Source organism: Aphidius gifuensis, linkage group LG1, assembly GCF_014905175.1.
Source record: "Aphidius gifuensis isolate YNYX2018 linkage group LG1, ASM1490517v1, whole genome shotgun sequence".
NCBI lineage: Eukaryota > Metazoa > Arthropoda > Insecta > Hymenoptera > Braconidae > Aphidius > Aphidius gifuensis.
Genome location: NC_057788.1, coordinates 20,519,155 through 20,663,333, shown reverse-complemented (window position 1 = coordinate 20,663,333; position 144,179 = coordinate 20,519,155). Strand labels below are relative to the sequence as shown.

The 144,179-nt window shown below is 27.2% G+C and overlaps 8 protein-coding genes across 9 annotated transcripts in view; 2 read left to right on the top strand and 6 right to left on the bottom strand.

Moving 5' to 3' along the window:
• LOC122860499 (MATH and LRR domain-containing protein PFE0570w-like) overlaps positions 1-15,144 on the bottom strand; it is a 15,735-nt gene extending 591 nt beyond the window's left edge. The window contains exons 1-14 of the mRNA XM_044164340.1: positions 15,081-15,144; positions 14,927-15,013; positions 14,597-14,884; positions 14,325-14,485; positions 11,510-11,621; positions 11,198-11,398; positions 11,090-11,133; positions 10,756-11,023; positions 7,633-8,307; positions 5,745-5,936; positions 4,992-5,173; positions 2,497-2,881; positions 1,978-2,429; positions 1-115 (exon numbers count right to left, since the gene is read on the bottom strand). The exon at positions 1-115 is cut by the window's left edge and continues 6 nt beyond it. Of these exons, the coding sequence (XP_044020275.1) occupies positions 1-115; positions 1,978-2,429; positions 2,497-2,881; positions 4,992-5,173; positions 5,745-5,936; positions 7,633-8,307; positions 10,756-11,023; positions 11,090-11,133; positions 11,198-11,398; positions 11,510-11,621; positions 14,325-14,485; positions 14,597-14,884; positions 14,927-15,013; positions 15,081-15,144 (3,226 nt within the window). The remainder of the gene's footprint in view (positions 116-1,977; positions 2,430-2,496; positions 2,882-4,991; positions 5,174-5,744; positions 5,937-7,632; positions 8,308-10,755; positions 11,024-11,089; positions 11,134-11,197; positions 11,399-11,509; positions 11,622-14,324; positions 14,486-14,596; positions 14,885-14,926; positions 15,014-15,080) is intronic.
• A 7,449-nt stretch (positions 15,145-22,593) lies between these two features.
• LOC122860491 (suppressor of Mek1-like) lies at positions 22,594-24,598 on the bottom strand. The gene is made up of 3 exons (XM_044164329.1): positions 24,346-24,598; positions 23,803-24,275; positions 22,594-22,785 (listed from the first exon to the last, which is right to left on the bottom strand). The coding sequence occupies exons 1-3, from the start codon at positions 24,596-24,598 to the stop codon at positions 22,594-22,596; spliced, it is 918 nt and encodes a 305-aa protein (XP_044020264.1).
• Positions 24,599-70,576: 45,978 nt separating this feature from the next.
• LOC122860482 (putative leucine-rich repeat-containing protein DDB_G0290503) lies at positions 70,577-76,450 on the bottom strand. The gene is made up of 5 exons (XM_044164316.1): positions 76,015-76,450; positions 75,276-75,941; positions 72,949-73,155; positions 72,195-72,899; positions 70,577-70,707 (listed from the first exon to the last, which is right to left on the bottom strand). The coding sequence occupies exons 1-5, from the start codon at positions 76,448-76,450 to the stop codon at positions 70,577-70,579; spliced, it is 2,145 nt and encodes a 714-aa protein (XP_044020251.1).
• Positions 76,451-79,931: 3,481 nt separating this feature from the next.
• Positions 79,932-83,520, bottom strand: LOC122851359. The gene is made up of 2 exons (XM_044150533.1): positions 81,992-83,520; positions 79,932-81,917 (listed from the first exon to the last, which is right to left on the bottom strand). The coding sequence occupies exons 1-2, from the start codon at positions 82,425-82,427 to the stop codon at positions 80,797-80,799; spliced, it is 1,557 nt and encodes a 518-aa protein (XP_044006468.1). The 5' UTR covers positions 82,428-83,520; the 3' UTR covers positions 79,932-80,796.
• Positions 83,521-84,806: 1,286 nt separating this feature from the next.
• On the bottom strand, positions 84,807-88,060 carry LOC122851348 (RNA polymerase II subunit 5-mediating protein homolog). Of its 2 annotated transcripts, none has more exons than XM_044150521.1 (3): positions 87,868-88,060; positions 87,192-87,738; positions 84,807-87,124 (listed from the first exon to the last, which is right to left on the bottom strand). In XM_044150521.1, the coding sequence occupies exons 2-3, from the start codon at positions 87,622-87,624 to the stop codon at positions 86,013-86,015; spliced, it is 1,545 nt and encodes a 514-aa protein (XP_044006456.1). In that variant the 5' UTR covers positions 87,625-87,738; positions 87,868-88,060; the 3' UTR covers positions 84,807-86,012. The 2 variants fall into 2 exon arrangements, with proteins under 2 accessions (XP_044006456.1, XP_044006447.1); XM_044150512.1 differs by having other exon boundaries at positions 85,751-87,124; positions 87,192-87,802; positions 87,868-87,919.
• Positions 88,061-88,322: 262 nt separating this feature from the next.
• On the bottom strand, positions 88,323-90,660 carry LOC122851339 (protein PFC0760c-like). The gene is made up of 2 exons (XM_044150499.1): positions 89,774-90,660; positions 88,323-89,706 (listed from the first exon to the last, which is right to left on the bottom strand). The coding sequence occupies exons 1-2, from the start codon at positions 90,207-90,209 to the stop codon at positions 88,622-88,624; spliced, it is 1,521 nt and encodes a 506-aa protein (XP_044006434.1). The 5' UTR covers positions 90,210-90,660; the 3' UTR covers positions 88,323-88,621.
• Positions 90,661-98,895: 8,235 nt separating this feature from the next.
• On the top strand, positions 98,896-100,863 carry LOC122860473 (protein transport protein Sec24C-like). The gene has a single exon (XM_044164304.1). The coding sequence runs from the start codon at positions 98,896-98,898 to the stop codon at positions 100,789-100,791; it is 1,896 nt and encodes a 631-aa protein (XP_044020239.1). The 3' UTR covers positions 100,792-100,863.
• A 23,607-nt stretch (positions 100,864-124,470) lies between these two features.
• On the top strand, positions 124,471-125,160 carry LOC122860464 (SCF E3 ubiquitin ligase complex F-box protein pof2-like). Its single transcript, XM_044164292.1, has one exon. It carries the CDS (start codon positions 124,471-124,473, stop codon positions 125,158-125,160), a length of 690 nt encoding a protein of 229 aa, XP_044020227.1.
• The last annotated feature ends 19,019 nt before the right edge of the window (positions 125,161-144,179 follow it).

The following is a 144,179-nucleotide window of genomic DNA, read 5'->3' as shown; positions in this document are numbered from 1 at the left end:
GTTCTTCCTTTTTAATAAAATCAATCATATGCAATTTTTCAATTGAGTTTTCATTTGAAGACGTAATTTGTATATTTTTAGCATAACTTGGATGATCAGTTATTTTTTTTGTAATCTGAAAAATAAAAAAAATTGAATCAAGATACAATTGAATAAAAATCTTCAAGACATTTAAAATATACCTGCTCTCTTGGAATGAATTTCATCAACTGATATTTTTCTTTTTTTAGATATCATCTTGTCTAGACTATTGTTGATGTCAATGTTCACTTTGTCAACTTGTTGTTGTTGTTACTGTTGATTTATTCGATCATAATTATTATCATAACCTGAGTCCCGAGTAGTTTCTGTTTTTACAATTTGTATCGATGCAACTTTTGATTTTTCAATGGCAACTTTGTCTTTATTGGATATTATAATTTTCTTCATAATTACCATCATGGCATCATACATGTCTCGACCATAATGTAATGACAACTTTGAAAATATATCGGTCTTACGGTTACTAAGATAATATTCTTTTTTTTCAAAAGTTCCCAACAACAATTAAATGAGTCAGTAAACGATTGTTGATCAATTTCCTCAAACTGATGTTTCTTACTTTGTTCCATCTTATGAATGAATATATATTTCAAATTTGTTTTTCTAAGTTATGTACTTTCTGTCTTCATTATTTATATTACATATTAAACTATTAAAAAAATTAGATTTTTTTTTTTATATTTTTATTTTTACATGAAGCAAGTTTACATTTCTGCAAAAAATTGTTTTTTAATATACTTTTATGCCACATCTCATAACTGTATATAATAAAAAAATAATTAACATATTTTGATACAGTTGAGGTATTTACATACCAAGATATACTATCTATCATTTTCTGAATTTAATAATAATTTTGTTTTCTAGATTTACTTTTGCTACTTGACGACGACGACGATGACGATGATGATCCACACCACTATACTTTAAATAGAAAATAATATCCAAGTTGTTCCTTATATTAATTGTTATTATATTTTCAAAAAGTTTATATATTTTGCTTTAGTTAAATGTGTATTGAATATATGTGAAAATGAAATATTCAAGACGAATGTTTAAATTTATTAAGAATAATTGCTTAAACATTTATTCATAAAAATATCTCAAAAATTAAGTAACTAGAATTTGTTACTTGTGTTTTGATCAAGTCCAATGATTGATCAACGATCATTGTCAACTAGTAAAAATAATTGGTGATTAAATACGAAGCTGACAATGTTGGAAAATTAATTAATCGTCAAATTTGAACAGTTGATCCAGTGGAGAAACTAGTGGCTTTTTTCTTATTAAAATCTTTAACAGCTCGTTTCCAATTACGGAGTTGATTGATGTCATTAATATTAAAACCACTCTGTTCTTTTAACATGTTCAAAGTCCAACGTGGATATTCATTTGCAAGATTAACAACTTTAACTTTTATTTCATGGGGAACGAAAACTCTTGAGTATAAAAGTGATTTTTTTTTTTGCATGTTGCAATTAATTTTCAGATTATTTGATTTACCAGTAATTTCGTTGTTTTTTTTCAAGTTTTTAACCAGGTATCACGTGCTGAAAATTTTATTGGTTCAAATATTTTTTTCGCTTCAAGTCCCCATATTTTAATTTTTTCATTTGTAATTGTTTCTCCTTTTTTTTTGCTTTTTAATGCACTGATTTATAACCCAGGTATTTAAAGATTCATTTTCTGACGACGAGTTCCTCCTTGTTCAATCTGTTTTTTCCACATTTCAACTTGAAGACGTTGTCTGATATTTTTACATCCACTGTGTTCTCTTAGCAAATCTAATGACCAAGTTGAATTTTCACGTGCCAATTCAACTACTCGTATTTTTTCTTCAAAAGAAACGTCACTAGTTATTTTAATTTCCTCTTCAAGATTTTTATTTTGATTTAGGCTATTATCATCATCATCATCATCATCATCATCGTCAACATAAAGATAGAAATCATCATCATCATCATCATTATCAAGGTAGTTTTCGTCTGTGGTAAAGCTTAGATCATCATCTTCTTCTGTATGAAAACTATATTTTTCAGGAGCAAGTGATCGAGTACGAAATCTTGTGTTTATTTGATGTTCAACATTTTCAATGACTTTATTCGAGTAACTTTGATTATTATCTTTAAAAAAATTGGAAATTTCATTTGACTTTATTTTTAGACCAATTGAGTGATCATTCAAGTTATTTATATTGTCAACATTAATTGAATCCACTGCAATTGACAACAATTCATCTTTAATGGTTATACTATGTTCTGTAAATGATTCTTGTTCCTTTTTAATAAAATCAATCATATGTAATTTGTCAATTAAGTTTTCATTTAAAGGAACAATCTGTATATTTTTAGCATTACTTGAATCATCACAGTTATTTTTTTTGTAATCTGAAAAATAAAATAAATTAAATCAAATTACAATTCAATGAAAATCTTATAGACATGTTAAGTGTACCTGCTTTAAACATCTTCCTGGAACGAATTTTATCAACTGGCAAATTTCTTTTTTTTGATATCATCGTGTCTCTACTAAGAACCTTGTTAACTTGTTGTTTTCGTTGTTGATTCAATTCATCATAATCATCATCATCATAACCTAAGTTACGAGTGGCTTCTGCTGTTACACTTTTTATTGATTCAACTTTTAATTTTTCATTGGATTTTATAATCTTGTTTATAATTATCACCATGGCATCATACATGTCTTGACCATAATTTAATGACAACCTTGAATATATATTGGTATCATGTTCACATAGATAATATTCTCTACTTTTTAAAAGTTCCCAACAAATTTTAAATGAGTCAGTAAACAATTGTTGATCATTCATTTCAACAACCTGATGTTTATCAAATAGTTCCATATTATTAACATATATATTTAAAACTTGTTTATTTAATCTATGTAGTTTTGATTGTTGTATAATTTTTAATAAATGAAACACATGAAACTAATAAGGCTGATAAGGAGAAACTGACCAGAGAGTAGCGACTAGCGCGACAGTTTTCATGTAAACACTGATATAATAATTATTATGTACATACGTATTTTCATTTGACCACAACAATTATATATTTAATTATTCAAAATTCATTTAGATTATTTTTTTTTATATCTTTATTTTAACATGAAATAAGTCTTTTACATTTTTCAAACTATTTCTTTTTAATATTTATGCCACATCACATAAATGTTTTAAAAAATAATTAACATATTTTGGTACAGTTGAATTATTAAAATTTTTATTATAAAAGACAGATAAGTATATTTATCGCTTCTCAAATTTAATAAATATTTTAAATACTAGGGACACAACGATAATGACGATGATGATGATGATAAGTTAATCATTGATAACAATCAAAAAAATCGTAAATGTCCAACGCCACAATACTTTAATCAAAAATAAAATTCAAGTTTTTATTTATATTAATTGTTATTATCTTCAAAAACTTTATATATTTTATTTTAATTAAACGTGTTATTATAATCGACAAAAGTATAATAATTAATGCATTACAAACAATACACATGAAAATTGAATATTCAAGACGATTGTTTTAAAAAATCATATGAATTTATTAATAATAATTAGTTAAACAATTATTCATGAAAGTGTTTTCTAAATAAGGTTAATAGAATTTGTTACTTTTGTTGAAATGAAGTCTAATGATTGATCAACGATCATTAACATAACATAACAACTTGATAATGATTGATACAACCAGTATAAATAATAAGTGAGCAATTCTAACATTAGCAACTCCAGCTTTGCTCTCGTTTGCCTCTGTCTTCACTTGAACTTGTATTTTTATCATCATCATATTCAATATTTTACTGAAGTAGAACTAAATTTTTCAATAAAAAGACTAGTAGCTCTTTTCTTGTTGAAATTTAAAACAACTTTCTTCCAATTGTAAATTGACGGATGATTTCAAAATTATTACAACTACTTTGTTCTCTTAGTCTTTTCAAACTCCTCTGCGTGGTTTTTCATATGTAAGATTAACAACTTTAACTTTTAGTTTATTATATACATTATTTTCATAAGAAACAAAGATATATTTATCATTATCTATATTTAATAATATCTTTGTTTCTTAGATTTGCTGTTGTTGTGATTATTGATCAAAATTTTTTAAATACTAAAGACAATAAGAATTAATTATGATATAATAATTAATGAGTATAGAAAAATGCATATAAAAAAAAACATTCAAGATGATTGTTTTAAAAATTATATGAACTTATTAAGAATAATTTGTTAAACATATATTTATAGAAGTATTTTTGAAATTATGTAACTAAAATTCGTTACTTTAGTTGTGATGTAATCCCATAATTTCTCAACGATCATTATCAACCAGTAAAAATAATTAGTGGGTAATTAATTTTCCAACATTATCATCTTTGTAGTATGTATTTAATCTTCAAATTTGCCATCATTTACTCCTGTCTCGACTTGAACTTGCAATTTTATATTCATCATTCTCTCGATACCTTACTCAAGTAGACTTAAATTTTTCAGAAACTTTTGATCCAGTGGCCCTTTTCTTATTAAAATTGTTAACAGCGTATTTCCAATTGTTGAGTTGACTCATAGTTTCAAGATTTTTACAACCACTTTCTTCTCTAAGCATTTTCAAACTCCAATCTGGATTTTCATTTAAAAGATTAACAACTTTAGCTTTTATTTCATGGGGAACGTAAACTCTTGAGGATGACAATGATTTTTTTTTTTGCAAGTCACAATTAATTTTTAGATTATTTGGATAACCAGTAATTTCATGGTTTTTTTTGAAATTTGCTAACCACTTGCAACCTGCTAAAAATTTTGCAGGTTTAAATATTTTTTTTGCTTCAAGTCCCCATGTTTTAATTTTTTTATTCGTAATTATTTTTCCTTTTTTCTTGTTCTCAATGCACTTATTTATAACCCAGTTATTTACGAAATTCATTTTTTCACGAGGAGACCCTCCTTGTTGAATCTGTTTTTTCCACTCTTCAACTTGGCTGCGTTGTCTAATACCTTCACATCCACTACGTTCTCTTAACCAATGTAATGACCAATTTGGATTTTTGCTTGCCAATTTAACTACACGACTTCTTTCTTCATAAGAAATTCCGCTAACTACTTTAATTTTATCTTCACAATTTTTATTTTGATTTATGCTATCGTCATCGTCATCATCATCATCATCATCATCATCATCATCATCAAGGCAATTTTCGTCTGTGGTAGAGCTTAGTTCATCATCTTCTTCTGTATGAAAACTAGTTTTTTTAGAAGCAAGTGATCCGGTATGAGTTCTCGTGTTTTTTTGATGTTCAACATTTTCAATGACTTCATTCGAGCAACTTTGATAATTATCTTTAGAAAAATTGGAAATTTCATTTGACTTTATATCTAGTGCATATGAGTGATCATTCCAGTTATTCATTTCGTCAACATCAATTGAATCGTCTGTAACTGGCAACATTTCATCTTTAATAGTTATATTTTGTTCTGTAAATAATTGTTCTTCCTTTTCAATAAAATCAATCATATGTAATTTTTCAATTGAGTTTTCATTTGAAGAAGTAATTTGTATATTTTTAGCATAACTTGGATCATCACAGTTATTTTTTTTGTAATCTGAAAAATAAAATAAATTGAATCAAATGACAATTCAACAAAAATCTTAACATTATTTAAAACATACCTGCTTTAAACATCTTCTCGGAATGAATTTCATCAACTGGTATTTTGCTTTTTTTTGATATCATCCTGTCTTGACTGTGAACTTTGTCAACTTGTTGTGGTGGATTAAATTGATTATAATTATCATCATAACCTGAAACACAAGTGGCTTCTGTTGTTACACTTTTTATTGTTTCGATTTTTGATTTTTCAACTGTAACTTTGTATTTATTGGAATTTATAATTTTGTTCATAATTATCATCATGGCATCATACATGTCTTGACCATAATTTATTGACAACCTTGAAAATAGATTAGTCTCACGTTCACTCAGATAATATTCTTTTCTTTTCAAAAGTTCCCAACAAAAATTGAATGAGTCAGTAAACAATTGTTGATCAGTATTTTCAAGCTGATATACATCAAATTGTTCCATCTTATTACTGAATATAATTTCAAATTTGTTATTTTAATCTATGTAGTTGTATTTGCAATATTTACAATGTTTTTATTTGTGTTTTATACTTGAAAGATTTTTTAATAAATGGAACACATAAAACTAATAAGGAGAAACCGGCCAGAGAGTGTCGCGACAGTTTTAATGTAAACCATGAATAGAGATTTAATATATAATTAGGCATTTTTATTTGACGACAACAATTGTACACTTAATTATATTTAAAATTTTAAAATCATTATTTATCGTATTTTTATTTCTACACATGATTATTATATTTTTGCATACAATTATTTTTTATTAATATTTATGCTCTAAAACATAACTGTAATAAAAAAATAATTAACATATGTTGATACAGCTAAATTATTTACTCTTTTTTAAAAAAGACAAAATTATGTTTATCATCTTTTAAATTTAATAATAATTCTGTTGTTTTATTTACTGCTGTTTTAATTATTGATCAAAGTATTATAAATTCTAAGTACAATGACGATGATGATGAAAATCAAGAAAATCGTAAATGTCCAACATCACTATATTTTAATTAGAAATAAAATCAAAATTGTTAATTATATGAATTGTTATTATTTTTAAACAGTTGATATATTTTATGATAAGTTATGATTCATAATATTAACACATAAGAGTATAATAATTAATATATACAGAATACATTTCAAAATAAAATATTCAATGCAATTGTTTTAAAAATTATATTTATATATTCGTGATTATTAATTAGTAATTTCCAATTACTGAAACATTTATTCATTGAAGTATTTTCTAAATTAAGTAACTAAAATTTGTTATTTTTGTTCTAATGAAATCTAATAATTGATCAACGATTATTGACAATAATAACAACTTGATAATGATTGATCCAGCCAGTGAAAATCATTAGTAAGTAACTCTAACATCATCAGCTTCCAATTTGCCTTCGTTTGCTTTTGTCTGCACGTGAACTTGTATTATTATCTTCATCATCATATTCATATTGTACTGAAGAATTAATTTTACCAGTTGAAATACTAGAGGCTCTTTTCTAATTGGAATTTTTAACAATTTTTTTCCAATAGTTGAGTTGATTCATAGTTTCAAGATTTTTACAACCACTCTCTTGTCTGAGCATTTTCAAACTCCAATGTGGATTTTCATTTGCAAGATTAACAACTTTAACTTTTAATTTATGGGGAACTTTTGAGTATGAAACCGATTTTTTTGTTTGCAAGTTACAATTCATTTTTAGATTATTTGGTTTACCAGTAATTTCGTGGTTTTTTTTAAAATTTTTTAACCAGGTATCATGTGCTGAAAATCGTATCGGTTTAAATATTTTTTTTGCTTCAAGCCCCCATGTTTTAATTTTTTTATTTGTAATTATTTCTCCTTTTTTTTGGTTCTCAATGCACTTATTTATAATCCAGTCATTCACAAAATTCATTTTTTCACGATAAGATCCTCCTTGTTGAATCTGTTTTTTCCACATTTCAATTTGAAGACGTTGTTTAATAATTTTACAACCACTGTGTTTTCTCAACATATCTAATGACCAAGTTGGATTTTCTATTGCCAATTTAACTACACGTGTTTTTTCTTCGAAAGAAATACCGTCAATTATTTTAATTTTATCTTTAAGATTTTTATTTTGAATTAGGCTATTCTCATCTTTAGTGAGGCTTAGTTCATCATCAACATCATCATCATCATATATGTAATTTTCGTCTGTGGTAGTACTTAGATCATCATCTTCTTCTGGATGAAAAGTATATTTTTTAGAAGCTAGTGATCCAGTACGAAGTCTTGTGTTTTTTTGATAATCAACGCTTTCAATAATTTTATTCCAGCAACTTTGATTAGTATTATTAGATGAATTGGAAATTTCATTTGACTTTATTTTCTGTCCAATTGACTGATTGTCCGAGTTATTTATTTTATCAACATCAATCGAATCACCTGTAACTGGCAACATTTCATCTTTAATGGTTATACTTTCTTCTATAAATAATTTTTCTTCTTTTTCAATAAAATCAATCATATGTAATTTGTCAATTGAGTTTTCATTTGAAGAAACAATTTGTATATCACTGGAATTACTTGAATCATCACAGTTGTTTTTGTTGCTATCTGAAAAATAAAAAAAATTGAATTAAATTACAATTTAATAAAAATCTTCAAGACATTTAAAATATACCTGCTCTCTTGGAATGAATTTCATCAACTGATATTTTTCTTTTTTTAGATATCATCTTGTCTTGACTGTTGTTGATGTCAATGTTTACTTGGTCAACTTGCTGTTGTTGTTGTTGTTGATTTATTTGATCATAATTATTATCATAACCTGAATCACGAGTAGCTTCTGTTGTTACAATTTTTATTGATCCAACTTTTGATTTTTTAACTGCAACTTTGTGTTTATTGGATTTTATAATTTTCTTCATAAATATCACCATGGCCTCATACATGTCATGACCATAATTTAATGACAACCTTGAAAATATATTGATCTCACGTTCACTGACATAATATTCTTTTTGTTTTAAAAGTTCCCAACAAACATTAAATGAGTCAGTAAACAATTGTTGATCAATCTCCTTAAACTGATGTTTCTTAATTTGTTTCATCTTTTTGATGATATATTTCAAACTCGTTTTCTTAAGTTATGTAGTTTTATTGTTGTATTTTTAATCCTTACAAGGTTTTTATTATTGCTATATACTTAAAAGATAATTAATAATGAAACACATGAAACTTCAAACTAATAAGCACTAATAAGCTAATAAGACGATAAGGCCGAATAAGGTGAACTCGGCCAGAAAGCGCCGCGACCAGTCCAGACCAGTCGCGACTGTTTTCATGAACAGATATAATTACACATTTTTATGTAACCACAACAATTGTACATTTAATTATTTGAAAAATTAGATTGTTATTTATTATATTCAATTATATTTTTATTTTAACATGGAATAGGGTTTTAACATTTTTTTCAAACAATTTGTTTGATTGTTTTTAATATTTTTGCCACCACATCACATAACTGTAATCAATAAATAATCAAAGTTTTGATATAATTGAATTATTTACATTCTTTTCATAAAAAATATATACTTATATAATAAAAACCAATGATATCATCTTGTTTCAAGACAAGATACTGTAACGACAAACTAATATAAAAAAAAACGGCAATATTGTAAATGTGTTGAATGAACGTCAATTAAATTATTGATAGCCACTTGGAAAATCCATTCATCTCAAAAACACATGAATGTCTTTTTTATTTTACAATATTTATAATTATTATATTATCCATTATTATTATTAACTAGGTTTGTTATTTGTTGCATTTTTTTTGTTTTATACTCAGCATCAGAGTTTTATTTCAACTCAGTTTTAATCACCAATGATAATTTAATTAAAAGTAAAAAAAAAATTTAATTCTAAACTTTGATATATATAAATTCATAATTAACATTCGTCAATGTCATATGACGACAACAACGATAATCAAGAAAATTGTAAATGTCCAACACCACCGTACTTTGATTGAGAACAATATCCAAATTGTTATTATATTTTCAAAAAGTTTATATATTTTGATTTAATTAAATGAGTTTTTAATAATTGATAAGAGTATAATGAATAATTCATAGAGAAGAATACAAATAAAATTAAATATTCAAGACGATTGTTTTAAACAATTATATGAATTCATGACTTAAGTACAATTAATTACTTGAACATTTATCCATAAAAGTATTTTTTAAATTAGGTAACGTGTGTTGTTAATTTTGTTGCAATAAAGTCCAATGATTGATCAACAATCATTAACATAACATAACAATTTGACTTTACTGATTGATCCAGCCAGTAAAAATAATAAGTAAGTAGTTCTAACATCAGCAGCTTTAGATTTATTCTCTTAGTCTTTTTAAAATCCAATGTAGATTTTCATTTGCAAGATTGACAACTTTAACTTTTATTTCATAGGGAGCGTAAATGTTTGATAAAGAAGATGATTGTTTTTTTCTGCCCAAAAAGTAATTTCATGGTTTTTTTTAAACATTTGTAACCAGTGATGACTTGCTGAAAACTGCATCGGTTTAAATATTTTTTTGGCTTCAAGTCCCCATGTTCTAATTTCTTCATTTGTAATTGTTTCTCCTTTCTTTTGGCTCTCAATGTACTTATTTAGAACCCAGTTATTTACACGATTCATTATTTCACGAGGAGAACCTCCTCGTTGAACCTGTTTTTTCCATCTTTCAACTTGACGGCGGCCATCAATAATTTTACATTCACTTTGTTCTCTCAGCAAGTTTAATGACCAAGTTGGATTTTCTGTTGCCAATTTGACTACACGTTTTTTTTTTTCAAAAGAAATATAATTTCTTTTAATTCTACTTTTACGTTTTTTATTTTGCTTTAGATTATTATCAGCATCATTATCATCAACATAAAGATTGGAATCATTATCATCATCAACAATATCAACATTATCATCATCATCAGCATCAACATCAATATTATTATCATATTCAAGGTAATTTTCGTCTGTGTTGAAGCTTAAACCATAGTCTTCTTCTATATGAAAATTATAGTTTTTAGGAGCAAGAGATCCAGTACTAATTCTTGTGTTCATTTGATAACCAACACTTTCAATGACTTCATTCGAGTAACTTTGATTATTATCTTTAGAAAAATTGGAAATTTCATTTGACTTTATATCTAGTGCATATGGGTGATCGTTCCAGTTATTAATTTTACTAACATCAATTAAATCATCTGACACGATTTCATCTTTAGTGGTTATATTGTCTTTTGTAAATAATTTTTTTTCCTTTTTAATAAAAACAATTATATGTGATTTTTTAATAAAGTTTTCATTTGAAAAGACAATTTGTACATTTTCAGCATTATTTGAATCATCACAGTTATTTTTTTTGTTATCTAAAAAATAAAGTAAATTGAATCAAATGACAATTTAATAAATTTAACATCATTTAAAACATACCTTCTTTGAACATCTTCTTTGAATGAATTTCATCAACTGATATTTTCCTTTTTTCTAATATCATCTTGTCTTGACTATTGTCGATGTCAATGTTCACTTTGTCAACTTGCTGTTGTTTTTGTTGTTGATCCAATTGATCACAATTATCATCATAACCTGAGTCACAAGTGGCTTCTGCTGTTACAATTTTTATTGATTCAACTTTTGATTTGTTTTCATTGGATTTTATAATTTTGTTGATAATTATCATCATGGCATCATACATGTCTTGACCATAATTCAATGACATCTTTGAAAATATATCGGGCTCACGTTCACTGAGATAATATTCTTTACTTTTCAAAAGTTCCCAACAAAAATTAAATGAATCAGTAAATAATTCTTGATCAGTTGTCTCAAGCTGATGTTTCTTAATTTGTTCCATCTTATTAATGAATATATATTTCAAATTTGTTTTTCTAAATTATGTAATTTCTGATTGATGTATTTGCAATGCTTACAATGTTTTTATTGTTGTTTTATACTTGACAGATTTTTAATAAATGGAACACAATGGAACATATGGAACTATTAAGGAGAAACCAGCCAGAGAGTACCGCGACAGTTTTCATGTAAACGAAGCTATAATTACGGATTTTCATTTGACCACACCAATTATATTATATTTCAGTGTTGGGTAGGTAAGATACCTTGGTATCTTACATGTGTAAAATACCATGTAAGATACCGTATCTTACATCATCGGTTTCATACATCGAGGTATCTTACATTGCGTTCCCAGCGCCTCTTACGAATAAAAGTGGAACCTTCGTGCTACAATTTCTTTTTATTCGATTAATACATGTAATTCATTTATTAAATAAATAAAAATTCCAAAAACAAGCAATAGCTAAGGAAAAGATGTAGCTAAGGAATTAATGTTGCTCAAAAAAGAATTTCTTTGGCAACTGTAATTCCTTAGCTCCATCTTCATAAACTATTGTCCTTGGGATTTTTATTTATTTAAAATAATTATTTAAAAATTAAAGCAACATTAATTCCTTAAAACATAATTTTTTGGCAACATTAATTTCTTAGCTACATCTTTTTCTTAGCTACTGCTTTTCCTTGGACATTTTAATTTATTTAATAAATAAAATTAGATGCATTTTATTTTTAAATAAATAAAATCCCAAGAAAATAGTAGCTAAGAAAGATGGGCAAGAATATGTTATAAAATATATTTCAACAACATTAATTCCTTAAAACTGGTTTTCCTTGATATTATATATATTTATATAACAAATAAATTACATAACAATATATATATCGAGCAATAAGAACTAATTGTCGAGTTGACAGTCAATAAGAATGTTCAAAATGGCGTCAGAGGTATCTTACAGTTTCTTACAGTATCTTACAGTATCTTACTGTAAGTGTATGAAACCTCAAAAATCGACCATTTACCCATCACTGTTATATTTAATTATTCAAAAAATGAGATTAATTTTTTTTTATAATCTTATTTTTACATGAAGCAAGTTCTTTACATTCTTGCAAACAATTATTTTTATTATTTATGCCACATTACATAACCGTAACATCATGAACATTTTGATATATGTAATTGAATTTTTTACTTTTTTTTCATAAAAAACATATAAGTATTTATCATTTTTTCAATTTAATAATATTTTAGTTTTTTACAATAAGAAAATTTTTTTCAAGACAATAAGAATTTAAGTATAATAATTAGCGAATATAGAAGAATACATACGAAAATAAAATATTCGTAACAATCGTTTAAAAAATTCCATAATTTTATTGATAATAATTAGTTAAACATTTATTTATAAAAATATCTTCAAAATTGGGTAACTAGAATTTTCAACTTTCAAATTATTTGAATAGAAAATGTAGAGCAAAAAATAAAAAATATTAAAAGATATGTACAAAGTCATCAGTGTCATAGCTGATGAATTCAATAAATTATTATTAATTATACACTGATATACATTGTCATAATAGTCTAATTAATATTTGACATTATACATGATATATATAATAATAATAATTTGCGTACTTTCTCTTCAAATATAATAAGATATGTATTATTATGTAGACAATGTTGTTGACTAAATCTAACTTATACTCTTTTTTTTCAATTTATTTTGAATCAATATTACTTTGTAATAATTTTTTAAAAATATTTTTATTCACTCGGTTCAAATCCATTTTATTGAACGAAAAATAACTCATTTACATATTTTTCTATCTCAGCTATTATAACCAGCGACGTTTTTGTTTTTTTGTTTTATTTATGAAAATAAAAAAAGAATAAATTTTTTATTATAATTTATTAATATTATTTTGAAGCTGTATTCTTTTCTAAAAATAACCATGCATTAAGTCAGCTTAATATGTGATCAATATTTTGAAGCAATATTATGTTAAAAAAAAAATTCATTTATTTGATATAAATGTTAAAACAATTTAAAGTTATTTTGGAAATTTTCAAGAGCTTGAAATTCTTGCCAGTATTAGATAAAAAAAAATCATGAGTTTCTATTGATTCATTAATTTTAGTACGAGTCGAGTTGAGTTTAATTTTTATCACCGAGGCCAAGATGTTTGCCCAATATCTGAGAGCGAGTTAATAACGGTGAACACCTAGGCAAATTATTTTGAAAAATAGAATTAAATCAGACTGTATTTTGTTTTTTTCTGAAATCCAGTGGAAAAACTAGTGGCCTTTTTGTTTATTAAAATCTCTAATAGTTTGTTTCCAATGACAGAGTTGACCATAATTTTTAATATTGAAACCACTTTTTTCTCTTAACATGTTCAAACTCCAATGGGGATTTCTATTTGCAAGATTAACAACTTTAGCTTTTATTTCATATGGAACGTAATTGTAAAATAAAGGCGATTTTTTTTTTTGCAATTTACAATTAATTTTTAGATTATTTGGTTGACCAGTAATTTCGTGGTTTATTTTTAAAATTTTGAACCAGCCATAACCTGCTGAAAAATTTTCAGGTTTAAATATTTTTTTGGCTTCAAGTCCCCATCTTTTAATTTTTTTGTTTGTGATTATTTCTCCTTTTTTTTGCTTCTCAATGCACTTATTTATAACCCAGTTATTTACAAGATTCATTTTTTGACCATGAGTTCCTCCTCGTTCAATCTGTTTTTTCCACTTTTTAACTTGATAGCGGTCTCTAATATTTATACATCCACTGCGTTCTCTCAACATATTTAATGACCAAGTTGGATTTTCTACTGCCAATTTAACTACACGTGCTCTTTCTTTAAAAGAAATTTCATCAAATACTTTAATTTCATCTTCAAGATTTTTATTTTGATTCAGGTTATTATTATCATCATTATCATCATCATCAACGCTATCATCATCATCACCAACATCATCATAATCTTGAGTAAAGCTCAGTTCATCATCATCTTCTGTACAAAAACTACATTTTTTAGAAGCAAGTGATCTAGTACGAGTTCTTGTGTTTTTTTGATGTTCATCATTTTTAATGACTTTATCCGAGCAAATTCGATAAATAACTTGAAAAGAATTAGGAATTCCATTTGACTTTATTACTGGTCCTATTGAGTGATCATTCGAGTTATTAATTTCATCAACATCAATTGAATCATCTGTAACTGGCAAAAGTTCATCCTTAATGGTTATACTTTCTTCTATAAACAATTTTTCTTCCTTTTCAATAAAATCAATCATACGTAATTTTTCAATTGAGTTTTCATTTAAAGAAGTAATTCGTATATTTTTAGCAGTACTTGAATCATCACAGTTATTTTTTTTGTTATCTGGAAAATAAAAAAAATTGAATCAAATTACAATTTAATAAAAATCTTCAAGACATTTAAAATATACCTGCTTTAAACATCTTCTTGGAATGAATTTTATCAAATGGCATATTTCTTTTTTTTGATACCATGTTGTCTTGACTGTTGTCGATGTCAATGTTCACTTGGTCAACTTGTTGTTGTTGTTGTTTTTGTTGTAGTTGATTCAATTGATCATTAACATCATCATAACCTGAATCACAAGTGGCTTCTGTTGTGACAATTTTTATTGATTCAACTTTTGATTTTTCAACTCTAACTTTGTACTCATTGGATTTTATAATCTTTTTCATTATTATCATCATGGCATCATACATATCTTGACCATAATTTAATGACAACTTTGAAAATATATTGGTCTCACGTTCACAGAGATAATATTCTTTATTTTTCAAAAGTTTCCAACAAACATTAAATGAGTCAGTAAACAATTGTTGATTAGTTTTCTCAATCTGATGTTTCTTAATTTGTTTCATTTTAATCTATGTAGTTTTAGATAGTTTTGATTGTTTTATTCGCACTGTTTACAGTGTTTTTATTTTTGTTAAATACTCGAAAGATTTTTAATAAATCGAACATATGGAACACAGAAGGAGAAACAAGGAGAATCTAGCAAAAGAGTACCGCGATAGTTTTCATGTAAACCCGCATATAATAATGACGTATTTTCATTTGACCACAACAATTAAATATTTAATTATTCAAAAAATTGAATTTTTTTTTTTTATATTTTTATATTTTTTTATCCCTAGCGAAAATGCCGATAGTCGGATTGTGCACTGATCTCATACAAAAACGACACAAAACCGACACACGACTATAAGAATTTCTAAGTCACAAAAATAAATAGTAAGAAGCATTTAAAAAATAAAATATTATGTCTAAAAATTTCTAAATAATATTTTTATAATTTGAGACACATTAGAATTTTTTTTAAATAATTTTTTTATTGAAAAAACTCAATTCTGTTGATGTATTAAAAGTGAGGTTAGCTGTCAGAATCATCTGTACACGACTGTGAGATTCAGTGAGATTTTACAATTCTCACACAATTCCGACACAATTCCGACACACGACTGCTTGAAAAACAGTTCATTTTTATTTTGTATTTAATATAAAAAGAGCATTTTATTAATAAAAATGTGTTCAATATTAAAGTTATTATATTTTAATAATTTTAGGCATATTAGATTTTTTTTTTTTTGAATAAATTTTGATAAAAAAAATAATTGGAATCGTCTGTGAGAATTTGCGATTTGCAAAAATTTTTGTTTAATAATAAAATTATAATCTTTTAATAATTATAGGCATATTAGATTTTTTTAAAATTATTCTATTAGAAAATTATCATTTTTTGGTTTTTTTTTCAAAACTAATACATTTAATCAGTTTCCCACGTATTTGGTATTTTGTAACTCGAATGTAATTTGTAATGAAACCATGTATTTGTTTTCCATGTTTCAATTATTTTTTTCAAAATTTATTCAAAAACTAATATGTCTAAAATTATTAAAATATTATAACTTTAATATTGAACAAAAATTTTTATCAATAAAATGCTTTTTTTCATATTAAATACAAAATATAAAAATATACTGTCGTACGTCTGTCGGAATTGGTCGGAATTGTGTCGGATTTACAATTCTCACAGTCGTGTGTCGGAATTGTGTCGGAATTGTGTGAGAATTGTAAAATCTCACTGAATCTCACAGTCGTGTACAGATGATTCTGACGGCTAACCTCGCTTATAATACATAAACAGAATGAAGTTTTTTCAATAAAAAAATTATTTAAAAAAAATTCTAATGTGTCTTAAATTATAAGAATATTATTTAGAAATTTTTAGACATAATATTTTATTTTTTAAATGCTTTTTACTTTTTATTTTTGTGACTTAGAAATTCTTATAGTCGTGTGTCGGTTTTGTGTCGTTTTTGTATGAGATCAGTGCACAAACCGACTGTCGGATTGGTGTCGGATCGGTGTCGCCATTTTCGCTAGGGATATCTTTTTATATGAAGCAAGTTTACATTTCTGCAAAAAATTGTTTTTTAATATTTATGCCACATCTCATAAATGTAATAAAAAAATAATTAACATATTTTGATTCAGTTGAGGTATTTACATACGTAGATATATTATCTATCATTTTTAAGTTCAATAATAATTTTGTTTTCTAGATTTACTGTTGCTGAGATTATTGATCGAAATTTTTTAAATACTAGAAACACGACGATGACGATGTCGATAATGATAATAAAGAAAATCTTAAATATCCAACACCACTATTCTTTCATTGAAAAATAATATCCAAGTTGGTCCTTATATTAATTGTTATGAAAATTAAAAATTCAAGAAAAATTTTTAAATTTATTAATAAAAATTACTTAAACATTTATTTAGAAAAGTATCTGAAAATTGAGTAACTAGAATTTGTTACTTTTGTCTTGATAAAGTCCAATGATTGATCAACGATCATTGTCAACGAGTCAAAAATTTTCAAATTTGCCCTTTTTTGCATATGCTGCATATGTTTCTACTTGAACTTGTATTTTTATCTCCACCAATATATTTTACTAAAGTAAAATTAAATTTTCTAGGAACAGTTGATCCAGTGGAGAAACTAGTGGCTTTTTTCTTATTAAAATCTTTAACAGCTCGTTTCCAATAACGGAGTTGAGTGATGTTATTAATATTATAACCACGCTGTTCTTTTAACATGTCCAAACTCCAATGTGGATTTTCATTTGCAAGATTAACAACTTTAGATTTTATTTCATGGGGAACAAAAACTCTTGAGTATAAAAATGATTTTTTTTTTGAATGTTGCAATTAATTTTCAGATTATTTGATTTACCAGTAATTTCGTTGTTTTTTTTAAAAGTTTTTAACCAGGTATCACGTGCTAAAAATTGTATTGGTTCAAATATTTTTTTCGTTTCAAGTCCCCATAGAAATGTAGAAATTGAGGAACGTTCAAAATATACTACTAATATTTACAGATTTAAAATTTTTTTTGTTAGCTGTTGTAAGCCCTTGTAAGCGCTTATAAGCAAGACAAGTTGTGAAACAAGTCCACTAGACTACGTCCTTTCAGACAAACAAAAAACTTTACCGCTCACCTCATCGGTTGTCTCCAAGGATCATAGCAGAACTGATTGTGTTTTCAGTTTTTTAATAACTGTTGTTTATACAAGAAGTAATCCAACAAGTATATAATATGATGCATAACTCATTTTAGTTTGTACTGCTGATGATGCATCTGGTAATTCATTATTATCATTAATTATTTTAATTGGATTTCCATTATTATTTACATTCAATAATACTGTTTCATTATTTGATATTGTTGACGTTAATTCTTGTGATTTGCTTGTTATCGATACTGGTGAAAATTCATCTTGATCTAAATTTGGATCATCAGTTGTTGTAGTTACTGTTGTTGACTCTTCTTAATTTTTTGTTGTATTTGCAGATGTTCCAAATGAATCAAACATACTTGGTATTGTTTAAAATAATGATTGATTTCTGTTGGTTTCGGTGATTGTGTTGTGTCTGGAGTATCTGATGTCTCTGGACTATCTGATGATATTTCAGTTACACCTGACCAATCAATTGGTTGAACAATACTTGTACGAATACTAGATTTTTCAATACCAGAACCATCATCTGAATCATCTCCAACACTACCTGAACCCTGAGCGTTCATTTGCATTTTTTTCAAAGTATTACTTGCCAGCAAAACTTTGAATAATTTTTAAAGACACAAACAACGCATACAAAAATACACATAGCACTGAATTTGCCGACAACGATAATAATGATGATAATCAAAGAAATCGTAAGTTTCCATCGCAACCATACTTCAATTAAAAATAATATTCAAGTTGTTAATTATATTCATTCTTATTATTTTCAAACAGTTTATATACTTTGCTCTAGTTATATGTGATGTTAATAATCAATAAGAGTATATAATAAATTATTATTAATAATTAATGAAAGTAGAAGAATACATGAAAATGAAATATTCAAGATGATTGTTTTAGAAATAATATGAATTTATTAATAATAATTTTATAAACATATATTTATAGAAATATTTTTGGAATTCGGTAACTTGTGTTGTTACTTTTGTTGTAATGAAATCCAATGATTGACCACCGATCATTAATAAAAAAAAAAACAAAAACAACTCGATAATTATTGATCCAGCCAGTGACAATAAACAGTGAGTAATTTTAACACCAAAGGCTCTAAATTTGTCCTCGTTTGCCTGTCTCCACTTGCACTTGTATTTTTACCTTCATCATATTCAATATTTTACTGAAGTAGAATTAAATTTTCCAATGGAAAGACTAGTAGCTCTTTTCTTATTGGAATTTTTAACATTTTGTTTCCAATTGTCGAGTTGAGTGATGTTTTCAAGATTATTGCAACCACTTTGTTCTCTTAGCCTTTTCAAACTCCAATGTGGATTTTCATTTGCAAGATTAACAACTTTAACTTTTATTTCATGGGGAACGAAAATTCTCGAGAAAGTAAGTGATTCTTTTTTTTGCAATTTACAATTAATTTTCAGATCATTTGGTTTACCAGTTATTTCGTGTTTTTTTTTAAAAATTCTTATCCAGCCATCAAGTGCTGAAAAATTTCCAGGTTTAAATATTTTTTTTGCTTCGAGTCCCCATGTTCTAATTTTTTTATTGGTAATTACTTCTCCTTTTTTTTGGTTCTCAATGCACTTATTTACAACCCAGTTATTTACTAAGTTTTTTTTTTCACGAGTAGATCCCCGGGAAAAAATTCCGACGATCGTTGACGATCGTATATGCACGATCGTGGAAGACAACGCTTTTGTCCACGTCTCGGGTGATCTTCAAAGATCTTCAACGATCTGTGGCAATCTGTGGCGATCTTCAAAGATCATCAAAGATCGTGGACGATCAGAAAAAAAATAAAACGAGGAAAAACAATTAAAACTACTTTAAACAAATATTTTACGACATTTTAGAAAGAAATATTGAGTTTTTATGTTTTATCTACAAAGATCGTCACAGATCGTCAACGATCTTTAAAGATCTTTAAAGGTCTTCACTGATCTGTGACGATCTTTAAAGATCTTCAGCGATCTGTGACGATCTTTATAGATAAAACATAAAAAATTCACTATTTCTTCCTAAAATTTCGTAAAATATTTATTTAAAGTAGTTTTAATTGTTTTTCCTCGTTTTATTTTTTTTCTGATCGTCCACGATCTTTGATGATCTTGAAATACATTCTGCGATATTCGAAGATCAAAAGACCTTAACATATCGCTGAAGATCGCCACAGATTGCCACAGATCGCTGAAGATCTTTGAAGATCACCCGAGACGTGGACAAAAGCGTTGTCTTCCACGATCGTCGGAATTTTTTCCCGGGTCCTCCTTGTTGAATCTGTTTTTTCCACCTTGTAACTTGACGGCAGTTTTTAATATTTTTACAACCACTGTGTTCTCTCAGCATATTTAATGACCAAGTTGGATTTTCTGTTGCCAATTCAACTACAATTGCTCTTTCTTTCAAGAAAGTTTCATCATTTACTCTAGTTTTATCTTCAAGACTTTCGTTTTGTTCTAGGCTATTATCATCGTCATCAACATAAAGATCAGGATCGTAATCATCATCAACATTATCAGCACTATCATCATCATCATCAAGGCAACTTTCGTCTGTGGTGGCGCTTAGTTTATCATCTTCTTCTGTATAAAAATTATATTTTGTAGGAGCAGATGATCCAGTACGAATTCTTGTGTTCTTTTGGTAATCAACATTTTCAATGACTTCATTCGAGCAACTTTGATTATTATCTTTATAAAAATTAAATAAATTGGATATTCCATTTGACTTTATTTCTAGTCCAGTTAATTGATCTTTCGAGTTATTTATTTTATCAACATCAATTGAATGATCTGTAACTGGTAACATTTCATCTTTAATGGTTATACTTTCTTCTATAAATAATTTTTTTTCCTTTTCAATCAAATCAATCATATATAATTTTTCAACTAAGTTTTCATTTGAAGAAGCAATTTGTATATTTTGAGCATTACTTGCATTATCACAGTTGTTTTTTTTGTAATCTGAAAAGTAAAATAAATTGAATCAAATTATAATTAAATAAAAATCTTACAGACATTTCAAATATACCTGCTTTAAACATCTTCTTAGAATGAATTTCATCAACTGGTATATTTCTTTTTTTTGATATCATCTTGTCTTTACGGTGAACTTTGTGAACTTGTTGTTGTTGTTGTTGTTGTTGTTGTTGTTGTTGTTGTTGTTATTGTTGTTGATCCAATTTATTATGATTATCATCATAACCTAAGTTACGAGTGGCTTCTGCTTTACCACTTTTTATTGATTTGACTTTTGACTCTTTTTTGGCTTCAATGATCTTGTTCATAATTATCATCATGGCATCATACATGTCTTGACCATAATGTAATGACAACCTTGAAAATAAGTTGGTATCGCGTTCACTGAGATAATATTCTTTTTTTTTTAAAAGTTCCCAACAAAAATTAAATGAATCAGTAAACAATTTTCGATCAGTTGTCTCAAGCTGATGTTTATCAAATTGTTCCATCTTACTGATGAATATATTTTTCAAATTTGTTTTTTTAATCTATGTAGTTTTTTATTGTTGTATTTGCAATGTTTACAATGTTTTTATTGTTGTTTTATACTTGGAAGATTTTTAATAAATCAAATACTTCAATAATTCAAATGAAACTCTAAACTAATAAGGAGAAACCGGCCAGAGAGTACTGCGACAGTTTTCATGTAAACCATGAACAGATTTATAATTACGCATTTTCATTTAACCACAAAAATCATACATTTAATTATATTTAAAAAATTAAATTATTATTTTTCATATTTTTATTTTAACACATGAAATAGGTCTTTTGTAATAAATAAATAATTAACATTTTAATATAATTGAATTTTTTACATTTTTTTCATAAAAAGTATATAGCTATATAATTGAAACCAGTGAGACAAGATATTGTAACGATAAATTAATTTTTGAAAAAAAAAACGGCAATTTTGTAAATGTGTTGAATAAACGTCTAAATAAATTATTTGTAATCAATCCAATTATTAACAGCCACTTGGAAAATCCATATATCTCAAAACCACACCAATGATTTTTTTTTTATATTCAGCACAGGATTTTTATTTTAACTTTGTTTTAATCATCAATAATAATTGTTTTAAGAAAAACAAAAAATTTAATTATCAACTTTGATACAGAGTGATACAGAGAGAAGATTTCTCTCTGTTTGATTTATATAAATTTATTATTAACATTCGTCAATGTCCAAAACCACCAAACTTTTATCGAAATTAATAACTAAATTGTTCATTAATCATTATATTATTTGTTATTAATTTCAAAAAGTTTATAAATTTTATTTTAGTCGAATGTGTTGTTAATAATTAATAAGAGTATAATAAATAATTAATATAAAAGAATACAAATAAAATAAATATTCAAGACGATTGTTTTGTTGCAGTTACTGTTCTTGACTCTTCTAAATTTTTTGTTGTATTTGTAGATGTTCCAAATAAATCAAACAAACTTGTTATTGTCCAATATGATGATTCTGTTGGTTTTGGTGATTGTGATGTATCTGGAGTATCTGATGTTTTTGGACTATCTAATGATGTTTCAGTTATACCTGACTAATTAATTGGTTGAACAATACTTGTACTAATACCAGATTTTTCAATACCAGAACCATCATCTAAATCATCTCCAACACTACCTGAAGCTGTATTTGCATTTTTTTCGAAATATTACTTGCCAGCAAAACTTTGAATACTTTTTATAGACACAAACAATGCATACAAAAACACGCATAGCACTGAATTTGATGACGACGATAATAATGATGGTGATAAAGAAAATCGTGAGTGTCCTACAAAAACATCTACTTTAATTAAAAATAATATTCAAGTTATCATTGATGAACTCATCAATTATGATAATTGTTATTATTTTTAAACAGGTCTCGTTTGTCTCTGTCTCCACTTGAATATGTATTTTTATCTCCATCATCATATTTATATTGTACTGAAGTAGAATTAAACTTTTCCAGTGGAAAGACTGGTGATCTTTTTCTTATTGTACTCACTAACAGAACGTTTCCAATAGTAGAGTTGACGGATGTTTTCAAGATTATTACAACCACTTTGTTTTCTCAGCGTTTTCAAACTCCAATGTGGATTTTTATTTGCAAGGTTAACAACTTTAACTTTTATTTCATGAGGAACGAAAATTCTCGAATATAATAACGATTTTTTTTGCAAGTTACAATTAATTTTGAGATTATTGGGTTTACCAGTAATTACGTGGTTTTTTTTGAGCATTTTTAACCAGCCAACACTTGCTGAAAATTTTATAGGTTTAAATATTTTTTTTGCTTCAAGTCCCCATGTTTGAATTTTTTTATTTGTAATTATTTCTCCTTTTTTTTGGTTCTTAATGCACTTATTTATAACCCAGTTATTTACAAAGTTATTTTTTTCACGAGGAGATCCCCCTTGTTTTATCTGTTTTTTCCACACTTCAAGTTTATGTCGGCTTTTAATATATTTACATCCACTGTGTTTTCTCAACATATTTAATGACCAAGTTGGATTTTCTAATGCCAATTTAACTACACGTGCTCTTTCTTTAAAAGAAATTTCATCACCTACTTTAATTTTATTTTCAAGATTTTCATTTTGGTTAAGGTTATTATTATTATTATCATCATCATCATCATCATCATCATCTTTAGTAAAGCTTAGTTCATCATCAACATCAATAATATTATCATCAAGGTCATTTTCGTCTGCAGTAGAGCTTAGTTGATCATCTTCTTCTGTACAAAAGCTATATTTTTTAGGAACAAGTGATCCAGTACGAATTCTTGTGTTTTTTTGATGTTCAACATTTTCAACGACTTTATTCGTACAACTTCGATTATTGTCTTTAAATGAATTGGCAATCCTATTTAACTTTATTCCTAGCCTCATTAAATGATCTTTCGAATTTTTACTTTTGTCAACATCAATTGAATTATCTAACACGATTTTATCTCTAATGGTTACACTTTCTTCTTTATTTAAAGAAGGAATTTGTATATGTCTAGAATTACTTGAATCATCACAGTTATTTTTGTTGTTATCTGAAAAATAAAATAATTGAATCAAATTACAATTCAATAAAAATCTTAAAGACATTTAAAATATATGTACCTGCTTTGAACCTCTTCTTGGAATGACTTTTATCAACTGGTATTTTACTTTTTTTTGATATCATCTTGGCCTGACTGTGAACTTTGTCAACATGTTGTTTTTGTTGTTGTTGTTGTTGTTGTTGATCCAATCGATCAGAATTATCATCATAACCTGAATCACGAGTGGCTTCTGTTGTTACATTTCTTATTGATCCAACTGTTGATTTTTTAACTGCAACTTCGTGCTCATTGGATTTTATAATTTTGTTCATAATTATCATCAGTGTTGGGTAGGTAAGATACCTTGGTATCTTACATGTGTAAAATACCATGTAAGATACCGTATCTTACATCATCGGTTTCATACATCGAGGTATCTTACATTGCGTTCCCAGCGCCTCTTACGAATAAAAGTGGAACCTTCGTGCTACAATTTCTTTTTATTCGATTAATACATGTAATTCATTTATTAAATAAATAAAAATTCCAAAAACAAGCAATAGCTAAGGAAAAGATGTAGCTAAGGAATTAATGTTGCTCAAAAAAGAATTTCTTTGGCAACTGTAATTCCTTAGCTCCATCTTTTCCATAGCTACTATTTGTCCTTGGGATTTTTATTTATTTAAAAAATTAGTTATTTAAAATTAAAGCAACATTAATTCCTTAAAACATAATTTTTTGGCAACATTAATTTCTTAGCTACATCTTTTTCTTAGCTACTGCTTTTCCTTGGACATTTTAATTTATTTAATAAATAAAATTACATGCATTTTATTTTTTAAATAAATAAAAATCCCAAGGAAAAATAGTAGCTAAGGAAAAGATGGAGCTAAGGAATTAATGTTGCCAAAAAATTATGTTTCAAGCAACATTAATTCCTTAAAACTGGTTTTCCTTGATATTATATATATTTATATAACAAATAAATTACATGTACCAATATATATCGAGCAATAAGAACTAATTGTCGAGTTGACAGTCAATAAGAATGTTCAAAATGGCGTCAGAGGTATCTTACAGTTTCTTACAGTATCTTACAGTATCTTACTGTAAGTGTATGAAACCTCAAAAATCGACCATTTACCCATCACTGATTATCATCATGGCATCATACATGTCTTGACCATAATTTATTGACAACCTTGAAAATAGATTAGTCTCACGTTCACTGAGATAATATTCTTTTTTTTTTAAGAGTTCCCAACAAAAATTAAATGAGTCAGTAAACAATTGTTGATCAGTCTTCTCGAACCGATGTTTATTAATTGGTTCCATCTTACTGATTATGTATTGCTTTTTTAATGTATGTAGTTTTTGATTGTTGTATTCGCAATGTTTACAATATTTTTATAATTGTTTTATTCTTGAAAGATTGTTAATAAATGAAACACATGAAACCTCAAACTATGATTGACAATAAGCTATAACAAGGAGAAACCATTCAGAGCAAGCCAGAGAGTGCTGTGACAGTTTTCATGTAAATAAAACCATGACTACCAATATAATTACGTGTTTTCATTTGACCACAACAATCATGTATTTAATTATTTAAAAAATTAGATTATTTTTTTTTTTTTTTATACTAGCGCCCTCGCCGGCCGCAAGCGGCCGCCTCAGTTGTTTCTATGCTATATGCTATATGCTATATGCTAAATTCCAATGACACGTCATCATGTGGTGTTATTAACAAAAAAAAAAAAAAAAAAAAAAAACAATGAAATTTTAAATTAGAGAAAAAATTAATTTATAAATAATATTTGACGATGACTAATAGAATGCTTGAGCCCAGCCCGCGGATACGAAATTAAAAGCCTTTTGATTTGTACTAATTTTTAATAATGTCAACAATTATTTTATTTACACGTTATTGAAAGGTAGAGGACAGGTTAATTTTTTTCAAATTGACTCGGAACATGCAAAAGTTGCTAAATGATCAGAATTATTTTGTATTAATTTGAGCTATTAACATCGGAATTATTCACCTGAAGAATAACGACAAAAAAAAAAAAAAGTTACTCCAAAAAATGTTTATACAATAGACAGACGCATGGTGCTTTAAATGATGGATCCTTTTTCCATTTATTTCCTATCTATTTCAAAGAAAAGGGCAATTCTGGTGGAAATATTTCTCCGGCATTACTCCGTTTTTGGTCCATTTCTTGAGAAATTACTCTGACATGAGATCAATGCTGGATTTTTGTCTCTTTCATTGATCTCATGCCGAAATAATTTTGCCGGTACTAATTTCATGCCGACGAAATTACTCCGGCATGAATCTCATGTCGGAGTAATGCAGGACTGCAGGAGTAATGCCGGAGTAATATTTCCACCAGGGAAAAGCTACAACTTGTATCAATAAAATAAAAAGTTACACCTCAATAACAATAACATAGATTGTAAATTAAAATTTTTTAGCTCACGTCTTTCTCATCAAAAATAATAAAAAATTGTTTAAAATTTTAAAAATATTTTTTATTGAAGGCAATATGTTAATAAATAATTGTCGTTCAACAATTTTTTTTCATCTATGGTCTGTCATTATCTGCTATTTATTGTAAGAAGAAATAGCTTACTCTAAATTTTAATTCACAATAATTTGTTATTATTATTGATGTACAAATTCCGATTTTATGAGTGCAAATTAGCTTCTGCTTTTTTCTTTAAATTAGATAAGAATTCAATCAAAAAGACCCGATGCGTTTGCGAATATGAAAATTTTAGAGCAAATATTTTAATTTTGTCGTTGTTCTTAAGGTAAAAATCCAATGTTTGTAGAAATTAGTACAAAATGTTCTGATTATTCAACAAAGTATTGTAAATTTAAATTCTCGAGTAAACTATTTTTTTTTCAATATTATTGAAGTACGAATCCTGCTTCCATTGATTCAAATAAGCTCATGACTTTTTTTTCGAGAATAAAGAAAAAAATTATCTATCATTATTTATTATCCGAGGTGCCATGCAATTGTTAATAATCAATTTTCGTCAAACAATTTTTTTCTATTATTTTCCATTGAAGGACAAATTCTGTTATTATCAATATAAATTAACCTATGACTTTTCCTTCGAGGGTAAAAACAAATCATTCAATAACATTTATTTTTTAAGACACCATGGACTTGTTAATAAACAATTACATGACACGCTCAAAATAATAGAATAATCCTTTTAAATAATTCTTTTTTTATCTTTGGAGAGAAAAACGTTGGCTGATAATAGCAGAATTCGTACTTCAGTGGAAAATAATATAAAAAATTGTGAATTAACGATTACATGTCACCTCAAACAATTGTTAACATTTATTTATAAATATATTGTTGAATTAATTTTTTTTTTTCTTGAAGAGAATGTCGTGAGTTTATTTAAACCGATGATTGCAGGTTTCGTACTTCAATAATGATTAGATAAAAAAATCTGTTTACTCCAAAATTTTAATTAACAATACTTTGTTATTGTTAATTAAAATGTACAAATCTTGATTTCATTCTTACAGGTCTGCGTGCCCTATTTAAAAATGAATCTATCTTTTTTTTTTTTGTGTTTGAATGTAGTTCTTTTTTTTTCAATTTTTCGTTATTTATTTATTTATAACACATTAACTATTCTTTTATTTATAACAATTCAATTAAATATTGGTAAATCGTTTGAAGGTTATGGGCATTAATATTTTTTGACAGATATAAAATGTTGTTATAATCCATGGTAGAAATATACAGGTAGGTCCATGCGCATACGTGTTTTTAAGCCAATCAGAAGTGCGGTCCCTACGTCGCCATATTGGCTAAACTGGCGCGATTTTATTTGAATCATAAATTGAAATACATATCAAAGATGATCTCAATAGAAAATTAAAATAATAAAAACACAAACAAATATAATTTTATTTCAAATGCATATATTCAACATAAAAATACATATTAATCGTTTGACAAATGGAATAAGTTTGCAATAATTAAAATAAAAAACATCCATAATTCATGTTTTGTGTATATTATGGGTTTAAAAAAACAATTTGAGCAACAGTGTTTTATTAAACATATATATTTTTTTATATATTTCATGCCGAGAATATATTATAAATTGAAACAGTCTTTTATTCTTATTATATTCTATAATAAGAATATATTGTAAATTATACTTACAATAACACAGTTTGAAATTATTAATATTTCCATATAAAAATAAAATTCATATTAAACTTTATTACATATTTTTTTTAACTTTTTTTTCTTATTTCTTTTTTTATTATCTTCTAAAATTTTCTCATTTAAAACTCTGAGACGAATGTACGTACGAGTACGTACCAAACACTTTATTGCATCCAGTGCAATATTAATATTGTTTTCTTTCATCCAAACTTCTAGTTTATTAACTAAATACATAAAAATTCCTTTTTTTTTTTCTAAATGGTTTTTGTGAAAAAGTAAAAATTCAATTTCTAATTGTTTTGCAACATATATAAAAGTTTGAGATGGATATGTTAAACCTCCTCTTGACAGGAGACTGATAATATTTATATCAGGAATAGAATTAAAATTTCTTGTTGGTTCTCCTAAAGACGGATATTTATTTTTGTATTTATGAGCCACGTAACCTGTTATGTATAATAACCCTTGCTGAGTAACCCAACTATCTGGACTTTCTTGGTCATTTAATTTTTCATCAGTAATATCTAAATAACACAAAGATGAATAACGATCAAAATTTAAATTAGTTAAAATTTTTTTGACAAAATAGAATCCTGAAAATGTAATATTTAAATTACAAAAAAATACTCATAATAAAATTAAAAAAAAAAAAAAAAAAAACAATAAAAAACTACTTCAGTTGTATTATTTGATATTCAATTTTTTTATTTATTCAGTAAAAATATTTAAATTGTAAATTTGAATAGTATAAACTTTAAGATTAATAGATTTTAACTTATTTTATCATCTTGATAATAATAATGTTTGTTCATGATTTTTTTTAATTTGACAGACTAGATACATACTGACAATTCATTGGTGGTTATAGTTTATTGAAAATATAAAATATATTATTAAATATTCATTCAAAATAAGATAATTTATCCCAAACCTGTATTTTGTGTTTCTTCTTTCCAACAACTATCAATTAAATCTAAAAAAAAAATTTCACGTTTATAATATAAATTTAATTTGATTGCTTGTATTTTTAATTTTTGAGATACAAACCTTCATGACAAATTGATAATAATTTGACTTCATCAGGCATTGTTGATGAAGATGATTGATCAGACAAATTAGTATGTTCTAATTTATCTCCATCATCAACAGCTAGTCCATCATCTAAAAAATTTTGTGTTAATACTTCATCTTGATTATAAATATAATTTTCATCATCTGAGCCAGTTAAATTGGCATCTCCAGTGGTGATGTCATTTAAATCAATAAGAGAAAATTCTGATTCCATCAATTTATTATCATTATTTGCTCCAATAGAAAAAAAATCGAGAGAATGTTTTCCTAGAATATACCAACGAAATCGATGCTTTATGTCCAATGCATTTGGATGGTCGTTATTACCACCCATTCTTCGTAAATACGAAAAAGTGTTTTCCAAAATATCCTGATTGATTCGGTAAGTTGGAATATATAATATTTTAGGTTCATTAACACTTTGTGTTTTTTTTAAATGATCAAAAAGATTCAATAATGAATCACAATCAATGGCAATACCTTTTTGAAATTGTTTCATACTTAAAGCCATTCCTCTTTTATTGGGAGCATAAACCCTCATTTCAGTAATAAATTCTTTCATATTATAAATAACTTTTACTTGATCATTAAAGTGACTACCAAACCCACTACCAAGAGGATTTTGATAGTTATATTTCAGTTTACTATTAAAAATATCAAACCAATCATTAAATAATTTAATAACTTGAGCATGGTCTGCAGCATCTTCAAATCCTGAATATCCTTTTTCAGCAAAAAATTGAATTGCACTGGCATTAGAATTTGAAAATAACTTAGTTGCATAACTCACTTTTTGTCGATCTGCATGAGTACAATTTAGATGATAATCTTTCAGTTTAAATGCAATACGTAAGTCTGATGTTTTTTGTAATTGTAAAATGCGTTCTAGACAATTTTTCTTTATATGACAATTTTGATATACAAATCCATGATCAATAAAATGGTTTCTTGCAAGCTTAATCATATGTGGAGCATCAAGAAACACGTAAATGTGATAATTTTTATTGCATGGATGTTCAAAATAGCATTTTTTTAATTCAGCTGACTTGTCTGTTTTATTATCATCACATTCATCTTGGTATTTCAGATTATCACACGTTCTTGTATCATCTTCGTCTTCATAGCCATCATCATCAACATAACCGACATTTAAACTCTTTAATAATTGTGCGTTTTTTGTCCCAAAATCACAAACTGTGCCTACAACTCTGTAGCCACAATCATATAATTTAGTAATTACATCCAATAGAATTTCTTTGGTTACAGCTGTGTCGTAAGCATAGTAAATTGGTTGCTTCCAGTTATTAAATAATCCTCTGGCCATGATGACTTGGACAGTTTTATGAGGACCAATTACTTCTTCATCTTTACGATCAATTTCCATAATATTTGAAATGTATAGTTCATCAAAACTGAGAACAGTGTATTTATAAAGTTCATCTGTTTTTTTAATTTTTTGTTTCATTATCATAAATACATGCTCTAAAGGACCAGGATTTAAATCAAGTTTAGAAGCCCATCGTTTCAAAGTTGTTATTGAAGGAAGTGGGAAATTCATTTTGGTTCTTAAATAACGATAACCTCGTGGTGAAACAGCTCGAAGAGATATTGCCGAAGCAATGTCTTCAGCTTGCCAGTGACTTTTTGTCTGTCCAGGATTCATTAATATTTTAATTTGAGTTGGTGTAAAAACAGATGTCCAACCATGTATATATTTTTGTAACAATTTATCTTTTTTTTCTAATTTTGTTTCGCTAACAGCAAGACTTTGAAGTAATTTATTATTAACAGTTTCTAATTTTTGTAGTTTTTGTTTTAAAATATCAATTTCTATACGATATTCATCAGCTTGTATTTTTATTTTAGAAATTTCATCTGCTATACGCGAGAAGTTAATTGATGAAGTATACTTTTCAGTTTGAAATAATTCTGGTTGAGTGAGATTGATATTATCACTGGAATTATTTATTGTGTCAACTGGATCAACAGCATATTCCTCAGCTATTATGCTTTTTTCAACATTTTGTTGATTATTACATGCAACTTTGTTTATACTTATTTCTTCCATTGGCTTAGTTGAATTAACATGTTCATGAACTGCATTAATTTTCTCAAGACTTTGATTAATAGAGGAATTTAAGCTGTTTGAAAATAAAAGATCATTTGGCAAATTTTTGGTTGGTATGGCATCAGGCTTTAGAATTGGTCTTATGTTTTCTTCTGATAAATATTCTGTTTGCCACCCAGTTTTATATGAGTTTGAATCAAAATGAATAGAGCATACACGTGCTGAAAATAAAGAAAATTAGTTTACAATTCTTTATAGATCAAATATTTATTATTATTCACTCACCATTATTTAATTCAATATTTTGAGTTTGACATATTTCCATCCAAATTTTGCATGCATCCAAATTTTTTGGAAACCTATGAAAACTAATTTTGTCATTGTGCTTGATATTTTTTCCAATTTTTTTAATACGACTGCTTGATGTATTTTGACAATATTTCACGGCACATTTTACCATTATGAATACATGAGACCTACAATATTAGTAATAAAATAAATAAATGAATAACAAACAAATTATTAATTAAATGATTATTAAAGAAAATAAATAAATAAATAGGTATAGGTATACAATGTATAACCTCCAAAATGAAAAGACTATGTCAAACAAACATAATAAACAATAATAAATCAATTTTTAATAACTGTCATTTTATGTATTACATACCTTTGAGGATCAGTTTCATATTTATAAATATGTTTAAATTATTAAACAATATTTTCAAAGCTTTTTAATTAAAATTAATGTAACTTTTAAACAATTCGTGCATAAATAATTAACAGTATAGGTATAATAATAATAATATGACGGGCACACAGATTTACACACAGATTTAGACAAGATGGCTACTTAGAGTGTTGCGCAGTAGAATTTATTTTCGTCCGAGGAATGGACATACCTGTATATTTCTACCATGTTATAATCACAAATGTCAACACACACATACATATGTATATGCAATTAGCGCCACCTATATCAATTTATACGACATGCACGTGACCTTCTAATACCCCAATCAGATTCCAGTAAATTCAAAAATGAGGCGCTAAGTTTGAAAAATAAAGCGCCAAGTTCAAATTTGGATGCGCACGCAAAATGCGACGCCATGACACCAATGCTTTTTTTATTTAAGGATATTTTCATTTTTACATGAAGCAAGTTTACATTTCTGCAAAAAATTGTTTTTAATATTTATGCCACATCTCATAACTGTATATAATAAAAAAATAATTAACATATTTGATACAGTTGAGGTATTTAAATTTCTTTTATAAAAAACAAAAATATAGTATTTATCATTTTATAATATAATTTAAAAAAAATAGTATTTATCATTTTATTTTAAATTTAACGAAGACCATGATGATAATAATAATCAAAAAAATCTTAAACATCCAACACCACTATACTTTAATTAGAAAATAATATCCAATTTGTTTTTTATATTAATTGTTCTTATATTTTCAAAAAGATTATACATTTTGTTTTAGTTAAATGTGTATAGTATATATATGAAAATTAAATATTCAAGACAAATGTTTAAATTTATTACTAACAGTTACTTAAACATTGATTTATAAAAGTATTTCAAAAATTAATTAACTCTAATTTGTTACTTTTGTGTTGATAAAGTCCAATGATTGATCAACGATTATTATAATCTAGTAAAACTAATTTATGAGTAATTAATTTTCCAACACATTCGTATACTGTACTGAATTAGAAATAAATTTTTCCAGTGGTAAAACTGGTGGCCCATTTCTTATCGAAATTTCTAACAACTGTGAAGGAAGAAAAATCGTAAGTTTCTATTGATTCATTAATTTAAGTACGAGTCAAGTTGAATGTAATTAATATTATATGTATTTTTTCGTAAAACTGATTAATCTATATATTTATTAAATACTCTTGTGCGAGATGAAATTATGAATGAAATAATATTTTTCAAATTTTAAATTTTTTTTTATTGTACAAAATATTTTTAATTGTTTGACAACAATGATTCGTTTTTTTATTGATTATGTATTGCCATATGTAATATGTATAATAGAAACCAGTGAGACAAGATATGGTAACGATAAATTAATATAAAAAAAAAAAAAAAAATGGTAATTTTGTAAATGTGTCGAGTGAACATCTAAATGAAATAATATGAAATTATTTGTTATCAATTGAATTATTAATAGCCACTTGGAAAATCGATATATCGCAAAAAGACATCAATGCTTTTTTTATTTTACAATATTTTTATTTATTATATCATCCATTATTATTATTAACTAGGTTTATTATTAGTTGCATTTTTTTTATCTTATATTCAGCACAAGAGTTTTATTTCAACTTGGTTTTAATCATCAATGATAATTTATTTAAAAATTTTAATTCTAAACTTTGAGATATATAAACTTATAATAATGTCATATGACGACGACGACGATAATCAACCATACTTTAATTGAGAATAATATCCAAATTATTAATATTGTTTTAAAAAAGTTATATATTTTGATTCAATTAAATGTGTTGTTAATAATTGATAAGAGTATAATGAATAATTCATATAGAAAAATACGAATAAAATTAAATATTCAAGACGATTGTTTTAAACAATTAATTAAATTCATTATTTAAGTACTATTAATAACTTAAACATTTATCCATAAAAGTATTTTTTAAATTAGGTAACTTGTGTTGTTAATTTTGTTGCAATAAAGTATAATGATTAATCAACAATCATTAACATAACATAACAACTTGACTTTAATGATTGATCCAGCCATTGAAAATAATCAGTGAGTAATTTTAACATCATCAGTTCGAAATTTGCCCTCGTTTGCCTCTGTCTCCACTTGAACTTGTATTTTTATCTTTATCATCATATTCATATTGTACTGAAAAATTAAATTTTTCCAGTAGAAAGACTAGTGGCTATTTTCTTATTGAAATTTCTAACATCCTCCTTCCAACGGTAGAGTTGATTCACAGTTTCAAGATTATTACACCCACTTTGTTCTCTTAGCATTTTCAAACTCCAATGTGGATTATCATTTGAAATATTAACAACCTAAACTTTCATTTCATGGGAAGCGTAAATGTTCGAGTGTGAAAATGATTTTTTTTTTTTGAATGTTACAATTAATTTTAAGATTATTTGGTTTACCAGTAATTTTGTAATTTTTTTTTAGAATTGTTAACCAACCATGACTTGCTGAAAATTTTATAGGTTTACATATTTTTTTTATCAAATTGTTCCATTTTATTAATAAATATAATTTCAATTTTGTTATTTTAATCTATGTTGTTTCTGATTGTTATATTCGCAATGTTCACAATTACAATTATTGTTTCCAATTGTTTTATACTTGAAAGATTTTTAATAAATGAAACACATAAATAAAACTAATAAAGGGAAAACGGCCAGATCGTCGCGACTAGCCGCGACAGTTTCCATGAAAACCATGCTCACAGATATAATTAGGCATTTTTATTTGACCACAACAATTGTCCATTTAATTATTTAAAAAATTAGATTTTCATTGATCATATTTTTATTTTTACATGAAATAAGTTATTTACATTTTTGCAATTTTTTTTTCAATATATTTATGCCACATCATATAACTGAAATACAAAATTCATTAACATTTTGATACGGTTGAATTATGCAAATTTCTCTTATAAAACACAAATATATATTTATCATTTTTTCAATTGAATAAAATGTTTGCTTTTTAGATTTACCGTGGCTGAAATGAGTGATTGAAATATTCTAAATACTGAAAAAAATAAGAATTAATAGTAGTATACTAATTATTATTATAATAATTAATAAATGTAAAAGAATGCATATATGAAAATAAAATATTCAAGACGATGCGGAACCTCAATTGTTTTAAAAATTATATAATTTTATTTATAATTACCACTGAAACATTTATTTATAAAAGTATCTTAGTTATAACTACAATTTGTTCTCTATCAATATAGAGTTTCATTGTTTCTTTTTTTTTTTTTTTTTGTTGTCTCGAATAAAACATCAGAAATTGAATCCAAACGTCAAGAACATCCTGCTGAAATAATCGGACCACCAACTTATGAAAAAGCTGTTCAACTACCAAGATTAATTCCTTTATTAGATCATCTTGATTCTATATCAAGTGAAGAAATGGGTAATTCTGCTTAATCACTCGATCAACAAGCTTGGATTAATAAAAGACGTATGTAATTAAAAAAAATAATAAATAAACGTGCTAAAAGTGAGTATAATTTGAAAAAAAAATGTAGAGAAAAAAATAAAAATATTAAAAGATATTTAAAGTCATCGGTGTCAAGAAAAAGAAGAAGCAAATCAACAGAATAAAGCTACCATACTCCCCAGTTGAACAAAACCCAGAGGAAGCCAGACTAATTTATTTTTAAATACACTGTGATATGGTGTATCTAAAATTTTAAGTATTTTTATATTCCCGATGTTAGAAAAAATATTTAAAAAAATTAATAAAACGGTCAAATAGATTTTGACACACAGTTATATATACTGCATAAAAAGAAATAGATTAAAAAATAAATTCATGTGTAGTATTTTTAAAAATGTATTTGCAGATGTTCCAAATAAATCAAACAAACTTGGTATTGTCAAAAATAATGATTTTGTTGGTATTGGTAATGGTAATGTGTCTGAAGTATCTGATGATATTTCAGTTACACCTGACCAATCTATTTGTAAAAATAAAAATGGTTGAACAATACTTGTACCCATACCAGAACCAACATCTAAATCATCTCCAACACTACCTGAAGCTGCATTTGCATTTTTTTCAAAATATTACTTGCCAGCAAATCTTTGAATACGTTCTAAAGACATAAACAGCGCATACAAAAATACCCATAACACTGAATTTGAGGGCGATGATGATGATGGTAATCAAGACGATCGTAAATTTCCTACACCACCAGATTTTAATTGAAAATAATATCCAAGTTGTTAATTATATTAATTGTTATTATTTTCGAAAAGTTTATATATTTTATTTTAATTAAATGTGCTGTTAATAATTAATAAGAGTATAATAATTAATGAAAATAAAAGAATACATATATAAATTGAATATTCAAGACAATTGTTTTCATAATTATATGAATTTATTAATAATAATTATATAAACATATATTTATAGAAGTATTTTTTAAATTAGGTAACTTGTGTTGTTACTTCTGTTGTAATGAAGTCCAATGATTGATCAACGATCATGAACAAAAAAAAAAAAAAAAAAAACTTATTAATAATGATTGATCCAGCCATTAAAAATGAACAGTGACTAATTTTAACATCAGCAGCTCCAAACTTGTCCTCGTTTGCGTCTGTCTCCACTTGAACTTGTACTTTTATCTTTATCATAATATTCAAATTGTACTGAAATATTAAATTTTTCCAGTGGAAAGACTAGTAGCGTTTTCTTATTGAAATTTCGAAGAACTTTCCTCCAACGGTAAAGTTGATTCATAGTTTCAAGATTATTACAACCACTTTGCTCTCTTAACATTTGTAAACTCCAACGCATATTTTTATTTACAAGATTAACAACTTTAGCTTTTATTTAATGAGGAACGACAATTTTCGAGTATGAAAATAATTTTTTTTTTTGCATGTTACAATTAATTTTAAGATTATTTGATTTACCAGTAATTTCGTGGTTTTATTTTTCAATTTTTGTAACCAGCTATTATGTGCTGAAGATTTTATTTTTATCTTCATCATTATACTTTACAGTTGAGAAACTAGAGGCCTTTTTCTTATTAAATTCTCGGACAGTTTGTTTCGAACGACGGAGTTGATTAAAATTTTCAATATTAAAACCACTTTGTTTTTTCAACATATCCAAACTCCAATGGGGATTTTTATTTGCAAGATTAACAACCTTAACTTTCATTTCATGGGAAACATAAATTCTCGAGTATAAAAATGACTTATTTTTTTGCAAGTTACAATTAATTTTTAGATTATTTCGTTTACCAGTAATTTCATGGTTTTTTTTAAACATCGTTAACCAGCAGTGACTTGCTGAAAAATTTTCAGGTTTAAATATTTTTTTCGCTTCAAGTCCCCATGTTTTAATTTTTGCATGTGTAATTACTTCTCCTTTTTTTTGGTTCTCGATGCACTTATTTATAATCCAGTCATTTACAAAATTCATTTTTTCACGAGGAGATCCTCCTTGTTGAACCTGTTTTTTCCACTCTTCAACTCGACTGCGTTGTTTTATATTTTTATATCCACTTTGTTCTTTCAACGTATCTAATGACCAAGTTGGATTTTCTATTGCCAATTTAACTACGCGTGTTTTATCTTCGAAAGAAATACCGTCAACTATTTTAATGTCATCTTTAAGAGTTTTCTTTCGACTTAGGCTATTATTATCATCATCATCATCATCATCATCATCTTCATCATCAAGGTAATTTTCATCTGTAGTAGAGCTTATGTCATCATTTTCTTCTGTACTAAAACTATATTTTTTATGAGCAAGTGATCCAGTACCAATTCTTCTGCTTTTTTGATGATCAACTTTTACGATGCTTTCATTTGAGCAACTTTGATTATTATCTTCAATAAAATTAGAAATTTCATCTGACTTTATTTCCAGTCTAATTGAGTTATTCATTCCGTCAACATCAATTAAATCATCTGTAACTGGCAACATTTCATCCTTAATGGTTATACTTTCTCTTGTAAATAATTCTTCTTCCTTTTCAATCAAATCAATCATATGTAATTTTTCAACTAAGTTTTCATTCAAAGGAACAATTTGTATATTTTCGGCATAACCTGGATCATCACAGTTATTTTTTTTGTTATCTGGAAAATAAAATAAATTAGAAAAAATTACAATTCAATAAAAATCTTCAAGACATTTGAAATATACCTGCTTTTTTGGAATGAATTTCATCAACTGATATTTTTCTTTTTTTAGATATCATGTTGTCTTGACAGTTGTTGATGTCAATGTTCACTCTGTCAATTTGTTGTTGTTGATTTAACTGCTCATCATTATTATTATAACCTGACTCACAAGTCTTTTCTGCTGTTACAATTTTCATTGATTCAACTTTTGATTTTTCAATGGCAGCTTCGTGTTTATTGGATATTATCATTTTATTCATAAATATGACCATGGCCTCATACATGTCATGACCATAACTTAATGACAACTTGGAAAATATATTGGTCTCACGTTCACTGAGATAATATTCTTTACTTTTTAAAAGTTCCCAACAAATATTAAATGAGTCAGTAAACAATTGTTGATCAATTTCCTCAAACTGATGTTTCTTAATTTGTTCCATCTTATTTATGATGTATTGCTTTTTTAATCTATGTAGTTTTTTATTCTTGTATTTGCAATATTTACAATGTTTTTATTGTTGTTTGATACTTGTCAGATTTTTAATTAATAGTCAAACATGAAACTAAATTAATAAGGAGATAGATACATACTGAGAAAAATCTAGACTCTCTAGTGCTCTCTAGAGTGGGTATTGTAGAGTGTGGTGTTAATAGCGATCTAGTTTTTTATTGGTCTGCCATTTCCTGTTTTTTGTATGGAGTAGGGAGAAGAGGGAGTTTTAAACAGTTGAAAAACAGTTTTTTACATTCTTGCAAACATTTATTTTTCAATATTCATGCTACATCAGATAACTTTATACAGTAGAAAAATAATTAACATATTTTGATACAGTTGAGGTATTACAAAAAAGAAAACTATATTTATCATTTTTTAAATTTAATAATAATTTTGTTTTTTAAATTTACTGTTGCTGAAATTATTGATAAAAATATTTCAAAAACGACAGACAATGATGAGGATAATGATGACAACTATGATGATGATGATGATGATGATGCTTGATGATGGCAATCAAGAAAATTGTAAATGTCCAACATCACCATAAATAATAACAAAGTTGTTCATTTTATTAATTTTTATTATTTCCAAACAGTTTATACCTATATTTTATTTTAGTCAAATTTGTTATTTATGAAAATAATTAATAACAATAGACGAATACATGTGAAAATTAGATATTCAAGACAATTGTTTTTATAATTATATAAATTTATTAATAATAAATACTCAAACAGTTATTTATAAAAGTATCTTTACAATTAGGTAACTAGAATTTGTTACTTTGGTTGCGATGAAATCGAATGATTGATCACCAATCAATCAATACAATCATGAACAAAAAAAAAAACAATTGCTAATGACCGATCCAGCTGGTAAAAATAATTAGTGGAATTCTAACATCACTAGCTAGTTGAGTTGATTTAAAGTTTTAAGATTACCACAACCACTTCTTTCCCCTAGCATTTTTAAACTTCAAAAAGACCTGGTAACGTTTGTTGGGGCGTGTGGCCCGCGTTACCCGTTGAAAATTAAAAATTTTCAATACTCCGGCTAGGGCCATGATTATTTCAAATTATTGCTGAAATATATTTTAATGGTTTATCAACAATAACATTACTCGAATCAAGGCTTTTTTTGGAGCCTTATAAACATTTTATTTCAACTCTATGATGACATTTTTTGGTCCGTTTTTTTGATTTTTTTTTCGGCGAGTCATAACTTTTGTTATAATCAAGATAGGAAGTTCGTATTAGGCTCAAATTATGCGCCTTAAAAAAATCTAGTGACGGCATTGGGATTTTTTTTTTCTCTCAATAACAGTTTTCGAGCAAAAAAATTAAATATCCGAATTTTTTGTCAAATTTTGAAGTTTTTTTTTTTTTTCTCAAAAACTATTATAGATAGGGGACAAAACCCATTATGCGGGCGATAGAGTTTTTTGAGACGCATAATATAAGCCTTATACGAAGTCTCTCTTTTGATTTCGCGTTGAGTTATTCATTGCGCCGTTTTTCAGTTTTTTTTCGGCGAGCCATAACTTTTGTTATAATCAAGATAGGGAGTTCGTATTAGGCTCAAATTATGCGCCTCAAAAAAATCTAGTAACGGCATTGAGGGTTTTTTTCTCTCTCATCAACGGTTTTTGAGAAAAAAAATTAAATATCGGAATTTTTTTTTTCAATTTTATAGTTTTTTTTTTTTTCTCAAAAAACTATTATAAATGGAAAGGGATTTTGCAAAGCGGGCGATAGAGTTTTCTGAGACACATAAACTGAGCCTAATACGAAGTCTCTACTATGATTTTGCGTCGAGTTATTTATTGCGCCGTTTTTATAACTTGTAAAATTTTCACATAAAAACGTATGTACTATTTTAAGTTACATAAATAATAATTTAAGAATAATGAAATATAAAACAGAAAAGATTTACGAACAAAAAACCTTTGGTGATAAATACTCTCTGATGGATAGTTTAGACACCACAAATTTTTAAGTAAGAAAAAAAATTTTTTCAAAATTTACATTTTAATTTTTTGATTAAAAACTATTATCAATAGAGCAAAAAACTTTACGCGGGCGATAGAGTTTTTTGATGCGCTTCTCTTGAGCCTAGTACGAAGTCTCTCGGTTACTTAGTTCGTAAGTTATAAGCGTTTTTTTTCTTTCGCCGATGAATTCAAGACTGCGGCTGAGCCTATGGCTCCTAGCCTCCGTAATATGGATTTTCATTTGCAAGATTGACAACTTTAACTTTCATTTCATAGGGAACGAAAATTCTCGGGTATGAACAAATTTTTTTTGCACTTGCAATTTATTTACAAATTATTGGGTTGACTGGTAATTTTATGGTTTTTTGTTAACAATATTAACCAGTTATTACTTGCTGAAAATATTATCGGTTTAAATATTTTTTTGGCTTTAAGTCCCCATGCTTTAATTTTTTTATTGGTAATAATTAATGAATATAGAAGAATACACATATGAAAATAAAATATTCAAGACAATTGTTTTAAAAATTATATAAATAGAAAAAAGAAGAAAACCAACAGACTGTCCATACTCTTGAAAAAAAATCCGAGCGAAGTCGGGCTAATCTATTTTTAATTACACCGTGATAAGGTGTACAAACGATATATTATGAAAAAGTTCGAAGTATAGGTACATTTAATTTCATTATAAAATTTTTATTTTTCCAATCAACATTCCATTTTATATTATAGACAAAAAATTCAATCAATATTTTTTGGCTGACAAAAAAATACGAGCCTTAAAAATTGAGTTGAATATAATGTTTTTAAAATATTGTATATCCAGTCCAGACTATCGAAATTATATTCGAAATTATAATACATAGATATTATAGCAGTGGCAGACTCTTACCAACTATGATTTTTGTTTAAAAAAACAATTTATATAAATTTTTATTATGTATAGATAAAAAAAAAAACATATCTAATTATTGCAATTGAAATTTCGATACTTAATTATAATCTCCATTGAGAAAAAATAAATAAAAATATTTACTAAAATAGAAATACTGCAGCTGTGTTTTTAAATGGGAAAAAAAAAAATAACACATTGTCAAATCTTGCCTAGGTAATCATGTGCTTATGACGTTTGGAAAACAAGCGATTTGAAATTTTTTTAAAAATTATTATTTATTGACTTTAGAAAAAAAAAATGTTACTATTAAAAAAAAAAAAAAACGACACAAAATTGAATTAATGAGTATTATTAATTAACCGAATTGACTAATTAATTTAATAATGATAATAAAATAATTGAACAAGAAAAAAAAAAAACAAAAATGTTATGTAAATGTAAATATAATAATAGAAAAAACCGTCTATAAATAAATTCGTCATTAACAATAGATAATAATTTATTAAGTCATTAAACTTATAGGAAAATTAAATTATTGCAGCATGTGCACATAGATAATATGATGAATAATTATACACTGATATACATTGTTTAAATAATTGTAATAATAGTCTAATTCATATTTGATATTATATATATAATAATAATTTGAGTATTTTATCTTTGAATAGAATAAGATATAATATATGTATCATATTATGTAGATAATGTTGCTGACTGTATCCAATTTATACTTTTTTTTTTACAATTTATTTTGAATCAATATTACTTTGTAATGGATTTTTAAAAATATTTTTATTTACTAGGCCCAATTCTATTTTATTGAACGAAAAAAAACGCATTCATATTTTTAATCTCAGTTATTATAACCAGCGACGCTTTTATCGTTTTGTTTTATTTATTTGAAAAAAATTCGTAAGTCTCTATTGATTCATCAATTTAAGTACGAGTCAAGTTGAGTTTAATTAATATCGCATGTATTTTTTCGTAAAACTGATGAATCAATGTATTAATTAAATACTCTAAGTGAGACAAAATTATAAATGAAAAAATATTTTTAATTGTCTGACAATAATAATTCGTTTTTTAAGTAAACAATACTGTATAGAAATGTAGGAAATTGATAATGTATTATCATGTCTTTGAGATGAATTATTGATTATGTATTGTCATTTTTAATGATTCATTACTAATGAGGAATTTGAGTCCACATAAAATGTTATAATCACAATAGAAAAAGAATATATCTATTTAATAGAAACCAATGAGACAAGATATTGTAACGACCAACTGATATAAAAAATAAAATGGTACTTTTGTAAATGGGTTAAATGAACATCTAAGTCAATTATTACGTAATTATTTGTTATCAACAAAGCCAAGATGTTTGCCCAATTTTTGAGCGAGTTAATAACGATAGGAACCTGGGGAAAAAATTTAAAAAAAAAAGATTTGAATTAGACTGTATTTTGTTTTTTCTGGAATCCAGTGAAAAAACTAGTGGCCTTTTTGTTTCTTAAAATCTCTAACAGTTTGTTTCCAATGACGGAGTTGATTGATGTTTTCAATATTAAAACCACTTTGTTTTTTCAACATATCCAAACTCCAATGGGGATTTTCATTTGCAAGATTAACAACATTAGCTTTTATTTCATAGGGAACGTAAGTGTACGATAAAGAAAATGATTTTTTTTTTTGCATGTTACAATTAATTTTTAGATTATTTGGTTTACCAGTAATTTCATGTTTTTTTTAAGTATTAATATCCAGCCACGAGCTGCTGAAAAATTTTCTGGTTTAAATATTTTTTTTGCTTCAAGTCCCCATTTTCTAATTTTTGCATTTCTAAGTGCTTCTCTATTCTTTTGGTTCTCAATGCACTTATTTATAACCCAGTTATTTACAAAATTCATTTTTTCACGAAGAGATCCTCCTCGTTTAATCTGTTTTTTCCACTCTTCAACTTGACGGTAGCTATTAATATTTTTATATCCACTTTGCTTTCTCAACATACTTATTGGCCAATTTGGATGTTCGATTGCTAATTCAACAATGCGTTTTTTTTCTTCAAAAGGAATACCATCAATTATTTTAATTTCATCTTCAAGATTTTTATTTTGATTCAGGCTATTATTCTCATCATCATCATCAATATCATCAACAAGGTCCTTTTCGTCTGCGGTAGAGCTTAGTTTATCATCTTCATCTGTACAAAAACTATATTTTTTAGGAACAAGTGATCCTGTACGAATTCTTGTGTTTTCTTGATGATCAACATTTTCAATGCTTTCATTTGAGCAACTTTGATTATTATCTTTAAAAAAATTAAATGAATTTGAAATTTTATTTGACTTTATTTCTAGTCCAAATGAGTGATTGTCCGAGCTATTTATTTTAAGAACATCAATTGAATCATCTGTAGGTAGCAACATTTCATCTTTAATGGATATACTTTCTTCTATAAATGATTCTTCTTCCTTTTCAATAAAATCCATCATATGTAAATTTTCAATTGAGTTTCCATTTAAAGGAACAATTTGTATATTTTTATCATTATTATTATCATCATCAAGGTAATTTTCGTCTGTGGTAGAGCTTAGTTCATCATCTTCTTTTGTACAAAAACTATATTTTTTAGGAGCTAGTGATCCAGTACGAGTTCTTGTGTTTTTTTGATGTTCAACATTTTCAATGGCCTCATTCGAGCATCTTTGATTATTATCTTTAAAACGATTGGTTTCAAAAAAATTGGGAATTTCGTTTGACTTTCCTTTTGGTCCAATTGACTGATTGTCAGAGTTCTTTGTTTCATCCAATCATCTGTAAGTGGCAACATTTCTTCTTCAATAGTTATACTTTCTTCTGTAAATAATTCTTCTTCCTTTTTAATAAAATCAATCATGTGTAGTTTTTTAATTGAGTTTTTATTTGAAGAAGCAATTTGTATATTTTCAGCATTGTTTGAATCATCACAGTTATTTTTTTTGTTATCTGAAAAATAAAATAAATTGAATCAAGATACAATTTAATAAAAATTTTATAGACATTTAAAATACCCGCTTCAAACATCTCCTTGGAATGAATGCAATCAACTGGTATATTTCTTTTTTTCGATATCATCTTGTCTTGACTGTGACCTTCGTCAGCTTGTTGCTTTTGTTGTTGTTGTTGATTTATTTGATCAGAATTGTCATCATAACCTGAGTTACGAGTGGCTTCTGCTGTTCCACTTTTTATTGATTCAACTGTAACTTTGTGTTTGTTGCTATTTATAATTTTGTTTATAATTATCTCCATGGCCTCATACATTTCATGGCCATAATCCAATGACAACGTTGAAAATATATCGGTCTCACGTTCACTGAGATAATATTCTTTTCTTTTCAAAAGTTGCCAACAAAAATTGAATGAGTCTGTAAACAATTGTTGATCAGTTTTCTCAAGCTGATATTATTGATCAGAATATTTCGAATTCTAATTACTATAAAGACGACGAGTAATTTTAACATAATCAGCTTTAAATTTGCCATCGTTTGCCTCTGTCTTTACTTGAACTTGTATTTTTATGTTCATCATCATATTCATATTGTACTGAAGAATTAAATTTTTCCAGTGGAAAGACTAGTGGCTGTTTTCTTATTGAAATTTCTAACAACTTTTTTCCAATAGTAAAGTTGATCCATAGTTTCGAGATTATTACAGCCTGATTGTTTTCTTAGCATTTTCAAACTCCAATGTGGATTTTTATTTGCAAGATTAACAACTTTAGCTTTTATTTCATGGGGAACGAAAATTCTTGAGTATAGTAATGATTTTTTTTTTTTGCAAGTTACAATTAATTTTTAGATTATTTGGTTTACCAGTAATTTCATGGATATTTTTACATATCATTAACCAGCTATGTTTCGTCGAAAGAGAAATGTAAAGAAAAAATAATAAGAAAAAAAAAAAAGGGCAACATGTCAAACATTTATTCTAAACATGTTTGCAGCTTGGTCATGGTGAATTTCTAAATATTTTACCAAGGTAAAACAATTTACCTTGGCTCTTTTCCTTCTTCACCATGAATAATTGTAGACAATGTCTAAGGGATGAGCGCTCACCCCATAAAATTTGATGGACTCCTGGACTGTCGACGGACACATTTTTGCCATTGGGAAATGAGTATCTATCCGTTTAATCCGCCGACAGCTCCAGGTTCCATAGGCTTCTCTTGAAGGAAAGAAGTCAGTCTTCTCTTTGAGCTCAAGAGACTAACACAACCCATTAAGGGCTAATTCGGTCGTAGCAGCTCGCTGCATCATAATAGATATTTTCTGTTATTTAATTCGCGACCGAATAAGAAATTCACTCATGACCAGTGCACAAGCATTTAAATAAATTAATATATTAAAGTACTTTCAAGTCAAACCTAAATAATTTCACTGACAATATTCTCTCAAATATCATCTACGTTGAATGAAAAATAAATTAAACAATATAATTAAAAAACAACTGTGTCGTATTTATTAATTTACCTGCGACAAAACATTTTGGTGCCTCCTGTGAGGTAGAGTTACACAACCTCTACTACGAAATAAATAACTATCACAGTGACATATGAACAAAGAGTGAAGTGAACGTGCAGTGTGAAACTACAATCATCAATACAAAATTATTCTGAGACTCAATACAGTCCTCGTTTATTATAACCACAGTTGACCAACAACTTCATCATCATTCAAGCAAGTAATAATTATTAAGCTCGTCGATTACAATCTGGTTTTATAAAATATTTACCATGCCTCCTAAAAGCAAATTACAAGTTCTTATCCATAAAAGAGAATCCTTTCTTTCCCAATTAAATCATTTACGAAAACTCGTTGAAGATGATGCTTTAGAAAAACCTAATTTACAATTACGTATGCAAAGAATATGGTTATGGCATTATAGACGCTGAAAATGATCATAATAATGCATTTGAAGATATTCAAAACCTTTATTATTCTCTCGCTTCTCGAGTTAAAGTCATGTTGAATCCTATAAATAATAATCCAACGCGCGAGTTAGCCGTCGGCACGAACAACCAAAACGTAATGCCCAACTCCAATCCAATAAAACTGCCTCACGCTAAGTTACCTCTATTTGACGGAAAATATGAAAATTGGCTTGTCTTTAAGAATGCCTTTGTCGCGTTAATCGATAATCCAAACAATCAATTACATGATGTACAGAAATTAGAATACCTAAAATCAGCATTGATCGGAGATGCCGCACATAAAATAAATATATTTGATTCAGGCAATTGTGATTACAAAACTGCATGGGAGTTATTAGAAAAATCCTATGGAGTCAGCCGTGTCATTATCTCACGTCATTTATATTTACTAAATAATTTACCATCTCAGGACAAAGAAAGTACTGAGAGTCTCACTAAGTTACTCGATGCTTTTCAGCAACATGTCGCTTCGCTTAAAATTCTCAAGGTTGATATTAATTCAGAAGTCTTAGTCAATCTATTAGAAAGTAAACTTCATCGAGTCACAGCACAAAAGTGGGAAGAAACATTGCCACGAGATAGATTCCCTAAAATTGACGAATTAATTGAATTTTTATCACGAATGGCTGTGTGTATGTCTGTGTGTGAAAAACGAATGAGACCCGATCAAGTAGAGAGAGAATGCGTGGTGAGAAAGAAACCAAGATTTAACAATCAGTTTCCTAAACAGCATGCCTTCCCTATTCATACTTCGAACAATTGTGTTCTTTGCAAAGACAGACAGCATCCTCTTTATACCTGCGAAAAATTTAAGTCTCTGTCAGTCACTGAAAGAAAGAAGGTAGTTCGCGATGCAAAATTATGTGATATCTGTTTAAGATATCACCGTGATCCGATATGCAAATATCATAACTGCACAGTATGCGGTGGAAAGCATAGCGTGTGGTTACATCAAATTCCGACCACTGCTTCTCACAATATGCAAACACGTAGTAAAAATATTAATCCTGCCCAGGCTAATACACAATGACTAGCAACTAAATGTAACGAAACTCCTGGGGAGATCAGTCTTTTCACAAAAACTTTTACTCCAAACACTCCTCTGTTAACCACTGCTCTAGTTCGCATAAGAGATACTCAAAACAATTTTATAAAATGTCGTGCATTACTAGATACAGGTTCTACCGCTAATCTAGTTACGCAAGATTTAGTAAAACGCCTTAAACTACCTCTCAAGAGTTGTCCTTTACTTATTGGAGGTATAAACGCAACAAATGCCACGACCAAACATATCGTTGACATAACATTACATGCCATACATAACCCGTTCCATCAAACTTTAAAATTTTTAACTATTCCTAAAATCACAGATCTAATTCCCGCCGAAGCATTTCAAAGGCAATTAATTGATATTCCGAAAAATCTCACTTTAGCGGATCCTCAATTTCATCTCCCGGCGCCAGTGGACTTACTCATTGGTGCTTGTCCTACCATGTCCATGATGTCGATTGGACAAGCCATTCGATCTTATAATAACTATCAATTGTGCATGCAAAAGACGTTGTTAGGTTGGGTAATAACAGGCCAAGCCATCGACCCAAATCCAAGCAAACAAACGACTTGTAACATGACAATTTTAAATAATAATATTGCACGTTTTTGGGAGATCGAAGAAGTAACAGAAGAAAAATCAATTTCTAATGAAGAAAGAAAATGCGAACAGCATTATAAAAACAATGTCTATCGGCAGGCAGATGGTCGGTACGAAGTGCGTTTGCCTTTTAGAGACGAAAACCGTGATTTCGGGGATTCTCGATCCGCGGCCTTTAAACGTTTTTATACCTTGGAACGTAAATTTGCTACTGACCCGGAATTACAAGCAGAGTATTACAAGGTAATGAAAGAGTACATAGATCTGGGTCATATGTCAATTGTATCAGACACAACAGATACTGGTTATTATTTACCGCATCACGCGGTCATCAAGGTCTCAAGTAACACAACTAAAGTGCGAGTGGTTTTCGATGCATCTGCTAAGTCGAGTCTTAACGTATCTTTAAACGATAAATTGATGGTAGGTCCAACTATCCAAGACAAATTATTTGTTCAATTAATTAAATTCCGTTGTCACAAATACGTTATTACAGCAGATATAGAAAAAATGTATCGACAAATAATGTTACATAAAGACGACCGAAAATATCAAAAAATATTATGGCGGTTTGGTAATAATATTAAAACCTGTCAATTAAATACTGTAACTTTCGGGGTATCGTCGTCTCCTTTTCTAGCGATTCGGACCATTCACCAGTTAGCTGATGACGAAGCATTAAATTTTCCTCGGGCATCGAAAATATTAAAAACAGACCTATACGTTGATGATCTTTTGTCCGGAGCGGATGACATTGAAGAAGCGCGTGAGCTTAGAGATGAAATAATTACATTACTAAGTCGAGGGAAATTCAATATAAGACAATGGGCATCAAACGATATAAGATTATTGAAAGGCGTGCCCAAAGAAAATATTAACGCTCATGTATTGTTAGATAAAGATTCAACTTTAAAAACATTGGGGATGATATGGGACGCTCAAAATGATATAATAAAATATTCGGTTGCTCCAATAAATATGTCAGAAAAAATTACTAAAAGAAATATTTTGTCCGAGATAGCAAAAATATTCGATCCATTAGGTTTGCTGGGGCCTGTTATTTTACTAGCAAAGAAAATAATGCAAGATCTATGGTTAGCTCAGGTACATTGGGATGAATCGGTCCCAGTCGACCTTCACAGTAGGTGGAGTCAGTTCGTAAAGGAATTAAGTCTATTGAACAATATTTCATTTCAACGGCCTTTGGCCAATGACACACATAAAGACATTCAACTGCATGGCTTTTGCGATGCTAGCCGGATAGGCTATGGAGCATGCATATATTTAAGATCAATAACTGAAGGGGGACGAGTGTCGTGTCAATTACTTTGCGCAAAGTCTCGAGTGGCTCCTACCAAATCCAGTAAGGGACATGGTGAAGAGTCTATTCCTCGACTCGAGCTTTGTGGAGCATTATTACTGTCACGTCTATATGATGAAATAAAAAATGTTTTAAAATTCCAATCATTTAAAATCATATTGTGGACAGATGCCACAACGGTGTTACACTGGTTAAAAACCCCCTCGCATTTATTAAAAACATTTGCTTCTAATAGAGTCGCCGAAATTCAAAAAATCACAGACGTAAATCTTTGGCGTTATGTAAATTCAAAAGATAACCCAGCCGATGCATTATCACGTGGCCAATCACCTCGGGCTTTCTTAAAAAATAAACAATGGATCGAAGGTCCTAATTGGTTATTTGAAAACGAAACCAGTTGGCCGAAATTACAATCTTTACAATTATCAAATATTAATAGAGATATTCTCGAATTGAAGAAAAATATATGTCTTCTTGCCAATTCAAATAATATTGATTTATACTATTTAAAATATTTCTCGTCATATACCAAACTATTGAATTGGGCAGCTTATATGCTTAGATTCAAAACTAAACTAAAGGGTAGAATATCTACAAGTGAAATAAAGGCGGCAGAAAAAGGAATCTTAAAGACTATTCAGTCAGTATATTTTGCAGACGTCATCACTGAGTTATCTGCAGGGGTGCCGACAAAAAATACACGTTTGTCTAACTTGTGTCCTTTTCTAGACTCAGATGGATTACTAAGAGTAGGGGGTCGACTCGACAATTCTAATCTATCTTTCTCTCAAAAACATCCTCTTTTCTTGCCATCAAAAAATTTCTTCACTGATTTAATTATAAGACATTATCACTTGAATCAATTTCATTCTGGTATTCAAACTACTTTACATGCAATTCGCCAAAAATTTTGGATCTTAGATGGCAAAAATCAAATTAGAAAAATCGTGCGCGGATGTATTCGTTGTTTTCGATTCCGAGCTGACATCATAAACTATCAAATGAGCAATTTGCCACGCATCCGTGTGACAAGTAATCGACCTTTCAAATCAGTTGGAGTGGACTATTGTGGCCCTTTCTTAATAAAAGAAGTTAAACATCGTAATAGAGGCAGGATAAAGGTATATGTTTGCGTTTTTGTCTGTATGTCAATAAAGGCGGTACATTTGGAGGTTGTTCGTGATCTTAGTACAGAAGGTTTTTTAAGAGCATTCCGTCGATTTATTGCCCGACGGGGAACCCCGACTGACGTCTATTCAGATAATGGCACCAACTTTGTAGGAGCCAATAATCAAATGAAAGAATTATTTAAATTAGTTGAATCAGAGGAATATAAACATACTGTTAATAACTTTGCAATAAATCAAAATATTACTTGGCATTTTATACCCCCATTATCTCCCCATCAGGGAGGATTATGGGAGTCCACTGTCAAATTATTCAAGCATCATCTAAAACGAGTAGTGGGAGAATTGGTTTTCACTTATGACGAATTCCAAGATCTTACCACTGAGATAGAAGGAGTATTAAATTCACGACCTTTAACTCCTATGTCCACTGATCCTAACGACCTATCAGTCCTCACTCCAGCATTGTATCTAATCGGCGAGCATACATTTAATCTACCCGAAGAGAACTTCGAGTCAACACCATCTAATCGACTTTCAATGTGGCAACACATTGCAAAGGTACGCCAAGATTTCTGGAGAAGGTGGCATGTCGAGTATTTGCATGAATTACAAAAACGAAATAAATGGGTCAATGGTAACGCCAATCTCAAGGTAAACATGGTGGTACTTATTCGAGACAAAAATACTCCATGCACTCAATGGCCATTGGGTCGTATCATCCAGGTACACCCAGGGCCGGACGGGGTGGTACGGACAGTCACTTTGAAGACAGCGACAGGAGAGATGAAACGTTCCGTCACATTATTATCACCACTCCCTTTAGATGACCAATTCCACCAACATGAATAACCAGCATGCCATCAACCGTCATTGAAAGATGACATATTTATGTTCATTTAAAATAATTATTTAATCTTCTTTACGCATAATTTTGTAAATATTTTTCACTGTTCTTCAAGTTCACATACAATTCACTTCGCTTTGCAGTAATATCAATATAAATTTAACAATGTAAAAAAAAAATTTATTTTCTTTTTTTTGTAGTAAAACTTTCAAAATGTAAACCTTTTAAATTATTGTAAATCGACAAACAAAAAAATGTAAAAAAAAACTGTACACTTAAGCTTATCATAATGTTGATCGTCTCCTCTCAACGGGGGGAGTATGTTTCGTCGAAAGAGAAATGTAAAGAAAAAATAATAAGAAAAAAAAAAAAGGGCAACATGTCAAACATTTATTCTAAACATGTTTGCAGCTTGGTCATGGTGAATTTCTAAATATTTTACCAAGGTAAAACAATTTACCTTGGCTCTTTTCCTTCTTCACCATGAATAATTGTAGACAATGTCTAAGGGATGAGCGCTCACCCCATAAAATTTGATGGACTCCTGGACTGTCGACGGACACATTTTTGCCATTGGGAAATGAGTATCTATCCGTTTAATCCGCCGACAGCTCCAGGTTCCATAGGCTTCTCTTGAAGGAAAGAAGTCAGTCTTCTCTTTGAGCTCAAGAGACTAACACAACCCATTAAGGGCTAATTCGGTCGTAGCAGCTCGCTGCATCATAATAGATATTTTCTGTTATTTAATTCGCGACCGAATAAGAAATTCACTCATGACCAGTGCACAAGCATTTAAATAAATTAATATATTAAAGTACTTTCAAGTCAAACCTAAATAATTTCACTGACAATATTCTCTCAAATATCATCTACGTTGAATGAAAAATAAATTAAACAATATAATTAAAAAACAACTGTGTCGTATTTATTAATTTACCTGCGACAAAACAAGCTATTACCTGCTAGAAATTTCATAGGTTTGAATATTTTTTTGGCTTCAAGTCCAAATGCTTTAATTTTTGCATTTCTAAGTACTTCTCCTTTCTTTTGACTCTCAATGCACTTATTTAGAACCCAGTTATTTACAGAATTCATTTTTTCACGAGGAGATCCTCCTTGTTGAATGTGTTTTTTCCACTTTTTAACTTGATAGCGGTCTCTAATATTTATACATCCACTGTGTTCTCTCAACATATTTAATGACCAAGTTGGATTTTCTACTGCCAATTTGATTACACGTGCTCTTTCTTTGAAAGGAATTTTATAACTTACTTTAATTTTATCTTTAAGATTTTCATTTTGATTTAGATTATTATCATCATTATTATCATCATTATCATCAAGAAGATTTTCGTTTGTGGTAGAGCTTAGCTTATCATCTTCTTCTGTACAAAAATTATATTTTTTAGGAGCAAGTGATCCAGTACAAATTCTTGTGTTTATTTGATAATCAACATTTTTAATGATTTTATTCGAGCAACTTTGATGATTATTTTCAAATAAATCGGAAATTTTATTTGACTTTATTGCTCGTCCCATTGAGTGATCATGAGAGTTATTTATTTTATCAACAACAATTGAATCATCTGTAACTGGCAACATTTCATCTTTAATTGTTATACTTTCTTCTATAAATAATTTTTCTTCTTTTTTAATAAAATCAATCATATGTAATTTTTCAATTGAGTTTTCATTTAATGAAGCAATTTCTATATTTTTAGCATAACTTGGATCATTACAGTTATTTTTTTTGTTCTCTGAAAAATAAAATGAATTGGATCAAGATACAAGATACAATTTAATTAAAATCTTAAGAACATTTAGAATATACCTGCTTCGAACATCTTCTCGGAATGAATTTCATCAACTGTTATTTTTTTTTTTCAATATCATCTCGTCTTGATTGTCATTGATGTCAATGTTTACTTTGTCAACTTGTTGTTGTTGATTTAATTGATCATAAGTATCATCATAACCTGAGTCACGAGTAGCTTCTGCTGTTACACTTTTGGATTTTTCAACTGTATCTTTGTGTTGATTGGAATTTATAATTTTGTTTATAATTATCATCATGGCATTAAACATGTCATGGCCATAATTCAATGACAACTCTGAAAATATATTGGTCTTACGTTCACCGAGATAATATTCTTTTCTTTTTAAAAGTTTCCAACAAAAATTGAATGAGTCAGTAAACATTTGTTGATCAGTTTTCTTGACCTGTTTTTCCATTGTGCCATTTTATTAATGAATATTTTAAACTCGTTTCTTAAAGTTATGTAGTTTTTGATTCTTGTATTTACAATGTTTCAATGTTTTGATTGTCGTTTCATGCTTGAATGATTTTTAAATTCAGACCCTTAGGGTCGACAATGATTTTTAAATTAATATTGAAACACATGGAAATTAAGGAGAAACCGGCCAGAGAGTGCAGCGACAGTTTCCATGGAAACCATAAACAGCGATATAATTGGGCATTTTCATTTGACCACAACAATTGTACTTTTATTTATTTAAAAAATTAGATTATTATTTTTCATATTTTTATTTTTAGATGATTTTAATATGCTAGTTTAATATGTAATCAATATTGTGAAGCAGTATTATGTTAAAAGAAAAAATAAATTTGTATAAAATTTATATAAAAAAACAATACTGAGTTATTTTGAAAATTTTTAAGAGCATAAAATTCTTATCAGATTGAGGAAAAAAAAATTAATGAGTTTTTATTGGTTCCTTAATTTCACGAGTCAACTTGAGTTTTATTGTTATCATTGATAAAGCCAAGATATTTGCCCAATATTTGAGAGCAAACGGTGAACACCTGAGAAATTATTTTGAAGAATAGAATTTAATTAGACTGTATTTTGTTTTTTCTGGATCCTTTGGAAAAACTAGTAGCCTTACTTTCTATTAAAATCTCTAACAGCTTGTTTCTAATGACGGAGTTGACTAAAATTTTTAATTTCAATCCAATTTGACTACACGTGCTGTTTCTTTAAAAGAAATTTGATCACTCACTTTAATTTTATTTTTAAGCTTTTCGTTTTGATTGAGGCCATTCCCAAAAACATTATCATCATCAACATCATCATAATCTTGAGTAAAGCTTAGTTCATCATCTTTTTCTGTATAAAAACTATATTTTTTAGGAGCAAGTGATCCAGTACGAATTCTTGTGTTTCTTTGATGATCAACATTTTCAATGCTTTCATTTGAGCAACTTTGATTATTATCTTTTAAAAAAATAAATTGATTAATGCGATTTTTCTATAAGTTTAATGGCTCAATAAATTATTAACTATTGCTTAAGAGTCATAAGTTATGACGATACTTTAGACAGTACTTTCTATTATTACATTTACAATTACATAACATTTTTGTTTTTTTTTCTTGTTCAATTATTTTATTATCATTATTAAATTAATTAGTCAATTCGGTTGATTAATAATATTAATTAATTTAATTTTGTGTCGTTCTTTTTTTATTATCAACAATTTTTTTTTCTCAATAGGTTTTATTGCTTTTTAGATGTTTTTTCTGACAATAAACTAAATTAGTTAGAGGAAATTGATTAACAATTGTTTACTGACTCATTTAATATTTGTTGAGAACTTTTAAAGAAGTAAAGAATATTATCTTGGTGAGCGTAAGACCAATATATTTTCCAATAAACACAAAGCTGCTGTTGAAAAATCAGAGGTTGATCAATAAATCAATAAAAATTGTAACAGTAGGAAGGACTCGAGACTCAGTTTACAATAATACTGATCAGTTAAACAAATTCAGTAGAAAAACTAGTGACATTTTTTTTATTGAATTCTCTAACAGTTTGTTTCCAATGAAGGAGTTGATTGAAATTTTTAATTAGTTTAATTACATTAGTTTAATTACAAATTAGTTTTTTACATTCTTGCTATACAATTATTTTTTAATATTTATGAATCACATAACCGTAATCGAAAAATAATTAACATTTTGATATAGTTGAATTATTTGAATTTTTTCATAAAAAAACAACGATATATTTATCATTTTTTAAAATTAATAATAATTTTGTTTTTAGATTTACGATTGCTGAAGTTATTGAGAAAAATATTTTAAATACGACAGACAATGATGATGATAATGATTGATCAACGATGTTTAACAAAACAAAACAACTTGATAAAGATTGATCTAGCCAGTATTCTAACATCATTAGCTTCAAATTTGCTACATCATCATCTTCATGTTTTACTCAAATAGAAATGAATTTTTAAATTTTCAATTTTTTTTAGTGGAAACATTAGTGGCCTTTTTCTTCTTGAAATTACTAACAATACGTTTCCAATTGTTAAGTTGACAGATGTTTTCGAGATTATTACAACCACTTTGTTTTCTTAGCATTTCTAAACTCCAATGTGGATTTTCATTTGCAAGATTAACAACTTTAACTTTTATTTCATGGGGGACGTAAACTCTTGAATATGAAAATGATTTTTTTTTTTTGCAAGTTGCAATTAATTTTCAGATTATTAGATTTACCAGTAATTTCGTGGTTTATTTTTAAAATTCTTAACCAACTATCATGTGCTGAAAATTTTTCAAGTTGAAATATTTTTTTGGCTTTAAGCCCCCATGTTCTAATTTTTTCATTTGTAATTACTTCACCTTTTTTTTGGTTTTCAATGCACTTATTTATAACCCAGTTATTTACAGAATTCATTATTTCAAGAAGAGATCCTCTACGTTCAATCTGTTTTTTCCAACTTGAAACTTGACGACGGTCTTTAATGATTTTACAACCACTGTGTTCTCTCAACATTTTTAATGACCAAGTTGGATTTTCGCATGCCAATTTAACTGCACGTGCTCTTTCTTTGAAAGAAATTTCATCACTTACTTTAATTTTATCAAGATTTTCATTTTGATTTAGGTTATTATCATCATCAAAATTAAAATCATCATCATTATCATCACAATCATAATCATAATCATCGTCATAATCAATATCAACATCAACATCAACATAAACATTATCGTCAAGGCAATTTTTGTCTGTGGTGAAGCTTATTTCATCATCTTCTTCTGTATAAACACTATATTTTTTAGGAGCAAGTGATCCAGTACAAATTCTTGTGTTTTTTTGATGATCAACATTTTCAATGACTTCATTCGAGCGACTTTGATTGTTATCTTTAGAAAAATTGGAAATTCCATTTGACTTTATATTTAGTGCATATGAGTGATCGTTCCAGTTATTAATTTTACTAACATCAATTAAATCATCTGACACGATTTCATCTTTAATAGTCACACTTTTTTTTGTACATAATTTTTTTTCCTTTTTAATAAAAACCATTATATGTGATTTTTTAATTGAGTTTTCATTTGAAGAAACAATTTGTATATTATCAGCATTACTTGAATCATCACAATTATTTTTTTTGTTATCTGAAATAAAATAATAAATTAAATCGAATGACAATTTAATAAATTCAACATTATTTAAAACATACCCTCTTGTCTTATCATCTTGTCTTGACTGTTGTCGATGTCAATGTTCACTTTGTCAACTTGCTGTTTTTTTTGTTGTTGATCCAATTGATCACAATTATCATCATAACCTGAATCACAAGTGGCTTCTGCTGTTACAATTTTTATTGAGTCAACTTTTGATTTGTGTTGATTGAATTTTATAATTTTGTTGATAATTATCATCATGGCATCATACATGTCTTGACCATAATTTAATGACATCTTTGAAAATATATCGGTCTCACGTTCACTGAGATAATATTCTTTACTTTTCAAAAGTTCCCAACAAAAATTAAATGAATCAGTAAACAATTCTCGATCAGTTGTCTCAAGCTCATGTTTATCAAATTGTTCCATCTTATTAATGAATATGTTTTTTTAATCTATGTACTTTTTGATTGTTGTATTTGCAATGTTTACAATGTTTTTATTGTTGTTTTACACTCGAAAGATTTTTATAAATGAAATTCATGAAACTCCAAAATAAGTAAAGACCTGCCAGAGAGTGCTGCGACAGTTTTCATGGAAACCATGAATCGAGATATAATTAGGCATTTTATTTTGACTACAACAACTGTATATTTAATTATTTAAAAAGTTAGATTATTGTTTTTCATATCTTCATTTTCACATGAAATAAGTTTTTTACATTTTTGTAGACTATTATTTTTCAATATTTATGCCACATCACAATATACTTAACTGTAATAAAATCATAATTAACATTTTGATAAAGTCAAATTACTTCATTTTTTTTCAGCTAAAGTTAGGCCAGTATATAAACGGGCAGGTCCAAAAGATGAGTTAGCTAGCTATAGACCAATAACCATATTATCTGTATTTTCTAAAATTATTGAAAAATGTTTATTTAAAATTTAAATGAGCTACTTTTCATCGTATATTGTTGATCAGCAGCATGGATTTCTTCCAGGGAGATCAACAGTCACCAATTTAGCTATACTATCTGAATATATCAATGAATCATTTGCACTTGGTTATCAAGTTGATGTTGTTTATACAGACTTTCAAAAAGCATTTGATAAAGTTTCGTTTTTGGGCCTGTTGATGGCCTTGGAAGAGATCAATGTACCACTTGACATTATTCATTTAATAGCATCGTATATAACTAACAGAGAAACTTTTGTGTCAATGAATAATTATAGATCAGAATATTATTTTCCAAGCTCAGGTGTTCCACAGGGATCTAATCTTGGACCACTTTTGTATTTAATTTTTATTAATAGAATTGTGAGTAAAGTTAATTGTAAAATTCTATTTTTTGCAGATGATGCTAAATTATATTATAGAGTTAAAACATTAGATGATGTATTATTTATGCAAGATAATTTAAAGATATTTGAGGAAGTGTGTATTTCAATGAAACTTAAATTAAATGAAAAAAAATGTGAGGTTCTTACATTCAGTAGAAATAGAAAAAAAATAAATTGGCATTACATGCTAAATGGAACAGTAATAAAAAGAATTTTTGTTAAAAAGGATTTAGGCATGATTTTTGATGAAAAATTAACATTTATTCCTCACATAAATAGCATGGTTTCATCATCACTTAGAATATTAGGACTTGTTACAAGAGTTAGTAAATATTTTTCAAGTTGTTCAATATTAGAACTATTATTTAAAGCATTAGTGGTGACAAAACTAGAATATGGTGCATTAATTTGGTCACCAGATAGTGAATATTTATGTAAGATGATTGAAAGAGTGCAAAGAAGATTTTTGAGAAGACTTTACTGGTGTAAAAGTAACATTTGGTTGCAAAATGGGTTAGATAATGATGAGATGTGTAAGTTAACAAAATTTGATTCACTAAAGAAGAGAAGAGAACTTATCATAGTAGCTTTTTCTCTAAATTTAATTAACTCTTTTATATACTGTCCAGATATATTGCAAAATCTTCACATTAATGTACCAAATGTTAATATAAATTTAAGAAATCAAGAGCAGGTTTTATTTCATCCAACTATTGGGTCATTGAGGTATGTTGATGGTAAACCATCAAATAGACTGATGAGCTCTGTTAATGGTTGGATAAATAAAACAAATGCTGATTTAGGTTTAAATGTAAATTTGTTAGGTCTAAGAAATCGTATTAAGTTATCTTCTTTATTAAATGTACAGTAAAGAAAATTATGATACTCAAATAATTATAATTTGTTTTGTTATTTTATAAATGATATTATTGAAATATGTAATTAAATATGTCATTAAAGGCCCTTTAATTTGGCTATGCCAGCTGGGCTATTATTCAATAAATAAATAAATAAATAAAAGAAACAGATATAAGTATTTATCATTTCTCAAATTTAATAATAATTTTGTTTTTTACACTTACTGTTGCTGAAATTATTTCAAATACTAAAGACACGACAACGATGACAGTAATGATAATGATGATAATTTAAAAAAATGGTAAATGTCAAACACCACCATACTTTGATTAAAAATAATATCCAAGTTGTTAATTATTTTAATTTTTATTATATTTTCAAAAATTTTATATATTTTGTTTGAATTAAATGTGTTGTAATAATTAATACGAGTATAATAATTAATGAAAATAGAAGAATATACCTATATGAAAATTAAATATTCAAGACGAATGTTTCAATTTATTAATAATCATTACTTAAACTAGAATTTGTTACTTTTGTTGTAATGAAATCCTATAAATGCTCAACGATCATTATCGACCAGTAAAAATAATTGGTGAGTAATTATATTTCGAACATTGTCAGCTATTTAATCTGCCCTCGTCCGCCTCTGTCATCACTTGTATTTTTATCTTTATCTTTATATTTGACTGAAGTAGAATTAAATTTTTTCAGGAACAGTTGATCTAGCGAACAAACTAGTGGTCTTTTCATATTAACAAATATAGAAGAATATATATGTATATGAAAATAAAATATTCAAGACAAAAATTATATTAACAGAAACAAGAAGAAAATCAACAGATTGAAGTTTCCATACTCTTGAGAAAAAATCCAAGGCAAGCCGGACTATTTTATTTTTAAATACACTGTGATAAGGTGTATAAAATATACGACGAAAAAATACGAGCATTAAAAATTGAGTTGAAATATTATAAATCCAATCCAGACTATCGAAATTTTAATACTAGATATTTTAATAATAGATATTATATAGTAACGACAGACTCTTACTACTTATGATTTTCGTTTGAAAAAAACAATTTATATAAATATTTATTATATATAGATAAAAAAAAAACATATCTAATTATTACAATTGAAATTTCAATACTTAATTTTAATCTCCAATTCACCATTGAGAAAAAATAAATAAAAATTTAGTAACGGCTGCATTCTCTTTGAAAATTGAAAATTTTCAAAACTCCGGCGGGAGGACGCGTTAACTCCGAAATTATAATTTTTATTTATTATTTAATAATGAATTGTAATATAATAATTTTTTATATATTACAATTATTCATTATATTAAATTTATTTATAAAACTTTAGCCTCAAACTTTCAAAAAACAGGATAAATACAAAATAAATAAACTAAATTAATTCCTAGAATTGTTGAGTGCTACCATCTGCCATCTTAAAAAAAAAAAACTCTAATGGTAAAAATGAGTGGGTATTATGCTCTACAGTCACAAGTGCGCATGCGTATGGCAAAAAAATGATGAAAAAAAAAAATAATGATTGTTTAAATCTTCATTAATTGTTTAAATAATCAACTAAAAAATCTCATATTATAGTCAAAAAATTTGTTAGAAAATTTTCTACAAGCTGTTGAGCCAATTAAGCTCATTGAATGATTTCTTTGTGGTTCTTTTTATTTTATAAACTACTCACTCTGATATTTTTTATAAACAATCGCTAATTATAAAAAAAATAATTGTTGAAAAAATTTCAAGTATGGCTCTGGTTGTAGATTTTTTGACGAAGAATCCATTAAAACTAGCATAAAACCTCTTAGTTGATTTTTAAAAAAGTTATGTCTGTTCCAAAAAAATGTCGTTTCAGTTTTTCTTGAATAAACAAACGAATTCGATTTTAAAAAATATAAACTTTTTTTAATTATCTTTATTTCATTATTTACTGTTATCTGTGAAATTTTCGCATCCATGATTTTTTCTTAGTTTTCTTAATATCTCGCTTCGAAGATTTCGTTACATTTTTCTTTTGTCATTTGTACACTCAATAATTACCCAAAAAATTTTAATTTTATCAGAGGCTCTAGAGCTCGTCGAGATCTTCAATTTGAGCCTAATACGAATAATCTAGCTTAATTATTATAGAAGCTATGAGCGGTATTCATAAAACATATAGTGAAAACAATACTATAGGTGGGACGCTTCGCGTCTATCCCACCTCCGTAAAATATTCAATAAAATAGAAATACTGTAGCTGTGTTTTTAAATGAGAAAAAAAAAAAATAATACATTGTCAAATATTGCCCAGTTAATCATGTGCTTATATGACGTTTACAAAACAAGCAATATGAAATTTTCTTAAAATTATATTTTTTATTGATTTTAGAAAATATATAAAAAATTAATAAAACAGTCGTGAATCCATGTGTAGTATTTTTAAGAAAATAAAAAAAAATAAATAATAGCAAAAAAAAATAATTACTTATTGACTCTTAAACTCAGATAATACTGGACATAAAAATATGTCCCAAAAGACTAATTATAGTAAGTGTTCTAAAGACTGAAAAAAAAAAAAAAACAACAAAACTTATTTAGAAAAAAAAATTGTTAATAATAAAAAAAAAACGACACAAAATTGAATTAATTAATATTATGAATTAACCGAATTGATTAATTAATTTAATAATGATAATAAAACAATTGTTTTTTTCAATTTATTTTAAATCAATATTATTTTTTAATGATTTTTTAAAAATATTTTTATTTACTCGGCTTAATTCCATTTTAATAAACAAAAAATAACACATTCATATTTTTTATTATAACTTACTAATATTATTTCTAAATTGTATTCTTTTTTAAAAATAACAATTAATTAAGTCAATTTAATATGTAATCAATATTTTTAAGCAATATAATGCTAAAAAAAAAACTTAATTTGTATGAAATAATTTTTAAAACAATTTTATAAGTTATTTTCGAAATTATTAAGAGCCCAAAATTTTTGACAGAATGAGAAAAAAAAATAAAAATCATGAGTTTCTATTGATTCATTAATTTTAGTACGAGTCAAGTTGAGTTTTATTTTGATCACATGTATTTTTTCGTAAAACTGATAAATCAATGTATTGATTAACTACTCTTAGTAAGATAAACTAAAATTATAAATGAAATAATATTTTTCCAATTTCTAATTTTGTTATCAATCAAAATATTTTTAATTGTCGGGCAACAATGTTTTTTGTTTTAAATTAACAACACTGTATAAAAATGTAGGAAATTGATAATGTTTTATCATGTCTTTAAGATGAATTATTGATTATGTATTGTCATTTCTAATGACTCATTACTAATGAGGATTTTGAGTCAACATAAAATGTTATAATCTCGATAGAAAAAAAATATATCTATGTAATAGAAACCAGTGAGTCAAGATTGTGTAACGACAAATTAATATGAAGAAAAAAAAAATGGTATTTTTGTAAATGTGTTGAATGAACATTATAATAACAAATTATTATGAATTATTCAATATCAGCAAAGCCAAAATGTTTGCCTAATTTTTGACAGCGAGTTAAAAACGATTGAAGCCTAGAAAAAAACTTGTAAAAAATAAAATTGAATTAGTCTGTACTTAGTTTTTTCTGAAATCCAGTGAAAAAACTAGTGGCCTTTTTGTTTCTTAAAATCTCTAACAGTTTGTTTCCAATGACGGAGTTGACCATAATTTTTAATATTAAAACCACTTTGTTCTCTTAACATGTCCAAACTCCAATGGGGATTTTCATTTGCAAGATTAACAACTTTAGCTTTTATTTCATAGGGAACGCGAGTGTTTGATAAAGAAAGTGATTTTTTTTTTTGCATGTTACAATTAATTTTTAGATTATATGATTTACCAGTAATATCGTGGTTTTTTTTGAAAATTTTAAACCAGCCATAACCTGCTGAAAAATATTCAGGTTTAAATATTTTTTTTGCTTCAAGCCCCCATGTTTTAATTTTTTGATTTGTAATTTTTTTTCCTTCTTTTTGCTTCTCAATGCACTTATTTATAACCCAGTCGTTTACCAAGTTCATTTTTTGGCGAAAAGTTCCTCCTCGTTCAATCTGTTTTTTCCACGCTATAAATTGATAGCGGCTTTTGATATTTTTACATCCACTGTGTTCTCTCAACATATTCAATGACCAAGTTGGATTTTTTATTGCCAATTTAACTACACGTGTTTTTTCTTCCAAAGAAATACCGTCAATTATTTTAATTTTATGTTTAAGATTTTTATTTCGATTTAGGTAATTCCCAACATCATCATCATCATCATCATCAACAACATCAAGGTAATTCTCGTCTGTGATAGAGCTTAGGTCATCATCTTCTTCTGTATAAACACTATATTTTTTACGAGCAAGTGATCCAGTACGAATTCTTGTGTTTTTTTGATGATTAACATTTTCAATGACTTCATTCGAGCAACTTTGATTATTATTATTGAATGAATTGGAAATTTTATTTGATTTTATTTTCAGTCCAATTGATTGATTGTCAGAGTTATATATTTTATTAACATCAATCGAATCATCTGTAACTGACAACATTTCATCTTTAATGGTTATACTTTCTTTTTTAAATAATTTTTCTTCCTTTTCAATAAAATCAGTCATATGTAATTTTGCAATTGAATGTTCATTTGAAGAAGCAGTTTGTATATTTTCAGCATTACTTGAATCATCACAGTTATTTTTTTCGTAATCTGGAAAATAAAATAAATTGAATCAAGAAACAATTTAATAAAAATCCTAACATCATTTAAAACATACCTGCTTTGAACATCTTCTTGGAATGAATTGCATCAACTGGTATTTTTCTTCTTTTAGATATCGTCTTATTGTCTTGACTGTTGTTGATGTTGATGTTCACTTTGTCAACTTGTTTTTGTTGTTGTTGATTTAATTGATTATAATTATCATCAGAACCTGATTCACGAACAACTTTAACTTCTCTTTCATGGGGAACAAGAATTCTCGAGGATGAAAATGTTTTTTTTTTTTGCGGGTTACAATTAATTTTTAGATTATACGATTCACCAGTAATATCATAGTTTTTTTTCAACTTTGATAACCAGACAACACTTGCTGAAAATTGTGTCGGTTTAAATATTTTTTTGGCTTCAAGTCCCCATGTTTTAATTTTTTCATTTGTAATTATTTTTCCTTTTTTTTGGTTCTCAATGCACTTACTTATAACCCAGTTATTGACCAAGTTTATTTTTTGACGCCAAGTTCCTCCTCGTTCAATCTGATTTTTCCACACTTCAATTTGACACCGGTCTCTAATATTTTTACATCCACTGTGTTCTTTTAACATATTTAATGACCAAGTTGGATGTTCACGTGCCAATTTAACTACTCGTGTTTTTACTTCAAAAGAAATTTCATTAGTTATTTTAATTTTACCTTCAAGATTTAGGCAATTCCCAACTTCATTTTCGTCTGCAGTACAGCTTAGTTCATCATCTTTTTCTGTATAAACACTATATTTTCTAGGAGCAAGTGATCCAGTGCGAATCCTTGTGTTTTTTTGATGATCAACATTGTCAATGACTTTATTCGAGCAATTTTTATTATTATCTTTAAATAAATCGGAAATTTTATTTGACTTTATTTTTAGTCTAATTGACGAGTTGTCCGAGTTATTTATTTTATCAGCATCAATTAAATCATCTGTAACTGGCAACATTTCATCTTTAATGGTTATACTTTGTTCTGAAAATAATTTCTCTTCCTTTTTAATCAAATCAATCATATGTAATTTTTCAATTAGGTTTTCATTTGAAGAAGTAATTTGTATATTTTCAGCATAACTTGAATCATCACAGTTATTTTTTTTGTTATCTGAAAAATAAAATAAATTGAATCAAGATACAATTTATAAAAAAATTTCAACAACATTTATAATATACCTGCTTTAAACATCTTCTTGGAATGAATTTCATCGACTGATATTTTTCTTTTTTTAGATATCATGATGTCTTGACTGTTGTCGATGTCAATGTTCACTTTGCCAACTTGGTGTTGTTGTTGTTGTTGATTTAATTGATCACAATTATCATTATAACCTAAGTTACGAGTGGCTTCTGTTGTTACAATTTCGATTGATTTAACTTTTGATTTTTCAATGACAGCTTTGTGTTCATTGAATTCTATAATTTTGTTTGTAATTATCATCATTGCATCATACATGTCATGCCCATAATTTAATGACAATTCTGAAAATATATTATTGGTCTCACGTCCACAGAGATAATATTCTTTTTTTTTCAAGAGTTCCCAACAAAAATTAAATGAATCAGTAAACAATTCTTGATCAGTTGTCTCGAGCTGATGTTTATCAAATTGTTCCATTTTATTAAGGAATATATTTTAAACTTGTTTTTTTTATCTATGTAGTTTTCGATTGTTGTATTCGCAATGTTTGCAATGTTTTTATTGATGTTTTACTTGAAGGATTTTTAATAAATGGAATACATGAAATCAATAAGGAGAAACGCGAGAAACTGACCTGACGTGACCAGAAAGTGCCGCGACAGTTTTCATGTAAACCACGAATAGAGATATAATTAGGCATTTTTATTTGACCACAACAATTGTTCATTTAATTATTTAAAAAATCAGATTTTTATGTTTCAATATTTCACATCATATAACTGTAATAAAAAAATAATTATTTATGTTCTCATGACGTTTACAAAACAATCAATTAAAAATATTTTTTAAATTATTTTTTATTGATTTTAAAAAATACATAAAAACAAAAAAGAATTGAATAAAACAGTCAAATTGACACTCGGTTACATATACTGCATTAAAAAAAAAATATAATAGTCTAATCAATGTTTGACATGATCTATATTAATATACGTACTTTATCTTTGAATATAAGATATGTGATATGTATTATGATTTAGACAATGTTGTTGACTATATCCAATTTATACTTTTTTTTTTCCAATTTATTTCAAATTAATATTACTTGGTCATTATTTTTCGAAAATATTTTTATTTACTCGGTTTAATTTCATTTTATTGAACAAAAAATAACGCATTTATATATATTTTTTATATCTCAGCTGTTCTAACCAGTGACGCTTTTGTCGTTTTGTTTTATTTATAAAAATAATAAAAAAAATTTTTTTATTATAATTTACTAATATTATTATGAAATTATTTGTTATCAACAAAACCAAGATGTTTGCCCAAATTCTGATAGCGAGTTAATAACGAAAAAAGCCTAGGGAAAAAATTTTAAAAAATAAAATTGAATTAGACTGTATTTTGTTTTTTCTAAAATTCAGTGGAAAAACTAGTGACCTTTTTTTTATTGAATTCTCTAACAGTTTGTTTCCAATAAAGGAGTTGATTGAAATTTTCAATATTAAAACCACTTTGTTCTCTTAACATGTTGAAACTCCAATGGGGATTTTCATTAGCAAGATTAACAACTTTAGCTTTTATTTCATAGGGAACGCGAGTGTTCGATAAAGACAGTGATTTTTTTTTTTGTAAGTCGCAATTAATTTTAAGATTATTTGGTTTACCAGTAATTTCGTAGTTATTTTTAACAATTTTCAACCAGCTATGACTTGCTAAAAAATTTTTAGGTTCAAATATTTTTTTTGCTTCGAGTCCCCATGTTTTGATTTTTTGATTTGTAATTATTTTTCCTTTTTTTTGGTTCTCAATGCACTTACTTATAACCCAATTATTTACCAAGTTCATTTTTTGACGAAAAGTTCCTCCTCGTTCAATCTGATTTTTCCACAGTTCAACTTGATAGCGGCTTTTAATATTTTTACATCCACTGTGTTCTCTCAACATATCTAATGACCAACTTGGATTTTCGCTTGTCAATTTAACTACACGTGTTTTTTCTTCGAAAGAAATGTCACTAAATATTTTAATTTTATCTTTCAGATTTTTATTTTGATTCAGGCAATTCACATCATCATCTTCATTATCATCTTTAAGAGAGCTTAGTTCATCATCATCATCATCATCATTTTCTTTTGTACAAAAATTATATTTTTTAGGAACAAGTGATCCAGTACGAATTCTTGTGTTTTTTTGATGGTCAACATTCTCAATGACTTTATTCGAGCAAGTTTGATTATTATTATCATTAAATGAATTAGAAATTCCATTTGACTTTATTCCTCGTGCAATTAAGTGATCTGTCGAGCTATTAATTTTGTCAAAATCAGTTGAATCATCTGTAATTGACAAGATTCTATCTTCAGCGGTTTCTTCTTCTTCATTTGAAGAAGCAATTTGTATATTTTTAGAATAACTTGAATTATCACAGTTATTTTTTTTGTTATCTAAAAAATAAAATAAATTAAATCAAATGACAATTCAATGAAAATCTTAAAGACATTTAAAATGTACCTGCTTTAAACATCTTCTTGGAATGAATTTTATCAACTGGTAAATTTCTTTTTTTTGATATCATCTTGTCTTCACTAAGAACCTTGTTAAGTTGATGTTTTCTTTGTTGATTCAATTCATCATAATCACTATCATAGCCTAAGTTACGAGTGGCTTCTGCTGTTCCACTGTAATTTTCGTCTGCGGTACAGTTTAGGTCATTATTTTCTTCTGTACAAAAACGATAGTTTTTAGAAGCAAGTGGTTTAGTACGAATCATTTTTTTTTTATGATCAACATTTTCAATGCTTCCATTCAAGCAACACTGATTATTATCTTTAGAAAAATTGGTAATTCCATTTGACTTTATTTCTAGTCGAATTGAGTGATCGTGAGAGTTATTTATTTTATCAACATCAATTAAACTATCTGTAATTGGCAACATTTCATCTTTAATGGTTATACTTTGTTCTGTAAATAATTCTTCTTCCTTTTCAATAAAATCAATCATATGTAATTTTTCTATTGAGTATTCATTCAAACAAGTAATTTGTATATTTTCATCATTATTTGAATTATCACAGTAATTTTTTTTGTAATCTGAAAAAGAAATTAAATTCAATCAAGATGCAATTTAATAAAAATCTTGGAGACATTTGAAATGTACCTGCTGTAAACATCTTCTTGGAATGAATTTCATCAACTGGTATATTTGTTTTTTTTGATATCATCTCGTCTTGACTGTGACCTTTGTCAACTTGTTGCTTTTGTTGTTGTTGATCTATTTGATCAGAATTATCATCATAACCTAAGTTACGAGTGGCTTCTGCTGTTCCACTTTTTATTGATTCAACTTTTGATTTTTCAACTGTAACTTTGTGTTTATTGGAAATGATAATTTTCTTCATGAATGTCACCATGTCCTCATACATGTCATGACCATAATCCAATGACAACGTTGAAAATAAATTGGTCTCATGTTCACTGAGATAATATTCTTTTTTTTTTAAAAGTTGCCAGCAAACATTAAATGAGTCAGTAAACAATTGTTGATCAGTTTTCTCAAGCTGATGTTTATCAAATTGTTCCATTTTATCAATAAATATATTTTTTAAATTTGTTTTTTTAAGTTATTTACTTTCTTATTGTTGTATTTGCAATGTTCACAATGTTTTATTACAAAGTAATAAGAGAAACTAGCCTGAACTAGCCAGAGATTGCAGCGATAGTTTTCATGTAAACACTGCAGATATAATTACGTATCTTCATTTGACCACAACAATTATATATTTATTATTTAATCATTTAAAAAATTACATTATTTCTATTTTTACATGAAGTTTTTATACATTCTTGCAAACGATTATTTCTCAATATTTATGCCCTATCACATAACTGTAATAAAAAAATAAATAACATATTTTGATATAGTTGAATTATTCAAAAATTTTTTATAAAAAACAAAAATATACTCATTTATCATTTTTTAAATTCAATAATAATTTTGTTTTTAGATTTACCGTTACTGAAATTATTGATCAGAATATTTCAAATACTAACTACTATAAAGACAACGAGTAATTTTAACATAATCAGCTTAAAATTTTCCCTCGTTTGCCTCTGTCTTCACTTGAACTTATATACCTATTTATCTTTCATCATCATATTCGTATACTGTACTAAATTAGAATTTAATTTTTCAGTGGAAAAACTGGTGGCCCATTTCTTATCAAAATTTCTACCACTTTTTTCCCAATAGTAGAGTTTATTCAAAGTTTTAGGAGCCTAAATTTCTTGCCATAATGAGAAAAAAAAAAATCATGAGTTTCATGAATTGGTTCATTAATTTCGGTACGAGTCAAGTTTAGTTTTATCAAATTACTAATTTTTCCATTAATAATAAATTGTTATACAAAATATTTTTAATTGTCGGACAACAATGATTTGTTTTTGTTGTTAACAATACTGTATAAAAATGTAGGAAATCGATAATGTATAATTGTCATATTTTGTAATAAGGAATTTGAGTCCACATAAAATGTTATAATCTCGATAGAAAAAAAATATATATATTAGAAACCAGTGAGACAAGATATTGTAACGACAAATCAATATAAAAAAAAAAATGGTAATTTTGTAAATGTGTTAAATGAACATCTAAATAAATTATTATGAAATTACTTGTTATCAATCAAATTATTAACCGCCACTTGGAAAATCCATACATCTCGAAAACACATTAATGAGTTTTTTATTTTACAGTATTTATAATTATTTTATCATTATTGATTACAATAAACTCAAGTAATAAATTTTAATACATCTATTATTTAATCTATAGATCTTAGATATAGGTTTACCAGAAGTTTCATAGTTTTTTTAAAAAACTGTTAACCACGTATGACCGGCTTAAAATTGTATAAGTTTAAATATTTTGTTCATATTTAATTGAAAATAATATCCAAACTGTTAATTATATTAATTGTTATTATATTTTCAAAAAGTTTATGTATTTTATTTTAATTAAATGTGTTGTTAATAATTGATAAGGGTATAAAAATTAATGCATATATTAATAATAATTAGTTAGACATTTATTTATAAAAGGATCTTTAAAATTAGTTACAAATAGAATTCATTACTTTTGTTAACGATCATTATCAACCAGTAAAAAATTCTGCTGAAATAATTGGACCACGACTGTCTCTACTTGAACTTGAATTTTTATTATCGTCATCTTCATAATTTACTGGAGTAGAATTAAATTTTAAAATTTTCTTCTTCAAAGTATCTTCAAAATAAGGTAACTAAAATTTGTTACTATGTTTTGATAAAGTCCTCTTATTGATCAACAATCATTATCAATTAGTATAAATAATTAGTGAGTTATTAATTTTCCTACATTATCAGCTTCGTAGTTCGTACTAAATCTTTAAATTTGCCCTCGTTTGCATCTGTTTCCACTTGAACTTGTCTTTTTATCTTCATCTTTATATTTTACTGAAGTAGAATTAATTTTTTTATAAACAGTTGATCCATTGGAGAAATTAGAGGCCTTTTTCTTATTGAATTTTCTAACAGTTTGTTTCCAATAACGGAGTTGATTGATGTTTTCAATATTAAAACCACTTTGTTCTTTCAACATATCCAAACTCCAATGGGGATTTTTATTTGCAAGATTAACAACTTTAGCTTTTATTTCGTAGGGAACGTAAGTGTTGGATAAAGAAAATGATTTTTTTTTTTGTAAGTTGCAATTAATTTTTAGATTATTTGGTTTACCAGTAATTCCGTGGTTTATTTTTAAAATTCTTAACCAGCTATTACGTGCTGAAAAATTTTCAGGTTTAAATATTTTCTTTGCTTCAAGCCCCCATGTTTTAATTTTTTGATTTGTAATTATTTTTCTTTTTTTTTGGTTCTCAATGCACTTAGTTATAACCCAATTATTTACCAAGTTCATTTTTTGACGCAAAGTTCCTCCTCGTTCAATCTGGTTTTTCCACTTTTCAATCTGACGCCGGTTTTTAATATTTCTACATCCACTGTGTTCTCTTAAGATATTTAATGACCAAGTTGGATGTTCGCGTGCCAATGTAACTACACGTGTTTTCACTTCAAAAGAAATTTCACTAGTTATTTTAATTTTACCTTCAAGATTTTTATTTTGATTCAGACAACCCCCAACATCATCATCATCATCGTCATTATCATTATCATCATCATCATCATCATCATCATCATCATCATCATCATCATCATCATCATCATCATCATCATCATCATCATCATTATCAAGGTAATTTTCGTCTATGATGGAGCTTAGTTCATCATCTTCTCTTGTATAAAAAATATATTTTTCAGGAGCAAGCGATCCAGTACGAATTAATGTGTTTTTTTGATGTTCAACATTTTCAATGACCTTATTCAAGTAACTTTGATTATTGTTATTAAATGAATTGGAAATTTCTTTTGACTTTATTTTCAGTCCCATTGACTGACTGTCCGAGTTATGTATTTTATTAACATCAGTCGAATCATCTGTAACTGACAACATTTCATCTTTAATAGTTATACTTTCTTTTATAAATAATTCTTCTTCCTTTTTAATCAAATCAATCATATGTAATTTTTCAATTGAGTTTTCATTTGAAGAAGCAATTTGTATATTTTCAGCATTATTTGTATCATCACAGTTATTTTTTTTGTAATCTAAAAATAAAATAAATTAAATCAATATACAATTTAATAAAAATCCTAACAACATTTAAAACATACCTGCTTTGAACATATTCTTGGAATGAATTGCATCAACTGGTATTTTTCTTTTTTCAGATATCGTCTTACTGTCTCGACTGTTGTAGATGTCAATGTTCACTTTGTCAACTTGTTTTTGTTGGTTTAATTGATTATGACTATCATCATAACCTGAGTCACGAGTGACTTCTGTTGTTGCAGATTTTATTGATCCAACTTTTGATTTTTTAACTGCAACCTTGTCTTTATTGGAATTTGTAATTTTCTTTGTATCATTATCTTCATCATCGTATTGTACTGAAGTAGAATCAAATTTCCTAGGAACTTTGATAGAGCTCAGATCATCATTTTTTTGTTCACAACATCTACATTTTTTAGGAGCAAGTGATCCAGTACGAAATCTTGTTTTTTTTTTATGATCAACATTTTCAATGCTTCCATTCAAGCAATTTGGATTATTATCTTTAGAAAAATTGGTAATTTCATTTGACTTTATTTCTAGTCGAATTGAGTGCTCTATCGAGTTATTCATTTTTTCACCATCAATTGAATCATCTGTTATTGACAACAATTCATCCTTAATAGTTATACTTTCTTCTTTCTTAATAAAATCAACCATATGTAATTTTTCAACTAAGTTTTCATTTGTAGAAGCAATTTGTATATTTTGAGAACAACTTGAATCATCACAGTTATTTTTGTTGTTATCTGCAAAATAAAATGAACCTGATCAAGATACAATTTGATAAAAATCGTAAGAACATTTTGAATATACCTGCTTTGAACATTTTCTCGGAATGAAATTCATCGACTGATATTTTCCTTTTATTCAATACCATCTTGTTTTGATTGTCATTGATGTCAATGTTTACTTTGTCAACTTGCTGTTGTTTTTGATTTAATTGATCATAATTATCATCATAACCTAAGTCACGAGTGGCTTCTGCTGTTACAATTTTTATTGATTCAACTGCAACTTTGTCTTTATTGAATTGTATAATTTTGTTCATAATTATCATCATGGCGTCATACATGTCATGGCCATAATTCAATGACAACTCTGAAAATATATCAGTCTTACGTTCAGAGAGATAATATTCTTTTCTTTTTAAAAGTTCCCAACAAAACTTAAATGAATCAGTAAACAATTCTTGATCAGTTGTCTCGAGCTGATGTTTATCAAATCGTTCCATTTTATAATAAATATAATTTCAATTTTGTTATTTTAATCTATGTAGTTTCTGGTTGTTTTCGCAATGTTTACAATGTTTTTATTGTTGTTTCATACTTGAAAGATTTCCAATAATGCAACACATAGAACTAATAAGGAGAAACCTGCCAGAAAGTGCCGCGACAGTTTTCATGTAAACCATGAACACATATATAATTAGGCATTTTCATTTGACCACAAAAATCATACATTTAATTATATTTAAAAAATTAAATTATTATTTTTCATATCTTTATTTTCACACATGAAATAAGTTCTTTATATTCTCGCAAACAATTTTTTTTCAATATTTATGCCACATCACATAAGTGTAATAAAAAATTGATTAACATTTTGATAAAGTTCAATTATTTAATTTTGTTTTTTTTTTTTAAATTATTTATCATATCTCAAATCTAATACTATTTTTGTTTAGATTTACTGTGGCTGAAATTATTGATCGAAATATTTTAAATACTAGAGACACGACGTCGAAGACGATGATGATGATGACAAATAAAAAAATGGTAAATGTCTAACACCACAATATTCTATTTGAAAATAATATCCAAGTTGTTGATTATACTAATTATTATTATTTTCAAAAACTGTATATATTTTATTTCAGTTGAATGTGTTATCGATATTCATTATTAATAAATAATAACTTAATAAGTTATAAGTATTTTATATACATATATAAGATATATTTTTAATATTTTTATTTTTTCATGAGATAAGTTTTTTACATTTTTGCCATAACTGTAATGGAAAATCAATTAACATTTTAATATTATTGAATTATTTACATTTTTTTTATAAAAAACAAAGATATATTTATCGTTTTTTAAATTTAATAATAATTTTGTTTTTTAGATTTACTATTGCTGAGATTGCTTGATCAAAATATTTTAACTTCTAAAGACAAGATGTTGATAACGATAATCAAGAAAATCGTAAACGTCCAACACCACCATATTTTAATTAGAAATAATATCCAAATTATTCATTATACTAATTATTATTTTTTAACAGTTTATATATTTTGTTTTAATTCAATGTGTTGTTAATAATTAATAAGAGTATAATAATTAATGAAAATAAAAAAATACATATGAGAATTAAATATTGAAGACAATTGTTTTCATAATCAATTGATTATTAATCATATAAATTTGATAATAATAATGACTGTAACATTTATTTATAAAATTGTATTGGAAATTAGTTAAATAGGAAATAATTGTTGTAATGAAATCAGATGATTGATCAACGATCCTTCATAAAAAAACAGACTTAAATAATGATTGATCCGGGCTAGTAAAAATAATTAGTGAGTAATTCTAACATCATCAGCTTCAAATATACCCTCGTTTACCTCTGTCTCTACTTAAAATTGTATTTTTATCGTCATCATCATATTCATACTGTACTGAAGTAGAATTAATTTTTTCCAGTAGAAAGACTAGTGGTTTTCTTGTTATTAGATTTTTTAACATCTCTTTTCCAATTGTAAAGCTGACAAATGTTTTCAAGATTATTACAACCACTTTGTTTTCTTAACATTTCCAAACTCCAACGTCGATTTTCATTTGCAAGTTTGACAACTTTAACTTTTATTTCATGGGGAACATAAATTCTCGGGAAAGTAAGTGATTTCTTTTTTTGGGAATTACAATTTATTTTTAGATTGTCTGGTTTACCAGTAATTTCATGGTGTTTTTTCAACATCATTAACCAGACACTACTTGCTGAAAATTTTAACGGTTTAAATATTTTTTTGGCTTCAAGTCCCCATGTTTTAATTTTTTTATTTGTAATTATTTCTCCTTTTTTTTGGTTTTCAATACACTTATTTATAACCCAGTTATTTAAAAAAATGTTTTTTTCACGAGGAGATCCTCCTTGTTTAATGTGTTTTTCCCACTTTTCAACTTGACTGCGATTGTAAATATTTTTATATCCGCTTTGTTCTTTTAACATATCTATTGACCAATTTGGATGCTTTATTGCCAATTCAACTACACGTGTTTTTTCTTCGAAAGAAATATCATCAACTATTCTAATTTTACCTTCAAGATTTTTATTCTGATTTAGGCTTTTCCCATCATCATCATCATCAGCATCAATATTATCCTCATCAAGGTCATTTTCGTCTGTGGTAGAGCTTAGTTCATCATCTTCTTCTGTATAAAAAATATATTTTTTAGAAGCAAGTGATCCAGTACGAATTCTTGTTTTTTTTTGATGATCAACATTTTCAATGCTTTCATTTGAGTAACTTTGATTATCATCTTTAAAAAAATTGGAAATCTCATTTGGTTTTATTTCTAGTCCAATCAAGTGACCATTCGAGTCATTCATTTTGTCAACATCAATCGAATTATCTGTAACTGGCAACATTTCATCCTTAATGGTTATACTTTCTTTTCTGAATAATTCTTCTTCCTTTTCAATCAAATCAATCATATGTAATTTTTCAATTGAGTTTTCATTTAAAGAAGCAATTTCTATATTTTGAGCATAACTTGGATCATCACAGTTATTTTTTTTGTTATCTGTAAAATAAAATCAAATGAATCAATTGAATTTTAATTGATTTTTAAAATCTTAAAAAAATTAAAAACTTACCTGCTTCAAATATCTTCTTGGAATGAATTTCATCAACTGATATTTTTCGTTTTTTTGATATCATCTTGTCTTGACTGTTTTTGATGTCAATGTTCACTTTGTCAACTCGTTTTTGTTGTTGTTGATTTGATCGATCATAATTATCTTCATAACCTGAATCACGAGTGGCTTCTGTTGTAACAATTTCGATTGATTCAACTTTTGATTTTGCAACTTCAACTTTGTGTTCATTGGATTTTATAATTTTGTTCATAATTATCATCATAGCATCATACATGTCTTGACCATAATTTAATGACAACCTTGAAAATATATTGGTATCATGTTCACATAAATAATATTCTTTTCTTTTAAGAATTTCCCAACAAACATTAAATGAAGCGGTAAACAATTGTTGATCAGTTTTCTCGAACTGATGTTTATCAATTGGTTCCATCTTATTGATTATGGATTGTTTTTTCAATCTATGTAGTTTTTGATTGTTGATTTTTATTTTTAGTGTTTACAATGTTGTTGTATACTTGAACGTTTTACAATCATAATAATGAAAAACGCATCACATGACTACGACTCTAATGACCACGCTGGTAAATTATCGATTGATTACAGGTTGTCTTATTCACAGTAGATAACACAACGTACATTATTTATATTTGAAAAAAAATAAAACAAAAATATTTATATCATTTTCTATATTTCTATAAATTATTATATGAATTATTATTATTATTAAATTATTATAATAATATTTTTGCTTTTTAGATTTACTGTGGCTGAAATTATTGATCGAAATATTTTAATTACTAAAGTTAATAAGAATTAATGATAGTATAATAATTAATGAAAATAGAAGAAAACATATAAAAATTCAATATTCAAGACAATTGATTTAAGAATAATATCAATTTGTTAAAAATTATTATTGAAACATTTATTCATTAAAAATTGAGGCGAGACTCTACCGAGTCTCTTGATAAAAGTATTTTTTAAATCAGGTAACTTGTGTTGTTTCTTTCGTTGTGATGAGATCTAATGATTGATCAACGATCATTAACAAGACAAAAAAAAAAAATATATAGTCAAGTCCCCCAAGGTGCGTCCTAAGTGTTCCGTAGGATTTTTTATTTTTTTTCTTGTTGTTTGATTCGTTGTTTTGTTTTATTTTCTAATGTTGTTTATTTCTGTTGTTTAATAAAAAAAAAAATAAACGACCAAAAAATTTCAAAAAAATATCGTAAAGTCTACAGATGAAGCGTCGTCGATTGAAACATTGCCGGAATCGATCCGTCAATATTTGGAATTGGGCCCTATCGAAAAATGCGGATATTAAATCCAATAAGGCCCAAAAATTGAAAATAAATATGATGATTGCTTTTGGGAAAAAAAAAAACATAAATTTCATTTAACATCAACTAATTCGGTTCGGCGGTTCAAAAAATATCTTGCAAAAACGAATTCTGACACTACATTTTGTTTAATAAAAAAAAAAAATAAACGACCAAAAATTTTCAAAAAAATATCGTAGAGTCTACAGATTAAGCGTCGTCGATTGAATCATTGCTGGATCCGATCCGTCAATATTCGAAATTGGGCCCTGTAGAAAAATGGCACTATCACAACTGATAAGGGCCAAAAATTGAAAATAAATATGATGATTGCTTTTGGGAAAAAAAATGGAACCTAATGGGCTTCGTAGAAGCCAATTCGATTCATAACTTTTATTTTTATCGCGAAATAACAAAAAGTCACACGAAAAGTGAAAACATAAGTGCAGTCCTACGGAACACTAAAAATTAATAATGATTGATCCAGCCAGTAAAAATAATTAGTGAGCAATTAATTTTCCAACATTATCAGCTTCGTAATACCCTAGATATTTAATCTTTAGATTTGCTCTCATTTATATCTGACTCTACATGAACTTGTATTTTTATCTTCATATTTTACTATAGAGTACAATTAAAATTAAAAATTGCTTTTTTTATTCGAAAGACTAGTGACCTTTTTTTTATCAAAATCACTAACAACGCGTTTCCAATAGTTGAGTTGAGGTATGTTTTCAAGATTATTGCAACCACTTTGTTTTATCAGCATTTCTAAACTCCAATTTTCATTTGCCAGATTAACAACTTTAATTTTCATTTCATGAGGAACGAAAATTCTTGCGTATATACGAGAATAATTTTTTTCTTTGCATGTTACAATTAATTTTTAGATTATCTGGTTACGCAGTAAATTCATGATTATTTTTGAACATTGCTATCCAGCCATCACTTGCTAAAAATTTCATTGGTTTAAAATTTTTTCTTGCTTTAGGTGCCCATGTTTTAATTCCTTTATCTGTACATACTTTAATTCAAAATAATATCCAAGTTCTTAATTATATTAATTTTTCAACTGAGTTTTTATTTGGAGAAGCAATTCGTATATTTTTAGCATTACTCGAATCATCTCAGTCATTTTTTTTGTTATCTGAAAAATGCACTGAGAGAAAAAGTTGCTAAAATATAGCAAAATTTTGCTTGAAAGTTTTAGGCTTTGATTTAAAAAAAAAATGTATTAATTTGAACAAAATATTTTTTAATTAAAGCAATTTATTTGCTTTAATTTAAGACAGGTTTTTTTTATTTGAGAGAAAAGAGAATTAATTTAAGAGAAACTTTGCTAAAAAGGAAGCAAAAATATCCTTTAAATCAAGCGAATAAGCGGTCTAGTTAAGACAAAAGTTGCTAAAATTAAATGACATTTGATTTTATTTGATGGGTAAATCGTTTAATTTAAGGATAATATTGATTGAATTAATAGAAAATTTTTTTTATACAAATGATAAATGAATTAATTTAAAAAAATTATGAATCAATTCAAGACAAAAAGCGATCTAGTTAAGACACAAGTTGCTAAAACTGAGCGACATTTCATTTAATTTAATGGGTAAGTCGTTTAACTTGAGGAAATTATCGATTAATTTGAAAAAATTATGAATCAATTTAAAGCAGAAAAGCGTTCTAATCAAGACAGAAGTTGCTAAAATTGAGCGACATTTCATTTAATTTAATGGTTAAGTCGTTTAATTCAAGGAAGTTATAGAATAAATTAATAGAAAATATTTCGTATTTCGATGGGGTATTATGAAAAGCCGAACATCATTTATTTCCATAAGAGCCTATGTTTAACCTCAAAAAAAAGGACCATCTTTAACAGTTAATTAATCAAAAAAACATCTTATAACAAAAAAACTGATTAAAGAAAAATGTGTATCGTTATTTCAATTATCTACTCTATAAAATTCGTGAAATCGTCATTATTTTTAATTTTCCCTAGTTGTACCTTAAATCAAATGTCGCTCAATTTTAGCAACTTGTGTCTTAACTAGATCGCTTTTTGTTTTAAATTGATTCATAATTTTTTTGAATTAATCCATTTTTCTTTTGTATAAAAACAATTTTCTATTAACTTAATCAATATTATCCTCAAATTAAACGACTTAACCATTAAATTAAAAGAAATGTCGCTCAATTTTAGCAACTTTCGTCTTGATTAGAACGCTTTTCTGCTTTAAATTGATTCATAATTTTTTCAAATTAATCGATAATTTCCTCAAGTTAAACGACTAATAATAGTTTTGTCTTCTCGATTTACTGTTGCTAAGATTTTTGATCAAAATTTTTGAAATACTCAAGACACGACGATGATGATGATGATGATAATTAAAAAAATCTTAAATGTCCAACACTACTATACTTCAATTAAAAAAAATAATCCAAGTTGTTAATTATATTAATTGTTATTATTTTCAAAATTTCAATAATAAATTATATACCATATCTCTTTTTTTTTCTATTAGACAGTCCTAATTTTTTTAAATACTGTCTATTTATTTAGGGACACACTAACTTTAGTCATTTAATATATTGTTAATTTTTCAAAAGTATGTTTATTCGTCCACAACAATTGTACATTTTATCATTCAAAAAATTAGATTGTTATTTTTTATATTTTTAGTTTTACAAGTAGTAGTAGTAAGTAAGTATTCTAAATTCTTGCAAGCAACAATTATTTTTTAATATTCATGCCACATCACATAACTGTAATAAGAAAATCATTGACATATTTTGACACAATTGAATTATTTGCATTTTTTTCGTAAAAAACAACGATATATTTATCACTTTTTTAAATTTAATAATACTTTTGTTTTTCAGATTGACTGTGGCTGAAATTGTTGTGAAAAATATTTTACATACGACAGACAATAATGAGGATAATGATGATAATTAAGAAAATCGTAAATTCCCTACACCACCATATACTTTAATTAAAAAAAATATTCAAGTTATCAATTATATTAATTGTTAATATTTTCAAACAGTTTATACATTTTATTTTAATTAAATGTGTTACTAACTAATTAATAATTGATTGAATTATAGTAAATAATTAATATCGAAGAATACATTTAAAAATAAAATATTCAAGACAATTGTTTTATAATAATTATAAAAATTTATTAATAATAATTACTAAAACACTTATTTATAAAAGAACCTCTTAAATTAGGCAATATAAATTTGTTACTTTTGTTGTAATGAAATCAAATGATTGATCAACGATCCTTAATAAAAAAAAACAGACTTTAATAATGATTGATCCGGGCTAGTGAAAATAATTAGTGAGTAATTCTAACATCATCAGCTTCAAATATGCCCTCGTTTGCCTCTGTCTTCACTTGAACTTGTATATTTATCTTTACTTGTCATATTCGTATACAGTACTGAGTTAGATTTATTTTTTTTTAGTAAGGAGACTAGTGGCTTTCTTCTGTCTAGACTCTCTAACGGCTCTTTTCCAATTGGTAAGTTGACCAATATTTTCAAGATTATTACAACCACTTTTTTCTCTGAGCTTTTTCAAACTCCAATGTCGATTTTCATTTGCAAGATTAACAACTTTAACTTTTATGTCGTAGGGAACATAAACTCTCGAGAGAGTAAGTGATTTCTTTCTTTGGGAATTACAATTAATTTTTAGATGGTATGATTTACCAGTAATTTCATGGTTTTTTTTAAACATCATTAACCAGACACCACTTGCTGAAAAACTTTTAGGTTTAAATATTTTTTTGGCCTCAAGTCCAAAGGCTTGAATTTTTGCATTTGTAAGTACTTCTCCTTTCTTTTGACTCTCAATGCACTTATTTAGAACCCAGTTATTTACACAATTCATTATTTCACGAGGAGATCCTCCTTGTTCAATTTGATTTTTCCACGCTTCAACTTGCTGGAACTTAAAAATATTTTTACATCCACTTTGTTCTCTCAGCATATCTAATGACCAATTTGGATTTTCTGTTGCCAATTTGACTACACGTGCTCTTTCTTCAAAGGAAATGTCATCACTTACTTTAATTTTATTTTCAAGCTCTTCATTTTGTTTTAGGTTATTATCATCATTATTATCATCAACATCAACACCATTATCAACATCAAGGTAATTTTCATCTTTAGGAAAGCTTCGTTCATCATCCTCTTTTGAATAAAAACTATATTTTATTGGAGCAAGTGATCCAGTACGAATTCTTGTTTTTCTCTTAGGATCAATGCTTTCATTTGAGTAACTTTGATTATCATCTTTAAAAAAAATAGATTCAAAATAATTGGCCATTTCATTTGATTTAATTTCTAGTGCAATTGAGTGATCGTTCGAGTTACTCATTTTAACAGCAATTGGATCATCCGTAACTGGCAACATTTCTTCCTTAATGGTTATACTTTCTTCTGTAAATGATTCTTCTTCCTTTTCAATAAAATCAGTCATATGTAATTTTTCAATTGAGTTTTCATTTAAAGAAGCAATTTCTATATTTTGAGCATAACTTGGATCATCACAATTATTTTTTTTGTTATCTGAAAAATAAAATAAATTGGATCATGATACAAGATACAATTTAATAAAAATCTTAAAAACATTTAAAATATACCTGCTTTGAATATCTCGTTGGAATGAATTTCATCAACTGATATTTTTCTTTTTTTTGATATCACCTCGTCTTGACTGTTATTGATGTCAATGTTCACTCTGTCAACTTGTTTTTGTTGTTGTTGATTTGATTGATCATAATTATCATCATAACCTGAATCACAAGTGGCTTCTGTTGTTACAATTTGTATTGATTCAACTTTTGATTTTTCAACTGCAACATCGTGTTCATTGGATTTTATAATCTTGTTCATAATAATTTTCATGGCGTCATACATGTCTTGACCATAATTTAATGCCAACCTTGAAAATATATTAGTGTCATGTTCACATAGATAATATTCTTTTCTTTTAAGAATTTCCCAACAAACATTAAATGAAGCGGTAAATAATTGTTGATCAGTTTTCTTGAACTGATGTTTATTAATTGGTTCCATCTTATTGATTTAGATTTGGTTTACGAACACTAGAACACGTTTCTGGTTTACCACTTGGTCAGCATGTTCATTTGATAGCTACTATTAATGATGAAGTTATTATCCGAACATATATATTATATTTTTAATTCTTAAAATGTAATTAAATTATTAAAATAAATAATTTGTTTAAACAGGATACGACAATATCAACAACAGTTAGACCAAGTATAATAATTGACAAATGCAAAGAAGACCCACTATCATCAGTACCAAAAAAATGCACATGAACTTTTACGTAATCTTCTTCAGGGTATGGAACGTGCACATTTAAATAAAGCAGTTAACTTGATAGAAACAACACCGATTAATCAAATGTTTGGTGGTTACATAGGTACTAAAGTTGTATGTCACAATTGTCATCATATTTAAACAACATTTTTACATTATTAAGATTTACTTGTTGATATTATAAAAGCAAGTACACTCGATGAAGCATCATCAAATTATTTTAGTTGTCAACAACTTGATAATAATGATTATAAATAAGAATTCTGTAAAAGACGTGTACACTAACCAAACAATTTAGTTTATAAAAAACACCCAAAGTTTCATGTGTGCAATTAACATGTTTTAGTGTACTTGGTGGTAACATATCACGTTGTATTGGATTTAAACAAACAATTAATATGGGACAATATTTATAGCGTGACAATAATGAACAAGCACTTAAATTAAATTATAAATTAATGTCAATTTAACACATATGAAACCATCTCTTAATTGTGGTCATTATATTGCTGTTGCACAAGTATCAGCTAGACAATATTTATAACATTTAATGATTCATCAGTACGTTCAATTAATTTTTCAAATATCAACACAAATCCATATATTATGATATTTGAAATAGAAAAAACATCACATGATCAATTAATAAATAATCAACCAATAATGATCAATCACAACAACAACACCAACAGGCAACAGTTAAAGATATTAATACAACTTTTATCAATTTATTTAATAATTGTTGATAATAAATAATAAATAACTAATCTTATATAACCTCTAAAGGTCCTTCCTTATATTTCAGTGTTTTTACCATGGAGGTCTACAGTCTTACAGTCTACACTATGAAACTCCATGGTTTTTACTTTTTATCGACTCTATTTTTTTTTTTTACCACGCTGGTAAATTATCAATTGATTACAAAGTTGTCTTATTCTACAGTAGGTAACACCACGTATACTATTTACATTTGAAAAAAAAAACAGAAATATTTATCATAATATTTTTGCTTTTTAGATTTACTGTTGCTGAAATTATTGATCGAAATATTTTAAATACTAAAGACAATAAGAAATAATGATAGTATAAGAATTAATGAAAATAGAATAATGCATATAAAAATTAAATATTCAAGACAATTTTTAAGAACAAGTTTTAAGAATAATATAAATTTGTTAATAATTATTATTGAAAAATTTATTCATAAAAGTATTTTTTAAATTAGGTAACTTGTGTTGTTACTTTCATTGCGATGGAATCCAATGATTGATCAACGTTCATGAACAAAAAAAAGAACAGCTAGATAATGATTGATTCAGCCAGTAAAAATAATTAGTGAGCAATCAATTTTCCAACATTATCAGCTTTGTAATACCCTAGATATTTAATCTTCAGATTTGCTCTCATTTACCTCTGACTCTACATGAATTTGTATTTTTATCTTCATAATCTTCATATTTTACTAGAGTACAATTAAATTGAAAATTTTTTTTTTTTATTAGAAAGACTAGTGACTCTTTTCTTATCGAAATCACTAACAACGCGTTTCCAATAGTTGAGTTGAGGTATGTTTTCAAGATTATTACAACCACTTTGTTTTCTAAGCATTTCCAAACTCCAATGTGGATTTTCATTCGCAAGATTAACAACTTTAATTTTCATTTCATGGGGAACAAAAATTCTTGAGTATGAGGATGATTTTTTTCTTTGGATGTTACAATTAATTTTAAGATTATCTGGTTCACCAGTAATTTCATGGTTATTTTTGAACATTGTTATCCAGCCATTACTTGCTGACAATTTTATTGGTTTAAAATTTTTTCTTGCTTTAAGTCCCCATGTTCTAATTTTTTTATTTGTACATACTTCAATTCAAAATAATATCCAAATTGTTAATTAATAACAATTATGATATTATAAAATAATATATTAATATAAAAATATTATATTAATTGTTATTATTTTCAATAATAAATTATATACCGTATATTAATTAAATTTTATTTTTTTCTTTAATTAAATTCAATGACTTATTAATAATTAATTGAAATATGTATAATAGATAATTGATATAGAAGAATACATATAAAAATAAAATATTCAAGACAATTGTTTTAATAATTATATAAATTTATAAATAACTACTGAAACATTTATTTATGAAAGAATCTCTTAAATTAGGCAACAAAAATTTGTTACTTTTGTTGTAATGAAATCAGATGATTGATCAACGTTCCTTAATAAAAAAAAAAGACTTTAACAATGATCGATCCGGGCTAGTAAAAATAATAAGTGAGTAATTCTAACATCATCAGCTTCAAATATGCCTTCCTTTGCCTCTGTCTTCACTTGAACTTGTATATTTATCTTTTATATTTTTTATATTCGTATACAGTACTGAGTTAGAATTATTTTTTTCTAGTAGAAAGACTAGTAGCATTCTTCTTTTTAGACTCTCTAACAATTCTTTTCCAATTGTAAAGTTGACAAATATTTTCAAGATTATTACAACCACTTTGTTTTCTTAACATTTCTAAATTCCAATGTCGATTTTTTTTTGCAAGATTAACAACTTTAACTTTTATTTCGTAAGGAACATAACACGTAGCAAAAAGTTTTATAAACATTTCTATAAAACGTTTTTATAAAAATTTTTATACAAATTTTTATACAAATTCTTATATAGATTTGGCGCTTTTTTTATAGAATAAATTCTATAAAATTGGTGGTTGATTTTTATAGAATGAATTTATTAATTTTTTATAGGATTTGGTTTATAGGATTATTTTTATAAAAAAAATGATTTGTATATATCATAATCATAATAATACTCTGTTCTATAAAAATATTCTTCTATAGAATTTTGAATGATTTTTATAAAATATCCGAAACGGAATGTTTTATAAAATTTTTCCTATAGAATAGTTTTTATAGAAATATTATAAAAACTCTATAGAATAGTCCTGTATAGATTTTATTATATATATATATATGTATAACATATAACATAACATTGTATATAATTGATTTATTTCATTTATTTATTGCTGTAACGAGTCTTTTTATTTATTGTACAATAATATTCATTTTTTAAACAAAGATATAAACCAAGCCAATTAAACATGATGACACTTAATCCATTGACAAACTTGATAATCCAGCCAGTAAAAATAATTGGTGAGCAATCAATTTTCCAACATTATCAGCTTTGTAATACCCTAGATATTTAATCTTCAGATTTGCTCTCATTTATCTCTGACTCTACATGAATTTGTATTTTTATCTTCATAATCTTCATATTTTACTAGAGTACAATTAAATTAAAAATTTTTTTTTTTTATTAGAAAGATTAGTGACTCTTTTCTTATCGAAATCACTAACAACGCGTTTCCAATAGTTGAGTTGAGGTATGTTTTCAAGATTATTACAACCACTTTGTTTTCTAAGCATTTCCAAACTCCAATCTGGATTTTCGTTTGCAAGATTAACAACTTTAATTTTCATTTCATGGGGAACAAAAATTCTTGAGTATGAGGATGATTTTTTTCTTTGGATGTTACAATTAATTTTAAGATTATCTGGTTCACCAGTAATTTCATGGTTATTTTTAAACATTGTTATCCAGCCATCACTTGCTACAAATTTCATTGGTTTAAAATTTTTTTTTGCTTCAAGTCCCCATGTTCTAATTTTTTTATTTGTAATTAATTCTCCTTTTTTTTGGTTTTCAATGCATTTGTTTAGAACCCACTCATTTAAAAAATTCAATTTTTCACGAAGAGATCCTCCTTGTTCAATTTGTTTTTTCCACTTTTCAACTTGGCTGCGCCTTTGGATATTTTTATATCCACTGTGTTTTCTCAACATATTTATTGGCCAAGTTGGATTTTCTATTGCTAATTTAACTACACGCGTTTTTTCTTCGAAAGAAATATCATCAACTATTTTCGTTTTACCTTTAAGATTTTTATTTCTATTTTTATTTAGATTATTCATATCATCATCAGCAACCTCATCATCATCATCATCATCATCATCATCATCATCATCATCATCATCATCGTCTTCAGTAAAGCTTAGTTTATCATCTTCTTCTGTACAAGAACTATATTTTTTAGGAGCAAGTGATCCAGTACGAATTCTTGTGTTTTTTTGATGATCAACATTCTCAATGACTTCATCCGAGCAACTTTGATAATCATCTTTAAAAAATATTGATTCAAAATAATTGGCCATTTCATTTGACTTTATTTCTAGTCCAATTGAGTGATTATCCAAGTTATTTATTTCATCAACATCAATTGAATCATCTGTAGTTGGCAACATCTCATCCTTAATGGTTGCACCATCTTCTGTAAATAATACTTTTTTGTCTTCATCATAATCAATCATACATAAATTTCCAATTACGTCATTTTTTTTGTGGTCTGAAAAATAAAATCAATCAAATCAAATTATAATTTAATAAAAATCCTAACATCATTGAAAGCATACCTGCTTTGAACATCTTCTTGGAATGAATTTCATCAACTGGTATTTTTCTTTTTTTAGATATCATCTTGTCTAGGCTGTTGTTGATGTCAATGTTCACTTGGTCAACTTGTTGTTGTTCTTGATTTAATCGATCAGAATTATCATCATAACCTAAGTCACAAGTGGCTTCTGTTGTTACAATTTTTATTGATTCAACTTTTGATTTTTCAATGGCAGCTTTGTGTTTATTGGATATTATTATTTTCTTCATAAATGTCACCATGGCATCATACATGTCTTGCCCATAATTCGATGACAACTTTGAATATATATCAGTCTTACGTTCACAGAGATAATATTCTTTTTCTTTTAAAAGTTCCCAACAAATATTAAATGAGTCAGTGAACACTTGTTGATCTATCTCCTTAAACTGATCTTTCTTATTTTGTTTCATCTTATTGATGATATATTACAAACTCGTTTTTCTAATCTATCTATATTTCGATTGTTTCATTCTTAATCCTTTCAATGTTGTTATTGTTGTTATATCCTTGGAAGGTTTACATACCTAATAACGAAAAAACGCACCACATGAGACAATGACTTGATTCTATGTGATCTTGAATCTCATACTAGAGAAAAAATTATTTAACAATATTACTTTGTTATTGTTAATTACAGTTAATTATGTACAAACCTTGATTATTTATATGTAGGTTCACGTGCTCTATTTAAAAACAAATCTATTTATTTTTGTTTTTGTGGTAATTTTTTTTTTTTTTATTTATAACACATTAATAACTATTTTATTTATAACAGTTTAATCAAATTATAGTAAATCATTAAAGACATTAATATTTTTTTTTGACAGATGTTGTTTATATTCACATATATATGTCAAAACACACACATGATTACATGAATATGTGTATGGAAGTAGGAGTGGGTACTAAAATAGCGCCACTTATATCCAACACCACTATACTTTATAATTAAAAATAAAATTCAAATTGCTAATTATAATAATTGTTATTATTTCCAAAAAGTTTATATATTGTATTGTTATTTACTGTGCTATTAATTATTAATAAAAGTATAATAATGAATAAATATAGAAGAATACATACGAAAATAAAATATTCAAGACGATTGTTTTAATAATTATAAAAATTTATTAATAATAATTACTTAAAGATTTATTATATATAAAAAGTATCTTAAAAATTGGGTATAACCAGAACTTGTTACTTTTGTTGTGATAAAATCCAATGATTAGGAAACGATCAACAAAACAAAACAACTTGATAATGATTGATACAACCAGTAAAAATAATTAGTGAGTAATTCTAACATAATCAGCTTTAAATTTGCTCTTGTTTGCCGCTGTCTCCACTTGAACTTGTATTTTATATTGATATTCATCATCATATTCACATAGTACTTAAGTAGAATTAAATTTTTCCAGTGGAAGAGCTAGTGGCTATTTTCTTATCGCAATTTTTAACAACTCTTCTCCAATAGTTGAGTTGATTCATAGTTTCAAGATTATGACAACCACTTTCTTCTCTTAACATTTTTAAAGTCCAATGGGGATTATCATTTGAAAGATTAACAACTTTAACTTTTGTTTCAAAAGGAACACAAGCGTTTGATAAAGAAAATGATTCTTTTTTTTGCAAGGTACAATTAATTTTTAGATGATGTTGCCTGCCAGTAATTTCATGATTTTTTTTAAACATTGCTAACCAGCCATTACCTGCTAAAAATTTCATCGGTTTGAATATTTTTTTGGCTTCAAGACCAAAAGCTTGAATTTTTTCATTTGTAAGTACTTCTCCTTTCTGTTGGCTCTCAATACACTTATTTAGAACCCAGTTATTTACACAATTCATTTTTTCACGAGGAGATCCTCCTTGTTGAACCTGTTTTTTCCACTCTTTAACTTGATGGTGGTTATAAATATTTTTACATCCACTGTGCTTTTTCAACATACCTATTGACCAAGTTGGATTTTCTATTGCCAATTTAACCACAAATCTTTTTTCTTTTAAAGAAACATTATCAATGTTTTTAATTTTTTCTTCAAGATTTGTATTTTGATTTAGGCTATTATTATCATCATCATCATCATCAACAACATCATCATCATCGTTATCGCCATAATCATTATTATCATCATCATCATCATTACCATAAAGATTTTTGTCTTGAGTGAAGCTTAGTTCATCAACTTCTTCTGCACATAAAGTATATTTTTCAGAAACAAGTGAACCAGTACTAGTTCTTGTGTTTTCTTGATGATCAGCATTCTCAGTGACTCCGTTGGAACAACTTTGATAGTCATCTTGGAAAAAAATTGATTCAAAATAATTAGTAATTTCGTTTGGCTTTATTTCTAATCTAATTGAGTGATCTTTCGAGTTATTTGTTTTGTCAACATCAATAGAATCATCTGTAACTGGCAAGGTTTTATCTTTCATGGTTTCACCTTCATCAATCATATGTTCTTTTTCAATCGGGTCATTTTCTTTATGATCTGAAAAATAAAATAAATCGAATTAAATCACAATTCAATAAAAATCCTAACAACATTCAAATCATACCTGCTTTGAACCTCTTCTTGGAATGAATTTTATCAACTGGTATGTTTCTTTTATTCGATATTATCTTGTCTTGACTGGCGTTGATGTTAATGTTTACTTTGTCAACTTGTTTTTGTTGTTGTTCATTCGATTGATCACAATTATCATCATAACCTGAGTCCCGGGTGGCTTCTGCTGTTACAATTTTTATTGATTCAACTTTTGATTTTTCAACTGCATCTTTGTCTTTATTGGATTTCATAATTTTGTTCATAATTATCATCATGGCATCATACATGTCATGACCATAATTTAATGACAACTTTGAATATATATCAGTCTCACGTTCACTAAGATAATATTCTTTTCTTTTTAAAAGCTCCCAACAAACATTAAATGAATCAGTAAACAATTGTTGATCATTCTTCTCAAGCTGGTGTTTATCAAATTGATCCATTTTTTTAATGAATATATCACAAACTTGTTTTTTTTATCTATGCCGTTTTTGTTTGTTGTATTTTTAATGTTTACATATATAATAATGAAAAAACGCACTACACGAAACAATAAATTGATTCTATATGATCTTGAATCCCATACTAGAGATAAAATTATTTACCAATATTACTTTGTTATTGTTAATCATATACAAATTTTGATTTTTTAAATACAGGTTCACGTGTCCTATTTAATAATGAATTTATCTATTTTTGTTTTAGTGGTTAAATTTTTAGTTTTAACTTTTTATTAGTTTTTTTCATATATAACACATTAACTATGTACTCTTTAATTTATAACAAATATAATAATGAAATTACAGTAAATCGTTGAAGGCATTAATATAGGTTTTTGACAGATATTGTTTATAATCACATACATAGTAGGTTCATGCGTATGTATGTATACGTTTTTTTGAGCCAATAAGAAATGCTGACCACCGGTTGCCATATTGGGGAGCGTTCGGTACGTTCGATATATAGCGATATAGCCATATAGCTAGCCTCGGCCATCAGAACGGAAACTGGATAAATTGAAAACTCTCTATAAAAATAACCAGTTCCAAAAAATACAAATTTTCTTTTTACTGGTCGATCTTGTTGTTATTCATTGTTTTTCTTGGACCACATGAATGAAAAAAAAAATTACAAGCTTATCAAATACTAAGTAATATTATTACAAAAATGGAAAAAAAAATTTCTCTTGAGACCCACTATTTATTAAATGATGTTGATGGCAATGTTGTTATTGAAAATGGATATTTCGCTTTAGTTTTATACATGTATAAAATAATAACAAACACTGTATATATTATATATCATCTTTATCTCAGACTGTTTAACTTAAGACTGATTGGTATAGAATATTGAAGATAATAGTGTTGTAATAAGTGTAAGGCAGGTATTATTATGTGTAATACATTTGATATTTTTAGGTAAAAATATATTTTGTTTTTTTACATGTATCTATTGCTGTTACATAGGTTGATAGATAAAATATAAAAGGTAATATTTTTGTAATAAACGAAACAGGTATTATTATGTATGTAAACAATAATATCAGTAAAAATATTTTTTTTTAATTAGAATTTATATGCTATCTTTGTATCATTTTGTCAAAAAATTATTATAATAAATAATAAAAAAAATACACCAAAAAGATAAATTTAAAAAAAAGTAATAAAGATGTATATTTATTCCTGTTACATACATTAATTATCAAATGATATGACTAAATAAATAATCGTCATTACTTCTTATTATTAGTAATAATTTAGTAGTTTAAATTTTTTTATACTAGAAGATAAAAAAAATAAATTGATATATACTTTAAAACAAAAAATAATTATGCTAACATAATCTCATAGATTAGGTACGATTTTTTCCCACAAGTTCTACAGTGTTTACGGTGTTATGTTTAAAATTTCACATAAAAAATAAATTAAAGAACTTATTGAATAATTTAGATAATAATATTTACTCAATATTTATGAGTCAGAGAAATTTTCAGTCAGACAAATTGCTTAATTTTTGAATTCAAACTCAGCAGTACTACCACTACAAAAATATAAAATCCACCATGACAAAAAACTGGCCAGCTTTTCGGCCTCGGCCAGCTCCCTTGGCTAAACTGGTGCAACTTTATTTAAATCATAAATTATATTATACATATTAATACATGATCTTAATAGAAGATTAAATTATTACATTTAGTTAACATTTCGGTCCATTGCGCATCCCTACTCTCAAATCCCAACATAAATGTGTGGTGTAGTGTACATTGACAAAGTGACAGCATTATTTTTATAATTACTCCAAAATTTTTATTTATGATAAAAAAGATCTTGAACATATAAATTTATTGTTTTATAATTTGATATTTAAAAACCAGAAAGATAATAGAGTGCATGGGAGGAAAATTTGGAGAAGGGATGCGCAATGAACCGAAATGATTAATCAGTGCATCCCTGGTAGAAATATTTCTCCGGAATTGCTCCGGATTATTCTGGAATTGCTCCGGATTATTCCGGAATTTGCTCACTTCGAAAAATTAAGGAGTAATCCGGAGCTTTCCGGAATTTTACGGAGAAGTTATTTCTACCAGCGAGAGCAACAATTGAAAAGTTATAATATTTTTTAATAATAAATTGAAGAGCTCCCAATAGTATTTTTTTTGCATATTATAATTATCCAAAGAATTATCTATCGATTGAAAAAAAAAAAAATTAAATAAGTTGAAAAATAAAAAAGTTTAGGCTGCCTGCACCCCTAAATCTTAATTGATTGATATTATTTAAGGGCCAGTTTTTTTTCCAACATTACAGTAACTGAGCATTAACTATAACTTTAATTAACTACTTATCGATTGATATTTTCAATACTATAGCATATAAAAAACGCAGTCAGTAACCAAATCCTTAGTTATAGTTATAACTAGAGTTTAAACCTCACTTAACTGTGCTTAAGAAGGTTATGCACAAATTCATTGTGGGTGTTGCGGGGCGCTTCTGCATTACCTCCTTAAGGTTGTTTTCAAATGGAATTCCCGTAATTTAATTTTCGATTTTTTTTTTAAATGTTTAAATGAAATAACTATCTATTTAGTGGAATTATTTCGTAATTTTCCTCTGCGTTAAAACCGAGATAATTAGTGTCAATTAAAATTATTAAATGTTAAAGTAGGATTAAAAAATAATTTTATTTCATTTCAAAGGGTATATTTTTGTATTTTATCATATAGCAACACTTTTACTGAAAAAATCTATCTGGATGTTTATAATGACAAATTATAAAAATATATATAATTTTCTTATGTTAGTATTAGACTTGTATATTTATTTCAGATTTTCAGAAAAAAAATATCATGCACCTAAAAGCAATGGCCAGTATTATTAATCCATACATGCATTATTAAACGTATGTATTTTATTTAATTATTTTATTTTTTACTGTTATAAATTTGTTATTACAGGTTGTTATTTCACATTTAATCATTTTATTTCTTACTTTTATAAATTTGTTGTTTCAGGATGCTATTCCACATGTTCATACAATTTGAAATGGTTATTTTCATGTAGGAAAAAAATTAAAAATAATTCAATTACTATAGTAAAGCAGCAATTCCAAAATACTCGATTTCCTGTGTAAAATGAAGGAAAATAAATAACCAAAAAATTTTAATGGGCCAATTCCGGAGCGATAATTTTACGGAGTATTTCGGAATTTTACGAAGTATTTCCGGACATTTACGGAGTATTTCCGGAATTTTACCGAGATTTTCGGAATTGTACGGAGTATTTCCGGACTTTTACGGAGTATGTCTGGAATTTTACGAAATTTTTCCAGAATTTTACGGAGTTTTTCCGGAGTTTTACGGAGAAATTATTTCCACCAGGGATATAAAGATTGTAAAGATTCTTTACGTAGTATTCTAGAATACATTGCAGATGAAAACAATTTAAAAATAAGAGGATCCGACGATCCAATTATTGATTTTGAATGTTTGATCAAAGATTTAAAGAGAAAAACAAACAAAAATGTTGTAGTGTCGATTGACGAGTATGAAAGACCAATTGTTAGATCAAATAATAAAAACAATAAAATGAAAGATAATATTACAAATTTAGTTAAAGGAATTCTCGAATCTTGTAAGTCAAGAAAAGTGATATAAAATTGGCATTTATTACTGGTATAACGACATGTCCTTTGACCGATATGTATTCCGGACCAAATCATTTGTCTGAATAGTGAATGTATACATACGATGAAAAATTTGCAACAACATTTGGCTTTACACAAAACGAAATACAAAAAACATTTAAAAAGGGAATCATAAAACTAGCAGAGACATTGAGCCATGAGGCAAAAGAACAATTGACAGTTGATCAAACAATGTCACTGTTACAAGAAAAATATAATGGATATAGATTCTCTGTGACTGGAGAAGCAGTGTATAGTCCATTCTCAATAAGTAAATGTTTAAGCAATTATAAACTACAAAATGATTGGTATAATTCAAATAGCTCGTGCACATTTTTTATTGATAGAGTAATGAAAAATCCCCGTGATTATGATATTCTTCAGAAAATTCCATTAAACTATACTAAGAAAGAATTAAAAACAAATCAAAATAATGATGATGATGATTATTGGTAAACAATTCTTGTTACAAGTAGGCTATTTGACTATGAAGCGTCAAGAAAATGGTAGAGGTTTAACATTAACTTGGCCCAATGGAGAAGTTGAATATATGCTTTCAGTGCTTTCCAAGAATCATTAATTATGAACATAATTAATAAATCCAAGAAAAAGTTAAAAATTATTGAAAATGGTCCTGAAATTGCTTCAGATCTTGAAAACTTTGATGTTGAGTTGCTGTTTAAAACTTATAACTTATATTTGAAAACCTTGGGTTTTAATATTGCTTATGAATACTATTATCACTCTACCACCCTGGTGGAAATAATTTCTCCGTAAAACTCCGGAAAAACTCCGTAAAATTCCGGAATTGGCCGATTAAAATTTTTTGGTCATTTATTTTCCTTCATTTTACACAGGAATTCGTGTATACTTTGAAATTGCCACGGATTATTTCTAGTATTTTTCCGCATTTTTTCTAAGTAAGCCAATTCCGGAATAATCCGGAGCAATTCCGGAGAAATATTTCCACCATAGGGCATGCACGCAGTATTACTACACATTGGTATTGAACCACTAGAGAATATTGCAATTAATTCTAATAATTGCAAATTTGTTACAGCTTTTCAGTATTAGGAACTACAGGATACATATTAGATCATGGTTTTACTAAGCAAGCAAAGGCAGACGTTGCTCAGTTAGGAAATAAGAAAATGAGCGAACCCGTAAATAAAAAATATTATGAGTATTTTGAGGATAAGAAATTAAAAGTTGATGACATTTTACTTGTTTCAATAATATATGTAAAAAGAAAAAAGTTGTTTTTTATAAATCTCAAAAAATTCATATTAATAGTAATGGAAAAAATGTCTTTGATGATCGTATCGTAATTTTCAAGGGCCATATCGTCTCGTATCGTATCGTTAGGTGGTCATATCGCCTCCATATCGTATCGTAAATTCATCATATCGTATCGTATCGTCATATCGACGATATTGTAAAAAAAAAATTCAGTTTCTGGGGTATTTTTTCGAAATTTTATATATTTTTCTTCTTAGTACAAAAATTTATGTATATGTATTTTATTTTTATTATTTCTACCATGTGTACTTCAGCATCTGGATTTTTTTAAATTTTTTCAATGATCACCAATATATTTTCGAGCAAATACAAAGTTCTCAAAGAGATAGAATTGAGAAACTTTAATAGAATCTCGATTAAGGAGGTTATGCACAAATTACTCTTTTTTTAAAAAATATAATGAGAATGTTCTGAAATTTTGTACACAAGTAGATCTTTTCATTCTGAATACAACGGTATAATTATTTTCTTATGTTGATCGGTTAAATTTTTTGTAATTAATTATTGAAAATAATATTTAACATTGGCTCTTATGGAGATTTCAACCATTTTTTTCGGATAGAAAAAATGATGAAAAAGTCTTGAAAAAAATCACACATATACTAGAAACCGAGTTTTATTAATTGCGCGAAAAATTTTCATATGTTGATCGGTCAATTAATGAGTAATTAATTATAAACTTTACAAAAATTAGATGTGGCAACGTATGGCATGTTCAAACACACACACATACCCTCAATCCCATATATTGTATATGGGGCGCAGGCGCTTTTCACTTTATTTTTTTACAGTGTAGTCGGATTTCAGTTTTGTCTGTGACGTCAGAAGCGCCCCGCAACACCCGCAATGAATTTGTGCATAACCTCCTTAAGGTCAAGCGTTGCAAATTGGTTTTCCGGCAGGAAGGCCCATTAAAATATTTCCAAACAATGCTGTCTTATCTTTTTTTCATATATATTTTTGTATACTGTGGTTGTGAATACCCTGCTGTTTAAACACGGTTTTTGTTTTTTTTTTTTTTTTTCTTGAAAAATTATTTTGTCAACAATGAAATGTTGCAGATACAGATGATTTTTATTTTTTTTTCTAACGGTTTTTTGGAGGTCATTTTCTTGAATAAACTCTTCTGTCAATGTCTCTTTTTTTTTTTTTTTTCTTCAACTTTTCGACATGAGTTATTGGGTTGTTTTACATTCAAGACATCTTGGTAATAATTTTTAAACCATTCTAGATTTATATATTTTTTTTAAATAGGCGAAGTGTTTTTTTTTTCAATAAAATGGTTCTTTTTTCTTGAAAAAAAGTGAAAAAAGAACTCTCCATTTAGTTCTTCGAATTTATTTTCTTTTATAATTTAAATTTATAATTTTTAATAAAATTTGTTAAATATTATGAAAAAATTAATGTCATATCGTCGATATGGACGATATATCGGATATATCGTCTTGACCATATCGTATTGTATCGAGTTTGACGATACGATATGAAACCCCATATCGTATCGGATATCGTTACCTCCATATCGTATCGTCATATCGCGGCATCACTATCAACAACAACAATATCATATTATCATTACCGTCATAATCAACAACATGTTGAACAACAACAACAGCAGTTGCGAGAACAGAGTATTTAAACTCATCAAATTTAGAAACAACAAATGAAACAGTAGTAATAACTGCAGTCTCAACAAGTATATACCACCAACATCAAATGTATTATATATATTCAGTATCAAAATTAATATTATATATTTTGTGTTCACTCCACATGAAAACACAAAAAAAAAATCTTGTTAACAGTTTATCAATGGTAAATTAAACAATTAAAAATTAATGGTTTTGTAAAACTGAACTTGATTTATTTTCGTTATTATCATAAAATTCTGAATTATTATTTGGTGCTAAATCACCATATAAAGCTAATGGATCATCAACATCTGATAACTCATCTGGTCCATCATCATCAAATAAATAATTTAAATAATTGTGTAAATTTTAATTGTATATTACCAATTAAAATATATTTCCAGTTGGTTGTACATATTCACGTGAAAACATTGATGGTGTTAGAGTTTTAGATTGTTCATTATCAATATTATTATCATCATTGATGAATTTGATTCAGCTACAATTGGACTTATTGGTCTGATTGATGAATTTTGATTAATTTGAATAAAATTTGGAAATGAAAAATTTAAATGATCTTTTTCATCATGATACTGTTTCTGATCTTGATGGACTAAATGAATCAATTGATGATAATTCTTGTTTAAAACTAGTCTGTTTTTTTTTTCCTAATTTTAATATTTTTTTATTATTATAAACAATAACTTCTGGTGGTTCTGAACTCATTAATTTCCAATAACCAGATTCATTTAATTTTTCAGCTCCAGATTTAACACATTGAGATTGTTCCAGTCCAATGTTTTTTTCTTTTTCTAATAATATAAAATAAAAATAAATTATTAAATTAATATTTAATTGTTTTTTTATAAATAAAATATAATAAAAAGTTTCTTATATTTTTGGAAATAATGATTTTGTAAATACAATGAGAAATATCATTTTTCCAATGAAAAAAACCATAACGTTCACTCAATCCAATTAAACGTTCTCTGAGATAATATAACAACAGCTAACCATGACATTTTATCACCACGGCATATATAATCTTGATCAAGTGGATAACATTCAGCAAAACAATAATCACAACAATAGTCACTCAATAAAAAAACTTTTGTTGCTTCTGGACTATGGATTAGAATTTTTGCTGATGCTTGTACAAGTGTTATAAGTATTTTTCTTATTGTACTTCGAAAATTAGCCAGACAATCAGTTGATGGTATTGATTTTGGTGGATTTGATGGTGGTAAGTGACTTGTTGCTTCAGTTATTATTTCTAATGCTGGACCATAATGCAGTGCACGTAATGATTCTTCAAGATTTTCTGATCTTATTTCTACCATCATTATTTCATCTTTTAGTTTTATTTAACATCTTCATCATTTAACTTTCTATCATCAGTAAGATTTTAATTTATACGAAAAGCGTGATCAATCAAAACCCCAATCAAAATCAGCACAAATTATCGCGGCAATTAAATTTTAAATGGGAGCCAATCAAATTTTTAGGCAGTAAATTTTGAAAATTATCAATCACCGCCATGATACCAATGCTTTTTTTATTCAAGGATAAAAAAATAAAAATAACAAATAAGGATAAGGATACAGACGTCACTTTTTTAGCCTTTTTTCTTTTTAAAATAATTTTTTTTTCATCTTTTATCGTCAATCAGTCAGCAGAAAGAAGACTTTATATTCTTTCTTATAAATCTTATTCTTTCTCTATATATATTTCTATAGTCAAATGACTACGCTGGTAATTTACCAAATGATCTTATTCACAGTAGATAACACTACCTATAGAGTACTATATTTTTTTTTTTTTTTTTTGGTGTAAAGTTCCATGACGTGTACAATGTACATGCGCAGTGTAGTTATTAAGACGTGGCCTGTAGCCAATAGCCATATGGTTTTCCACGGTGTCAATATAACACAATAAAAATAAATAAGTGCACAAGATATTTTTATTTTATTAATTATTCAATTTATCATTTAATTATATTATTAATACTATTTATATTATGATTATATTATCAACGTCCATAACTATCAGTCATGAAAGACCAGAATTAATGCTTGGTACATATGAATTTATTGCAACAAAAGATTATTGTCGTAATAATGAATTTCCAAAAACACCAGCTATTATTTTTTTAATTGATGTGTCATACAATAATATTAAATCAGGATTAATAAATTTAATATGCAGTGAAATGAAAAATATATTAAAAAATTTACCAAAAGATACAAATGGAGATTTAAATAAAAATATGAAAGTTGGTTTTATAACATACTCAAATACAGTACATTTTTATAATATTAATTCAAATTTAACACAACCACAAATGTTGGTTGTTGGTGATGTACATGAAATATTTATGCCATTATTAGATGGATTTTTATGTGATGCAAATGAAAGTGAAGCTGTTATTGATAGTTTAATGACACAAATACCATTAATGTTTTGTGATTCACGTGAAACTGAAACAATACTTGCACCAGCAATACAAGCTGGTATTGAAGCATTAAAAGCATCTGATTGTCCAGGTAAATTAATTGTATTACATTCATCATTACCAATTGCTGAAGCACCAGGTAAATTAAAAAATCGTGATGATAGAAAATTACTTGGTACTGATAAAGAAAAAACAATATTAACATCACAAAATAATATTTATGAAGATATAGGAAAAGATTGTATTAGTGTTGGTTGTTCAGTTGATTTATATTTATTTAATAATTCATATATTGATATTGCAACAATTGGACAAGTATGTCGTTTATCTGGTGGTCAAGTATTTAAATATACATATTTTCAAGCAAATAATGATGCTGATAGATTAATAACTGATATTATTAATAATATATCATGTCCAATTGGTTTTGATTCAGTTATGAGAGTTAGAACATCAACTGGTCTTAGACCAACTGATTTTTATGGTCATTTATATATGCCAAATACAACTGATATGGAAATAGCATCAATTGATTGTAATAAATCAATTGGAGTTGAAATAAAACATGATGATAAATTAAATGATGATGATTGTGTTTATATACAAGTTGCATTACTATATACATCATCAAGTGGTATTAGACGTATTAGAATTATTAATTTAAGTCTTAAAACATCATCACAAATAGCTGAATTATATCGTGCATGTGATACAGATGCTGTTATTAATTTTTTTTCAAAACAATGTGTATTTGAATTATTTAAAAATACACCAAAATCAATAAAAGATAATTTAATTAAAAAATGTGCAACAATATTAAGTGCATATAGAAAACATTGTGCATCACCATTAAGTGCAAGTAGACTTATATTACCAGAATGTATGAAATTATTACCACTTTATGTTAATTGTATATTAAAAAATGATGTATTATCTGGTGGTTCAGAAATGACTGTTGATGATAAATCATATATTATCATGGCTGTTACAACAATGCCTGTTTATACATCTGTTTTTTATTTTTATCCAAGATTGTTACCACTTCATGATATCAACATTGATGATGATAAACTTCCACAACAGCTTAGATGTTCAATTGATAAATTTACTGATAATGGTGTATTTTTACTTGAGAATGGAATTCAAATGTTTTTATGGTTGGGTCAGGAATTATCTGCTGAATGGATTCAAGCTGTTTTTGGTTCTCATGTTGTGGATACTGATCGTACCACATTGCCTGTTCTTGATAATCCACTTAATCAACGTATCAGAGATATTATTGCACAAGTACGTGCTGAAAGACATCTCTATATGAAGTTGACTATTGTACGACAAAGAGGTAAATTGGAAATGGTACTTCGTCATTTTCTTGTTGAGGACAGAAGTAATGATGGTAGTCCTGGTTATGTTGATTTTCTTTGTCACATGCATAAAGAAATCAAGCAACTTCTTAATCAATAAAACTTGTAAATAATTTTTTTATTGTTTTATATAATAATGAAAAATTATAAACACTAATCATTTATATATAAAAAGGAATAACTAATTAAATTTTATATAAACAAAAAAATGGTTGTTTTATTGATGACCATAAAAAATATGTAATTGATTTTTATTTTTGTTATGACTACTTGCCTGTTATTATTGATGAAAAGAAGAAAAACAATAAATCCATTCGAGATATGATTAATTACTTGAAAATTATCTAGTGTTAATTTGTTTTTCCAATATTCTGTATTCTAATTATTTTAGACTCTAATATTTTATTTACATCCAACAATCTGAAAACAAATTATTTATTAAAATAATATTATTATTAAAAAATAGATAGAAAAATGACTTTTAATGTTTTTAATTACCTGTTGAAAATTAATTATCTGTTAGAGTTTATCATTCAGGTATTTTCGGCCTGTTTTTTTCTTGTTTTTTTTGGACGGTGGCTCAGAATGTAAGTTTCATCTAACATCTTTCAATGTTTGGAAAAATAGAAATTGCCAGAATCGAAAAGAAATTTTCAATTATTCATTTGCAGCTTACCAGTAGTTAATATATACTATTTTGTTGATTAAATAATCGATCTTAATTTCAATTATTAAACCATGTAGACATAATAGTTATCAATAATTATTCATTTGATTTATTTTTTATTTTTGTGGACTTACTGGAGCCTCAATTGGTCTGTTACTCAGTTAGATACAGCAACAGAAAAATTAAAAAAAAAAAATTATTATTATTGCCTTCTACGCATAATGTTTCAAGGTAAAGCACATAATAAAACAATATTTAAAATTGATAAGAATTTTAAAAGACATTCATACCAATGCATTTTGTTTGATAATAATTTTTTAAAAAAAGTATAATTACACTCGATAAATGTTTTGTTGACATACGTGGAATATTTCGATCGCTTTAAATTTTCATAATAAATATCAAAAAACTTGGTAATTTTTCTTGACTACGCAACAAAATGCGTTTTAATTATTAAAATTGTTATATATAACATAAAACTCAATGTTCAAAGTGTATATAAAGCCAAAACATTTTCAATATCAAATATATACAAGTATAATTTTTCTTTGAACTTTTGTGTTTCAAATACAAACTACTACGATGTTTTCTTTTCGCACGGTAATAATTTATTTTATTTTAAATTATTAAAGAATCAGTCAGTAATAAAAAAATAAATTTTATTGTTAATAATAATACTATGAATTAATTGTTTACATTATTTAAGATAATAATTATGTCATTGTTAATCATTGGCGTCATTTTGTCGGAGGTAGCTGCTAATCAGGTCTCATCGGAAGTATTGGCCTCCTTAGCAGGCGGAGGGTAATTAATAATATATATTCTATAAAAATTAAAACATAAATATATACAATTTTCTTGTTTTTGACTGAAGGAAGAAGAGAAGATCTGTGGATACTGGATCATTCGAATAATGCATATTAATGTAATCTATGCCACAACATGTTATTTATGTATTTTTTAGCCTTTTATTCACATTTGTTAAAATTAAACTGTATTGTAAATATAGTTTAAATATATATTAAACTATAATTAAATTATACATACAATATTAACAAAAGAAGAAAAAAAAAAATTTGGTTATTGTATCATTTTATAATAATTTATATTTTGTGCAATTAAAAAATTAAAATTTCTGTATAATATAATTTGAAAAATTAAAATAAATAAATAACATTTCAATGTTTGTCACTCTTAAAAATTATTTTAAAATTATTTCCGTTTCTTTTTTTTTAACAAACAAGTGGAAATAATTTCTCTGCTTTATTGCCTCATCATTTTTTAATGAATGTTTTAAATTAATGTTATAGGAAAAATCAAAATTGCCAGAATCAAAAAGAAATTTTTAATTATTCATTTGCAATTTACCAGTGTTGATTAAATAATCGATCTTAATTTCAATTATTGAACCATGTAGACATCAATAATTATTCATTTGATTTATTTTTTATTTTTGTGGACTTACTGAAGCCTCAACTGGTCGTGTTACTCAGTTAGATATAGCAAGTGAAAAATTAAAAAAAAAAAATTATTATTATTGCCTTCTACACATAATGTTTCAAGGTAAAGTACATTATAAAACAATATTCAAAATTGATAACAATTTTAAAAGACATTCATATCGATGCATTTTGTTTTATAATAATTTTAAAAAAAATATAATTACACTCGATAAATGTTTTGTTGACATACGTGGAATATTTCGATTGCTTTAAATTTTCATAATAAATATCGAAACTTGGTAATTTTTCTTGACTACGCAACAAAATGCATTTTAATTATTAAAATTGTTATATAAACATAAAACTCACTGTGTATATAAAAGCGATACATTTTTCGATTTTCCATATCATTTCTATACTACAAACTACTACGATGTTTTTTTTTCGCACGGTAATAATTTATTTTATTTTAAATTAATAAATAATAAGTCAGTAATAAAAAAATAAATGTTGTTAATAATAATAATACTATGAATTAATTGTTTACATTATTTAAGATAATAATTATGTCATTGTTAATCATTGGCTTCATCTTGTCGGAGAGAGGTATCTCGGCCAACGCAACGGATCGGCCCATACTACCTGGGTAATGTATTGATAATATATTCTATAAAAATTGAAATATAAATATAAAATTTTTGTGTTTTTGACTGAAGGGTTGTAAGAATACCTGTATAAACACGCTGTATCATACGAGTAATTTATAATAATGGAATCTATGACACAACGAGTTATTTATTTATATATTTTAACCTTCTATTCACATTTGGCATTGTCAAAAAGGAAAATGGTACCAGCAAATAATGCAACAGATAAAAAATTGAATATATTCAAAATTATACGCATAATACTTATTAACGAAAGGAGAAAAAAAAAAAACTCTTCTTATAGTTTACATAACATTTATTGAAAAAATGAAAAAAAAAATTGGTTATTGTATTATCTTTTAATAATTTCATATTTTGTGTAATTGAAAAATTAAAATTTCTGTATAATATATCATTTGAAAAATTAAAATAAATAAATAACATTTTAATGTTTGTCAGTCTTAAAAATTATTTTGAAATTATTTCCGTTTTTTTTTTTTTTAACAAACAAGTGGAAATAATTTCTCCGCTTTATTGTCTCATCATTTTTTGATGAATGTTCGATGATGAACTTTTATGTTTTAAATTAATGTTAGTAAACATCGAAATTGCCAGAATCAAAAAGAAATATTCAATTATTCATTTGTAATTTACCAGTAGTTAATATATACTAATTATTGTTGATTGAATAATCGATCTTAATTTCAATTATTGAACCATGTATAGACATAAGTTATCATCAATTATTAATTTGATTTATTTTTTATTTTTGTGGACTTACTGGATCCTCAACTGGCCGTGTTCCTCAGTTAGATACAGCAACAGAAAAATTAAAAAAAAAAAATTATTATTATTGCCTTTTACACATAATGTTTCAAGGTAAAGCACATAATAAAACAATATTTAAAATTGATAAGAATTTTAAAAGACATTCATACCAATGCATTTTGTTTGATAATAATTTTTCATAAAAAAAGTATAATTACACTCGATAAATGTTTTGTTGACATACGTGGAATATTTCGATTGCTTTAAATTTTCAAAATAAATATCAAAACTTGATAATTTTCCTTGACTACGCAACAAAATGCATTTTCATTATTGAAATTGTTATATAAACATACACTCACCGTGTATATATAAAAGCGATACATTTTTCGATTTTCCATATCATTACTATACTACAAACTACTACGATGTTTTTTTTTCGCACGGTAATAATTTATTTTATTTTAAATTAATAAATAATAAGTCAGAAATAATGTAAATAATTAATTCATAGTATTATTATTATTAACAAAATTTATTTTTTTATTACTAGATAATAATTATGTCATTGTTAATCATTGGCTTCATCTTGTCGGAGAGAGGTATCTCGGCCAAAGCCACGGATCGGCCCATACTACCTGGGTAATGTATTGATAATATATATTCTATAAAAATTGAAATATAAATATAAAATTTTGTGTTTTTGATTGAAGGATTGTGAGAGGACCTATATAAACACGCTGTATCATACGAGTAATTTATAATAATGGAATCTATGAAACAACGAGTTATTTATTTTTATTTCAATCTTCTATTCACATTTGGCATTGGCAAAAAGGGAAACGGTACCAGCAAATAATGGAACAGATAAAAAATCGAATATATTCAAAATTATACACATAATACTTATTAACGAAAGGAGAAAAAAAAAAAAAACTCTTCTAATAGTTTACATAAAATTTATTGAAAAAATGAAAAAGAAAATTGGTTATTGTATTATATCTTTTAATAATTTCATATTTTGTGTAATTGAAAAATTAAAATTTCTGTATAATATATCATTTGAAAAATTTAAATAAATAAATAACTTTCGATGTTTGTCAGTCTTAAAAATTATTTTAAAATTATTTCCGTTTCTTTTTTTTTTAACAAACAATAAGTGGGAATAATTTATCTGCTTTATTGCCTCAACATTTTTTAATGAATGTCTTAAATTAATGTTATAAGAAAAATTGAAATTGCCAGATTTAAAAAGAAATTTTTAATTATTCATTTGTAATTTACCAGTGTTGATTAAATAATCGATCTTAATTTCAATTATTAAACCATGTAGACATCAATGATTATTCATTTGATTTATTTTTTATTTTTGTGGACTTACTGGAGCCTCAACTGGTCATGTTACTCAGTTAGATACAGCAACAGAAAAATTAAAAAAAAAAAAATATTATTATTGCCTTTTACACATAATGTTTCAAGGTAAAGCACATTATAAAACAATATTCAAAATTGATAACAATTTTAAAATACATTCATACCAATGCATTTTGTTTGATAATAATTCATAAAAGAAAAAATATAATTACACTCGATAAATGTTTTGTTGAATTACGTGGAATATTTCGATTGCTTTAAACTTTTGAATATCAAAACTTGATAATTTTTCTTGACTACGCAACAAAATGCATTTTAATTATTAAAATTGTTATATAAACATACACTCACCGTGTATATATAAAAGCGATACATTTTTCGATTTTCCATATCATTACTATACTACAAATTACTACGATGTTTTTTTTTCGCACGGTAATAATTTATTTTATTTTAAATTAATAAATAATAAATCAGTAATAAAAAAATAAATGTTAATAATAATAATATAATACTATGAATTAATTATTTACATTATTTAAGATAATAATTATGTCATTGTTAATCATTGGCTTCATCTTGTCGGAGAGAGGTATCTCGGCCAAAGCAACGGATCGGCCCATACTATCTGGGTAATGTATTGATAATATATTCTATAAAAATTGAAATATAAATATAAAATTTTATGTGTTTTTGACTGAAGGGCTGCGAGAGGAGGTGTATAAACACGCTGTATCATACGAGTAATTCATAATTATGGAATCTATGACACAACGAGTTATTTATTTATATTTTAACCTTCTATTCACATTTGGCATCGGCAAAAAGGGAAACGGTACCAGCAAATAATGCAACAGATAAAAAATTGAATATATTCAAAATTATACACATATATCTATTAACGAAAGGAAAAAAAAACAACTCTTCTTATAGTTTAGATAAAATTTATTGAAAAAATAAAAAAAAAAATTGGTTATTATATTATCTTTTAATAGTTTCATATTTTGTGTAATTGAAAAATTAAAATTTTTGTATAATATAATTTGGAAAATTTAAATAAACTTTCAATGTTTGTCAGTCTTAAAAATTTTTTTAATATTTAATTATAATCTTATAAATAAATATCAAATTTATTTTACAATAATATAACTTAAATATTAATTAGGCAAAATAAAAAGTTTTATTATTATAATTTTTAATAGTTATATAATTATTTTAAAAACTATTGATAAAGTAAAAAAATGATCAAGTTTGGATATATTTATTATGAAAATTCAAAGCAATCGAAATATTCTACGTAATTCAACAATACTTTTATCGAATGTAAAAATTTTTTTTTTTTTTATAAATTGTTATCCAACAAAATGAATTGTGGCTTGTTATCAATTTTAAGTATTGTTTTTAATGCACATTACCTTGAAAAATTATACATGGAAGGCAATAATTTCTCTACTTTTTCCTTGTTTAAATTATTCAAAATAAAATTGGCAATCGTTTTGTTTGAGGGAACTGCTGAAGATCATATTTTTAAAACATTCACAGATTTCAAGATTCTGAGAGACAATTAAATATGTATCTATGATAAATTATTAAATACACCTTCGGACAATGTTGTCATACTGTTACCGAAAATACCACTCGATTTTTTAGAGTGAGTAATATTTTTGATAATACTATAACTTTACATGCGAGTATTGTACATTGTGTGTGTTATTGCAATAACACACACGACTCAATGTCACTTACAAGTTAACGGGAGATACTTGGGCACTGATAAGCAAACATTTTTCACATTACGTTAATTCTTTTTTTTTTTGCTAATTCTTGTTTTTATAGACAAATTATTTTCATTTGTGTTGTACTGTATATAGATCCATTTAGTACAGTAGGTTCAGTATTGATCTAAAAAGATCCACATAGATATTTGATACGGATAAAATGATCCATAGATATTCATAGATCCATGGAGATCTCTATTGTGCAATTAAAATTGAGTTTGTTTAATTTTAAGAAGGCGCTAGTAGGGCAGAAAAAACAAGACAAAATTCGTGATAAAGTTGAAAAAAGTGTGCATCTTGAAAGTAGGATATTGCAGTAACGGCGGCAGACTAGGCTGTTTCGTCGGAAGGGAGAAGCAAGTGAGGAGAGAGAGAGAAAGAGAACTTGCTCAAAATTTATTTTTTTTATGTAAAATAAAATAAAATAAAAGATAAAATACAAAATGTTGGGACCGTGTTGAGCTGCCGTGCCTAATCCCTTGTTGGCACGAGCTTACACTGGTCAATTCCTCGAATTTGCAGTGCTGGCCTTGTGAGCAGACCTTGCAAATGCAAGGAAAATTGGGATTAGGTGAATGGCCTCGTACACAACACTGTACTCAACAAAAAATAAAATAAAATAAAATGAGAAAAATATATTTGGGAAGGTTTTTTCAGGCTCACACCAACGCTTGGTTATCCGGGCGTCGTTGTGAGGCCTTCGAAGATTTTCCCAGAATTTCCTACTATTAAGGCCCAAGAGCTAAGTTAGCGTCTTGGACCTTTTTTGGTAAATCAGTTGTCTGTGCAAATTGCAAATTGCAATTCTGTGGCTTACACATCGCTCTCTCGTCACTGGTCTTGCAAAAATAAAAGTTACTAAATAAAACAAATTAATAATTTGTTAAATAAAATAAATTAATAATTTGCTAAATAAAATAAATTAATAATTTAATCAATAAATAAATTAGTAATTTGATCAATAAACAAATTAATAATTTAATCAATAAGCGAATTAATAATTTAAAATAAGAATTAAATTTAAAACTATAACAAAAAATCTAAATGTGTTAATTATTAAAATAAATATATCCTATAAATCCTACCAGATATAAATCCTTTAACGGGCAATATATCCAACATTTTTTGGTGCCGAAACCAGGGACATTTAGATATAAAAAGTGAACTTTATAAATTTATAAACAATAAAAATAATTTGTACTTATTAATTCAACAATAGAATTAATCAGCGTGTTAAACATTAAATCAAGTGAAAGTGATACATAAGTTATACAATTGATCAAAAATATAAATATATGTACAAATGATGCTTCATGTTTCTCGAATGTACATGCAATAATAATTAAACATATACATTAATTATATTAATTATAAACTTATTCAAAGTGACAGTATTTCATTTTTTTGTGAATGAGACTAAAGTAATAATTAAAAAATATATACAAAATCTATTTATTATAAAGTTATTTAAAAGTGACAGTGTGTTACTTTGTGCAAAATCAACTTGATAATAATAATTCCAATATAAATAAAATTATTTAATAATATATATTTGTTGGAAAATAGTTGAATAATTTATATTCAAATATACATATACACGTATATACATATATACATATATTTACGAAGGCAACAAACGCGCCCAACACAAGCCGAGCAAAAACTCAACTACGCCAAACTGCAGCCATCCAGGTCCAAGGACTCATCAAACGGCAAGTCACTGGATTGTTTTTTACTGATTAGAATAATTGTGCGGTACTATAAAAAAAAAAATCATTTAAATAATAAATATATATTCGTTTGAGATGATCAAAATTAAATAATATCAACTAAATTAAAATGAAAATCATTGAAATTGTTTGATGAGTAACACCTAATAATCAATATAGCATTTGGGCGCTATAATAATAATAAATTGTTCAATTAATAAATTTAAACGGTAATAATAAAACGAAAAGTAAAAATATCAAAACTTTAGTGTCGATTAAATAAATATTGGGTCCAATCAATGACAGAATAAATAATATACATAATTAAATAATAAACTAATTAAAACTAATATAAACTTCCTAAACTCAATATATGGACACAAATTGTTTTGAAGATTAAAAAATTACAAGAATTGAATTATTATTGAAATATATAAATAAAATTAAATTATTAAAGTCATTTATTTTCTAATAAATGACGATTTAAAATTCAATAAAAATTCAGAATTATATTTTATAAAAATTAATACAATCAAATTGAAACAAACAAAGCAAAATATTGTTTATATATTTCAACATTTTTTAATCTTGTCTACATTAATTAATACAATTAACGTCGGCTAACAAGCATAGCGAAGGTATCGAATTTTCGCTTGTTGATTGTTGTATTTTCAAATAGATAATCATGGTATCTGTGAGGAATATTGTTCAACGAAGGACAACGCTCAAAGCTCAGATTACAATACTCCAGAATTTAGTAGAGACTGGCTCGGTCGAAATAGCAAATATGCGGTTACGGCTGAACCGTATTACAAATTTATATAATGAATTCGAGTCACTGCATAATGACTTGGTTATAGCTGAACCAGATAATGACCATGAAATTGAATTTGAAAACATTATGGAAAAATATTTTAATTTAGCTACAAGAATAGGTGCACTCGAGCAACCTATCGTCCCAGCGCCCATTCAAACAGAAAACAATCAGTCAAAACACAAATTAAAATTACCCCAAACAAAGATTCCGACATTTGACGGAAATTTGGAAGAATGGTTATCTTTCAAAAATTCCTTCCAAGCCTTAATTACAGATCACCCAGAATTGAACAATATAGATAAATTTCGTCTTCTCCAATCAGCTATAGTTGGTGAGGCGAAAAAGAAACTTGCCAATTACCCTATTGCTGATTCCAGCTTCGAAAAAGCTTGGGCCATGTTGGAACAAGATTTTGAAGTAGAAAGAATAATCATCGCAACCCATATAAATGCGATACTTAATTTACCGGCTCAAATCAAAGAATCTGCAGAAGGTTTGAGATCTCTTGTTGATAATTTGCGGCGTCATATTACCTGTCTTGAAACGTTAGGGGTAGTACATTGTCCAGAAATGGTCACCGTCATTCTAGAGAATAAACTACACCGATCCACAGCGGAAAAGTGGGTCAATACTCTCAAACAAAGCAAATTTCCACCATTAGCTGATTTAATCAAGTTTTTGATAAATGAAGCTAATAATTTATCCCATTTTAAAAGGAAACAAATCGAGACTGTTGATACAGCAAAAAACACTCAGTTTCCCAATAAAAAGGGACGTTTTAATAATAAATTTATAAAGAAAAATAACAACAATAACCATTCACATTCAACACTTACAATTAGCACATCCAATAATTGTGTTGTCTGTAATGATCGACAACATGCTCTATATAAATGCGATAATTTTAAAAAATTGTCTGTACCTGAAAGACGAGAGATTGTGAATAAAGCCAATCTTTGCAAAGTTTGTCTTCGTTATCATCGAGGCGAATGTTTTTTGAAAAATTGCAGATTATGTAATAAAAAACATAATATATTTTTGCACGAAACAGAACCTACCTCATCAAAAAAAGAGACTAGGTCAAAAATCAAAGAAGAAAAGACGGAGTGACTAGCTTTAGAAACTCCCGTTGAGCAGGATGCCTGTCCATTGACTCGATCACTAAAGACAGCTGTTCCTCTGCGGACAAGTGCTTCAGTGAAAAACAAAGACAAGGCAGGAAATTATATAAATTGTGGAACTCTTTTAGACAACTGCTCAACTGCCAATCTCATTACTCAAAGACTAGCATCTCAGCTGAATTTGGTAATGAAAAGGTGTTCCATTCCTATTAATGGCATCAATGCTACTACTTTTACAGAAAATAGCTTAGAACTAACTTTTTATGCCCATTTTTATAATTATTCGCAAACATTGGCATTTTTTACGATACCTGAAATTACAGGGTTATCACCTCCTGAGTTATTTCATGATGAAAATCTAGAAATTCCTTAAAATATTAAATTGGCCGACCCAAAATTTTATATGCCACAGCCTATTGATATGTTGATAGGGGCAGAATCAACCTTAACATTGATGTCAGTTGGTCAAATACAATTATCAGACGAATCTTTTCAATTATGTCTTCAAAAAACTCATCTCGGATGGATCGTAGCAGGTACCACGACGAGATCATCTCTTTCCCTTATCTTGTAATTTAACTCGCCTTGAAAAACAAATGACCAATTTTTGACGGCTAGAAGAAATTAGCTTTGAAAAACCAAAGGCAAAACAAGATATTTTATGTGAAAAACATTTTACTGAAAATATAACACGTGACCCGAGTGGTAGATATATCGCTAGGTTGCCATTCATTAAAGGTGATCACACTTTCGGGGGTTCTCGAGCGGCAGCCTATCGACAATTGAGGGTCCGGAACGCACGCCGGCAGGTTCACGCTTGGACAAGTCTTAATTTTCGTCAAAAAAAAAATAGATGGTGAAAGCAAAAGAAAATATATTGAATTATTTTATTGAAAAATTAATTAAGAAAATTACCATCTTCGATTTTTCATTTTTCAATAATAATATTAGTTATCTCTTTTGTTTATCAAAACTCTTGAAATTTTACATATTTATATATTTATTAACATATAATGAAAATTTCGGTAATAATATATTATTTATTTAATTTGGTACTGAATCTTCTTAGTTTAAATTGGAGTGTATTTTAATAACTTCCAGCGTAAAAATGTTTATTTATATATGTACATATTATTTAATTTCATTTAAATTAATAATTAAAAAAGTTATTGAGTTAATAACAATGGAGCGCGCTCACGTTTGACACGCATATCGAAGGTTCTAGTATGGGTGATGGCAAGTCGCTGTTTTGTTGCGCGCGTAATAATTAATGCGACCGCGCTCCATTGTTATTCACTCAATAACTTTTTTAATTATTAATTTAAATTTTTGAAATTTTAGAAATATATTCTACATATATAAATAAACATTTTTTACGCTGGAAGTTATTAAAATTTTCAAATTTCTTCGCTAAACGGTTGAGTCAAAGATAAGAAGATTCAATTTTCCATCGACACAAATTAAATAAATAATATAAATAAATATTATCATTATTTTCTGAAAATTTTTTTTTTTCATTATTCTTTGTTAATAAATATATAAATATGTAAAATTTCAAGAGTTTTTATTGATAAACAAAAGAGATATACTCGTATTATTATTGAAAAATGAAAAAAATCAGAGATGGAATAATTTTCTTAATTAATTTTTTTCAATTAAAATAATTAAAAAAAAAAAAAAACCATAAAAGCAATATATTTTTCTTTTAACTTTTCCTACATGCCTATATTTTTTAATTTTTTTTTTGACAACTTTGAAAATTAAGAATTGTCCAAGCCATTGGACAATACTTCTACCGTTTTTCGAGCGTGCAGGTCGTTATTGCATCCGGACCCTCAATTCCATGCGTTGGAAAATAAATTCTCGTCCAACTATGAATTAAAAACAGAATATTTTAAAGTCATGCAAGAGTACATTGATCTTGGTCATATGTCTCTTGTCCCAGATGACTCACGATAAATATTATTTACTACATCATGCAGTTATCAAGACATCCAGCTTCACCACTAAGGTTAGAGTAGTCTTTGATGCATCCGCAAAATCAAAAAAAAATAAATCCCTTAATGATATTCTAATGACGAGTCCTACTATTCAAGATACAATTTTTACTCAACTACTCAAATTTCGTTCACATTGATACGTCATAACAGCTGATATTAAGAAAATGTATCGTCAAATTTTGTTACACAAAGATAATCGAGCGTATCAAAGAATTCTTTGGTGCGTGGGAGATCAAATTAAAACTTTTGAATTAAATACAGTAACTTTTGGAGTTACCTGTTCTCCTTTTCTTGCAATTCGTACAATTCATCAATTGGCTGACGATGAAGTGAACCGTTTTCCTCGAGCTGCTCATATATTAAAAAATGATCTGTATGTTGATAATCTTTTGACAGGTGCTAGTATTATCTCGGAAACACGTCAACTCCGTGACGACATTGTTAATTTATTAAAATGTGGTCAATTTAATATTCGTCAGTGGGCTTCTAACGAACCAAATTGAGTATCTGATTTATCGAATGTTAATATTAATTCTAATTTTATACTTGATAAAAATTGTACTTTAAAAACTCTTGGTATTACATGGGAAGCTAAATTCGATGTACTTCAATATTCTGTAAAAACGATTTCAATACCTGAAAGGGTTACTAAGAGTAAATATTCTTTCTGAAATCGCAAAAATATATGATCCTCTTGGACGAGTTGGGCCAGTAGTCTTGCATGCAAAGAAAATCATGCAAGAATTATGGCAAGCCAAGGTCGACTGAGATGAATCCGTCCCAATTCATATACATACATCGTGGCTAAATTTTGTTGATGAATTAAAATTTTTAAATAAGATTTCTTTCGATCGACATATTTAAACAGACATTGGTTCTAACGTACAAATACACGGCTTTTGTGATTTTTATTCAAGGAATCAATTTTGAGACAGAAAATAAAATTTTCAACTCACAAATTCAGAGTAAAAATTCACGCTTCAATAATTTATGTCCGTTCCTTAACGAGAAAGGCCTACTCCGCGTAGGTGGTCGTCTAAAGCGAGCTAACATTTCTTACAACCAAAAACATCCCATCTTACTACCATCGAGAAATTCTTTTACTGATTTAATTATAAAAGACATCCATTCTCGACAATTACATTCTGGTATACAAACCACCTTGAATGCCATGCGTCAACGTTTTTGGGTCCTTGATGGGAGAAACCAAGTACGTCAGGTCATAAGAAAATGCATGACTTGTTTCCTCTTCATAGCTGAAGCTGAAAAATTCGAAATGGCGGATTTGCCTGAAGACCGTGTCAATGCCAGAAATGTATTTAAATTTGTTGGTATTGACTATTGTGGTCCATTTTTTATCGAAGAAAAGAAATTTCGTAATACGACTAAAGTAAAAATATACGTCTGCGTATTTGAATGCATGTCAGTAAAAGCCGTACACTTAGAAGTAGTAAGCGATTTAACGATTGAAGGTTTTCTTGAAGCGCTGCGTCGATTTATTGCGAGACGTGGTACCCCTTCTAAAATTTCTTCCGATAACGGTACGAATTTTGTCGGGGCAAACAATCAATTTAATTAAAAGAATTATATAACTTACTAAATTCTGACGAGCATAATAGTATATTTCGTTACAAGTGCCCAGGCAGAGAGTGTGCTCACAACTCATTTGGAGGGGAAACACACGCCAAGGCTCGTGCTTGCCCCTCCAAATTCGTTAAGAGCACACTCTCTGCCTGGGCACATGTAACGAACTATATTTTATGTTACAAGGGCAGTAATGTGCGTGGTAGTGCGCTTTGGAAATTCACACATTATTACCACTGTTCCTAGTAAACATAAAGATAAGTCACATAATGCCCAATCAGAGAGCCCGCTCACAACTCATTTGGAGGGGAAACACTCGCCAAGGCTCGTGCTTGCCCCTCCAAATTCGTTGAGAGCACACTCTCTGAGTGGGCACTTGTAACGAAATATACTATTATGTTACTAGGGACAGTGGTAATAATGTGTGAACTTCCAAAAAACGCACTACCCCTCTTACGCTTTGGAAATTCACACATTATTCCCACTGCCCTTGTAACATAAAAGACTGTTACACAATTTTGTGTCCTCACACATACCAAGAATATCTTAGAACTTTATTCTACCGTTATCACTGCATCAAGGCGGATTGTGGGAATCGACAGTAAAATTATTTAAGCATCATCTCAAACGAGTAGTAGGTGAATCATTTTTCACCTATGAAGTATTTACGACCTTCACCACTGAGGTTGGAGGTATTTTCAATTCAAGGCCTCTCACTGCGATGTCTTCTGATCCTAACGATCTTAACGTCATTACACCCGCACATATTCTAGTCAGTGAACCTATTCGAAACTTGCCGGAACAAGACTTTACCGAGACACCCATTAACAGATTGTCAGCTTGGGAGCATACCACGAAACTGCGACAGCATTTTTGGGCTCTTTGGCACACTGAATATTTACACGAGTTACAGAAACGACATAAATGGGTCAAAGTACTGCCAACATTAAGGTTGGCGAGATTGTCCTCATCATTGACAAAAATGCACCCTGCACTAGCTGGCCGCTAGGACGAGTTGTTGATGTTCATCCAGAGGCTGATCAGGTGGTCAGAACAGCGGTCATAAAGACAGCTAAAGGAACCTACACACGTTCTGTCACGTTGATATGCCCACTGCCATTCAATGACGTCACACCAGTTCCAGATCAATGATCCCTAAAATTTTATTGTCTTTTCTTGTCGTGTAATCTGTTACAGGAAGAACCTGAACCAGTAGATATTGAAAAAAAAAATATATCTATATATATAATAATAATAATAATGATAATAATAATAATGATAATAATAATAATAATAATAATAACGTTATATGTATAAATGCTCATCTTAGTTAATGATATTAATGTCATCAATTGAATCTAGAGTCATGATATTGACGCTGACATCGCATACGTTCAATACTTTAGTTGATTATATTTTCGATTTTTTACAATTTTAAATTTTCATAATTTGAGTTAACTACGTTTTCAATTATTTCAAAATTTAATGTTTATAAATTAATTTAATTATATTTCAATCTTCATTATTATTTGTTTTTAATTAATATGTTATTAATATAAGATAGTGTACTGGCCCGGTTTTACCATGGTTTCCCTGAGCCTTTTACGGAATCGGGTACACTCAAAAAAGACGATAACATGGGTGCACAAGCACATCGCACTTGAATTGATGTTGTATCAAATCATCAATTATTAAAAAAATTTTTTTTTGTATAAATATATGTTAATTATCAAAAATATTTATTTTGACTTAATGTATAAGCTGATTTATTTTATTTATTTTTCATGTAAAATAAAATAAAATAAAAGATAAAATTCTTAATGCAATTCTGTGGCTTACACATCGCTCTCTCGTCACTGGTCTTGCAAAAATAAAAGTTACTAAATACAACAAATTAATAATTTGATAAATAAAATGAATTAATAATTTGCTAAATAAAATAAATTAATAATTTAATCAATAAATAAATTAATAATTTAATCAATAAGCGAATTAATAATTTAAAGTTTAAATAAAATAAAAAATTGACGAACAAAAATTCAATGAGAATTAAATTTAAAACTATAACAAAAAATCTAAATGTGTTAATTATTAAAATAAATATATCCTATAAATCCTACCAGATATAAATCCCTTAACGGGCAATATATCCAACATAGGCAATACTGCAGTATCATTGGAAGTAGTTTTGTATTATTCTCAATCGAATACTAATTGGATTTAAATAAAAAAAAAATGATAAAAGTTCAATAAAAAAAGGAAAAACTATAAAAAAAGCTTATGGTACTCTGAATGACGTACAAACAATTAAAAAAAAAGATGAGACAGTTGCGGAAGCAACTGTGCCTGCCCTGCGGGGGGAATTTTAATTTCTTTTTTTATATATTAAAATTCGTGACTACAAATTTATTTCATTCTCCATCGTTACAATGATTACTGTTATAACTAAAATTTATTTAATTTTATGACACATTGTTTGTAAAAGACGCGATTACGCACCAATTATAGTGCGTAAAGAAATACTTTTATGCAGGATTTCTTAACAAGAAATCGTGCGTAAAAGTATCTCCTTACGCACTATATTGGCGCAAAATGGCGTCTATATTACAAACCTCGTGTCAAAAAGTATTGTATATAACTCGTACGTGAAGAAGGTAATACTCGTCACCAGGTCGTTTTCGACTCGCCTTCGGCTCGTTCTCAACTCCTGGTGACTCGTATTGACATTTTCAAAATCGTGCGAAAATTACCTACTTCACGTACTAGTTATATAATATACCATTCATTGATTTTGCTTGTTTCTTCTAATGGGTTATCTTCATGTCCGGAATCGCTTTCTTCTAACTTTTTAAATTCTCTGTTTTTACTCATTTTGTTGTACCATGATTTTAGACTGTCAATGTCAAATATTTATTTATGAAATGGTCGAATTCGATTTTATCTATTTGATTTACTTTTTCCCCTCGGTTAAATCAGGATTTAACGTTTTAGTTGTTGTTGAAGTCATATTATATTTTTTTCTTGCCAAAATAATTTTACCTGCAAATTAATTAATTAGTAGATGTATGTATATTTCTTGTATTTTTTTAAACTCAAAATTAATTTTCGGTATATTTTCATTTTCCTCATCGTCTTCGAATTTTATATTAGCTTCTACTGGTATCATTATTTCTTTATTATTTATTAATGAGTATTGTTCATTAACTTTTCTCACTGATTCTCCAGTGATCGTATATATTTTGTTGAACTTGAATGTTTAATAATTTATCATGTAAATAATTTTTTTTTTGAAACCTTTTTGTTTTATACACATATTATTGATAACGGTACCTCAATCAATCTTCGATATTTATTCGCAGCTTTTTCAAAAAAAATACATCTTATTTTGTCACTTTCATCACATATATCCATCGTAAATTTTTTACCAGTTCCTCGTTCGTTTTTCCATTCCTTTATTTCACTTTTATGTATAATTCGTGCCCGAATTGTATCACTGTATTGAATTTTTAATTTAATTTTTTATGTAAATTCTATTTATTTCTAATGAATGATATTTTCTATATTGATCGTACTTTTTTTCATATTCAGTAATTTTTCCTTGATGTTTTCCTATATTTTTCTATATTTTCCTTTATATTTACTGATATTTTCCTGATATTTTCCTATAATTATCGTATTTTTCTTTATTTTCAGTGATTTTTTTTTTTATATTTACTGAGATTTTTCCATATTTATCGTTTTTATCTCTATATTCAGTGATTTTTCTATATTTTCCATTATATTTACTGATATTTTCCATATTTATCTTATTGAGGTAAAAGGATTCAGAAAATTTTTTAGTGGGGGGTGCCTTCATATTTACTGATATTTTTTCGGACGGCTGTTACCGAGTTCGCTCCCAAGCCGGATTAAGGCCTAAAAAAAATCCGAGTTCGCTCCGAAACGCGATATTTTGGTTTCCGAGTTCGCTCCCATCGCTCTCTTTCTAATATTCCCCTACTTTCGTTTAGGTACCCCCTCCCTTTACATTTCCCTTAACATTAAGGCTAAGTAAAAAATCTAGCTGAGTAAAATAATGTAGACATTGATTGTTTGGCTACAATTACAGCTAAGTAAAATAATGTAGATATTGATTGTTTGGCTACAATTACAGCTAAGTAAAAAATCTAGCTAAGTAAAATAATGTAGATATTGATTGTTTGGCTGCAATTACAGCTAAAAAAAAGATCTAGCTAAGTAAAAAATCTAGCCAAGTAAAAAGTTTAGCTAAGTAAAAAATCTAGCTAAGTAAAATAATGTACATATTGATTGTTTGGCTACAATTACAACTAAGAAAAGAATCTCGCTAAGTAAACAATCTAGCTGAGTAAAATAATGTAGATATTGATTGTTTGGCTATAACTAAAGCTAGATCTTGAGTATAAAAATGGGAATAGCGAGCTAGAAAAGTGGAGGGGGAACGGTAGGGGAAGCGTACGGAGCGAACTCGGATTCTTCATTTTTTTAAAACGGGAGCGAACTCGGATGAACCGGTTTGCCCATGGTAGAAATACTACAGGTATGGCAGTGCGCAGCCTGGCTTGGCCGCTGTGAATCGACCAATCAAAGGGGACGTTCCAAAAAGCATTCGGAAACCCGGAAGTTCAAGATTGTGATCATAGAAAATTTTTGATACTTTGTTGTGGTAGACATGATTGTTTGTTCATGTATTTTTATAGGCACAAATCAATAAATTATTATTGTTTAATTATTAATAATAATTATAAAAATACTTTTCACAACCGTATTAAGTAACAAAAGCAAATGGCATATGCAATATGGCTGTTTTTGTTATTTACAATATCTACAGTAACCTCTAGTTACTTTTAAGTTTATTTTATCACTATATTTTTTCATCTACTGCGCCGGTCCGGGTTTCCGAGTGATTTTTGGAACGTCCCCAAAAGATCGCCTTCTCGCCACAAAAATGGAAGACTATGCGCGCGCGATACAAATTTGTTAAGAAAATTTTCAAGTTTTTTTTAAATTTTTCAAAAGTTATCATATTTATTCAACTAGATTTGGTATATTTTATAATGATTCACATACATCAAAAATAAAAATTAATTATTTATATTAAATAAATAAATCCAAGTATAATAAATACAACACAACCTCTATTGTTTGTGGCATAAAAAAAATAACAATAATGAAAATATTATAATTTATTTGTTAAACTGTCTTGGTTTTTTTATTTTTCTGATTTTTTATAAACATGCTCCACATATATTTATTAGTATTTACAACAATATAAAAAATAGTTGTCAAAACAGTATGTTAGAGAGAGAGGCTCTTATAATAGAGATTGCGTGTTAGAAAGAATCGCAAAACAGCTCGATGGCGCGTTGTTGATTGGTTGAAAAAATAAGGCTGCGCAGAACGCGACGAAAAAAGCATGGACTACTGCCATACCTGTAGTACTTCTACCATGGGTTTGCCCGAAAAATTTAATCCGCTTATTTCTTGGGCTTGGGAGTGAACTCGGCAATTGCCTTTCGGACATACCGCAATTCAGGCCCGTGGCACCCTATAGTGCCCCCCGTGGCGGCTTATTGCGGATTATGGCCATCATGACCATCCGTAGTTAATTTTTTTGGACTCGTTTCGTCTAGTTTTGCCAAGTTCAAAATAAGGGACTTAGTTTTTTTTTGTAAAATTTAATTATATAATAAAATTAAGCTAAGTAAAAATCTGGACTGGTAAAATAATGTACCAGTTTGGCTACAATTACAGCTGAGTAAAAAATCTAGCTAAGAAAAATTATAAGCTAAGGGAAAAATTAACCTGGTAAAATTATGTAGATATTGTTTATTTGGTTATAATTAAAGCTAAGTAAAAAATCTAGCTAATTAAAAAATGTAGCTAAGGGAAAAGTTAAGCTAGTAAAATTGTGTAGATATTAATTGTTTGGCTATAATTAAAGCTAAGTAGAAAATTTAGTTAAGTAAAATAATGCAGATATTAGTGTGTGGCTACAATTACAGCTAAGTAAAAACTAGCTAAGTGAAAAATCTAGCTGAGTAAAATAATGTATACCTATATTCATTGTGTGGCTACAATTACAGGTAAGTAGAATAATGTAGATATCTAAGTTTTTTTGTTTTTTGAGGGTCTCACTTTTTTTTTTTGTAAAATTCAATTTTTTTTTCTAAGTCCATTATTTTGAACTTGGCAAAACTAGACGAAACATAAGTCAAAAAATAAAAATGACTACGGACGGTCATGGAAGCCAGAATGGACACTAAGTCACGTCCCTCGCCATGGGAGTGCCACGGGCCTGAATTGCGATGTTTCCATTTTTTCATGATTATCGTATTTTTCTTTATATTCAGTGATTTTTCCTTCATATTTACTGTTATTTTCTATATTTATCGTACTTTTCTTTATATTCAGTAATTTTTCCTTGATATTTTCCTATAATTTTCTATATTTTTCTTTATATTCACCGATATCTTCCTGATATTTTCCATATTTATTGTATTGAGATTAAGGGACTTAGAAAATTTTTAAGGGGGGGGGGGGGTCCAGAAGAAAAGCGAAAACAATAGGAAATTAGAATTCCCTAAAAAAACGCGCACTTCTAAATTGAAAACGAAAGGTCATCAGAACACATTTGACTTCTGTAAAGCATGTATAAACTTAGATAAATAATGAACAAATATAAAAAAAAAAAGACTAATTGTGATTGAAAAGATCCTCGTGCTTTTCCATACAAGCATGGAACTTTTAGGATGAAACCCGTATCAGAATGTGTCGAAGGAAAAATAGTTTAAAATGGATAAAGTATTTGACAATTAATATTGATTGGTTACGATTAATATTAATAAGCAAAGCATCAGGTTCATGACAGTCGTCTTAAATTTAGAGAATATATGTTATATATAACAAATTTCCGAATAAACCCAATATACTATAAATCGAGTACTTGCAAACTCTACGCAAGTGGGTGCTTTCTTAGCTAAATTGAAGTACGATTTCATCAAAGTATATTAAGGCTAAATTCTGGAAAATCATCTTTTTTATCTCGTTATTGTATTCAATTATGTATGTATTTCTCGATAAATTCCGAAAGATATCCTGAGTCAGGGGCCATCTTAAATACAAAAGATCATGTCAGATTCAATTCGAAAATCGGCGACTGACGAGAAAAACATTCAACGTTTTTAACCAGACGGTCACTTCTTCTTTGAAGAAGTGCTTGATTTATTTAATCGTGAGTGCAACTGTATTTTAAAAAATACTGTTTGTTCTTCTACGTGTGCATCCAATCGTATTTTGACTTGTCAATAGAATTCCGAGAATACCCTACGTCAGCAGCCATCTTGAATACAAAAAATGAAGTCAAATTCTATTCAGAAGTTGGCGACTGACGTAAAAACATTCAACGTTTTAAACCAGACGGTCACTTCTTCTATGAAGAAGTACTTGATCCATAAGATTTAGTTTCAAACTAGATTTCAAGATATACCGTTTTTCAGTGTACGTTTGCATCCAAATATATTTTAAATTCTCAATAAATTTTGAAGAATAATCTTCGTCAGCAGCCATCTCGAATACAATGAAACAAGTCAAATTTGGCAGTTTCACTAACGATCAAATAAATCAAGCACTTCTTCAGAGAAGAAGTGACCGTCTGGTTGAAAACGTTGAATGTTTTTACGTCAGTCGCCGATTTCTGAATTAAATCTGACCTGATTTTTTGTATTAAAGATGGCACCTGACGAAAATTATTCTTCAAAATTTATTATGAATTTAAAACTAAATTTAATAAATCAATCAATTCTTCAGAGAATAAGTAACCGTCTGGTTTGAAACGTTGGATGGTTATTCGTCAGTCGCCGATTTCTGAATTAAATCTGACCTGATTTTTAGTATTAAAGATAGCAGATAACGTCAGGTATTTTCTGAATTCTATTGACAATTAAAAATATGATTGGATGCACACGTAGAAGAACAAACAGTTATTTTTAAAGATAACTTGACATTTGATTTAAAAAAATTAAGGATTATAATAAAAGTTGACATTTAGACACTATAATAATTTTTCAGACATACTAATCACTTACACTTATCAGTATTTAGATAAATTGCTCGATAAAAGGTCCTTTGAAAATATTTACAAATAGTAAATTTACTAAACCTCCGCAAAGGGAACAAGTGCAATGCCACCCGAACTCCCACAATATTCAAATGGTGACTGCACTATTTCTATGCCAATGAAAATCATTTATTTTTAAATAACTTATAATGTTAATTGATTAATTTTTAGATTATTCGTTTATTTTTATCGTAAGTATTAATAATTATTAATACTTGCGATAAAAATAAACGAAAAATCATAAATTAAATGAATGAGAAAAACAAATAAAAAGTACCAAAAACTACCACCGGATAGAGAGAAGGGAGCATAATCTTATAAATAATTACACAGATGGTGCTAATAAGCATTTCTTAAAAAAAAAAAAAAGAGCAATAATAATAATGACATGATGTAAATTTATGTATGTTCATTGCGTATATACGTATCAATACATATGAAAGATATCAAATATCAATTGATTATTCAGGTTATTCACGCAAGAATACTTATTGAACAAGCCACCAACGATATTATAACAATTCAATGTGATTGTTGATTGTGTTTATTAATAAAATTGGCGATCAAAGAATAAGTCAACATGAGTGAACAACAAATGTCTGTTGAAAAAAAAGTAAGATCGGACATAATCATAAAGGACTTTTTATCAGAAACATCATCAACTGATTTGATAAACAGACTTCCTTCTGAATGTCTTGCAAAAATATTTATGTGTCTTGATGTATTTGATAGAATGGAAATGAGAGAAAGTAAGTTTTTATCATGTCATAACTATTTGTTACATTCATTGTTATAAAGACACATATGTACTATATATTTGATTTTTTGTTTTTTAGTTTGTAAAAAGTGGAAAGATACATGTGATAATTTTGCATGGCATGATATTAAAAAATTTGTATGTCATCCTTCAATTGGTAGATCTTTCAATAATCGTAAGATGAACAAATCAGACGTGATAAATGCATTATTTTATTGTGGTCGATATTTACGACACTTGAAACTATCTAAGATTGTTGATTCAAGTATTATGCCACTTGTTGGGAACACTTGTAAAAATCTCACACATTTGGAGATTAAATTTGACAATGTCGATGAATCAATTGATGAAAATTATTATACTGAGACATTCATCAAGTTGACTAATTTACGTAGTATTAAAATTAAATATGATTGTAAAGACTTTCCAACACAAGTATTAAGTAGTCTTCCAAAAGGAGTAGATGAGATAACTCTAAGCAACTTTCGTATGACTCTATTCGATTGTGTAAGTTACTTTTTATAAATAACAAAGAGATAAAAAAAACTTATATACCAGATGATTAATTTATATTTTTACTTTTAGACTCTTAAAAAATTTCATGGACTTCGTATTCTTGATCTTACAAATTATACACTCAACAAGAATACAATGCGAGAAATTGCTAAAAAAACAACGATAGTTAAATTATTACTACGTGAGTGTGTCATTAAAAATAAAGATGCAGCATTAATTTCTAATCCCATAAATTTGGAAACTTTACATCTCAAAGGCAGTCGTATTACTGAAAAATGCGTAAATCGTACAGTGAAAAATTGCAAAACTATCAGAACTTTAGAGGTAGACTTTAAATTATCGTCATTAGTTTTTGGACAAATAGCTCAATTGGATACATTGAAACGTCTTCATGTGCGTCGTGTTGATGACCTGTCTGTTATTTGTATTGTAAGCTTTTTAAAAAATCTAATAGAATTGAATATGAGTTGTAAAAATATATCAAATGTTGTTTTACGAGATATTGGTCAATTGAAAGAACTTGAATGTTTAATTTTACTTGATGGTAAGAATGTTGACGATAATGTTATTATTTCAATTTCTAATAATTGCAATAAACTCAAGCATTTTGAATTGTCTTACTGCAAAGATGCAACTGCCTCTGCTCTGTGTCAATTAGCAAAGCTTGAAAACCTCGAACGCTTGACTTTATTAAGTGTAGAAAATTTTGATAATAATGCCATCACTCGTATTGTGAGTAAGTGCAAAAATATAAAATCTTTAAATTTATTTACATGTTACAAATTAACTGAGATTGGTCTCCAAAGTATTGCGAATCTAGAACATTTAGAAACCTTGCACTTATTATTTCTTGGTACTATCTCAGATGCTATATTTAACGGAGTTTACAAACTCAAATCATTATTATCTGTGAAAGCCATCAATTTTACTGTTGAAGGTTTAATAATGCTGTTGAAAAACTGTCCAAATCTTGAGGATTTGACAGCTTTTCCTGCTCCGTTTAATGTTGAAGTTTTATCTTGTGCTGTTGAAGAAACATGTCGTCGTACTAACAATACATTACTTACAATCAATGCCACGATAATAGAACAATCTCATGAAAAATTTAAACATATTGCAAGTTTGTCACCTCTGCTAGAAGTTATATGTTAATGCATTAAGCTCAATTACTTATTTAGCTTTCTAACACTAAAAATAAAAAATAAACTTGACATTTTACGTAACATTTTACTTGGCAGTTTTAAAAACAGTACTAGTCGCACGATGCAAAACTCGTGTCTGATAATTGATTCTAATATAAGAATAATATAGTTACGAAGAAAGAAAAATTTTAGTTTTATTACAGAAACAAAATAATCTCTTAAAAGTTTTTTATAATATCATAATTAGCAGATTCATGGTATGTTAATATTGTCTCAGATTCTGCAATTTCCAATTATGTATTATTCAATTTTATAACAGTAAAAATAAAAATAAAAAACTCGATATTTTACGACAGCAAATCATTTATTTGTTTTGAATATACATAATATTTTTTCTATATTCATTTGATAAAATATTAAGTAATATAGCAATAAATAATTATATTCCATTTTAATTTAAAAAATAAAAAAATAATATTTCATGTCTAAAAAAAAAAACTATTCAGCCTTCAACAACAGGTAGCCTTCTTTTAAATTAATATAAACGATGAATAATTTGAAAATTTGCATGATTCTTCTTCAAAATATTCTCGTATATAATATTGCATATAAAGTTACTATACGTAGTTTCAATTTCTGCTACAGTTGTGTTCTATAAAAAATCTCTTTTCTTTGTATAACCAGGATGACAGATTATTTATATTTATAATTTTTACATATATGCATTCAAAGATACTGTTAATTATAGAATTTAAAAAAATATTATTAGACCTAGTATGTTATGAATCTATTGATACAATTAATAAAACAAGGATATGTTAATAAAAGTGATGATGAAAAATCAGGTAAAAATAAATTAATTTAATTCTAAAAAGTTTATATTCATTTTTTTTTAATCATTTTTATACAGAAACAATTTATGGTATAATATCACTATTGATGAAGCCATTGTCCAAGGATTAGTTTTCTTTGTCGCTGGTAAATATCAAAAAAATTTTAACTTCAATTTATAATTTTTTTTAACGAATAATTTGTATGTTAATAGAATTTGAGACAACTGCACTAACTATTTCATACAGTCTTTATGAACTATCGAAAAAATATAACAAACACATTCAAGATGAATTGGCTGAAATGAATAAAGTTTGTCAATTTAATTTAATTTTTATTATTGAATAAAAAAAAATGATAAATTAATTCATATTGTAATCTTCAAGGTTCATCAATTAATTATCTTGACCTTTTGATAATTCTTGAAAAATTTGCATGATTCTTTTTTAAATATAACTGTTCCGGGTCAAATCACATGTCTGTCGGTCCCAGACTGACCAGATTTTAATTCTTTTTATTTTTTAAACAAAATACAATCAATTGATAAGTTTTAAGCATTACTCTGCTTTTTATGGCTAGAACGTAAGATCATACAATTTCAAATAACATAAAACCATAAACTCAAGTTTCTTTTTGGTAATATTATAACTTATTTTTTTAAAAACATTATTTGTCAAGAATTAGAGAAAATCTCACATCTGTCAAACAACTGCACTAACGTATTTTCGATACACAGAATGATCGTAAAATCGACAATAAAAAAGTAAATTTATAACTATTTTAAAATAATATAAATTCATGAAAACGTCTTAGACTTTCTGGTCGTAAAATCTATATTTTTTGTTTACACATGGTACTGTTATGCCACCCTTTGGACCACACAAGGCTCAATTTTATGTCTAAAAATCCCACCACATACACATAGTTTTTTACCCTCTCTTGAACTAATTTTTCACCAATTAAAACTAATTTTTTAACCGAGTACAAACCCATTTTTTGGACTTGACAATTTTCAACAAACTGAGAAATCAGTTGCTCTTCAACACTCGTTTATGTTACATCTCTAATCAATATTGATTAGCGTACAACGGGATTTCTTTATACTTACATTATAAAATAGTAGTGTCTGTCCATGACAACACTTTTTAGAGTCAACTCAATAGACAATAAACAATACAATTAATTATATTTTTAGTGAAATAATAAAGTGAATATATTATTAGAATTTAAGCCACAGTGTTTGGATTTATTTAAAGTGTTATTCCTATTATTTCAATTCACAACCTATCCTCCACATCCTTTGACAGCCCTGTATCAAACTCAAGGCCTTACAATCCTTGTGAAATTATCGTGGTATATTTGGATACGTGGTGCGATACAATTACCGTGTATTTTGATTTTATCTTTTCGATATTTTTTTATATATTCAGGAAGTTAAACAGCTGCAATGTACTCGGCAAATCGGCAATTTTTACATATATATGTATATTATAAAAGCTATAAAAAAACGGCATAAATATTGAGTCTTTTTTGCGTACAAAAATCGTAGATTAATTTTTGGTTTATTATTGTCGTAGGTAAATTTTAGAAATATTAGTAATATTTATTGACAATTAAGGATATTCTCTAATTAAAAAATCTTGTTGAAAATAATGATATAATTTGACGGCTTGTTTATAAATATATATTTTTTCTATAATAATTCTCATGAATAGATATAGGTACAATAACGTAAAAAAAAAAGATGAATGTATAAGATAATAATTAGATCATTAAATTCAAAGTTATATTAAAAAATAAATAAGAATTAAGTCGAATTAAAACAGACAAATTTTGAGTATATATTTATCATATACTTAATGCATGAAATAATGTTTAATATATTGAAAATTTGATTTTTCAATCTTATCTACAAATATTTTTAGTGCCAAAAATTACCACCGATTAAAAAAAGAAATGGCATAATCTTATGAATAATTACACAGATGGTGCTAATTAGGATTTCTAAAAAAACAAAGCAATAAAAATAAATAAAAATATTGAACAACATTGGAAAATGTATGTAGCATTGATCTGACATAATCTAACCAATCTAACCTGTCTAACGTCAAAGATTATTGCGTATAAATTAAGTATTCACACGAGTAAGGCCAGTAAAAAAACTAATTAAACAAGCAACGAAATTATAATAATCCAATTACATTATTAAGTATATTTATTCATAAAATTTACGATCTAAAAGTAAATCGACATGAGTGAAAAACGATTGTCTGTTGAAAAAAAAGTTAGAGTGGACAATGTCATCAATGAATCTTCATCAGAAACATCATCAACTGATTTAATCAACACACTTCCTTCTGAATGTCTTGCAAAAATATTTATGTGTCTTGACGTATTTGATAGAATGGAAATAAGAAAAAGTAAGTTTTTATCATGTCAAAACTATTTGTTACATTCATTGTTATAAAGACACATATGTATTATATATTTGATTTTTTGTTTTTTAGTTTGTAAAAAGTGGAAAGATACATGTGATAATTTTGCATGGCATGACATTAAAAAATTTGTATGTCAGCCTACAATTGGTAGATCTTACAATAATCGTAAGATGAACAAATCAGACGTGATAAATGCATTATTTTGTTGTGGTCGATATTTACGACACTTGAAACTATCTAAGATTGTTGATTCAAGTATTATGCCACTTGTTGGGAACACTTGTAAGAATCTTACTCATTTGAAGATTGAATCCGTGTATAGCTATGAGCCAATTGATGAATATTATTATACTGAGGCATTTATCAAGTTGACTAATTTACGGAGTATTAATATTAATTTTAATTGTTGGAAAGACTTCCCAACACAAGTATTGAATACTCTTCCAGAAGGAGTAGATGAGATAACTCTTAGTACCTTTCCTGTATGTCCATTTGATTGTGTAAGTTACTTTTTATAAATAACAAAATGATTAAAAAAATTATATACCAGGTGATTAATTTATATTTGTACTTTTAGAATCTTGAAAAATTTCATGGACTTCGTATTCTTAATCTCGAAAATTATTCACTTAACAAGAATACAATGCAAGAAATTGCTAAAAAAACAACGATAGTTAAATTATCACTTGATTCATGTCACATTGAAAACGAAGATGCAGCATTAATTTCTGATCCCATAAATTTGGAAACTTTACACCTTAGCGGCAGTTGTGTTAGTGAAGAATGCGTCATTCGTACAGTGAAAAATTGTAAAACTATCAGAACATTAAAGGTAGAGTTTGATTTATCGTCATTAGCTTTTGAACAAATAGCTCAATTAGGTACATTAAAATGTCTTCATGTGCGTCCTGTTGATGACCTGTCTGTTATTCGTATTGTAAGCTTTTTGAAAAATCTAATAGAATTGAATATGAGTTGTAAAAATATATCAAATGTTGTTTTACGAGATATTGGTCAATTGAAAGAACTTGAATGTTTAATTTTACTTAATGGTAAGAATGTTGACGATAATGTTATTATTTCAATTTCGAATAATTGCAAAAAACTTAAGCGTTTTCAATTGTTTCACTGTAAAGATGCAACTGTCTCTGCTCTGTGTCATATAGCAAAGCTCAAAAACCTCGAAGACTTAAATTTTTTAGGTGTAGAAAATTTGGATGATGACGCAATCACTCATATTCTGAGTGAGTGCAAAAATATAAAAACCTTACAATTATCTTTATGTTGCAACGTAACTGATATTGGTCTTCAAACCATTTCGAAACTAGAACATTTAGAAACCTTGCACTTAGTATTTACTGGTAATATCACAGATGCTATGTTCAATGGAGTTTACAAACTGAAATCATTATTATTTATGCCAGCCGTGAATTTGACTGTTAACGGTTTGATGATGCTGTTGAAAAACTGTCCAAATCTTCAGTATTTGTTAGTTCCTCTTGCTCCGTTTAATGATGAAGTTTTATCTTGTGCTGTTGAAGAAACATGTCGTCGTACTAACAATACATTACTTACAATCAATATACAAGATACCACGATAATAAAACAGTTTCATGAAAAATTTAAAGATATTGCAAGTCTAGCGCCTCTGCTGAATCTATTCTAGATTGTTATGCATTAAGCTCAAGATGAGATGTTAACATCAAATTACTTGTTTCACTATTATTATTCAGCTTTACAACACAAATAATAAAAAAAAAATTGTCATTTTACTCGGCAGTTTAAAAAACACTACTAGCCGCACGATGCAAAACTCTGATAATTAATCGTGTTTGATAATTAATTCTATAATATAAAAATAAGAAAGTTACAAAGAAAGAAAAAACAATATGTTCTATTACAGAAACAAAATAATCTCTTAAAAGTTTTTTATAATATCATAATAAGCAGATTCATTTCTGAGATTATTATTGTCTCAGATTCTGCAATTTCCAATTATGTATTATTCAATTTTATAACAGTAAAAATAAAAAACTCGACATTTTACGACAAAAAATCTTTGAATTTTTATTTGTTTCGAATATACATAATATTTCTTCTATATTTACTTGATAAAATATTAAGTGATAACAATAAATTATTGTATTACATTTTAATTTAAAAAATAATAAACTAATATTTCATGAGTCATGATTCATTTGAACGTCTGCATGATTTCTCTTAAAAATATTCTCGTGTAACATTGCATATTAAATTATCCTATGCAATTTTAATATCTGATACTGCAGTTGTCTTGTATATCAGTTGTGTCCATCATCACTACTATAGTAAATATATATAATTTCTATTGATGTCACAATAGTTTTTTATTTGAAGAAGAACAAATGAGTTTTGATTTCATCTTTGTTATATTTTTTTCTCTGTATCCAGGAAGTTTAAGAGCTGTATACTCGCGGCAGTATTGACATCTTTTCATATATTTCGTGTCGTCTGATTATCAACAGATATAAATAAACAGCATAAAAGTTGAGTCTGCTCTCGCTACTATACGTCGTCAAGCATCAAGAGGCACAATGATTTATGTTGCATCAGTTGAACTTTTTGGTTCAGCTACAAAAGTTACAAATGTACTTACAAAGGTCCAGGAATTCGTAATTATTCGGAATAATTATAATTATCATTAATTTATAAAATAAAGGTTAATTTATTTTTAAATTAATACATTTTCATCTTGTCTATGTAGGTTTAAGATTTCCAAATCCATGGATTTCTTCAAGTAAAAATTTTCAGTTGTCTTAACGTCAAAAAGTCGAGAAAAAAATGATAAATTAATCTTTATTGTAATCTTCGAGGTTCATTAATTAATTATCTTGACTTGTGATAATTCTTGGAAAATTTGCATGATTCTTTTTAAAATATTACCGTGTATTTTGATTTTATCTTTTCTATATTTTTTTTATACATTCAGGAAGTTAAACAGCAACAATTAGATAACTAGTTATTATTATAATTACTTTCATCATAATCTTATTGAAAACCCACAATTAACTCCTCTTTTTTTTTCATATTACATTTACGATTTTGATTTACAAAATATTATATTAATTACACGTAATAAGGGTTGACTACATAAAAAGACTAAGAAACATTAACTCGAATAATCTCAATGACCACAATACATATGTAGTCCGGTGACTACAATTAGATAACTAAATTATTAAAATAATTATTTTCATCATAATCTTATTAAAAACATAAAACTAACTTCTTTTTTTTCATATTACATTTACGATTTTAATTTACAAAATATTATATTAATTACACGTACAACTTAATATGAATATTAATTAAATAATAATAATTTAATTGTAGAGTAAAATTTACTTACCCCAATAAGGCAAAGAATTGAGATTGTATACAATATATATATTAACCGTTGTGTTGCTCGTGTGATGTCTTCAGTCTTGCAGTTCCAATAACAGTACTAGTCGCACTATGTTCAACTCGACATCATGAAACAATAATTAAATTTCAGAATTTCAACAAGTGATAAAACCATCTACTGACGGATGGATGTATCATGCAAAAAGCGCAGAAGCTGCTTATCTTTTCTGTCTCGCTGATGGTTAATTTTAGTAAAAAAATAAAAAGTTACAAGAAAAGAATAAAATTCTAAGTTTAATTAAAAATCAAGTTATCTAATTTAATTTATATTAAATTATGTTTCATCATACTGGTGTACATTTTCGACAAAGATAATAAGACATTTGGTTTAAAAAATTGGGGATTATAATAAAAGTTGAAATATAGTATTTAACTCGGTTAGTTCGTTTGAGTCTCAACATATCAGTATCATCCTGTTATCAACTTTGAACTTTTAAATTGGTTTTTCCACAGCAATATCCCAATAATATCTTTTCAACAAAAACATATATACAATTAGTTATTTATTTTCAATTTTTCATTGAGATGATATAGTTTCAGAGAAAATTATATATATATCATTTATATTAAAGACAAAATTATAATTATATTTTAAACCGAAATATTAAACTTTCTATTATTTTATTTTTACAAATTTAGACGCTATCATAATTTTTTAGATTCTGATCACTTATACTCGAAAAAACAAAAAGTCCGGCTTTAGATTAATATAAATTTACTGAACCCCCGCAAAGGCACGAAGTGAAATGTCACACGAGCTCCCGCAATATTCAAATGGCGGCTGCACTATTTCCACTATTTCTATATGCCAATGAAAATGAATAATAAATTTTAAAAATAATATATGTATACATTTGATTAAATTTTGACGACAGATAAATACATTATTCCATTTTTAAAAAAGTTAATGTTAGTTGATTATTAATACTTTCAAAATAAATAAAAAGTACCAAACTTTAAAAATATACGAAAAATCCTAAAATTAAATGAATAAAAAAAACAAATAAAAAGTACCAAATATTACCACCGATTAGAGAAAAGGGAGTATAATCTTATAAATAATTACACAGATGGTGCTGATAAGCATTTCTTAAAAAAAAAAAAAGGATAAGCAATAACAAAAATGATGTATTGACGTGATCGTGATGTAATATGTTTATTGCGTATATGTATAGTGTATACATATCAATTATTTATTCAAGTTATTCACGCAAGAATACTTATTATTAAACAAGCTACCAACAATATTATAACATTTATACATAAAATTGACAACCAAAAAATAAATCAACATGAGTGAACAACGATTGTCTGTTGAAAAAAAAGTAAGATTGGACATAATTATCAACGAATCTTTATCAGAAACATCATCAACTGATTTGATAAACAGACTTCCTTCTGAATGTCTTGCAAAAATATTTATGTGTCTTGACGTATTTGATAGAATGGAAATAAGAAAAAGTAAGTTTTTATCATGTCAAAACTATTTGTTATATTCATTGGTATAATGACACTCATTATTATTTGATTTTTTTTGTTTTTTTAGTTTGTAAAAATTGGAAAGATACATGTGATAATTTTTCATGGTATGACATTAAAAAATTTGTATGTCAGCCTACAATTGGTAGATCTTACAATAATCGTAAGATGAATAAATCAGACGTGATAAATGCATTATTTTATTGTGGTCGATATTTACGACACTTGAAACTATCTGAGATTGTTGATCCAAGTATATTGCCACTTGTTGGGAACAACTGTAAAAATCTTACTCATTTGGAGATTATATTTAAGAGCACTAATGAGCCAATTGATAAAAATTATTATACAGAAGCATTTATCAAATTGACCAATTTACGTAGTATTAAAATTACATTTTATTGTTCATATATGTTAAGATCGAATTTTCCAACACAAGTATTGAATAGTCTTCCAGAAGGAGTACAAGAGATAACTCTTTTTTACTTAGGTGTGAATCCGTATCCATCGAGCTATAATCCATTTTATTCTGTAAGTTATATAAATAGTTGTATAAATAACATAATAATAAGACGACTGTAATATATATAAACCAAATGATTATTTTATATTTTTACTTCTAGACTCTTAAAAAATTCCATGGACTCCGGATTCTTCATCTCGAAAAATGTTTACTCAAGAAGAATACAATGCAAGAAATTGCTCAAAAAACAACGATAGTTAAATTATCACTTGATTCATGTCGCATTGAAAATGAAGATGCAGCATTAATTTCTAATCCCATAAATTTGGAAACTTTACATCTCAGGGGCAGTTGTGTTAGTGAAGAATGCGTCATTCGTACAGTGAAAAATTGTAAAACTATCAAAAGTTTAATGGTTGACTGTGACTTATCGCTATTTGCTTTTGGACAAATAAGCCAATTGAATACATTAAAATGTCTCAATGTGCATCATGTTGATAATCTGTCTGTTATTCGTATTCTGAGCTCGTTGAAGAATCTAACAGAACTGCATATGAATTATTGTAAAAGTATATCAAATGTTGTTTTACAAGATATTGGTCGATTGAGAGGTCTTGAATGTTTAGTTTTATCTCATAGTTATGGTAATAATAATGTTGACGATGATGTTATTATTTCAATTTCTAATAATTGCAATAAACTCAAGCGTTTTGAATTGTCTAACTGCAAAGATGCAACTGCCTCTGCTCTGCGTCAATTAGCAAAACTTAAAAACCTCGAAGTCTTGTCTTTAGAGATGGTAAAAAATTTTGATGATGATGTTTTCATTGATATTGTTAGCGAGTGCAAAAATTTAAATTCTTTAAAAATAGATACATGTTTTAAATTAACTGATATTGGTCTTAAAAATATTGCAAAACTAGAAAATTTAGAAACCTTGCACTTAGTAATGATTGGTAATACTCATATATCAGATGCTATATTAAACGGAGTTTACAAACTAAAATCATTATTTTCTGTGGCAGCCGTCGGTTTTACTGTTGAAGGTTTGAAAATGTTGTTCAAGAACTGTTCAAATCTTCAAGATTTTGCAAGTTCTTGTGGTCCGATTAATGATGATGAAGTTTTATCCTGTGCTGTTGAAGAAACATGTCGTCGTACTAACAATACACTACTTACAATCAATATAAAAGACAGCAAGATATTAGAACAATCTTATGAAAAATTCAAACATACTGCAAGTTTATCACCTTTGCTAAAATTTGCAGGTCAAAATTTATAAAAAGGACTCAATGGCAAATAGATAGATGTCGGTGTTAAGTTGTTGAAACTTGGAAAAATTACTTATTTTCAAATTCCTTATTCAGCTTTATAACAGTAACTTTATGACAACAAGTGATGACAATAACCAATTTTATTATATTTCCGTTTCAAAAATAAAAATTTAATATTCCATGATTGAAAAAAAATTATTTAACCTTTATTGTTAATATTTTATTTTTATATTTGTAAACTGAAGTCGTGAAACATGTCTATTGTTTAAATATTCAATTGCAAGAATACATTTTTATTCATTTTTCACACAAATAAACGAAAATTAGATTCAATTTATATCTTTACTCAAGTTTATTTTTTTTATATACCTATATCAATTTCGGCAAATTAACTTAAATAATACTAATTTATATTAGAATAATTATTTTCATCATAATGTTATTAAGGTTGTACATAAATTGCATGGTCGGGCGACTTTTTGGAGTCACGAGGGTACCTATGAAACTACGTTAAAAAAAATATTTGAGCGCCCTCCTATGCCTAAAATCTTTGTGCTTTGCTGATGCGTCTTTCGTTGCATATGTTTAGGCCGGCCTGTATTTACACACACTAACACTACCCCAGCAGCAAAAATTCAGATCGTGAAACGACGCAATTACGCACACTACTACACTACTCACTGTATACCCTGTATAGTGTATCTCGTATGTTGTCAACTAAACAAATAAACTATTCATATATTTAGCATTATTTTGTTGAAAAAATAATAATGTTTTTATATATATTTTTTTTATCTAAAATGATTATTACTATAGTACTTTTGTTAGCAGTTAAATTAATAAATAAAATAAAAGAAAATTATAAAACTTGATGATTTTTATTGAAAAACACCTGATCTATTTTATTATTTATTTAAAAAAGAAATTATTTATTTGAAAATATTTATTTGAAAAAAAATTATAATTTATCAATTTATATGTATATTTATCAATGCATATATATATTTTTTGAATAGTTTGTTGGTGTGAGTGTGCGCAATACACGAAACAGAGAAAAAAATAAGAGAGAAAGCATCCGATGTTGCCATGTCTACGTTTGCAATGTGACGTCGGTCGGCTGACAACCATAAATTTCAGAACTAATTAATTAATATCTTTTAAACGGTGAAGAGGAAATGAATAATTTTTTTTCCATAATTTTTGGAATTCAACAAAGTACAAATCTGTAGAAAAAAATCGAAATTTAAATTAAGAGTTTTAAAAATACAAGCGCAAACGTACCTACACTCCCTATGCTTGCGTGTTAAAGTTGTCAACTTTGACACTAATTATCTGGATTTTCGCGAAGAGGAAAATTACGAAAAAATTCCACCAAATAGATAATTATTTCATTTAAACATTTAAAAAAAAAAATCGAAAATTAAATTCAGGGAAATCTATTTATGTACAACCTTAAAAGCATAAAAATAACTTCTGTTATTTCATATTATTTATAATTTTAATTTACAAACTATTTTGATAACGTGATAATATAATATAAATACCATTTGAGTTATAATAATTGAATTGTAAAGTAAAATTTACTCACCCCAATAATGAGGCAAATAAATAAAACTGCAGTACATGTACATTAAATATAAAAAAATAAATTTTTTTTTTCGTTTTATATTAAAGTAATAGAAACAAAACCGAACAATGCTTGTAACAAAGTTAATTTTTCCATATGATATTCTAACAATTTCCCGTCACAACAGTCATGCAAATCACATTGAAAAAAAAAAAACGAGGATATCTCAACCCTATTATAGTTAAAAAAAAAAAACAGTCGAAATCCACCCTCTACCCCCCTTTGACCAGTTTGAAAATTCCCAATTTCTTCCTAAACTATCTTAGATCCTTGACAATTGGATAAAAAAAAAATCACGAGGGTAGCTCAACTCTTTCTTAGTTAAAAAAAATAAAAACAGTCAAAATCCACCCCCTACCCCCCTTTGACCATTTCAAAAATTACCATTTTTCATCCTAAACTATCTTAGATCCTTGACAATATAATAAAAAAAAAAATAACGAGGATATCTCAACCCCGTCATAGTTTGAAAAAAAAAACAGTCGAAATCCACCCTTTACCCCCCTTTGACCATTTTAAAAATTACAATTTTTCTCCTCAAACTATCTTAGATGCTTGACAATATAATGAAAGACAAATTTTGAGAATAGCTCAACTCTATCATAGTTAAAAAAAATAAAAAAAGTTAAATTCCACCCTACCCCCTCCTTTGACCAGTTTAAAAATTCCTAATTTTTTTCCTGAACTATCTTAGATCCTCGAGAATATAATGAAAAAAAAATTACGAGGGTAGCTCAACCTCATCATAGACAAAAAAAATAAAAACACAAAAAAGTCGATACACACATATTCATATATAAGCATAAATCGATTTTCTTTTTTGTATCGACTACTATCGATATACATACATGAACATATCAATCGCATTCAATTTTTATTCAAATCAATTTTTAAATTTGGAATATTTCAACAATATTACACTCCCGCGTACGGCAAGTTCCCTTGTGATGTGTTTGCTATATAGTTTCTCATAATTACATATTTACTTTTTTTTTTTTGAACTCATGAGCGGAGACAATTTCTCTACTTATTATCTTATCATTTTTTGTTTTTTCGATGTTAATAAAATGTTGCTGTTAATGATGAAAAAATATTTCAATAAAAATTGATAAGAAAAGATTGTTCGATAAATTTTTTCTTCGTTATATTTAATTTTTTTCAAGAATATTTATTCACCCAATAATTGAAAATAATCCACAATCATGTTGTAAAAAGACCTTGCACATTGTGTCGATTGCAATGATGTCATTGATAAATGCAAATGTTGCAATGTAACTGTGAATCGACACTGAATGATAATTCACTTGTAAATTAAATAAACAATAATATTCTGGTTTATTTAATAATCAATCCTGATTTTATATTCTCTTTTATTTTTCAAATGAAATATTATTAAAAACTTTTAACAAAGAAATTTTAAACAACATCCACGTCATTGCCCTAACAAAATAATTGCATGGATTTTAATTATACATGTTAGTGAAAAGTTTGCTAATTTAATTTGCGTATATGATATGAATGAGTTTGGAAATTACAAGATGACGTTATATACTTACGTCGGACAAAAATTTCCTGATAACTTTTTAGAGATAATTATTGTGAAGTATTTGATGAAATGACAGCTGAAGTGAGTAATTTTTGTTTGAATTGCATGAATTATAATTAAGACTTTCATATATTAAGGGAGTACCTTCATCGACTAGTTTTCTTACAATTTTCCTAATTTTTGGATATATAAATCTTGAAATTTCTCTGCATCTAATGATCTTAATTTTGTAATCATGAACAATCTAGTATGAGAGAGTCTAAACAGGTAAACTTTTTACGTGGTTTAACGTTGTAGGTATAGCTTTTTTTTTTAATTTTTTTATATTTTTAGTTCTAACAAAAAAACGGTTCTTACACCCTGGTAGAAATATTTCTCCAACTTTCTCCGCCTTTTTTCCAACTTTCTCCACCTTTTTACGAAAATGACCCATGGTTGGAGAAAAGTTGGAAATGATTGGAGTAAATTTTTGGTTGAAGAAAGGTTGGAAAAAAGTTTGAAAAAAGTTGGAGTAAATTTTTGGTTGGAGAAAGGTTGGAGAAATTTGTCCGCCATTTCTCCAACCATGGGTCATTTTCGTAAAAAGATGGAGAAATGGCGGAGAAAAGTTGGAAAAAAGTCAGAAATATTTCTACCAGGAATATCAAGGATATAAAGCAACCAGTCGTGTCATTTTGACTGGTTATTTTCATGTTGACATTCATGATTGATGATGATGTGATGATGGAAAATATAATTCAAAAAAAATTTAAATTGGTCCTTACTTGAATTATTCTCATCTGGTTCATCAGTTTCTGTTTTCTTTTCGAATGTTGTTAATTGACCCAATTTTTGTGATGGCTTTTCCCCATTCTCATATTGTTGAAGAAGTTTTGTTATAATCTAGATAGCTATGAGGAAAAAAAAATATATAATTATAATTTCTTGCCAAACAAAAAAAATTTGGGAGGACGTGCATATACTGTGTTTCATGGCGCAGTTTGTATTCAGGTAAAGATCCTGTTCATAACCATTTTTTTAAATATTTGACATAATTTTTATTTTGAAAATTATTGCTTTTTTCTATATATTATAATAAATTTATTATAATTATATATTTTTTTTCCTCATAGCTATCTAGATTAAAACAAAACTTCTTCAACAATATGAGAATGGGGAAAAGCCATCACAAAAATTGGATCAATTAACAACATTTGAAAAGAAAACAGAAACTGATGAACCAAATGAGAATAATTCAAGTAAGGACCATTATAAATTTTTTTCTAAATTATATTTTCCATCATCACATTATCATCAATCATGAATGTCAACATGAAAATAACCAGTCAAAATGACACGACTGGTTGCATAATATCCTTGATATTCCTGGTAGAAATATTTCTCCGACTTTTCTCCAACTTTTCTCCGCCGTTTCTCCACTTTTTTACGAAAATGACCCATGGTTGGAGAAATGGCGGACAAATTTCTCCAACCTTTCTCCAACCAAAGATTTACTCCCACTTTTTCCGACTTTTCTCCACAGTTTTCTGACTCCAGTAGATATGTGAATCATATCAATCTAACCTCTCTACCGTCTATAATTCAAACTCTTATTTAATATTGAATCGCCATATACAGATATACTAGTCAAGGTTTTATTCAGTTTAAGTTGTTGTCATTATAATCTTATATTTATTTTCTATTTTTCCAACTTATTTTGATTATCCGGCGCTGGTGAATTACTTTTTCGAAATCGTTATTGGCACTCATACGGGGAAATTTACGGGAAATACGAGGACATTTACGGGTTTCACATACAATGTAATCAGTCCTACACATGGATTGGCAAACATAGTATACGTAAATTTAAATTGAGGCTTAGCGTTACCGTTACTTTTTATATAAGCTGTCGAATGGCTGTCAAATCGCTGTCGACTGAGTGCTACATTTGAGAGTCAAATCTCGATCGAATAGATGTCGACGCATCCGCTAAGGCATTCAAATTTTTATTATGCAGATTTTAATAGTAAGACAATTATTTTTTTCTCTTACAGGTAACAACAGATACTGTTATTAGTCGATTTATTTGGTCAAAAAAATTAGTTGACAAAACTAAATTCATTGAAACTTTATTAACTTCTCAAAATGGAGAACAAATTATTGTGGTTCGTCCTCGGCGTTTTGGCAAGACCTTTTTTCTACATACAATAGCTGAAGTATGCAAAGGAGGCAAACAACAAAAAAATTTATTTAAAGATTACTTTATTGGTCAAGGGAACTACGACTGGCAAAAGTATCCAGTCATATTTTTAACATTATCAGAATTACCACTTGATTCAATACAAGAATGTAAAGACTCTTTCCGTGACTCTCTAAATGATATTGCTATGAACATATTAAGAGGCAAAAGCGTCCAAAATAATTTGAAATTTTTAATACAAGATTTAAGCGTAAAAACAAATAGAAATGTTGTTGTGTTGATTGACGAGTTTGACACGCCTATACTAAGATCAAAAAGCGAAAACAGGATTGCCGAAAAAAAAATAACACAGTTAATTAGAGATATTCTTGAAATATGCAAATTACAAGCAAATTTTATAAAACTTCTATTTGTTACTGGAATAACAACATGTGCTTTAACTGACATGTATTCTGGATCAAATCATTTATCTAAACTTACTTATGATGATGAATTCGCTACAGTATTTGGCTTTACTGAAAGTGAAATAAAGAGAACATTTAAAACTGATATAGAAAAACTGACAAAAAGATTTAATGATAATTATAATAAGCATATAAGTGCTGATGATATGATGATAATGTTGAAAAAAAATACAATGGAGACCACTTTTCTATAAATGGAGAATCAGTATATAATCCTTTTTCAATATACCAATGTTTTAAAAGACTCAAATTGAATGATTATTGGTATAATTCCAATCAGTTGACTTCATATTTCGGTGATCAGATAATAGAAAATCCGAATCAATATAAAATAATTCAAGGTGTTCCATTAAATTTTACTGAAAAAGAATTAGAGATGGATAAAGTTCAGAAAAACTACTTTAACTACTGGTAGAAATATTTCTCCAACTTTCTTCCAACTTTTCTCCGCCATTTCTCCACTTCTTTACGAAAATGACCCATGGTTGGAGAAATGGCGGACAAATTTCTCCAATCTTTCTCCAACCAAAAATTTACTCCAACTTTTTTCCAACTTTTCTCCAACCATGGGTCATTTTCGTAAAAAGTTGGACAAAAGGCGGAGAAAGTTGGAGAAATATTTCTACCAGGGCAAATTTGATAAAAAATTAATATGTCAAAATTAATATAATTTAGAAAATTTTGAAAAAAAATTAAATGCTTGAACTTTCTAGAATCAGAGATATTGTTAATTGAAGTTTGCAAAATTTATTAATATTGGACATGAACGTGAGGCTGAGTGGCAATGATGCGTCGCGCGTCTTTACACCTAATATATATTACACACATTCATACATACATCCTGATAAAAATAAACTTATTTATGGAAATAAATTGAAATTTTTTTAAATCAAATTTTCCTAATATTTCTAAACACATTAATTATTTTAACGAATTTATTTTCAATATTTTTAACCGTTTATTAAAGTCAAATTCGACAGCTGTCGCAACAACAATCATCATACATTTGCACACACACAAGTATATATTTAAACGATCTTGGCTGTGATTGGCTGGGATTGGTACAGTATTAGGCAAAAACTTGAAACTACAATATAGACTTTTTGTTTCAATTATCACAACGCGGTGAACGAAACTTTCTATTCCGATTCTCGCGGAGGTACTCCCTTAAAAGACTTAAATATAATTAAATAGTTTCGAAAGTAATACTTCACGTATTCTCTATTAAGCTTTACAAAACACCAAATACTTCTTTCGCCATCCTATATTCCTGTGACAAATCTTTACTTTTCTTAAAAATTTAAAGGAAATTTTTGAGATTACTGAGGAAACATAAAATACAGGAAGTAAAGTTTACGAAACATGAAAACACTGTTTTGTCATGGTATGTTCCTTTTACAAATCTTTAATTTTCTTGGAAAAATGAATAGACATTTCAGAAATAATTAGGGAGTTAATCTCAAGAAAGTATAGCTTTATTGCGATAAAAATCCTTTATAAAAAAGGACAAGACACTTTCAGTTAACTTCACGTGGCAACGTTTATTCGTCATTCTATTGGCTGACGCTGTCGACACATCCATTTTCATTATAGTTCTCACACACACATACACGTTATACGTTCGATACATTCAATAAATCGATATATTTAAAATAGTGGCTACGTTAATTTAATAGTTATGAACACTATTGAGTACATTGTAAACAAAATAATAGAAAAATACCTTGCCTCATTGTCACAGATGCAATAATGTCAAGTATACTTTATTTATTTATGAAATATTTTCAATAAAAGTGCCATTGGAGTATGTTATTAAAACATTAACCAGATGCAACAATTAAATCAATGTCAAGTGTCATTGTATTCGGTGTTAACATGTTGTTCCAACTATTAATACATCAACAACAGCATATACAACATTAAAATGGTCAAAACTTAAGGGAGAACGGTACGTATCATATCAACTAAAAGTTTTGTCCGTGAGCCTGTACTAAAACCAGTCGCTGACGTGAAAACTTTTGATTTTTTTTACCCACACAATATTTAAAAAAAATTCACACCTACACAACAAAAGCGATTTAGCAACGTTTGATCTAAGTAGACACGTGTTTCAGAGACGCAGTCGATAATATACCATCAAATTTATAACACGAATCCAATGCGTAGTTGCCATATTTTTGTTGACAAGAAAAAAAAAATGATAAAATTAGCGTTTTTTTTTTTTTAATTGCTATTTTTTATAAACAATAAGATAGTAACTGACAAAACTAAAACTGTCCATCTGCTCTAAATAATTTCATTTACTCATATTCACAAAAAAACACTATACAAAATAATTCCGATATATACTTTTTTTTGCAATAACTACTGTTTTGGAGGGTCATTTTTTCATTACTCCATAAGAGCCCATGTTAAATTTTTTTTTTTATAAACATTATAACTCTTTAACTAACTCTGTTAGAGACTTAGAAGTTTGTTTTAATAGATTCATCATAATTTTAACTATCTAAAAACGCAATAAAAAAAGAAGTTTATAATTTCCTTCAATGGGAGCCGTTCTCCCTTAATTGAAAATATTATTAAATCAAATACATTTGATAAATAATTTAGTAAACTTAAAGCAACGTTCGGTATAAATATCAGTAATGCTATCAGTTGATAAAAAATTAAGATAAGTTATAATTTGTCGAAAAACATGAATGAGAAAGTAATAAATATTTACATACATACATTGAGTAAAATGGAGCCAAAATAATGGTCAAATTGTATTGATTGATTCGATAATCATTGAATAACACCATCAGCATCAATAATACAATTTGGAACAAAAAAAGCTGGGATCCACATAATAGTTTTTTTTTTAAAACGAATAATAGAAAGTCAAAGTTGAGTGCCCGAAGGGCACGATCTACACGTCATTTTTTGATTTTCCTTTGACATCACATGTTGATTAACATTATGCAATTGTTGAAATTATCTATTGAAATAAAACTTAATAGATATTAATGATTTAAGTGAAAGATAAAAAACTGTCACTCATTTAGAATTATTCTCTGTCACTCATTAGGAAATATTCTCGTAAACGAAAACTCTAAAATTGAATATGCTTGTGTTTAAAAAATCAATAAATGATACCATATAAATTACCATAAATTACTCAGCGATAAAGGGGAATATTTTTATAAATAATTACACAGATGGTGCTAGTAAGGATTTCTTACCGGAAAAAATAAAAAAATAAAAAAATAAGCAATCACAATGGCGTGATGTAGTATATATATGTT

Coding starts and splice junctions, on each gene's coding strand:
- LOC122860491 (XM_044164329.1), bottom strand. CDS start 24,598: ATGAACAAAATTATAAAATCCAATGAGCACGAAGTTGCAGTTAAAAAA. Junction 24,276..24,345: donor CAAGAAGAGGTTCAAAGCAG/GTACATATATTT, acceptor TTTATTTTTCAG/ATAACAACAAAAATAACTGT. Junction 22,786..23,802: donor ATCTTGAAAATAAAATTAAA/GTAGGTGATGAA, acceptor CCAATTAATTAG/TCAGGTATAACTGAAACATC.
- LOC122860482 (XM_044164316.1), bottom strand. CDS start 76,450: ATGGAACCAATTGATAAACATCAGTTCGAGAAAACTGATCAACAATTG. Junction 75,942..76,014: donor CAAGAAGATATTTGAAGCAG/GTAAGTTTTTAA, acceptor TTTATTTTACAG/ATAACAAAAAAAATAACTGT. Junction 72,900..72,948: donor CGAGAAAATGTTCAAAGCAG/GTATATTCAAAA, acceptor TATCTTGATCAG/GTTCATTTTATTTTGCAGAT.
- LOC122851359 (XM_044150533.1), bottom strand. CDS start 82,427: ATGGAACCAATTAATAAACATCAGTTCAAGAAAACTGATCAACAATTA. Junction 81,918..81,991: donor CAACGAGATATTCAAAGCAG/GTATATTTTAAA, acceptor TTTATTTTTCAG/ATAACAAAAAAAATAATTGT.
- LOC122851348 (XM_044150521.1), bottom strand. CDS start 87,624: ATGAAACAAAATAAGAAAGATCAGTTTAAGGAGATAGATCAACAAGTG. Junction 87,125..87,191: donor CAAGAAGATGTTCAAAGCAG/GTATGCTTTCAA, acceptor TTTATTTTTCAG/ACCACAAAAAAAATGACGTA.
- LOC122851339 (XM_044150499.1), bottom strand. CDS start 90,209: ATGGATCAATTTGATAAACACCAGCTTGAGAAGAATGATCAACAATTG. Junction 89,707..89,773: donor CAAGAAGAGGTTCAAAGCAG/GTATGATTTGAA, acceptor TTTATTTTTCAG/ATCATAAAGAAAATGACCCG.
- LOC122860473 (XM_044164304.1), top strand. CDS start 98,896: ATGATTATATTATCAACGTCCATAACTATCAGTCATGAAAGACCAGAA.
- LOC122860464 (XM_044164292.1), top strand. CDS start 124,471: ATGAGTTGTAAAAATATATCAAATGTTGTTTTACGAGATATTGGTCAA.